Below are 144,179 nucleotides of genomic sequence, written 5' to 3'. Positions count from 1 at the left end.
AGAAATTAAAACCTTTACAGACAAGCAAAAGCTGAGAGAGTTCAGCACCACCAAACCAGCTTTACAACAAATGCTAAAGGAACTTCTCTAGACACGAAACACAAGAGAAGGAAATGACCTATAGTAGCGAACCCAAAACAATATATAAAATGGAAATAGGAACATACATATCGATAATTACCTTAAATGTAAATGGACTAAATGCTCCCACCAAAAGACACAGATTGGCTGAATGGATACAAAAACAAGACCCTTATATATGCTGTCTACAAGAGACCCACTTCAGAACTAGAGACACATCCAGACTGAAAGTAAGGGGATGGAAAAAGATATTCCATGCAAATGGAAACCAAAAGAAAGCTGGAGTAGCAATTCTCATATCAGACAAAATAGACTTTAAAATAAGGACTATTAAAAGGGACAAAGAAGGACACTACATAATGATCAAGGGATCTATCCAAGAAGAAGATATAACAATTGTAAATATTTATGCACCCAACATAGGAGCACCTCAATACATAAGGCAAATACTAACAACCATAAAAGGGGAGATCAACAGTAACACATTCATAGTAGGGGACTTTAACACCCCACTTTCACCCATGGACAGATCATCCAAAATGAAAATAAATAAGGAAACACAAGCTTTAAATGATACATTAAACAAGATGGACTTAATTGATATTTATAGGACACTCCATCCAAAAACAACAGAATACACATTTTTCTCAAGTGCTCATGGAACATTCTCCAGGATAGATCATATCTTGGGTCACAAATCAAGCCTTGGTAAATTTAAGAAAACTGAAATTGTATCAAGTATCTTTTCCGACCACAACGCCATGAGACTAGATATCAATTACAGGAAAAGATCTGTAAAAAATACAAACACATGGAGGCTAAACAATACACTACTTAATAATGAAGTGATCACTGAAGAAATCAAAGAGGAAATAAAAAAATACCTAGAAACAAATGACAATGGAGACACAACGACCCAAAACCTATGGGATGCAGCAAAAGCAGTTCTAAGGGGGAAGTTTATCGCAATACAAGCCCACCTTAAGAAGCAGGAAACATCTCGAATAAACAACCTAACCTTGCACCTCAAGCAATTAGAGAAAGAAGAACAAAAAAACCCCAAAGCTAGCAGAAGGAAAGAAATCATAAAAATCAGATCAGAAATAAATGAAAAAGAAATGAAGGAAACAATAGCAAAGATCAATAAAACTAAAAGCTGGTTCTTTGAGAAGATAAACAAAATAGATAAACCACTAGCCAGACTCATCAAGAAAAAAAGGGAGAAGACTCAAATCAATAGAATTAGAAATGAAAAAGGAGAAGTAACAACTGACACTGCAGAAATAAAAAAAATCATGAGAGATTACTACAAGCAACTCTATGCCAATAAAATGGACAATCTGGAAGAAATGGACAAATTCTTAGAAATGCACAACCTGCCAAGACTGAATCAGGAAGAAATAGAAAATATGAACAGACCAATCACAAGCACTGAAATTGAAACTGTGATTAAAAACCTTCCAACAAACAAAAGCCCAGGACCAGATGGCTTCACAGGTGAATTCTATCAAACGTTTAGAGAAGAGCTAACACCTATCCTTCTCAAACTCTTCCAAAATATAGCAGAGGGAGGAACACTCCCAAATTCCTTCTACGAAGCCACCATCACCTTGATACCAAAACCAGACAAGGATGTCACAAAGAAAGAAAACTACAGGCCAATATCACTGATGAACATAGATGCAAAAATCCTCAACAAAATACTAGCAAACAGAATCCAACAGCACATTAAAAGGATCATACACCATGACCAAGTGGGGTTTATTCCAGGAATGCAAGGATTCTTCAATATACGCAAATCTATCAATGTGATAAACCATATTAACAAATTGAAGGAGAAAAACCATATGATCATCTCAATAGATGCAGAGAAAGCTTCCGACAAAATTCAACACCCATTTATGATAAAAACCCTCCAGAAAGTAGGCATAGAGGGAACTTTCCTAAACATAATAAAAGCCATATATGACAAGCCCACAGCAAACATCATCCTCAATGGTGAAAAACTGAAAGCATTTCCACTAAGATCAGGAACAAGACAAGGTTGCCCACTCTCACCACTCTTATTCAACATAGTTTTGGAAGTTTTAGCCACAGCAATCAGAGAAGAAAAGGAAATAAAAGGAATCCAAATCGGAAAAGAAGAAGTAAAGCTGTCACTGTTTGCAGATGACATGATACTATACATAGAGAATCCTAAAGATGCTACCAGAAAACTACTAGAGCTAATCAATGAATTTGGTAAAGTAGCAGGATACAAAATTAATGCACAGAAATCTCTGGCATTCCTATATACTAATGATGAAAAATCTGAAAGTGAAATCAAGAAAACACTCCCATTTACCATTGCAACAAAAAGAATAAAATATCTAGGAATAAACCTACCTAAGGATACGAAAGACCTGTATGCAGAAAATTATAAGACACTGATGAAAGAAATTAAAGATGATACAAATAGATGGAGAGATATACCATGTTCTTGGATGGGAAGAATCAACATTGTGAAAATGACTCTACTACCCAAAGCAATCTACAGATTCAATGCAATCCCTATCAAACTACCACTGGCATTTTTCACAGAACTAGAACAAAAAATTTCGCAATTTGTATGGAAACACAAAAGACCCCGAATAGCCAAAGCAATCTTGAGAACGAAAAAAGGAGCTGGAGGAATAAGGCTCCCTGACTTCAGACTATATTACAAAGCAACAGTAATCAAGACAGTATGGTACTGGCACAAAAACAGAAAGATAGATCAGTGGAACAGGATAGAAAGCCCAGAGATAAACCCACGCACATATGGACACCTTATCTTTGATAAAGGAGGCAGGAATGTACAGTGGAGAAAGGACAGCCTCTTCAATAAATGGTGCTGGGAAAACTGGACAGGTACATGTAAAAGTATGAGATTAGATCACTCCCTAACACCGTACACAAAAATAAGCTCAAAATGGATTAAAGACCTAAATGTAAGGCCAGAAACTATCAAACTCTTAGAAGAAAACATAGGAAGAACACTCTATGACATAAATCACAGCAAGATCCTTTCTGACCCACCTCCTAGAGTAATGGAAATAAAAACAAAAATAAACAAATGGGACCTAATGAAACTTCAAAGCTTTTGCACAGCAAAGGAAACCATAACCAAGACCAAAAGACAACCCTCAGAATGGGAGAAAACATTTGCAAATGAAGCAACTGACAAAGGATTAATCTCCAAAATTTACAAGCAGCTCATGCAGCTCAATAACAAAAAAACAAACAACCCCATCCAAAAATGGGCAGAAGACCTAAATAGACATTTCTCCAAAGAAGATATACAGAATGCCAACAAACACATGAAAGAATGCTCAACATCATTAATCATTAGAGAAATGCAAATCAAAACTACAATGAGATATCATCTCACACCAGTCAGAATGGCCATCATCAAAAAATGTAGAAACAATAAATGCTGGAGAGGGTGTGGAGAAAAGGGGACACTCTTGCACTGCTGGTGGGAATGTGAATTGGTTCAGCCACTGTGGAGAACAGTATGGAGGTTCCTTAAAAAAATACAAATAGAATTACCATATGACCCAGCAATCCCACTACTTGGCATATACCCTGAGAAAACCAAAATTCAAAAAGAGTCATGTACCAAAATGTTCATTGCAGCTCTATTTACAATAGCCAGGACATGGAAACAACCTAAGCGCCCATCATCGGATGAATGGATAAAGAAGATGTGGCACATATACACAATGGAATATTACTCAGCCTTAAAAAGAAATGAAATTGAGCTATTTGTAATGAGATGGATAGACCTAGAGTCTGTCATACAGAGTGAAGTAAGTCAGAAAGAAAAAGACAAATACCGTATGCTAACACATATATATGGAATTTAAGGGAAAAAAATGTCATGAAGAACCTAGGGGTAAGATAGGAATAAAGACGCAGACCTACTGGAGAACGGACTTAAGGATATGGGGAGGGGGAAGGGTGAGTTTTGACAGGGCGAGAGAGAGTCATGGACATATACACACTAACAAACGTAGTAAGGTAGATAGCTGGGGGGAAGCAGCCGCAAGGCACAGGGATATTAGCTCGGTGCTTTGTGACAGCCTGGAAGGGTGGGATGGGGAGAGTGGGAGGGAGGGAGACGCAAGAGGGAAGACATATGGGAACATATGTATATGTATAGCTGATTCACTTTGTTGTAAAGCAGAAACTAACACACCATTGTAAAGCAATTATACCCCAATAAAGATGTTTAAAAAAAAAAAAAAAAAGACTGTAATAAATGGAAAAAAAAGGAAAACAAATGAGGTGAGACCTTCAATCACTGGCATTTCCTGGACCCCAGCACAAGGAGGGAGATTCCTATTAGAGCAAGGCAGGCTCATTTTGCTGAGGAGATAGAGAGCAGAGGCTAAAGTAGTTAGAATTTGCAGAGCAAAGTACCAGAGAGCAGGAAGCTATGAAGACGGAGAGTTTTCAGAAATTGGCATGGGTGTCCGCTTGCATCTTTGGATAAATACTAAGCTGTGTTTGTGATCTATGAGGCTGATTAATAAAACAACTGTTAGGGAAAGACCAACTATCCGAGGGAATTTATAATCTGAACAACTCCTGGAGTAATTAATAGTGCATAAGGAAAATCACAGTCAACACAATAACAGATAATTAAGCCAATTACATTTTTTTTGTTTATATGATGACTATAACTTTGTCTAGAGAGTACTGAACACGTAGCTGAAAAGCAAATACTTCAGATGAGGCAGTAATTTGGATAACCGAAGTTATATTAAATATAGTTTAAAGTGAAATTCCATTTTCTCTTAAATATCCTTTCCTGGATAAGCAGTTATATAAAGTATTTCTTAAATGTATGAGAAAATTGTGTGAGTCATAAAAATTACTGGAAATAACATCCTACTTTTTATGGGTGATATCATTCCCTAGTCATTGCCATGTCATGACAAATACTTTCCTCAATTAAACATTACAGGAAGGGCAAAGATATCTTGCAAAGCTCTCTGAGTTGAGAATGCTACTAGAATAGCCACTTCTTAAGTGTTTACACACCATAAATTCTCTTATGAAATCAGACTCGATTACACATTAAAGACAATTTTTTTCCTAGTTAGTATCCTGATCAGGATATACCAATGGGATAGATTACTGTCAATTGGATCAGAATCACATTGAGAGACAAATTACAGTCATGAAGGAAAGTTTGTACCTTATGATTCATTTTTTAGTTCCCAAGAGCTGTTCTGAATAGTGAGATCATAGATAAATGTGTGAAAAAATTTAGAAAAAAGACTGATTCCTTTAGATGAGTCTAACTCATTAATGGATAATCAGAATCAGCTCAATGTTTATAACAAATATAATTTCTCCAACAGTTTTCCTAGCTTTCCCTGATCTAGTAGAATCCTCACAGAATACTGGAAGTTTTCGGAATAATATTTGAAGTTCTTTTGCATAAAGAAAAAGAAGTACATAATATCAACTATTTAGCAAGATTGACAAAACATAATACTTTCCCAGGGAAATCTCTTTATACACATAATGGTTTTACAGTCCCCAGACTCAGTCTCCATCTGCAGAGTGTAGGAGAGAATTCTTTTTACATATGATATCTCTTTCCCTTTGTTAGAAATCTGGATTCCTGCTACTCAAAGTGTGGTCCATAAGCCAGCAGGGTCAACGTCACCTGGGAGCTAATTAGTTAGGAATGCAAAAGCCACCTGAATCTGCTGAGTCGGAATCTGCATTTTGACAGGGTCTGCAGGAGATTTTGTGGCACATTGAAATTTGAGAAACACGAATCTGGATGGCCCCAATTTGGCTCATTCCAAAACCTGACATGCTTTAAAAGGGAGAAGGTGAGGTTACTAAATTGCCAACTAAAGAATAAGAGCTGATCACCCTTGGAAACTGGGGTCAAGGAGCTTATCCATTTGGAGATGTTGGGAACTGCATCTATCAATACAAATATAGCAAATGAACCCCGTGAATGAGGTCTTTAAAACACCTGACCTGGGGTAAAATTTATATGGGAAACACATGCTCTGCCAGCTCCAAGATTAGCATCAATAAAAAAAGAACATCGGGCTTCCCCGGTGGAGCAGTGGTTGAGAGTCCGCCTGCCGATGCAGGGGACACGGGCTCGTGCCCCGGTCCGGGAAGATCCCACATGCCGCGGAGCGGCTGGGCCCGTGAGCCATGGCTGCTGAGCCTGCGCGTCTGGAGCCTGTGCTCCGCAATGGGAGAGGCCACAGCAGTGAGAGGCCCGCGTACCGCAAAAAAAAAAAAAAAAAAGAACATCATGCTTACCACCTACCCCTGGACACTGGATTTCTAATCACGTGGTCCAGGACTGAAAACACTTGGAAACCACTCTCACAGGCTAACATGTAACTATTTGAAGTTCCCTTTTAAATGCATTGCGTTCTTAACCCAGAGCTGCAGGATGGACAGGCTGTGATTTGCCTGGTGGCCCCATCTGTTCTCCTTTCAGCTTCCCCGGGAGCTGGGAGCCCAGGGGTCTCCAGTGATGTGAACCTCAGAAGACAAGTGCCCACTTTTGGAGAGTAAAATTTCTTCAGAATGTGCCGAAATGAGTCAATAATAAAATAGTGTATGCAGTGGGAACCTCTGGCACCTTGATTTGCCGAGATAATCTGACAATAACATCTACAAAGGAACAAGGGGATTTAGGTCCACTTGAGGGAAGACATGAAAACATTCCAAATATTCCCTAGCCATGATATTTTTCTTTATTTTTATAAAGAAAATAAAAGTACATCTAATTCTTAAGGCATCAATAGTTGTCATGGGTCATTATCTTGCCCCTCTACTGTGAAAAGAAAGCTAAATTTAATGATGAGTCGTTTTAAGATCTTGCTATTAGAAAGTAACCTAGGAAATTGCTTTAAAAACTAATAATGAATTAGTTACTTAATCCCATGAAATTCAAGTCTAAGAAGGTTTTCATACCTCTTCCTGCTCAGTTCAGCTTTTCATTTGTTTCTTGAGGTTCCCTATAGCACAACCAATTTGATATTTTGGATGATTTATATCAATTTGTTAAAACTGAAACTAATAACGGATGAAATTCAGTTTAGAGACCAAATTAATTAATTAAATTGCTTTAGATATATTTATATCTTTTAAGCAGAACTGATTGCAAATGAGGTCAAGCTGGCTTCTGAATGAAGTTTAAAAATCATTGTCATTCACAGTAGTTTTCTGTTGAATTAAGGGGAGAATGTGTATAGATGATCACACTTATACAAATGCTTTGGAACAAACTCCTGAGAATGGAGCCTGTGGAACCTGGTAACAGGTCAGGTTTTTTTCGTTTGTTTGTTTTTTTGACACGGCACATTTTGTAATTAGAAGTCTTTGTGATTTTCCTCTTGACCATGTGAAAAAAAGGGGAAATGCCTTGGGAAACTACTTTGCAGTGTTACCTGGTCCACAGTTATCTGCCCAACACCCACAAAAGATGCATGTCAGCTCCCACCACCACTCTGTGGGACCCAAGTTTATGTCTTTAGCGTACTTTCGCTCCTGTCAACACAGTCGTATTTATTTCTTTCACCTGAAAAGTGCACGAACTCTCTAGAGAAGTAGTAAATTACTCAGGAAACAAGTGTCTTCTCTTTGAACACATTTTGGGGAATAACATAATATCACTTCTATCTTATACATTCTCATGCACAGGGTTAATCTAATGGCAACAAACAATGGGACAGAAAGAATTTAAACATTACAATCCTATATATGTAGTCTCATATATTTTAATATTGAATTCGCCAGAAGTTTACTCTGAGTGAGAAACTGAATTTTGAGAATTTTACTGTAATATAGGCATAGATATTTTATTTTTTTAATGTATAAAACGTAGTATCATGGGCTGTAAGCAGGCTATTGTAGTGCTATATGCAAGATTCTTCCACTAGAGGCCCCTCAACTAAATATATATATTGAAGGGAAGTGAAAAAAGGTTTTTTGGGTTTTTTTCATGATTAAAAGATTAAAAAACAATCAAAAGACTTTTTAATCTCTGCCATTAATGTATATCAGTGGAAAGTTATTTCAAATGAAAACATACAGCTATTCAACCAGAGCTATATAAGGTGGCAAGTCTATGATTAGAGGAGAATGTCATAAACAAAATAAAAAATAAAATCCTACTCTGTTAGTGCTGGATGGAAACCTTAAAAATAATTAATTTAGAAATACCCTAACCTCATTCCAAAAACTATTCTTAGTAAAGGAAGAAATCTTAGAAATAATTTTTAACATATTCAATTTAACCAAAATTGGAGACACCAAGGCTCAAAGAGGGGAAGTCATTTGCCCAGGGCCAGAGCACCAGTTACTGCACAGTCTGGACCAGACTCCAAGCTCCGGTCAGTTCCATGCTTTCCCCACTATTCTCTAATGTAACAGTATTCTCCACCTCTGTCAACATCCCTATCTATCTATCTGGAATAAATCCTTCTGATTCTCAAGTACTGGGAAAAGTCCCTGAAGCCCCCGACTTTGGGGCTGAGCGAGAGGTAATACTGCAGTTTTCATCACTAGAGGTGGAACTGTGCCCCTCCTGCCACACACCTATGGCCTTAAATTATGTCCCAGGCTTCCCTTTAGGTGTTGCTGTGGTTATTTCTGATTATATAAATTCATCGATTTTAATTTCTACTGTCTTATTTTAATTATCTATTGGTTTTTAGTAGTTGCTCTAGGGACACATATATCTTTAATTTTTCACAGTCTACTTAGAGTAAATATTGTACCACTTCACATAAACGTTAACAACTTTGCAAGTGCTTAGGTCCATTTTCCACCCTTCACTGTCCTTTATGCTATAGTTGTCATATCTATTACATGTATATAACATGACTCATCCCACAGGACGATATTAAAATCAAGTAACAAATTAAAAAAATTATGAGTGGAAAGATGATGTTTATTTGCCCACATATTTACCATTTCCTGTGTGTTTCATTCCAAGTTTCTGTCTTTGGAATAGCTTGTATTTCGGTGGACATGCATTCGCTTTGTTTTCTTTGATCTGAAAACGGCTTCCTTTCACTTCATTCTTGTTTTTAAAATACATTGTTTTATTTTGCAACTGCTTTCCCATATGATTTTCTCTCACAATAATTTTATCCCCATTTTATGACAAGCTATTGAGGACAGGGTACTAAGCGACTTACTCAAGACAACATAGCCAGGAGGTAGAGTAAATCAGGACTTAAATCCAGATCCTCTGACTTGAAATTCCACAATCTTTCTATTATGCCAGTCATTTATAAGCAGGAACATGAAGGGATGAAATTGCGATAACTCAGAAAAGTAGTTAATGTGTGGATTAGGGATGACAGGAAGAGGAATAAAAGGCCTCCTAACGAGAGAGACTTCAGACTACTGAGCAAAGTACTCTGGATGCAGACGGAAGAGTCCTCTAGGTTAAAAAAAAATTCAATGTAAAGAGACTATTCTTGCCTAAAATTATGGCGTACAGTAAGATTCAGGCTACAAAAGAATGGTTGTTGAGAGCAGAGGACTTTCACATTGTAAAGGACTTTCCCAGGAAACTTCCATTTCTGTTAGCTCTCAAGTTAACCCAAATTGAGAAATAGCAATTAGGAACAGAAACAGCAATAGAATGAGGAACAGAAGTATGGTTATTAAGCCCTAGTCAAGATAGACGGGACAGAAGGCTTATATTTTAAGGATTGGTATTATGTCTTTGAAAAAGGAGAAACAAACTTTTCTGCAATCAGAATACCAGCAGGAATCATCCCAAGCCAGATTTACCAATGGAGCTTAAATTTCAGGGCCCCCTTCAAGTGCATGGGTTCTTTGAGCTGTTTTCAAAATCTTTTTTAAAAATTAACATCTTATTGGTTTCAGATGTACAACGTAATGATTCAATATTTGTGTATACTGCAAAATGATCACCACAATAAGTCCAGTTAACATCCATTCCCACACATAGTTACAATTCTTTTTTCTTGTGATGAAAACTTTTAAGATCTACTCTCTAAGCAACTTTCAAATATGCAATATACGGCTATAACTATAATCACCAGGCTGTACATTACATCCCATGAACTATTTATTTTATAACTGGAAGTTTGTACCTTTTGACCTCCTTAACCCATATCGCTTGTCCCCAACCCCACCCTCACCTCTGGCAACCACCAATCTGGTCTCTGTATCTACAAGCTTGGGGTTTTTTGTTGTTGCTTTGTTTTGTTTTGTTTTTAGATTCCGCATGTAAGTGAGATCATACAGTCTTTGTCTTTCTCTGTCTGACGTACTTCACTTAGCATAATGCCCTCAAGGTCCATCTATGTTATTGCAAATGGCAAGATTTCATTCTTTTTTATGGCTGAGTATTTCACTTGTTCCATTTTGTGTGTGTGTTTGTGTATGTGCATGCCTCCTTGTGTATATATGTATGTATATATCATATCTTTATTCACTCATCCATCGATAGACAGTTAGGTTGCTTCCATATCTTGGTTATTGTAAATAATGCTGCTATAAACATAGGGATGCATGTATCTTTTTGAGTTAGTGTTTTTGTTTTCTTCTCACTTCATTCTTGAAGGATATTTTGCTGGATATAGATATATGGCTTGATGGCTTTTTTCCTTTAGCACTTTAAAGACATTCTATTTTCTTCTGGCCTTTAGATTTCTGATGAGAAGTGAGCAGCTATTTAAATCATGTGTAATATGTTGTCTTTCCCTGGCTGCTCTCAAGAGTTTATCTTCAGTTTTCAGCATTTTGATTATATTGTGCCCAGGTGTGGTTTTCTTTGCATTTTTCCTTCCTGGAGTTTGCTAAGCTTGCTGAATCTGTAAATTTACATCTTTCAACAAAGTTGGAAAATTTTTTTCTAATATTTGTTCTGTACCACCTGTCTCTTTTCTTCTAGGACTCAAATTATAATAAGTACGTTAGACTTTTTGATATTGTTCCACAGGCCCTTGAGGCTCTATTCTTTATTATTTTTTCAATCTTTTTCTCTGTTCCTAAGATTGGATAATTTCTACTGATCTATATTCAAGTTCTTCTATCATTATCAATCTTCTATGAAGCTTACCTGTGGAATTTTTAATTCATATATTTTATGTTTTCATGTTGGAATTTCCAATTGATTCTTTTTTATAGTTTTTATTTCTCTTCTGAGGTTTTCCTCTGTGTTCATTCCTTATGACACAGTTTCCTTTATACCATTGAACATATTAGCATAACCAGGGAAATGCAAATTAAGATCACAATAAGATACCACTATACCTATTAGATTGGCTAAAATTTAAAAGACTGACAACACTAAGCATTGACAAGAATATGGAGAAACTGGAAAATACAATGCTAGTAGGTATGTAATAAGATATAACCACTTAGGAAAAAGTACTTCTGGGTTTCTTAAAGTTAAACATACACTTACCAAATGACCCAGTCATTCTATTCCTAGGTATTTACCCAAGAAAAATGAAAACGTGTCCACATGAAGACTTACATATGAAAGCTCATAGCATCTTTCTTCCCAATAGCCAAACCAGGGAAAACTCAATGTCCATCAACAGATAAATGGGTTAACAAAATGTGGCATGCCCATACAGTGGAATAATACTCATCAATCTAAAGGAGTGGCCTACTGATACATGCAAGAACACGGATGAATCTCAAAATCATCACGCTGAGTAAGAAAAGCCAGAAACAAAAGACTATGTACTGCCTGATTCCATTTATTTAAAATTCTAGAAAATATAAATGAATCGTTTTTGCACACACGAAAAAATTAATGGTTTCTTGGAGGCAGGTTAGAGGGAAGAATGGACTGTAAAGGGGCAAGAAGGAACTTGGGACGGGTATATCTTGATTATGGTGGTGGTTTACCAGCTTATGTAATTGTCAGAACTCATCAAATCATACATTTTAAATGAGTGCAGTTTATCTTAAATAACAAAATTTATAACAAAGTTGATTAAAAAATAGCTCTATGAGGAAATGCTACTAAAATCCTCATTTCATAGAAAAAAGCAACTAATAAAAGGATATATTTATTACATGGAAGAAGAAAAATAATACCAATGTAATATATTAATTAAAATTAAATTACATAAATGACTTAGGCTTACTGATTCTAAAGATCTCCAAACATACAATATCACTATTTGAAGCTATCTAGACTTTAAAATATAACATTTTAAAAATTAAGAGCTTATGTAGAACAAAGTACACATACATTAAGGGAACCACTTGATTAATTTTTATGCTTGTATACACCCATGTAACCATCACTCAGATCAAGATATGGAATATTCCAGCACCCAGAAGACTTCTTCAGGACCCCTTCGAGTCAGAAATTACTCCCAATGAATGGCCAATGAATGATGACCTATATCACCTTTGCTTATTAGTTTTGTCTGTTTTTGAGCTTCGTGTAAGTGGAATCATATGGTATGTATTCTTTTGTGTCTGACAGTTTTCACACAATATTATGTCTGTGAGAATAATTCATGTTGTTGAATGTATCAGTAGTTCCTTCTTTCTTAACATTGTGTGTTATTTCATTGCATGAACATACCACAATTTATTTAGCCACTTTATTATTGGCAGACAATGAGTTGTCTCTGGTTTTCGGCTATTACAGCATGCTATGAGTATTTGGGAACACATATCTTTGGCAAGAATAAACCATAATTTCTGGTGGAAAAGTAGAATTATAGCATCATAAATAAAAAAGCATTGTAAGTTTAACTTTATTTTGATTAGATAAAATACATAGGCATTAAATAAGAAAATAATAAGTAATCTTGAAGTCTGCTTTTGTTATCGTTAGAGGAGCAGATGTTAATATCTTCCCCAGAGGAGGATTCCAGAATGGCTCCTCATGGAAAATTACGTGGAAAGCATTCGAGAACGAGCTTCAAGTTTATCCAGAATGTTATTTGAGGACCTCTGTCTGCCAAATGGTACTTGATGAGTTAAAATTAAGTTTGTTTCCACATCTTGGCTATTGTGAATTGTTGCAATGAACATGAGAATGCTAATATCTTTTTGAGTTCTTGATTTCAATTCTTTCAGATAATTACCCAGAAATGGAATCGCTGGATTGCATGGTAGTTCTATTTTGAAATTTTTGAGGAACCTCCGTATAGTTTTCCATAGCAGCTTTACCATTTTGCATTCCCACTAACATTGTACAAGGGTTCCAAATTCTCCATATCCTCAGTAACACTTGTTGTCTTTTGTTCTTCTGATAATAGCCAATCTGATAGGTGTGAGGTGATATCCTATTGTGATTTTGATTTGTATTTCCCTGATGATTAGTGACACTGAGCATTTTTTCATGCACTTGTTGGCCATTTTTATATTTTCTTTGGAGAAAGGGCTATTCAAGTCCTTAGCCCATTTTTAAAGTGAGTTATTAGTTTTCATGATATTGAGTTGTGTCGATTGTCAGAAGAATGGATAAAGAAGATGTAGCATATACACATAATGGAATATTATTTAGCCTCTAAAAAGAAGGAAATCCTGTAATACGTGACAATGTGGATGAAACTTGAGGACTGAGCTAAATGAAATAAAGTTGCAGAAGGACAAATACTGCATGATTCCACTTATAGGAGGTATTGAAAATAGTTAAACCCATAGAAACAGAGGGTGGAATGGTGGTTGCCAGTTGCTGGAAAAGGGAAATGGAGAGTTACTTATCAAAAGACGTAGAATTTCAGTTAAGCAAAATGAATAAGCTCTAGACATCTGCTGTATAACATTGTACCTAGAGTCAACAATACAGTATTGTGCACTTAAAAATTTAAGAGGGTAGATCTCATGTTAAGTGTTCTTCACACACACACACACACACACACACACACACACACACACACACATTGTAGTAGGTATTTCTCTTCCGTCTATCCTCCCTCCCAGAGGCTCACATCCAAACATCGAAACAAATGTGTCAACAATTGACTTCAACATCAGCAGCAATAATGCTCTTTTCTAAGCAAGGAAATGTCTTATCCCTGGCATTTCTCAGGTCAGCATACTTGCAGACTCTTTTTTTTTCCCACTTATTGCTGGTAGCCAGGACCATTAATTCAGAGGAAGAAGTAATACTGGTTTTTTATTTTTCTTGGTTTAGGCTTTAAACTGAGAGCATAACGGTCCCATCTTGGTTAGAAGTCTTTCCTTTTCATGTGTGAATTTTTCCCTCTCTGGCTGCAGCTGGGGATATCCTGGATTCAAGTGCACTTATAAATGAAACAATGTACAGATTTCTTTCAAGATTCTAAAGGTATTTTATAAATACAGATTTTGAAGAAAAAATATTTAGCATAACCAAACGTTTACCCATTTAGTAATTTGAAAGCATAGGATTTTAGCACTTTACAAAAGCTTTCATAAGACAGCTCCTTTAACACAGTATTTGTGTTTATCTGCCATTGCACCCAACAGCAGCATCTACAAACAAGTCCAAAAACTTGTTGACTCTAGCTTTCAAAGAATGGAAAAATAACTGAAATAATTTAATTTAAAAATGTGGTAAAACACACATCACGTAAAATTTACCATCTTAACCATTCTGAAGTGTATAGTTCAGGCATTAAATACATTCACATTGCTGTGCTGTCATCGGCACCGTCCATCTCCCGAACTCTTTTCACTTTGCTAAACTGAAACTCTGTGCCCGTGAAAGAATAACTCCATACTCTCCCCTCCCCATGGTCCCTGGCAACTGCCATTCTACTTTCTGTGTCTATGAGTTTAACTACTCTGGGTACCTCATTTAAGTGGAATCATACAGCATTTGTCCTTTGGTAACTGATTTATTTCACTTAGAGCCGTGTTCTCAAGTTTCATCCATGTTGCAACTTGTGTTAGATTTTCCTTCCTTTTCAGCGCCAAGTAATATTCCATTATATGTATGTACCACATTTTGCTTATTCATTCATCCATGGATGGTCAGTTGGGTTGTTTCCACCTTTTGACTATTCTGAATATTGCTGCTATGAACACAGGTGTACAAATATCTGTTCAAGGGCTTGCTTTCAATTTCTTTGGGTCTATATCCAGAAGTAGAATTGCTGGATCATATGGTAATTCTATTTAATAATTCAATTTTTTAAAACTTAAAAACATTTGTAATAATATTGTATGAGTCCTATTATATGAAGGTCACAAACAGGAAAACCTATCATATGGTGATAAAGTCAGAGAGGTGGCTACCTCTGAGCAGGGGAGGCTGACTGGACAGGGCCAGAAGAGAACTCTCCAGGGTGATGGAAATGTTTTACATCTTGATCGGGATAGAGGTTACACAGTATACGTAAGAATGCATCAAGACATACATTTAAGCCATATCGTACATTTTACTTTATGTAAATTATACCTAAACAAACTCTCAAAGATACTTAACAGTGATATTTTAAAGCTGATATGGCACAGAAAACTCAAAGCCACGATATATTTAAATTTAATTTTAATATAGATAGATAGGTATGAAATAGGTTTTACATATTTAAAAAGCATTTGTAATATCTAAGTAGGATAAATTTTCCCAGTTCACCAGGCAGTTTCAGGAGGTTCCATATATCATGCTAGAATATAAACGCCCTTTTATGGATAAATGTTTCCTTTTGCCTGTAATTCCATGGATAAAGAACAAAAAAAGAGCAGAGTTTCCAAGGATATGTTTCCTATGTTAACCATTGAAAATTTATATCATTAACAATTGAGGGAAGGTCATAAGTGTATACATTAAATTTATCTTTACATCTGAGTAATCAATGCTTAAATGAGTCACTATTTCAATGCAGTTCATTTTTATTCTGCAATTCTGAGTATATATATATATATATATATATACTTATGGTTGAAAAGAACTTTGTTACCACAAAGCCTGTTAGGGAAGGCTGCCAAACAAACACTAAAAAGTACCTGCCCTCGTATTTCTTCTATGAACAGCTTGTCTAACCCACAGTAAATTCAGAAACAGAAAATTAAAGATAATTCTTCACTGCTAACCCAACCAAATAATTCTGTCATTCTAGAAAAATGGGTGTATTTTGACTTAGAATAATGTATGCCTGGCTAATTTACCTCTCGACAATAATGCAGAAGAAAAAGTGACCTAAATGAAGGAGTTGTGGTTAAAGCATAAAGGAAGAATGAGTTATAGACCACCAATAAAATTATGAGAGAGTAAGCTGAGATTCAATTTGGAAAATTCCATCAGGGAAAAAAATAGTCAGAAAAGATCTTCTGGTGAGAAGAACTGGAGACTTACGTGTACAGCATCTGCCTGGCCTACCGGCTCCTTTGCACCCTGTGAGGCCAGCAGCAGAGCTTCCCGAGAGTCAGTGCCTTTGCGTCCTGAATATGTGTCCCTGAAAAAGATGACTCCATGCCCAGATAACACAGCAGGTACAGAAAAAAGAAAGCAAGACGAATAAAAGGGCAGAGACCTTTGTGTATAATGAATGATCAAGAAGTTTGGTGAGTGACCTGCTTGTAACGACACACACAGAGAGAAGAACTAGTTCCGACAAAATCAGATTAGTTATGGATAGAGGAAGAGTGAATTATCTTGTACGATAGGCCTAGTCACACCAGCTGCCTGTAGAATCTTGCACGGGCATTTTAATGAGCTCTCGTTATCTCAGAACTGGGTTAAAACATCAGAGAACAGAAACTTCTAAGAATCAGAGTCCTAATTCTTCACGGCATTTGGTCATGCGAACATCAAGCTAACCTTTCTGTCACAGCCAGAGACTGGGCTTGTCACAAAGGTGAGTTCGGCACAGCTTCTCCAGTTTGCTACTTAGAAAACATACCATCGAATCCCTAATAACAACAGCCTTTGCTATTTATAACTGCGTTCAAAGCTTATTTACTAATTACAGCGTTTGAACTGCACGTTCACCTATCTCCCATTCCATAAATCCATGGGAATAAAGCAGAGAGAAGGGGCGTGGGAGAGGGAGAGGGACTTACTTTAGTTCTTAAATAGCTTTAAAAATTAACGTTGAATTGTCACAAAAGAATACTTGTAAAATATGTGTATGGCATAAAGAATCATGATAAAGTGACTGTTAATCCTTTGCTCAAAACCTCCCAATAGTGTCACGTCTCCCTCAGAGGAAAACCAAAATCTTCCTTGAGATCCACTCCCACCTGGCCCCTCCCACCTGGCCTCCTACTCACCTTTCCCCCACTTGGCTCCAGCCACCTGACTTCTTGCTATTCCTGGAGGGCTGACTTCTCCCATCTCAGGCCTCAGTCCTTCCTCTGCCTGCAGCTCTCCAGCTGAGCCACACGTCCTCAGGGCTTCACCCCAATGCCACCTCCACAGCCAGTGTTCCCTGGCCACCCTATATACAATTTCAACTCACCCCAGTCAACACTTCCTCATCTCCTTCTGTGCTTCATTTGTAAAATTCTTAGCATCTATCACTAAATAACATATACTGTTTATTAATCATGTTTGTTGTCTATCTCTAAGCACCAGAAGTTAGCTCCAAAAAACAGAATGTCTGTTCTGTTCACTGTCATTTCCCCTGACACACAGAGAGCTCTGAATAAGTATTTGTTGAGCGCGTACATGAGGAAACACCCCGTATCCAGCACCCAACTGAAGGAATAGGACAAATCCCCTGCATGACCCTCCTCCATTCCATCCTTTCCTCCTCGATCAGAGGTGGCCATGAATCTTGTTTATCACTCCCCTGCTTTTTAAAAAAATACTGTGTGTATCTGAAACACAATATGTGTTTATATGCCTACAAATATACTGTTTAGTTTTGCATACCTTTGATTTTCTATAAATGCAATCATTACGTATGCATTCTTCTGCGATTTGGTTTTTTCATTCAACAGTGTGTCTTTGAAGTTCATCCATGTTACGTGTAGCTTTGGTTCAGTTTTTGCCACTGTATAGTATTATACTGTATGATTATACCACCATTAATTTATCCATTTTTCTGTTTATTGATATTTGGATTGTATTTGGTTTTAGTGTTACAAAAATTGTGAACATTCTTTTATTTATTTATTTATTTTTGCCTGTATTGGGTCTTCGTTTTTGTGCGAGGCCTTTCTCCAGTTGCGACGAGCGGGGCCACTCTTCATCGTGGTGCACAGGGCTCTCACGGTCGTGGCCTCTCCCGTTGCAGAGCACAGGTTCCAGACGCACAAGCTCAGTAGTTGTGGCTCACGGGCCCAGTTGCTCCGCGGCATGTGGGATCTTCCCAGACCAGGGCTCGAACCCGTGTCCCCTGAATCAGCAGGCAGATTCTTAACCACTGCGCCACCAGGGAAGCCCCTCTGTGGACATCCTTATACACGACCTTGCGATTGTGTGCTTCCAGATCTGGGGCTGGACTTGAAAGGTTGTAGGGTCTTCTGTTCTTAGTCTTTATTGGATAGTGTCAAATTATTTCCAAAGAGATTGTTCCAACTTACATTTCCATCAGCACTGCTCTGGTTGCTCCACATTCTCACAATAACTGGATATTATCAGACTTTCCTAGTTTTGCCAATCTGTTGGCAGTAAAACCACCTCGTGGTTTCAGTCAGTGTTTCCTTGATTATCAATGCTATTAAGTGTCTTTTCTTTGGCTCTTTGGGTTTTTTCCTCTGTAAGTGCCTCTTGACCATTTTTTATTTGGTTATTTTTTTCTATTGTATTTGTAAGCATTCCTTACATATTCTGGATAAAAATACCTTGTTCGTTAAGAATGTTGCACTATATCCTTCTGATTGTGGGATTGTGGGATTTTTACTTTATTTATGTTTTCTTTTTGTGAACAGAAGTTCTTAATTTTAGTGTAATTAAATATATATTATTTTCTTTGTCAGGTATCCTTTTTAACTCAGAAGTTAGATATCTGATACTGTCTTCTAATTGTTTTATAGTTCTTCCTTTTATATTTAAGTCTTAATACACCTGGAATAGATTTTTTTAGAATGATGTAGGGGGGTCCAACTTCCTGTGTATGACCAATTGTCCAAGCACTATTTGTTGAAAAATCCAATCTTCCCACTGGCCTGCAGATGCCAGTTTCACAATGTATCATTTCCATATTTGTTCGGGTCTTTGTCTTTTGTTCCATTGATCTGTCTACCCTTTTACTCAACATTTATCCTTTTAATTTAATTTTCATTTTATTGTGGTAAGAACACTTTATATGAGATCTACCCTCTTAACTTTTTTTTTTTTTTTTTTTTGCGGTACGCGGGCCTCTCACTGTTGTGGCCTCTCCCGTTGCGGAGCACAGGCTCCGGACGCGCAGGCTCAGCGGCCATGGCTCATGGGCCCAGCCGCTCCGCGGCATGTGGGATCTTCTCGGACCGGGGCACGAACACATGTCCCCTGCATCGGCAGGCGGACTCTCAACCACTGCACCACCAGGGAAGCCTCATATTTTTAACTGCATAATACAGATGGTTATCTACAGGCAAAATGTTATACAATAGATCTTTTGAATTTATTCACCTTGCATAACTGAAACTTTATACCTGTTAATTAACAACACCTCATTTAAAAAACACTTTAGAAAGCTACTTCCTTAACATAACAATAATACTTCTCAGGAACCAATGCTTAATGATGAAAGACTAGAAGCATTTTCATTTACACCGGATGCTCGTTATTTATTATAATTTAAGTTGTTCTGAAGGTGTTAAATAATGCAACAATTCAGTAACAAGTAATACACAGCTGGGAAGGAGGGGGCAATATTCTCTTATTTCCAGATGCTATCACTATATTTATGAAAAAAACATTGAAAACAATAAGAGATTTCTGTAAAGTGGTCAGTTATAAACATTATATGCAAAATTCAGCAGATTCCTTTCTGTGGAAACAATTTATATCACAAAAGAGAGTCTACTCACAAAAACAATAAGAGACTAAATATCTAGGAATCCCAATAGTAACTAACAGCAAATACCTATTGAGGGTGAGGGATTTTTTATGCTATCACTTAATCCTCAAAGTAAACTGTGGTTATGTGTTATTACTATACTCATTTTGTAACTGAAAGACCTGAGCTGCGGAAGGGTTTAATAGCTTCCCAAGATCATTCATAGACCACAGCAGAGTCAGGATTTGAACCAAAGTTCATGATCTTAACCACTAGGCAAGAGTGCCACTCTACCTTTTACAAAGAAAATCATAGGACTCTACTAAGGGATCAGAAAAATGCCTAATTCAGTGGACACATGTGAAGAGGGTGGCTGCACGTAATGAAGGATGTCAGTTCTTATCAGATTATATTTGAATTAATGCAAACCCAATAAAATCCTGACACAACTTTTTTTAATGTAACAACTTTATTGATTTATAATTATTCATATCAGGATTTTTTTCTTAATTTGCCAAATGATTCTAAGTTCTAGAAGTCTAAACATGGAAATTCTGACAAGAGGAGGGTAACTTTTCTAAGCTGATACTAAAATATACGATAAAGCCATATTTATTAGAATAATGAGGTACTGGGGTAGAAATAGACCAGGGCCCCCAAGCTGGAGCAACTTTGCCCCTCAAAGACATTTGGCAATATCTGGTGACATTTTTGATCGTTACAACTCAGGGATGGGGTGCTACTGGCACTGGGTGGATAGAGGTCAGGGACGCTGCTAAAAATCCTACAGTGCCCAGGACAGCCCCTCACTCTCACCCCAGCCCGTAATTTGGCCCCAAATAAAGAATAATCTGGCCCCCAAATTTCAATAGTGCCAAGGCAGAGAAACTAAAATAGACAAGTGAATAGAACAGAGTAGAGAAAGTAGCATTAGACCTTAGCATCTATAGAAATATAATCTAATATAAAGGTGTCATTAAACCAGTGGAACATTATGATTAATTAATGAACCATTTGAAAAAAAAATTAAAGTCAATCCTAACCTCATTTCTTACACCAAATCTGACAGTGCATAAAGGTTAAAAACATCTCCACAGAATAAAAACAAAGAAAAAAATAAAAACCACAACCTGGGGAAAATAAGTGCAATATATAGGTCAGACAAAAAATTAATATCCCTGATATACAAAGAGTTTTTATAAACTGATAAGGAGAAGACAAACCACACAGATAAAATAGGCAAAGCACATAAACAGGATGTTTAGAAATTAAAAATATGTATAAATATAAAAATGAACAGTGAAAATTACATATAAAAAACAAAATATATAAAATGTAATAATGAAGTATAATAATGAGAGATGCAAATTAAAATGAGATATCATTTTGACAAGCAAAAAACCAAAAGCCCGCAATGACTGAAGACACAGACTTTTCAGTCAAATCTGGAACAAATCCTGCAAAGCCCTCTCTTACTGGCAGTAATAAGTATTACTAGCAATGTAAGCCTTCCATCCTCCAGTCTTGGGAAAGCTACAAAGGGCATCCACTGCGATTATGGTTACATAATGAATAGTCTAAATTTATGTGGCCCAAATGCTGGATTAACAGCATTCTTTTTAGACTGACCTTATTTGACTGTATAAATCTATGCAAATTCATTTTTTCTGGTGCAAATTTACTGGAGGCAGTATCAGGAAATTTTATTAGCTGTAATGATTTATTCAGGCCTCTAGAGTGCCATTTATTTCCCAGTAGAAAAGTAGTTTAGAATATTTCATTATTCAATGATTTCCCCCTAAAATCCATTAAATTCAAGTTAAAAAAAAAAATCTCCTATGGGGCTGCAAACATCCTTAATGGTTTGGGCCACAGCGTTATGAATATTTCTGAAGAAATGATATTTGTCCATATCCCTAGTATCTTGAATGGAGCTATTCTATATGAGAGAGAAAAAAATTCCCTCCCCATTTGCTGTCCCTAAATTAAAATTCATGATTTGGTAGAGCACTTGAATACAACGCTTGTTTCTTATGTCTGTGGGAATTGTGATTCCCAGGCAGCCTGACGTCAAGTGAAACCCAAAATCTCAGTGCAGAAAACCCCCCAAAAACCCAAATACCCACTGCTGCCTGGGTCCTCAGACACCATTTCCGTGAGGCTGAAGTTGCCCAGTGGGCCAGTAACAGAGGGCCGTCAAATAGCACAGGTGGGCTGCGTGGACTTGCCACAAAAACCTGTCCTCCAGTCACACGTCACATCTTGAGACAGCCCAACCATGAGCACCGTTGCTCAGCTCAGGTCCCCAACAGTCACAACTGCTGGCAGGAGGAAAGGCAGTTCTCATGAACCTGCTCTCCTTTCTGAGCACAGGGATGTCACTAAGGCCCATGGGTTGGATGAAAGAATGACTCAGAAACCAAAGCATTTAGAAGAGAAAAGAAGACGTTTACTCGCAGAGAAGTTGCAAGGAAGTCATGCTTCAGGAAGATCAACTCATTAAATAAAACACCCAACAGGAATTTAAGAAAAAAACATAAGATTACCAAAGTCACCAGGCGGATATTAGTCTGTTAATAGCGAACCTATTCACAAAAACTGGACACATCTTTAGCCAACATCTCTGCAAAAGTGAAGGATAAAGTTATTCTATTATGGAGCTAACTTACAGAAATGCTCAAAATCTTCCACTTGTTCCCCAACTTTCTTGAAATGAATGAATTCCAAAGTCCTTACCACATCCTACAAGGCTGGTCTCTCTTCTCCCTGACGTTATGTCCTCTCACTTCCTCCCTTGTGCTCTGACCAAACTGTACCCTGTGCTGTTTTTCAAACACACAGGCTCTTACCTGAGGCAAATATTTGTTGAATAAATTCGTGAGCATGAGTTTGAAAGTATGAGAAACAAGGACTTGCAGAAAGATCACCAGTTGTTCCTGTGGCTTCCCACGTGGATTCTAGAGAGGTGGCAGTGACTGGGTTTCGAGAATGGTGCTCATCAGAGCAGTGGAATTCCACAAAGGGCCTGGGGATACAGGCCTGACAGCCTTTAACTTCTCCTCTCTCCTCGGTTCTTCTCAAGAAGAGGCATCGTCTCCTGCTTCCCCGTCACCTGGCGACACTGGGGAGCCTCCTTCACCAGCGATCCTCGCTGCTACACTAGCGTTACGTGGGTATCTGTACAGTAATTCCCTCCTGGGCATGAAATCTTGCCCTTCAGTGCTCTTCTGCAGCCCAGCCCCACTGTGCTATTTTTTTCTCAACCTCTTTTAAAGTATTCTCTGTCTGCTGAGCAGGCTATTAAGGTGTCTGAATATGTCTATGCATGTAGGACTTCTTGGGGACAGGGGGTGGGTAGAGGGAAGAGGCCTTCTTTCACAATATCTCAAACTTCATTGGCAGTTATATAAAGCTTGGTTACATCCTAGAACTCCCAAATGGTAATCACAAGACTTGTCACATGCTACTACTTAGTAAAAGGGATCAAAAAAGGAAAGAGTTAAAATTCGTCAGAGCCAGTGAAGATAGCCTGGTTGTTGTGAGCTGTGATAAAAAAGAGGGGGGAAAAAACCCACCAAGCTAATAATTGGTGCTGCAATTTTTCTTTTTTCCCTAGTTAAGATATAGCCTTGTGATCGATCTTTGTTTCTCAACCTTGGCTGCACACTGGAATCATTTGAAGATCTTTAAAGAAAATACTGATGCCTGGGACACACCCCCGGGATGCTGATGTAAATTGGGCTAGAGAGTGGTTTAGATGTTGGGATTTTCAAAGCTCCTCCTGAGATTCTGGTGTGTGCTTTAATATCACCAGTTAAAATGATATGGAATGATATGGTATAATCATTTATAATGATGATGGCACAATGCTTAATTCAACCGGATACCTATACTAACAAGTACAATTGGCAAATCTTTGAGATCACACATAAGTATAGGCACATGTTGAGTCACTGCGCTGTAGATACCAGTTGGTGTGTTTTACAGAGAATGAAGGGTATCTGAGAATCCAGCATTCTAAATACCTTAAAGGAGGATATTAAGGAGGTTTCTTCTTTTTTCTTAAAACTATGCCTATTTAGCTGCAGGAATAGAGGTGCAGGAAGTGGAGGGGAAAATTATCAAGTGACAGTAAATATTAAAATCTTGGAGATCAAGTAGTGTTTCACCACAGTTTGCTCTTCTTAGAAATTCCAAAATTTTATCATCAGCATTAAAACATGTATTTTATTCAAGAAGTGAGAGGTTCAGGCTCTCAGTTCTTGAATAAAGATGAATGAATGTATTGCTGAGGTACCTCACTCGAAATTGTGGAGTAGATATCATTGGGGCATTGAAAATGTGTATTGAAAATGCTTTTGATCTCCTTCACGTAAACACACTTCCTCTCAGAATTTAAGCTCACTTCTCTGCACACAACATGCTAAACACACGTTCCATGGCCATGACACGATCATATTCAAAATGTCACCACTTTTGTCAACACAGTGTCAGGATCAGAAGGCGTTTTGTTGACCCGCTGTTCTTTGCAAATCCAGGCACGCGTTAACTGGACTTCTGGTGCCTCCCGGTTGTGTAGTCACAGCCTTTTTGCTGTCTGTACTGATCCCAGTACACCTTTTCCAATTTATCTTATGGTTCACTAACCTGTCGTTTACTCTGTGGAAGTCCTTCCCCCTGGAGCATGGACTTTCAGCGGGAGGAGGAAAAGTCATCAAACGTCTCCCCTCGCACGGCTTTACGTGTCTGGTTTTCTACAGCTATGTGCCTAGGGTACACACAGTGATAGCAATTCCATGGGGTGGTATGCTGTTTGTACCGATGGGGTTCAGGACATGCTGCCCCAAAATATGACACCTTGGCATATTGAACATTTTAAACTGAAGGAATTTTAGAAATGGCATGTACAGGGAGGACTTTCTGCCCTTCCCTGGAGCACCCTATGTGAGAGGTGCCCTCCCTCTACCCAGAGGAAGGGACGCAGAGAGGAATGTGAATGAACAGGCCTTGATAATTTTCCCCAGTTTATTACACTTAGCTCATCCTCTTTGCCCCATCACATCTTCCCATGACTTTCCACTCCTCATCAAACCTAGCATAAAACCACTCAAGCTTAACTGTTTCTTCAAGTCCTCATTTCCTTACGAAGGCTCCTGTGTCATATAAACCTTATATTAAATAAATTTGTATGCTTTTCTCTTGTTAATGTCTTTTATTACAGGGTTCCCAGTCAACGATGTAAAGGGTAGAGGAAAAATATATTTTTCCTCCTCTATAATGCTATGAAAGTCCAACAATTTCATCTGATAAAGGAATTTCACCAATAGCTTATTCTGTGCTCTCTCAAAAGTGTCTGTCTCTGACCTTGGACCTCGTTTTGTAAACTCCTCTGTGATTCTGTGACTTGTACCTGTTTTTGCTACAAGGAACGTGAGCTTGAAAAATGCCTTTGCGTTCTTGATCTCATCCGCTATTAATAAACCTCATACTGGAAGGTATGACGTTTTGCTTGTTTTAAAAAATACTCAATATACTTAACAAAGAGGTCACTATGTTCTGCTTAAAAATGAAAGGACAGTGTCAAAAACTTTACGCTACTTTTGGAGAAATATTTGTATACTGGAGCCCTGAAGGAAAATGGAAGATGTTTTGCCATTCAGTTAGTTCCTCTCATCCTTCCAGATTCATTTGACTCAGAGCTGGTTTTGTGTTTGTTATATTATTCTGTACTATGGTATTTGCTACTATTTTCATCTCTGATTTTCCATCTCAATGAATAACTTTTGAGCCATTGATCCTTTTTCGTAAAATTGGGGCTATATCAAACACAAGAGTAACAACAACTTAGGCAAATTAACAAGTTCAGTTGACAAATAAACCCACAAATGATGTGGGAATCTGAGAACTGCTCTTGTTAAGTAAAATGGTTGCTGAGGCTAAAGGACTTGTTGGATCCTTACAGTACATGCTGCAGTTGTTAAGAAGGGAACCAGATTTCTGTGGAAATCATAGCAAGTGTTACATTCCATATTTATCAAAGGCATGTGAACACAATTGTTTCATCTCTTTATTCCTCTGAAACTGCCAAACCACATGCTTGCCCCTTGACAGATCCCCCCTGTGAAGTGTGGAACAGAAAACTCCACAGGGATAGGACTGTGCCTGTATTTTGCCCAGCCGGGTACCTGGACATGGTCAACTCTGTACGTACCTGCTGAAGGAGTTAATACATCCACCATCATCAGCCTCAATAGGTGAAGTGTTCTGGATTTCTCCCACTTTATCATCTTCTACTCTCAGAACCCTATGCATGTTAAGAAATGTAAAAAGATTATACTTTTCTGCCTACTCAAAGGGCACAAGGGATAAGAGTCACACCTTGAGCCCAGGATGACAAATCGATTTTGATTTGTGTATCAACAATAAGTAACTGGTAGTGACTGCCTGGATTATTGGAGTGAGAAGGATTCTGAGGTCACATCTGATTTCAGTGGGAAAAAGGACGGTGATCAATTAGTAGTGGGACTGTGGGTTGGGAGTGAAAATTGGCATCACATTTTCCATTCCCATCTTTAGTTAGTTATTTTGCAGTAAAAAGCTGAACACTTTAAGTGCCGATGGTGGAATTTAAGGTGCCAGCAATGAGGGAGAGGAGTGATTGAGAACATCAGCCATTCGATGGATTCTCCAAAAATCCCAAGGCTTCACCTGCCTACAGCCTGCTCCATGCAGGATACTAGGTGAGGCTCTGGGGACAATAAGTGACACAAATCAAGAGTTCCCATACCTGACTGGATATCAGAAATTCCTATGGAACTTTATTATGTCAATTCCTCAGCTGAGACCTATTGGCTCATACACTCAGGGGCAGTATCTAGGATTCAGTATCTAACAAAACACCCTGTGATGACTCGGATTCACACGCGAGTTTGGGAGACAGTGATAAAATCTACTCGGGAGAACCAAAACCTGAATCCTTCCCAGCAGGATGCCGAGGAAGGTGTTTGTCAAAGCTGCTGCTTAAGGATTCTACACAGCAATGAAAGATAGTATCTTCCTAGACTCTGATGTCCTGATATCTGGTTGTCTCTTTTTGTGATGCTAGCAGTCATGGGATAATCATTGCTTAGCTCCTTCTAGGGTTTAAAAATAATGATATTCAACTTATATCATTCCTTTTTCATATTTTAGCTGGAATAGTACTATAAAGAGAAATTTGCCTCTTTACTATTACTTGCCTCTTTAGTAAGTATTTAATTACTCTGAGTTACAGTTCATATAGAAAAGGCAGGATAAATGATCAATTTCCCATTTATTTGTCAATTTTCAAAGTAATGAGTTTAACATCCTTCAAAGGTGATTAATAAAATTTTGTTTTTATTTAAATTATAAGTTGGAACTCATGGATAAAATATACTTAAATTCTTTCAGTCCTTTGCCATATAACTACTGTCTATTGATGCTTGTTTTGTTCTATCTGCAACCAGTAGGAGCTTCTAAGGAGTTGTTGGCTTCTCAGTCTTTTTGACATGATCCTACTAACACTTGATAGTTTCCCTGCTTTGGGGTCTGAAAAAATGTTCTATCTTTCTCTTTTATGTGGAATCAGCCATTGCTCCAAGGAGCCTTGGTTCTTTTTAACAGGAAATAGCATTTAGAGGCCACAATCTGCATGCTAGGGGTGTTCATCACTACTGGGTTGTCATTGTTTCTTTTTTGTAAATTATTTTTATTTAGTTATTTATTTTTGGCTGCGTTGGGTCTTCGCTGCTGCGTGTGGGCTTTCTCTAGTTGCACTGAGCGGGGGCTACTCTTCCTTGTGGTGCGCAGGCTTCTCATTGCAGTGGCTTCTCTTGTTACAGAGCACGGGGTCTAGGCATGCAGACCTCAGTAGTTGTGGCACGTGGGCTCAGTAGTTGTGGCTCATGGGCTCTTGAGCACAGGTTCAGTAGTTGTGGTGCATGGGCTTAGTTGCTCCGCAGCATGTGGGATCTTCCTGGACCAGGGATCGGACCTGTACAGGTCCCCTGCATTGGCAGGCAGATTCTTAACCACTGCACCACCAGGGAAGCCCTGTTTCTTGGCCTTTAAGAAGCTGGCTTTAAAAAAAGCTTTTTTAAAGATGATAAAATAGATTATGAGTTCACACTGGAACTTCCAAGTCAAATTCAGTATTATAAGATTTTACATTAGCTCATTAATTTTTCATCTGTACATTTTTTCTCCCCTGCCAAAACTATCAGTTCTCAATGACACCAACTAATTCACCTTTTGCAGTATTACTTAGTGACTCTAGAGCCAGACTGTATGGATATGAATCTTGTCTCTGTCATTGACCAGCTGCATGATCTTTGGCCAGTCACTTAACCTCTCTGTGCCTCAGGTGTCTCATATGTATATAAAACCTACCTCATAGGGTTGTTGTGAAAACTGAATCAGAAAATGTGCAAAGCCCTTGGAATTATAGCTGGCATACTGTGTATGTTCAATGGATTTTAGTTATAAAATCTGCTGACTTCTTCCTGACTTAGATTTTTGTATGAGGTCATGTAAACCTGTTTAATCTTCTTCAAATTTATTTTACTTCTACTAACTAAACCTAATAATATTCCCTCTTACAGTGCAACCGATCTGATCAATATTACCCACTCAACAAATAACCCAGTAATTTACTTGCTAAATGACTATATTGCCAAGCTTAAGTTTAATACTATTGAAAACAAGTGACAAGTGATTCATATTTCACTTTCAACATTATATTCAAAGATTCTACACTACATATAAACCAATTATATTTTTATTTATAAAATAAATTATATATACCACAATTCTGTCTCCAACCATGCACATTTATACATAGCACTTCAGATAAAACTGTTTTCAGGTTAATCCAGTTTGTAAGAAACGTTTTTCTAAAATACACTATTCTAGTTAGTCATACAACAACATATTTTGATTGCATTGGGTACTAGATAAGGACTTTAATGTAATTATGATTAAAATGTTCAAGAAAGTAGATGAAGAGATGGAGTATTTCACTAGAAAGCTGTAATTTATAAAGAGGAGCCAAGTAGAAAAATGTAGAACAAAAATGCAATAACTGAAATTAAGAGTTCAGTAGATAGGTTTAATAGCAGGTCAGAAACAACAGAAGATTAGTATACAGGAATATAGGTCAGTAAAAAGGTCAGATTAAAGGACAGAGAGAATACAGCTGATACATATAGAAAAGCACATAAACAAAATACGGGACACAAAGACAAAGCTTGATACATTTGTGCTTGATGTCCCAGAAAGAGAGAGAAATATAATGAGTCAGAAGGCAATATTTGAAAAGGTACTGGCTGAGAATCTTTTAAAATTGATGAAAACCACAGAAGACTCCAAATAACCAAAGTGATCTTAAGAAAGAAGAGCATAGTTGGAGGAATTACACTTCCTGATTTCAAATTGTATTACAAAACTGTACTAATCAAAACAGTATGGTACTGGCATAAAAACAAACATATAGGCCAATGGAACAGAATAGAGAGCCTATAAATAAACCCAATCATATATGGTCAACTAGTTTTGACAAGGTGCCAAGAAAACACAGTGGGGAAAGGAAGTCTCTTCAATAAATGGTGTTGGGAAGACTGGATAACCACCTGCAAAAGAATGAAATTGGATCCTTATCTTACAGAATACACAAAAATCAACTCAAAATGGATTAAAGACTTAAACATAAGATTGACAAAGACTGAAATTATAAAACTCTTGTAAGAAAAATTAGGGAATAAGCTCCTTCACATTGACCTTGGCAATGATTTTTTTGAACATGACACCACAAGCTCAGGCAACAAAAGCAAAGGTAAACAAGTTGGACTATATCAAACTAAAAAACTTCTGCACAGCAAAGGAAACAACCAACAACATGAAATACAACGTACAAGTTGGGAAAAACATTAGCAAACCGTATATTTGATAAGGGGTTAATATCCAAAGTATATAAGAAACTCATACAACTCAATAGTGAAAAAACAAATAATCTGATTTTAAAATGGTCAAAGGGGGTTTCCCTGGTGGCGCAGTGGTTAAGAATCCGCCTGCCAATGCAGGGGATACGGGTTCAATCCCTAGTCTGAGAAGATCCCACATGCCACGAAGCAACTAAGCCCGTGCACCACAACTACTAAGCCTGTGCTCTAGAGCCCATGAGCCACAACTACTGAGCCTACATGCTACAACTACTGAAGCTCGCGTGCCTAGAGCCCGTGCTCCACAAGACAAGCCACCCCAATGAGAAGCCCGCACACCGCAAGGAAGAGTAGCCCCTACTCGCCGCAGCTAGAGAAAGCCCGCGCGCAGCAACGAAGACCTAATGCAGCCAAAGATAAATAAATTTTAAAAAATAAAAGTGGTAAAAGGACCTGAATAGACATTTTTCCAAAGAACACATGCAAATGGCTAACAGGTATATGAAAAGGTGCTCAACATCATTAATCATCAGGGAAATGCAAATCAAAACAATGAGATATCACCTCACACCTGTTAGAATGACTGTTGTCAAAAAGACGAGAGAGAACAAACGTTGGTGAGGATGTGGGAAAAAAATGGAACCATTATGCACTGTTAGTGAGAATGTAAACTGGTATAGCCACTATTTAAAACAGCATGGACATTCCTCAAAAAACTAAAAATAAAACTACTGTATGATCCAGCAATCCTTTTTCTGGATATATACCCAAAGGAAGTGAAATCAGTACCTTGAAAAGATTTCTGTGTTATGTTCACTGCAGCTTTATTCACAATAGGCAAGATACAGAAACAACGTAAGTGTCCATGACAGATGAGTGAATAAAGAAATTGTGATATAGATATCGATAATGGAATATACTTCAGCTTTAAAAAAGAGATCCTGCCATTGCAACAGCACAGGTAAACCTGGAGGACATTATGCTAAATGAAATAAGCCAGACAAAAACCCCATGATTTCACTTATATGTGGAATCTGAAAAAGTCAAATACACAGAAGCAGAGAGTAGAATGGTGATTACTGGGAGTTGGGGGTGTGTGAAATGGGGAGAATTTGGAGTTATATAGGATGAACACATATACATATCTAATGTGCAGCATGACGACTATCATTAATAATACTGCATTGAATACTGGAAATTTGCTAAAAGACTTCAGGTACTCTCATCACACACACACTGAAAATGGTAACTATGTGAGGAGAAGATATGTTAGTTAGCTTTACTGTAATCATCAGTTCATGATGTATATGTATATTAACTAAATGGAGGGATATACTATGATCATGGATTGAAATAATCAATATTGTAAATATGTTAATTTGCCCCAAACAAGCTACATGGAAATGATAAAAGTTAAAGAGGAGTAATGACAACCTTGAAAAATAAAAGTAAAGTTGGGAGGGCTTGCACTGTCAGATGTCAATATTAATTATAATGATACAGTAATTAAGATATGAGCCTAAAGATAGACCAAAAGATCAATGAAACAGAAGAGTCCAGAAACAGACCTACAGATATGCAAATCATCCTATTTACGATAAAGATATCAATGCAATTCAATGGGGGAAAGGGTGATCTTTTCAAGAATGTATCCACTAAATATCCATATTGAAATGGATCTTCCTCTTACCTCACACCATATTAAAAAAATCAATTCCTTGGTTTTAAAAATAAAACACTAAAGCTTTTGTTAGATACTATGGGAGCTTATCTGAACGAATTTGAAGTAGTAAAGGATTTCCTAATCAGAACATTAAAAATATAATCCTTAAGAGGAAGACTGATAAATTGAACTTAAAATGGATTAAAGTTAAGAACTTCTATTTATCAAAAGACACTATTAAGGAAGCAAAAAGGCAAAGGCAAGCAGCCAAGGAGAAAATATTAGCAATATGTATATCCAGCAAAGGATTCATATCCAGAATATATATTAAAAAATTTACAAATCAATGACATATAGAGAAACCAATAATGGGCATAAATGTTTAGTAATTACAAAGGAGGATATGTAAATGCCGTGTAAGGACATGAAAAGATGCTTTCTCTATCATTTGTCATCAGATAAATTCAAATTAAAACCGACATGAGATATAACTACACACTCACCAGAATGGCTAAATCATTGATAGAAGGACTGCCAATACCAAGCGTGGTGAGGCTGTGGAGGCAAAAAGAACTCTCCAATGCTGACAGCAGTGTGAATGGCTGCACTCCCCTGCAGAGATTCCTGGCAGTTCCTAGCAAAGCTGAGTACGTGCACACTTCATGAATCTGCAAGTCCATTCCTAGGTTTATACTTGAAACAATGCACACAAAATATACACTCAAAAATATTCATACATACAAAAATATTCATAGAAGCATTATTTGCAATAGCTTCAGACTAGAAACAACCTAAGTGTCCACCAACTGTAGAGTGGATAGATAAATAGTCATGCCAAAGAACTCTACACAACACTGAAAAAGATCAAACTATTGCTATTTGCAACAACAGACATAACGTTGGCCAAACTGAGAATGAATAAATGCTGCATGATTCCATTTGTATCAAATTAAGAAAAACAAGCAACATTAAACTACGGTAATAGAAATCAGAATAGTGGTTACCTTATTAGTAATTTGTAATGGTTGAGAGGAGCACAAAGGAGATTTCTGTAATGCCATTACTGTTCTCTTAAAAAAGCTTTACATAGGTGTGTTTACTTTGAAAAAAAACATTGAGCTGTACATTTCTGATTTGTGCACTTTCTTGTATGTATGTTTATTTCAATTAAAATAAATAAAAGCAAACCATGGCAGTCCCTCTCCTGGGGGCTTCTATCCTATACGGTGACCTGGGTAACACCATGTACATTAAGTGTAGTTTTCCAGCTTTCACTGTTTCTACCAACATGTGATTCACCCACTGGCCCCATTTATCCTCCTTCTAACCTCTCCAGTAGTGTGGCAGACCAGCCTGTCGTCAATGGAGTGAACCACAGAAGGAGAGGACATAAAGTGTGAGGATTAAAGATGCAGAGAACCCCTGAAACATGAGTTACTCTGACGACAAGAGCTACAAAGAGATGGCAGGGTTTGGCCCCATTCAGTGCAAGAAGTATCAGCACCTCAGAGATTCATTAATCATAGCATTTTTCCATAGTTACATAAAAATGGAATGCTTCTAACTTTAAAATCAGTTGTCATAGAACTGACTATTGTCATTTTGCTGGGAGAAGTAATCAAAATTTAACATAAAGAATTATTACAGAAACCACATCAAATGTCACCCTATAAAACACTAATCAAGGTGTTTATTTAACCCTGTGACATTCAAGTTACCATATCTCTATTTTTTTTGAATTTATTTATTTATACAGCAGGCTCTTATTAGTTATCTATTTTATACATATAAGTGTATGTACATGTCAAAACTAATCTCCCAATTCATCCCACCACCCCCCTACCCCCGCTTTCCCCCCTAGGTGTCCATACACTTGTTCTCTACATCTGTGTCTCTATTTCTGCCTTGTGAATTGGTTCATTTGTACCATTTTTCTAGATTCCACATGTATGTGTTAATATACAATATTTGTTTTTCTCTTTCTGACTTACTTCACTCTGTATGACAGTCTCCAAGTCCATCCATGTCTCTACAAATGACCCAATTTTGTTCCTTTTTATGGCTGAGTAATATTCCATTGTATATATGTACCACATCTTCTTTATCCATTCATTCGTCTATTCATGGGCATTTAGGTTGATTCCATGACCTGGCTATTGTAAATAGTGCTGCAATGAACATTGGGGTGCATCTGTCTTTCTGAATTATGGTTTTCTCTGGGTATATGCCCACTACTGGAATTGCTGGGTCATATGGTAATTATATTTTTAGTTTTTAAGGAACCCCCATACTATTCTCCATAGTGGCTGTATCAAGTTACATTCCTACCAACAGTGCAAGAAGTTTCCCTTTTCTCTACACCCTCTCCAGCGTTTACTGTTTGTAGATTTTCTGATGGTGCCCATTCTAAACGGTGTGAGGTGATACCTCATTATAGTTTTGACTTGCATTTCTCTAATAATTAGTGGTGTTGAGTAGCTTTTCATGTGCCTCTTGGCCATCTGTATGTCTTCTTTTGAGAAATGTCTATTTAGGCCTTCTGCCCATTTTTTAATAGGGTTGTTTGTTTTTTTAATATTGAACTGTATGAGCTGTTTATATATTTTGGAGACTAATCCTTTGTCCATTGATTCGTTTGCAAATATTTTCTCCCATTCTGAGGGTTGTCTTTTCATCCTGTTTGTAGTTTCCTTTGCAATGCAAAAACTTTTAAGTTTCATTAGGTCCCATTTGTTTATTTTTATTTCCATTATTCTAGGAGGTGGGTCAAAAAAGATCTTGCTGTGATTTATGACAAAGAGTGTTCTTCCTATGTTTTCCTCTAAGAGTTTTATAGTGTCCAGTCTTACATTTAGTCTTTAATACATTTTGAGTTTATTTTCGTGTATGGTGTTAGGGAGTGTTCTAATTTCATTCTTTTACATGTAGCTGTCCAGTTTTCCCAGCACCACTTATTGAAGAGACTGTCTTTTCTCCATTGTATATGCTTGCCTCCTTTGTCATAGATTAGTTGACCACAGGTGCGTGGGTTTATCTCTGGGCTTCCTATCCTGTTCCATTGATCTATATTTCTGTTTTTGTGCCAGTACCATATTGTCTTGATTACTGTAGCTTTGTAGTATAGTCTGAAGTCAGGGAGTCTGATTCCTCCAGCTCCGTTTTTTTCCTTCAAGATTGCTTTGGCTATTTGGGGTCTTTTGTATCTCCATACAAATTTTAAGATTTTTTGTTCTAGTTCTGTAAAAAATGCCATTGGTAATTTGATAGGGATTGCATTGAATCTGCAGATTGCTTTGGGTAGTATAGTCATTTTCGCAGTATTGAGTCTTCCAATCAAAGAACATGGTATATCTCTCCATCTGTTTGTGTCATCTTTGATTTCTTTCATCAGTGTCTTATAGTTTTCTGAGTACAGGTCTTTTGTCTTCTTAGGTAGGTCTATTCCTAGGTATTTTATTCTTTTTGTTGCAATGGTGAATGGGATTGTTTCCTTGATTTCTCCTTCTGATCTTTCATTGTTAGTGTATAGGAATGCAAGAGGTTTCTGTGCATTAATTTTGTATCCTACAACTTTACCAAATTCATTGATTAGCTCTAGTAGTTTTCTGCTGGCATCTTTAGTATTCTCTATGTATAGTATCATGTCATCTGCAATGACAGTTTTACTTCTGCTTTTCCAATTTGATTCCTTTTATTTCTTTTTCTTCTCTGATTGCCATGACTAGGACTTCCAAAACTATGTTAAATAATAGTGGTGAGAGTGGATATCCTTGTCTTGTTCCTGATCTTCGAGGAAATGTTTTCAGTTTTTCACCATTGAGAATGATGTTTGCTGTGGGTCTGTCATATATGGTCTTTATTAGGTTGTGGTAGGTTCCCTCTATGCCCACTTTCTGGAGAGTTTTTATCATAAGTAGGTGTTGAATTTTGTCAAAAGATTTTTCTGCATCTATTGAGATAATCATATGGTTTTTATTCTTCAATTTGTTAATATGGTGTCTCACATTGATTGATTTGCATATATTGAAGAATCCTTTCATCCCTGGGATAAATCCCACTTGATCACGCTGTATGATCCTTTTAATGTGTTGCTGCATTCTGTTTGCTAGTATTTTGTTGAGGACTTTTGCATCTATATCCATCAGTGATATTAGTCTGTAATTTTCTTTTTTTGTAGTATCTTTGTCTGGTTTTGGTATCAGGGTGATGGTGGCCTCATAGAATGAGTTTGGGAGTGTTCCTTCCTCTGCAATTTTTTGGAAGAGTTTGAGAAGGATGGGTGTTAGCTCTTCTCTGAAGGTCTGATGGAATTCATCTGTGAAGCCATCTGGTCCTGAACTGTTGTTTGTTGGAAGAGTTTTAATCACAGTTTCAATTTCATTACTTGTGATTAGTCTGTTCATATTTTCTATTTCTTCCTGGTTCAGTCTTGGAAGGTTACACCTTTCTAAGAATTTGTCCACTTCTTCCAGGTTGTCCACTTTATTGGCATAGAGCTGCTTGTAGTAAGTAGTCTGTTATGATGCTTTGCATTTCTGCAGTGTCCATTGTAATTTCTTCTTTTTCATTTCTAATTTTATTGCTTTGAGTCCTCTCCCTCTTTTTCTTGATGAGTCTGGCTAAAGGTTTATCAATTTTGTTTATCTTCTCAGAGAACCAGCTTTTAGTTTTATTGATCTTTGCTATTGTTTTCTTTGTTTCTATTTCATTTATTTCTGCTCTGACCTTTATGATTTCTTTCCTTCTACTAACTTTGGGTTTTTTTTCTTCTTCTTCTCCTAGCTCCTTTAGGTGTAAGGTTAGATTGTTTATTTGAGATTTTTTCTTATTTCTTGAGAATAAGAAATAATTTTATTCTATAAAATTCTAATAAATAATTTTATTCTATAAGAATCCCTCTTAGAACTGCTTTTGCTGCATCCCATAGGTTTTGGATCATCGTGTTTTCATTGGAATTTGTCTCTAGGTACTTTTTGATTTCCTCTTTGATTTCTTCAGTGATCTCTTGGTTATTTATTAACGTGTTGTTTAGCCTCCATGTGTTTGTGTTTTTTACGTTTTTTTTCCCTATAATTTACTTCTAATCTCATAGTGTTGTGGTTGAAAAAGATGTTTGATATGATTTCAGTTTTCTTAAATTTACTGAGGCTTGATTTGTGACCCAAGATGTGATCTATCCTGGAGAATGTTCTGTGCACCCTTGAGAAGAAAGTGTAATCTGCTGTTTTTGGATGGAATGTCCTATGAATATCAATTAAATCTATCTGGTCTATTGTGTCATTTAAATCTTGTGTTTCCTTATTAATTTTCTATCTGGATGATCTGTCCATTGGTGTAAGTGAGGTGTTAAAGTCCCCTTACTATTATTGTTACTGTCGATTTCCTCTTTTATAGCTGTTAGCATTTGCCTTATGTATTGACGTGCTCCTATGTTGAGTGCATATATATTTATAATTGTTATATCTTCTTCTTGTATTGATCCCTTGATCATTATGTAGTGTCCTTCCTTGTCTCTTGTAACATTCTTTAAAGTCTATTTTATCTGATATGATTATTGCTACTCCAGCTTTCTTTTGACTTCCCTTTGCATGGAATATCTTTTTCCATCCTCTCACTTTCAGTCTGTATGTGTCCCTAGGTCTGAAACAGGTCTCTTGTAGACAGCATATATATGGGTCTTGTTTTTGTCTCCATTCAGCAACCCTGTGTCTTTTGGTTGGAGCATTTCATCCATTCACATTTAAGGCAATTATCAATATGTATGTTCCTATCACCATTTTCTTAATTGTTTTGGGTTTGTTTTTGTAGGTCCTTTTCTTCTCGTCTGTTTCCTATTTAGAGAACTTCCTTTAGTATTTGTTGTACAGCTGTTTTGGTGGTGCTGAATTCTCTTAGCTTTTGCTTTTCTGTAAAGCTTTTGATTTCTCCATCGGATATGAATGAGATCCTTGCCAGGTAGAGTAATCTTGGTTGTAGATTTTTTCCTTTCATCACTTTAAATATATCGTGCCCCTCCCTCTGGCTTGTAGAGGTTCTGCTGAGAAATCAGCCATTAACCTTATGGGAGTTCCCTTGTATGTTACTTGTCATTTTTCCCTTGTTGCTTTTAATAATTTTTCTTTGTCTTTAATTCTTGTCAATTTGATTACTATGTGCCTCGGCGTGTTTCCTCTTGGGTTTATCCTGTATGGGACTCTCTGCACTTCCTGGACTTGGGTGGCTATTTCCTTTCCCATGTTAGGGAAGTTTTTGACTATAATCTCTTCAAATATTTTCTCGGGTCTTTTCTCTCTCTCTTCTCCTTCTAGAACCCCATAATGAGCATGTTAGTGCATTTAACGTTGTCCCAGAGGTCTCTTAGGGTGTCTTCATTTCTTTTCATTCTTTTTTCTTTATTCTGTTCCATGGCAGTGAATTCCACCATTCTGTCTTCCAGGTCACTTATCCGTTCTTCTGCCTCAGTTATTCTGCTACTGATTCCTTCTAGTGTATTTTTCATTTCAGTTATTGTATTGTTCATCTCTGTTTGTTCTTTGATTCTTCTAGGTCTTTGTTAAACATTTCTTGCATCTTCTCTATCTTTGCCTGCATTCTTTTTCCAAGGTCCTTGATCATCTTCACTATCATTATTCTGAATTCTTTTTCTGGAGGGTTGCCTGTCTCTTCTTTTAGCTGTTTTTCTGGGGTTTTATCTTGTTCCTTCATCTGGTACATAGTACTTTGCCTTTTCATCTTGTCTATCTTTATGTGAATGTAGTTTACATTCCACAGACTGCAGGATTGTAGTTCTTCTTGCGTCTGTTGTCTACCCTGTGGTGGATGAGGCTATCTAAGAGGTTTGTGCAAGCTTCCTGATGGGAGGGACTGGTGGTGGGTAGAGCTGGGTGTTGCTCTGGTGGGCGGAGCTCAGTAAAACTTTAATCTGCTTGTCTGCTGGTTGGTGGGGCAGGGTTCCCTCCCTGTTCGTTGTTTGGCCTGAGGCAACCCAGCACTAGAGGCTATAGGCTCTTTGGTGGGGCTAATGGCGGACTCTGGGAGGGCTCATGCCAAGGCATCCTTTCCCAAACTTCTGCTGCCAGTGTCCTTGTCCCCATGGTTAGTCACAGCCATTCTCAGCCTCTGCAGGAGACCCTCCAACACTAGCAGGTAGGTCTGGTTCAGTTTCCTATGGGGTCTATGCGCCTTCCCCCTGGGTCCTGATGTGCACACTACTTTGTGTGGAGTCTCTGTTTCCCCCAGTCCTGTAGAAGTCCTGCAATCACATCCCACTAGCCTTCAAAGTCTGATTCTTTGGGAATTCCTCCTCCCGTTCCCGAACGCCCAGGTTGGGAAGTCTGACATGGGGCTCAGAACCTTAACTCCAGTGGGTGGACTTCTGTGGTATAAATGTTCTCCAGTTTGTGAGTCACGCACCCAGTGGTTATGGGATTTGATTTTATTGTGATTGCGCCCCTCCTACTGTTTCATTGCGGCTTCTCCTTTGTCTTTGGATGTGGGGAATCTTGTTTAGTGAGTTCCAGTGTCTTCCTGTCAATGATTGCTCAGCAGTTAGTTGTGATTCCGGTACTCTTGCAAGAGGGAGTGAGTGCACGTCCTTCAACTCCGCCATCTTGAACCAATCCTTTCTAACTATTTTCTCCATAACACTCTCTATACATACAACCAATGTTATATTTTCGATGAATTTGTGCGTTGATGTATTAAAATCGAATCAATAACTGGTGAAGTTCTATTTAAAAAATCAACTTTGTTGCTTGACTAAATTGCTCTTGCCACTTTTTAAAAACAAAACTGACCAGTTAGTTGTGTTAAGTTGGCTTGTGGACAGAGCTTAAATGTTGTATTCACACACTGTTGGGTGCTGTTCAACTAAGGGGAAAGTTCAGTCTCTGGAGAGAAATATCTTTTTTGATTACTACATCAACAGCAATTACACCGAAACAGAGGCTAGTGAGCAAGAATTCTAAGTTCTTATATAAGTTGATGACAGATAACTGAAGAACACCCACAACGTGTGCCCGTTCTGCCCCCACACGCTAGACATTCTGTGAAGTTGGACTATCACTACTATAGTGTTCACCTTCTTGGTTCCACAGGCACAGTCCCTGTCCCACCTGAAACATGTGCTGGGGGAAATCAACAGCAAACCAGCAAAGAGTCCAGGACCCAAAACTTCTCCTCCTTTACTGATGTAATTCATGCATTTGGTGAAAAAAACATCCTCTACGTTTTATAACCCAATGCACACTCTTCCTCCAAGAGCAACAATTCAACGATGGGGGAAGTTTTTAAAATGATATTCTACCTTTACATGTGTTGTTATTCTTAAATTTCAAGACTGGTTCCAAATCAGAATTTAAAGGGAACTTAACCAGAGTGATATATTGAGATCTTGAGAACTAAAAATTTCACTGCATATAGCACTGAGGTTTGATTCATTAAAAATTCATACAGTGTTGTACAGTGGTTTGTTGACTATTAAGCTGTCACTGGATGACACAATATGCTCATTCTTCCACTAGAGGGCAGCTTAATAAATTATATATTAAACTCAAGTAAGCAAGGCTTTCCACAATAAAAAGACAAATCAAACTTTAAGAAAACATGTATTAGGGCCAATCAATGTACATCATAAAAACATATAGATCCCTAATGAGAGCATTATATGGTTGGGAAGAATTATGAACACACAAGAAAATCCAAATTTTATTTTTAAATGATTGATTCACCCATCTATCCACTCACTTAGGTATACATACCCTGACCCAATTAGCCGAAGGATTTCAGAATGAGAAAGCTATCTCAGAAATCATACATATGATCTTTGTTTTATAGGTGGACATGCTGGCGCTCAAAGTGAAATTATTTGTCTGAGTTCACTTCGTTAATTGATTCTGGAATCAGAACCAGACCTCCAATTCACAATTCCGTGCTCTACATTCACTACATTAAATTTTAAGATATTTTGAAAGTTCGAAAAGAAATAACCTTCTGTTTCTGAGATTTCAGAAAACATCATCTGCATTGTTGGTACAAAATAGCATGTGTCCCATACTCCATTTGTTTTCTAGTTTTCTTTTTCCAACTTGTGTGTTTTGGACTCCTTGGGCGTGTCTTTCTCTTTGTGATAATCAATAGAATTACAGTTTTTGTCCTTGAAAATCCACAAGGCTTCGTAAGTGCTGGTAAAAGAAACCTCTGCAAATAATACAGGGAAAATGTGGCATTCTCCCCTGCAGCTTGGGAGAAAAAGCAAATGGCATTGTGTATAATGAAAATGTTAGTCAAACACCTGGACTTTAGATGGTAATGTTATATCCCATGAAAGTAAACCTCATCCTGTGAAAGGTCTAATTTTGACTGGTTGACTTAAAAATGTTTTGTTGTAGAGATAAAATTTAAATTCCTTTCTGCTTTCCAGAAGCTACAAGTGTGCATACCTTTTCATTTTAATCCAGAAGGGAATCACTAACACTTTCTTTTTCTCACTCTTGCATGAGGTATTATGATTTGAATAGAATTCTTATTTAACCAAAGAGCTTGAGAGTCTTACTTCATATTAATGAACAGCGTCCAGAGGCATCACCTGCTGCCCACATGCTCTTCAAGGTAAAAGTCCGGAAAAAATGCTGTTTCCCTTACTTTTAAGTGGTATTCTCATCTCCACACACAAATCTCTAGCCTTAAGCTATTTTAAATTTTAGGTTTGCTGTGGTTATTCCTAAATGATGGATTGAAGTTTGGTAATTGCATCTGTCTTCATGATGCATAGGCATTGCTCTGCAGTTGACTCCGTTAGGACCACTGGACTGGGTCTTACACGAGCCCAAGATGAGTGGATTAGTCATGCTCTGGTTAGCGTCATCCTAAATCTATTGGGCATGGCCTTTGCTCCCTCCTCCTGGGACCCTCAAGGAAATTATTGCTCCTCTGGCCACAGTTGACAATCAGTAGATCCTTGATGGATAGATTTATGTGTGAATGTTTGAGAGAAATGTCAGTTCTGTTTCTCTAGGACCACAGGTACTGGAAAAATAAAGTACACTGAATTCCAAATGGAATCTCTTATAACAGTATGTATGACAACCACAGAATTCAGAAATGAAAACCTACTGCTCTCTCTCTTTATCATTATCAGTGAGTGAAGGATGAAGGTGTGAGAGTAGTTGAGTAAGCTGGCTCTTTTCTATGCCACTCTCATCCCTGTGCCTGCTCCTATCACAGTCCTTGTCATGATGTATTATAATCAAGGATTTATTTTCCTGTGTCCTCTGCAATGCTGTGTGTACCTCAAGAGTAAGGACTATCTCTTGTTTTTCATATAACCTTATGACTTAGCACAATGCCTGGCACATAAGGGTAACGCAATAAATGTTTTTGAAATGAATGAATGAAAAAAAGCCTCCGAAAAGAAAAGAAAGATATATGACTCTGGAAAGGTTAAATATTTGCAAAACTCAAACTTTGAAAATAGACTGTATATGGGACAAAGCATTTACCAAAAATCTTGGCCCAGTCTATATAGACATTCAGACATTCTCTCGTATTGGAGAGAAATCTAATAGAAAGACTCCACTCTCCTGAGTATAAGACTTAAATCATTTAGAGCAGAACTCTTAGAGAATCATGTGTAAAATAAAGAAGCCCATCTGGTATTATAAGTATGCATTTGGGGAAAAAAATAACAAAATATAACAGAAAACACACCTATCATTTTTATTACACAATCTGCAGAAAGTAAAGATTTACGAAATCTTTTTGGCCAGAGGGTATATGAAAAAAGATTGATTTTTCCCAAGTGTAGGAGTAAAGACCCCAGGAGGAACACGAGATTTTTATGTTTATCTAACATGAGCTTAGGTTTTAAAAGGCTGAGAAACAATAACTTGGCATAAATTATACTTCTGTTCCTGAGACCCCCTGCTTGTTCTGAAGAGCTGCAGAGTCAACACAACCTGAGGGCTCTGTTAAGCAGGGTAATTGCTATTATTCACTCTGATCTAAGGAGCCTGGGGAAACAGACACACAACTCCACCAGGTATCTGAATTTTCCTCAACTTCTGCAGGAACGTTTATGACCCACCTCCTCCAGCCCTAGGTATAGTGCAGAGTTCAGTGCCTCTTCTGTAATTGGATCTTTACACAATTTTCCCCTTTCCTCCAATCTTCCTGGAGCACAAACCCTAGTAAACCTTCTTCAAGTCACCTTTCTCCTCTTAGCCTGCCACTTAGCAACTAGATTTGAAGCCCGTCAGTATTTTGTTTTACCTACAACTCTAACTGGTATAGCCCTTTCAAATATATAAAGTGAGTACATATATAATCCTTTGAATGAATAAAAGATCACCAGTTAACTTGAGAGCTGTAAGTAAGGTGTAGAAATTACCCATCTCGCATGGAGGGGGTCAATCCCCACTGCCCAGCGGACAGGAACCTGAATCCCATCAAGTGTCCTGACCTAAGTACTAGCTTACAGGAAATACACAGGAGAGAGGAATGTACTAAATGATACCAAGGGGATCCCATCAGTTGAATGTGAGAAATTTTACAGGACAAGTGACCTGGTTTATTTAACAACTGGTGTGGATGAAGGGGGAGGGGAACTGTTATAGATGAAAAGAGACTTAGGGACATGTTAATCATATGCAATTTGTGGATCTTGCTTGGATCCCAATTTAAACAAACCAACTGCCGAAAAGAGCTTTTTCAGACAATCTGGGAGATTTAAAAACAAATTGAATGTAAGATGATATTAAGGAATTATGGTTAATTCTTTTGGTTAACCTTAAATTCATTTAAAACTTATTGTTAAAATAGATATTATGATTATGTTCAACAAATTTATTGTTTAGAGATTCATACTGATGTGTAAATGGGAGAGATGGTATCACACATAGGATCTGGTTTAAAATAGTTCAGCAAAAACAAACAAAACAAAAACAGGGAGTGTGTGTTTGTGGACACACTTAGTACAGAATTGGCAAAATCTGAAAATCATTTAACTCGTTGACAAGTTCTTGGGAGTTCTATTTAACCAATTTCTCGGCTGCTGTGAATATTTGAAAATTTCTACAACAAAAAGTAAAAAGAAAAAACAGTGCTGAGTTCTGTTGAGGGATGGAATAAATGAGTAAAACTTCCCATTCAACTTCGTACCTGGCAGTCACTGGAAACGTGAGTGAGAGCTATTTTCAGGTCAGATGGGACCTAAGGGAAAAACAGGGTTGAGAATGACTGTTTTCCCCCAATGGGAGAGACTTAGACTTTAAAAAATCTAAAGCAATGAGAGCTTGAATGTGCAAAGGAAAGAAAATGTAACCAATAGGATAGGATTCCCAAGAAGGCTAGAGAGAGTGAGATCCAAAGCACAGAGGCAAGCATTGGCCTTGGGTGGGAGATGGGGTAGCTTCCTTATTAGAAAGAAAAAGGATAAAATGGATGCAGATGTAAGTAACTGACATGTTTGGATTAAAAAGAGGAGAGATTTGCTCTCTGATGACCTCTGTTTTCTGTATAAAGTAGGTGGAGAGTTTGGGGTAAGAGGTGTTAAAAAGCGAAAAACAGACACAAAAACAAAAAACAAAAAACCAGGTAGAATTTCAGGACAGTGTTGATGATCCGTTTATAGTTATACATGTCTTCTCTGCGACATGACTGTCCAGTAGCCCTCAACTATGTGAGTGCTGGCCTAGAGGAAGAGGACACTGACGACATGACTGTCCCAGTAGCCCTCAACTATGTGAGTGCTGGCCTAGAGGAAGAGGAACAGAGTGTGCTCTGGTTGAGGTTTTGCCCAACAGAATGCAAAAAAAAAGGGAGTTTAGGGTGTTAATAAGCATTATTACTAAACTAAATTATCATGCAACGTAAGCTGGGTGTGAAAGGAAGTGGGTTGGTGGGTTTCAAGAAAGTAGAAAGGTAATGGAACAGAAGTTGCAAGGACTGAGAAGTTCACTCCGTCGGCCTGAAGGGAAAGCAGTTGTGGTCCAAGAGGGGGATGCTCCCATGTGCAAGTTTAGAGGAGGGCATTTGTGGGTAATGTGATGACGAGGTACGAGTGTGAACTGACGGCAATGGGCAGTGGAGAAAGTGATGGCTAATGGGATTGGAAGTCACTTTTCAGCATTAAGGGCAGTTCGCTCAAGAAGCAGAAGAATGTCCTAACAGCCTTTGACCCCAATACTCTGCTATAGTTAACGCTGGGCACTCAGAGAGCAAGGGAATCAATTTTGTAAGAGCTTTCCTAGGCAGCAATACACACAGAAAATAATGTTGTCACCTTGAACTTTCAGATCTGCCTGGATAGCTCATGCACTATTTTTCATATGACATTCTTATAATGCAAAAAAGGGGACAGATATTAAGAACAATGGGACAGAAAGCCTACAGTTTATTAGAATAGGGTTCCCAGAAGTTAAGTGACTCCAATTTGTCTTTTCAAGCTTAGAAAGAGCCAGCCCAGAGACGCCTCGAACAAGGAAGCAAGCCAGGACACACAGAGCCTAGTGCAGCATCCTGATTCATAACTCTTCCTCCCAGTTGGCAGCCCCCTTCTGAAAGGAAGAAAGGCTGAGCAGAGGGCAGTGCAGGCCCGGGGCAGCTGCTCTAACAGGTTTCCATCCCCCAGAGCCATGGGCCAACTCCATTGCCAGGTTGCTCAGGAGTGCTGGGCCTGCGATGCAGTTACTCAGTAGGGTTTAGAGCCTCCTACAGGGCTGTTCATGGCCTCCCTGTTCCTGGGCTGGTGTGGGCCTCAGGCTGATATGGCACCAGGGAGGTAGGATGCTCAGCCAGATCATGCCAAACACACCCTTATCTCCTCTCCTCCTTCCACTAAGCCGTGCTCTCCAATCAACCTTCTATCTCCTCCTTGCTCAGCAGGAAGGTCACCCCACTTTGTTCTCTGCTTTCTGCCACAACTCAAGTTCATGTACACCCATGGGTCTCTTCTTAAGGTTCAGTTGGCAACAAGGCACAAGGAGAATCAAGAAACCCTCTGCAGAGTATCTGTCATCATTTCTTTTCAACAATATTCATAGCACAGTGCTATGGGCCAAACACTGAGCCCAGTGATAGAGAACAGAACAAATAAAAACACTCATCTTTTATTTTCACTGGATGAGGACAACTGAATTAGACAAAATTGAAGCAAAATAAAAAACACAAATGACACATTTAAATATTACAATATTGTTATTATAAACACAAAGGGTTAGTCAAGGGCTTTAGAAATGAAATGCTGCTTTTAGGTTAAATAAAAATTTGCAATGGGACCTTCAAGGCCCAGGGAGATGAGTAATTCTGTGGTGGGGGCTTCTAGAAGGAGGGGCTGATGATCCTCAGGGCCCAATACTACCTGAGACATACAACATAGATAAGTTCCAAAATCTCTTACCTCACACACTCTCTGAAGACCAAGGAACACCTTGCAAACACTAATGCGCTCTCATTAGTTTTTATTATTAATCGATAGATGTATCAACCCACAGGGTTATCATCTACTATACATCATGAACTATAGACATAATTTGTCTTAGTGAGATTTAACAACATAGTAAATATTCTTCAAATCATTTTAGAACAAGGATTATTCCACCTGGAAATACTCTAAATGTACTTCAAACACTCAACCAGACAGAGGCTCATTTTCTGATGAGGTTACACCACCTACTTGTAACAACTCCTCTTATTCAGGGAAATACTAACTCAGCTCTATTTTGTCACTGATAACCCAGAATCCCAGGGCTCAGTCTGGTTTTAAGGGACATATAAAAGCTTGTCAATAAGAAAAACATTCTATATAGAAAAAAGGCAACTATACATTTCTATCTCATTTACAAGGGCCAAGCTTGGTCTGGATACCAGCTTAATTTTTCCATTGCTCCCATTAAGTAAATCCATTGAGATTATATCTGGAATTAGCATGGTTTCGGGATCTGGGCAATATTAGGTCCTACAAAGTTCTAGCTACAGAAGGCAGATCTGAAAAATTTAAAGGGGAATAAAGAGTATATTAATATGATTCCAGGGTAGGTGGGGTGGAAGACATAGGTAGGTCTTCTAATTAATGAGTAGTTACTATTTTATAAACACTTTCACAAATATAGTATTGGTTTCTTGAATAATTTTTATCTCCTTTAATTGAAAACTTTCAATGGCACAAATTTTTATACTATTTTCAAATTTCAAATTATATATGGGTTTTAAATGTCACTTGCAAAGTTTAAACTATGTTTGAAAGTACAAAGGGAAAAGTAAGACTTACTCATATCCATATTTTCCAGATATATCTATCACCATTTCTGCTCCCAGCTTATTCTGAGAATGTTCAAATGAAAGTTCCTTCCAAATGAACTCAATACTTGCAATGTTTCCAATGTTAATGTCTGCATCAATTAAATTCATGTAAGTCATGCCTGGCTTCAGTGTTCCACTGTAAAGAGAAAAAAAAAAAACTCATAAGCTTGCACCGGGTGTTCACAATGCTGAAGTTGAAGACAACATCTCTGTGTACCATGGAAGAGAAAGTTTCATTTTCTGGCATTTGCTTATAGGAGATTTATTCTTTCCATTCACTTTGGTCAGCCTCTCAGAATAGCATGATTCTGAAGCTTGAAAAAAGGGTTAGGTAAATGGGAAGCTTGACTAGGTGATTTTTAGGGGATGAGTACTCCATAATAAAAGATCTGGTCTTGGCTTTGTGGCATCAGAAACTAGATTTTATTGGCACCAGGAAATGATCAAACTACCAACGATAGACTAAATTCACACAAAACTCATATAAGAACTAGAAGCCCGTTTATCAGCTCACAATGGTGAAATGCTTCCTTTTTATTAACCAAAATGTTCTCCTACCCTTTCCCTGGTACCTTCTTCATCTGTATGAAAAGAATTGGGTAACCAAACTAATGATAAAAATGATGTTTTGGTGAGTGTGGAAATAGAGCAGAGAGAAGTAGATTATCTTGAGACATAAGGCATATTTTATGCACGCCAAAATTAGACCAGATGAGATCTCTTTATTGCTGCTATTTCCTTATTCCTTTGTTAATGTATTGTCTGTCTCCTCTAACTGGAAGGTAAGCTCCATGAGAGTAGGACCTGTGTCTGTTTCTCCGGCAGTTAGAACAATTCCCAGTATATAATAGGCATTTGAACGTTTGTTGAATGAATGAACGAATGAATGTTGCTATTCTTAGGGCCTTATTCCATTACATGTAAAATTAATTGATTTAATTACCAGAAGACAACTTTTCTTCCAGACTATTGGGGTAATTTCCCTGTTGCCCCATGAACTGCCTTCACACAGTGCACACACAGTGCAGCTCTTCCTGACAGTGTCATTGGAAGCCCAAATAACTAAACTATAATCTACGGTGACACCAGACTCTTAAAGGTTGACCGAAGAGTGGGAATAGACTAGCATACAAATTCATTTAGTGGCTTCATTTCAAGATAAGACATCTACTGTGGACCTGAAATGCTTAATTATTCTTAAAAAAGAGGACTGGATAACTATGCAAGGACATTACAAATAACTTCTTTAGATATTAGCAAAAGAAGTATAGAGATGTCAAAACATTGTCACAAATCTTAGAAGGGGCAGGAACTGCACCTTTCTCCCCACCTGCCCCAAGTCAGCTGCCTTTGGGCAGGACACAAACCCCACAGCCTTAGGCAGCGAATGTATTGTGGGCCTCAGAGCCACGGACACAAGATGGTGTTGAACTCTTCTCAGAGGGATAGCTTAATGGAGATATGAAAAGCAAGTGGATATGAGACATGCTAAGACAGGGAGGGGTATTTGGAACATGGAACAGCATGGATAAAGTCAGGAAGGGAGGAAAGCGGGGGGATCTATTTAATGCTGGGTGGAGTAATCAGGGTAATGTGGCTGAGCTGAAGATGAACGAAGCCAAACGGTGGGAGGCAGGGCTAGAAGCCACGGGCTGGAGCCTGTGCATGAATCAAAATCAAGACAATCACTGACCGTACCCATCTTTAGAGGCAGGTGCACCAAGATGAGATGATGAGCACAGACGCTGCCAGAGCAGTTGATCCGAAGCAGCCCTCAACAGACAACCATAAAATCCCTGCTTTTTGTGCCTTTGCCCAGTATTTGAAGATGACGGAACTCACAGAGGCAAAGCATCTAATCCGTTCATCAGTTTGCACAACGTTAACCTCTAATTAGTATGTATAATGTTAATTCTGAAATGATTGCCGAATTAAGCAATGAAAATGAAAGATGTAATACAAAAATGTTAAGGCTGATCAAAGAAAATATTAAGGAAAATTCAAGATAAAAGGGGACTTCAGTCCAACGTGCACAGTGAATGTCTCTACTGAATTATTCCTACCTTTGACTGTCCCAGCATATAGCATATACCTGTGGGTACTACTTAGAAAGCTTATTCGAAATTTGGCAATTTATTTAAGTGTCTTAATTTGTATGGAATCTATAAAACTAAAAGAGATCTACCCAAATTTGTGTAACATTAATGGACTGGATTAAAAATATATTTTGTTTCCTGTCAATTGTTTCCCCCTTGCTTTATTATTTAGATCTGTACTTTCATGTTATCATTTCCTAACATTTTCTTTTTGTAGCTGGAACTGATTTCTATTTTATATTTGGAAAACATAAAGTAAAAAGAAAAGATAGCTGGTGGTATTGTAGGAAAAGAAAAGACTGAGCCTTACTGAGCCAGATGAACTGAGAACTGAGTGCAGCACTGTTACCTGCCAGGTCCTCGTCCTTACCTACCTGACAACCCCAAACTCCCCTGTCTTCTCTGTTGTTCCACCTACACAGAGAAACATACTTCCTTGAGTGACACTGTTTCCATGAAGTTTGACAAGAGAGTTTGTGCCTCCAACCTGGAAATAAAGAGAAAGAAGGGTTAAAAACACACGGAAAACATGACATCCTGGCTTCTTTAATGTAAATACAACTTTCAAGGTTAAAGTGGAACAGGGCTGTTCACGTCCATGAAAAAATACAACTTTACATAGCTCGAGTGAATTTGGTGAGAAATTATATTTTAAAAAACATATAAATGTTCACATTTTGATTCTGTAAATAGCTTAACAATATTTTTTAAAGAAAATTATTTAATTTTCCAGGCATTTTTATAACTTTAAGAAAATGTGTGTGTCTTTTCTCATCCATTAAATTTGTATTCCGTGGCATGTATGCTTTCTGTAGCCAAGTTTTAATTTGCCATAGTTTGACAACTAATCCAGAAAAGAATCTAGAAAACCTATTGAGCAATAAGGTCTGTGCTTTTAAAATGATTTAGAGGCAAAGTAAACTGTCCCTTCCTCTCCTGCAGGGCTATGTACTAGGAATGCCCAGCCAATACAGGTTTGGGTCAGCACAAAGCCTGTCAATAGGATAAATCCCTTGCAAATGGTCAAGTGTAACTTAAAAAAAATCTAGAGCTAAACAGATCTTTTATTCCGAATTCTGAAATTGTTGTATGCTTAATAACACAGAAAAAAAATGCAATTCTTCATGAAATTGTCTGAAAAGCCTCTGAAAGGGGAAAAATTTTACTAGAGAGAATTTTCAATCTGTGAGTTAATCATTGCCAAAGAGCTCCCTTTCCCTCGTCAGCCCATTCCACCGCCGTATGGCTCCCACTGTCACCTCTCCACTGAAACCCCAAACTCAGCAATGACGGGGCTGGTGGCTCACCCCTAGAGCCCCTTCGGGCCCCTGTCTCATCTGACCTTTTAGCACATTTGGTGCGGTGAATCCCTCCCTTCCTCGTCATCTTTCTCGCCCTAGCTCCCACACAGCTTTGTATTTTCTCTCTACTCATTCCTCAGTCTCCTTCACAGGGGCCTCTTTCTCTGCCCTCTTTCTTCTCATTTGACACAGTCTTCTTGGGTAATTACATCGTCCACTTTCATAGCTTAGATTACTGTCTAAATGCTTAAATGTGTAACCGCAGACCACATCTCCAGAGGCCGAGACCCATATCTAACTGTACACGCCCAAGTCCTAAGGGCATCTCAGACCTAACATGTTAGAAACTGAGCCATCAACTTACTCCAGACCAGCCTCTCTGCCTGTGCTACCAAGTTCAGCAAACCGCACATCATCCCCCCAGCTAGAATCATCCTTGACTTCTCCATTTTCTGCATCCCTCAAATCCATTCACCCAGTTCCTTTTTGCTTCTGCCTGCCCAAAGATAAAGCCCAAACCTCCCACATGGAGCACAATTTCATTATTTGATCCAATTTACCTCTCCCACCTTGTCTCGTGTTACCCTCCTCCTGGTCTCTACAATCGAAGCAGGGGGATCTTCTTTCAGTTCCGGCTCTCTCTTACCTCCAGGCATTTTCATATGCAGTTCCTTCTACCTGGAATACTCCATTTCCTTCTCCCTCTTACTCACTTTTCAGGAGTCAGCTTGGAAATCACCTCCCCTCAGAAGGCTCCCCTGATCTGGTTGCAGAAGCTCCTCCTTTGAAAATCTCCCAAAAGAAAGTTTATTACTCAGAATTGAAACTGATTTTTTTTTTTTTTTTTTTTTTTGGCTTTCCCCCTGGCCTAAACTCACTGCATTGTTCTTCACTGCATCCTCGGAGTCTGGCCCAATGCCCACTTATTTAGTAGACACTCAGTAAAAACTGCTGAATTTTAAAAGATAAGTGCCTTAAAGCATTACAATAAAATTCAGCTACAGTACTTACGGGAAAATGGGGAAAGAGTCCCTGTGTTTAAAACATAATACGATCTATTAGTCTTCGTTTTTTTGAGGTGAAATCTATCAGCAAAATGACCCATCATTGGGCAATCCTTGTGACAACGGAAGCAATTTCCCTGGTGACAGAAAATAAGAGGTAATTAGAAATGTTCACCTTCAATAAACTCAGGATGTATTATTAAACTATCAGAAATTTTTGGAATCTAAATAAAGTATATATGCATTTAAAAATGACTAAGTTGCCTAACAGACCATCCTGCCTGTTTGCAAAAACAAAACTTAATAAAACAAAAACAACTGAGGGAAAAGAAAAAGGGCCTGTTAGAAAAATGAGTAAATGATATGAATAAACAATCCACAGAAGAGGAAACTCAAATAGTCAATAACTATGTAAAAAGATACTCAATCTTACCAGTTGTCAGGAACGTGCTAATTAAAGCAACATACAATTTCATACTCAGCAGATTCACAAAAATTAAGACAATCGGCAATACCAAGTATGGGTAAGACATGGAGTGGGGAATTCTCATTTGCTTCTTATGGGAATATAAATTAACAGACTTTGCAGACAGACATTTGGTAATGTCTAATAAAGATGGAAATGCACATAAGACTTTGACAATTTCACTTCGATTATATGTCATAAAGAAACTTCTACACAAGCACATAAGGCGATATGCAAAGGTGTTCATTGCAAAATCGCTTTTAATAAGAAAAACTGCAAACAACCAAAATGCACATTAGTAGGGGAATGAACGAATAAATTGTGGCAGATTCCTACAAAATAAATACAATAGGTCTACAGACATCAAAGTAGATCTTAAATTTATAAAATTTAATTTAAAAACAAATTCAGAAAGATACTTACAGTATGATACTATTTATATGATATATGTATATTGATTTGCTTCAAAGTCTGCCTTAGGGAAGGACATTAAGGAAATGTAAGGTACTTCAATTTTATCTGTATGTGTAAAAATCTAAAGCAAAACTAACAAAATATTAACTTAAAAAAATCTGGGTAGCAGTGTTGGAGTATTTGCTATTTTAGGTTTTGAACTTTTAGATTTTTAAACCATGGACACTTAGGCTAGGACTATAGTAAAACACCCCATTTAAAAACTCCATTTTTAATGAATAAAAATACTAACAAAATAACAAGGGCTCATATGTATTGAGTGCTTACCATGTGCAAGGCACTGTTTGAAGCACTCTATATGCATTTAGGTCAATTACTCCTTACAAAGTCCCTTATTATTATAATGCTTTTACTTTCCTTACTTAGCAGATCAGGAAACTAAAGCCCAGAGAAGTAAACAATCTGTCCAATGTTGCATGTCTATCAAGTGATGGAGCAAAAATGTGAATCAGACAGCCTGGCACTAAAACCCCTCCTTATTTTATTTACTTTTTAAAATTTCATCTCATTTTTTATGACTGTTGGGTAAAAGTACAATGAAACATGTCAAGGACATTGACTTGATGTCTCTAGCTTGTTGCCATAATCGGCATCCATGTCGCACAGGAGCCTGTGGTTCTCCAGTTTAGCAGATTGAACCCCCCTAACTCTGAATCCACTGTGACTCTCAGAACCTGCTTCCTTCCACCTGCCTTTGGTGTAGTAAGTGTCAGGATCCATTTAGCCATTCAGAGCAGCATCTGGAGCTTGAAGAAGGTTTTGAGGAAGCGCCAGTGGTTGGATGGCAAGCTTTCCAAGAACAGCAGTTCACCAGCCACAATATGAGTAAGGACAACTTGCTCAGGAAACTGAGAAGACAGCCTGAGGGCTCACTCACCTTGCTCTGTAAAAGGAGGGAAATGCTTATTCCTGTCCCAACACTGTACTTATTCACAAAATGCTATTACTTACAACACACTTGGGCTGGAAACCCCCCATTTTTCTTCCCTGATAAAACAGGGGGTAGGTGTCTAAAGCACAAGCAGGAAAACCTTTCCACTTCCCGCTACAAAATGGATTTTCTTTCTCCTTTTTTCACAACGATAACCACATGAAAAATAGGTTCAGCTCAGATCTGGCACCACGTGCTTTATGACTCAGGCAAAATCAGATTTGGCATTTTGTAATGTATTGATCTGCATGGATCTCCTGTGAGCTATCTACGCCTCAGCTCTGCTCTGTATAAATAATTAAATTTTAATAAAAATAATTTTCATGCTCCAAGTAAATGGTAATATGTTTCATTGTAGCTATGGATTGGTTCAGGCTTCTCGGGGCATCTTTGAGGATGACATTTAAAATATATACACACAAAAACTTTTGCCCTTTTAGATAGTAGCATCTAATTATGGCATAACAAATGGCCAAAACAGCAAAATTGGATATAATTCAAAAGAGCCACAACAACCTGAATACAAATAGTTGGTTTAGTTATTTAAGCCCTCCAGCAACCCCAGTTACTGTTCAGTACTCAGCACAGAATCTATTATTTCCCCAAATGGCGGATGCATTTTTCTTGCTACATACTCAATGCTCTAATTTTTAGTTGGCTGACCATGCTTCAAAAAATGACTTGCTAATTAAATTACACAATAAAACGTTTTACTTACTGCTTGGAAAGATTTGTAGGATCTACAAGGATAAGCAATAAATGCATCGGGATTGAGAATGCTTTCAGCATAAAAGCGATGACTTCGGGCATGGTTGCAATCAAAGAAGGAAAACACTTCTGTGAAAACAATTTCCAATTAACTGATAGTATGAACCATTTCTTAGAAAAAGTAATTTTAAATGATAGTTTTTTGACTTGGGTCTAGGTCACCAGACCTTGTGTGTAGGCTTGGATATTCCACATTTATCAATATTACATATCATTTTCTTGTACGAAAGAATTCGTGTGACTCTAAAGGGACATTCAATCAGGATAAATAAACAAATGCAAATGTAGGTGACTGTGCTCTGACACTAATATCCCCAACACTTCCCAGACCTCTGATGTAAGCACTTAGAGCTCTGAGTATCACGGTGCACGTAGCATCTCCGCCTTAGACCAATTAATTCTCCGTATCCCTGTTTCTGCAGGAGTGACTGAACTCCCTCCTATTCAGTCACAGAACAGCCAGCAAGGTTAGCCAGTGCACACCTTCAGCTGAGCTTCCAGGTGAGACAGGTGGGAGGTATTGTAAAGACAAATTACAGACAAATTAGTTTTGCCATTGTCGGGCATAACATTACTGCTACTAATAGGATTATTGCAATAATACCTAAAAGTTCTAAGTACATTCGTGCATTCTCAAGTTATCATAGCATTCCAGTCATTTATACTCTCTTTTCCTTACATAAGAATGCTTTTACTCTTTGACATGGACTATTCTTCCAATGACCTACCCAGCTTGGCTGACTTTTGAGAAACCAGATTTTGGTTTTAGTGTATGTGGTAAATCACTTATCTATGTTTGTGGCCTCCAAAGAATCACTCCTTCCTAGGTCCTCACCCCTTTGCAATATCATGTTACTCTTCTTCCCTTCAGGAGATGGAGTTGTTTTGGGGGTTTTTTTTCCCTTCTGGGTTGGGGTTACAGGCTAGTCTTGTGACTTCTTTGACCAATAGGAACTGACACTGTGTGAGTCAGTGGAGGAACTGACACTGTGCAGGTTCCAGGGCCTTGGTCTTCAGAGACCTTCCAGCATCTACTCTTGCTCTCTTGGAACCCAGACTCCATGTTAAGAAATCCAGGTTAATTGGCTGGGGAGAGAAGCTCTGAAGGATAACAGACCACTTAGAGAGGAGCTAGTACCAAGACCCCAGACATGGAAGGCCATCTTGGACCTTCCCACTCAGCTTAGCCCAGCCCAGCTCCCAGCTGGATGCAATCACATGCATTCGTCCAATGGACACATCACAAAGCAGAATCTCCGCAGAACTCTGCCTGCATCTTGAGGCTTAGAATCATGGGCAATAAAACCATTATTCTCTTAAGCCACTATGGTTCATTATGCAATAGATAACTGAGACAGCATAATTTCAGAAATGCAACATAGCAGAGATAAAGAATTGGCATCATTTTTTTAAAAGAAGGACTTCTCTTACATCAGGTTTCTTTACATACAGATTTATATTCATAATTAATTGTGATTTAGACAAGATGGTTCATTAGAATATTGGGAGCTATGAATTTTAAAAGTAAATGGTTTCTTAGTAATAAATATAATGTAACAGAATATCTTGAAGCTTAAAAGTCATCTAAAACTTAACATGAATGATAAATGTGCTTTTAATCCAATAAAGTTGTAGGAATTATATCTCAAAATGATAGCTTATGATAAATGTATGTTTTATTTGAATTCATTCTTTTACAGAATTTCAAGTGCTCAGTATATAACACTTAATATAGTTATGTAAAGGAGTCTTATGATCTATATTTTATCCTAATAGAACTAATTTTAAATCATAATATGGCAAATAATGAGAGAGATAAGTTTTATAATAGGCCTTTTCTGAATGAATTTCACTTACCTGCACTAGGTCAAATTGGCTTTAATTCTCATTTTGAGTATCCATAGTTTCACCAGTTTTTTTTTTTTAAGTAGTCATTGCAAACAGATATTTCTAATTACATTTACTCTTTCAGGACAGCTATTAAAACTTTGTAACAGGGCTTCCCTGGTGGCGCAGTGGTTGAGAGTCCGCCTGCCGATGCAGCGGACGCGGGTTCGTGCCCCGGTCCGGGAAGATCCCACGTGCCGCGGAGCGGCTGGGCCCGTGAGCCATGGCCGCTGAGCCTGCGCGTCCGGAGCCTGTGCTCCTCAACGGGAGAGGCCACAACAGTGAGAGGCCCGCGTACCGCAAAAAAAAAAAAAAAAAAAAAAAAAAACTTTGTAACTTATCTCTAGTGAAGAGGAAAGTCGAGTTACTCTCAATGTCACGATCTGTGTATCTTTCCTCTACAACAGCCAAATGGAAGATAAAATAATTACATCATCTAGCTATTCTGACCACATGGGATCAGGTGATGGGGTATTTAGAATCATCCAGATATTTATTATGTCATCATATGTTATATTACTGTGCATTATTATATGTTATGTATGATATAGTTCATTATTTACATGATGATGATGTGTAGAGATAGGGAGGAATGGAACTCCCAAATAATAACTTTTTGGTGTCTTATAACTAAGTGCCTTATAGATATTATTATTATTATTATTAGAAACCACTTTAAAAGGTTAAATATTATTTGTTTAATTTGTGATTAATTTAATTTAGGACTCAGAGTGATTCTGTTAAAAAGCAAGTCAAACCATGTCCCTCTCTGCTCAAAATCCTCCCATGGCTCCCCTCTCACTTGAGTAAAAGCTGAAGTCTTTACTACAGTCCATAAGGTGCTGTATTATCTCCCTCTGCCCTGTTCCTTCTCTAACTTAATGTCCTACTACTCTCCTGTCTTTTACTTCATTTCAGCCACAATAGGCTCCTCACTGCCATGAACTTCACAGGCTCCTGCCCCAGGCCCTTTGCATTTGCTATTCCCACCCCTCAGCCTGGAATGCCTAACTGGCTAACTCCTTCAGGTCATCTTTTCAGTAAGGACTTCCTGGCCACCCTATCAAAAATCTCCTTCCCCCACGTCACCCCCAGTGTCACCAACGCATCATATTCCCATTACATGCTTTGTTTTGTCTCTTAGCACTTATTCTATTTTTGTTTTTCTAGCAAATTAGAATATTAGCTCCACCAGGGAGGGACTTCTGTCTTTTGTATGCGTTCCTACATCTGCTATTCCTAGAATAATGCTTGGCACACAGTAAGCACTCAATACGTATTTGTTGGATGAATATCCTCCTTGTTCCTACTGAGTGAGTACAACATGCTAGACATTCTGTTAGACCCTGGGGTTGCAGAGGTAACTAAGACGTGGACCCTGACCTTGCAGATCTCACAACTGCTGGGAACTTCATACATGCAACTGTGTTTTGGGCTAAAACATATTTTTATATTATATTATATTATATACAAAAGGACATGGATTCTATCCAAGCAGGGAGCTCACTGAATTTATAATAGCAGTCCTCATATTTTAGAAAGTATTTAGCTTCCTTGTAAATATTGAGATCAAATTTAAATAAAGGTGTAATTAAATCTTCACATCTTGGCATGTGCTTCCCTCCATTTGGGTAAAAGTCAAGGTGGCCACAAGCATTAATAGTTCCAACACCTGAAATTTAAAAAAGCAGGATAAACGCTTCTAAAATTCTCCTCCATGTTTCAGTTTGTGTTAAAAACTTAACAAGCTCGAAGAGGAAGTGAACTTCATTTGTATGAATAACATCAACAGAGTTGGCATCTGAGGGGTCCAGCCTGACTTCATTTGGAGTGCTGTGGAAACCTGGCCCAGTTGGGTCCAAGCCTAGGAAAAAGCATAATGTGTATTAAACTGAGACATACAAAAGTACATTGATAGTACACGGATAGTGTTGTTATTTTGGAAGGATAGATGGCGAAAGCAAGGTATTCTTTCTTATATGATTTATGTAGGTCAAACACCACTCAGCTTGAGGGACAGATACATAAACTGTAGGGTCTGTTTGCATTTATAAATTCAGGGTCTGTATATACTGCAATGTCGGATTCCTACACACAAGTGAGGCTGTGTCTAGACACTGCCAAAGTAGCTAACGGAGTCAGAAAAGTCAAGGTGGCTATTCTAGGATCTGTAATGGAATATCATACATATAACTAAGGTTACGGATTGTAGACCATCTTAAAAGCAACACTTATATGTAAAAATATAAAAATAAAAGATGAGAGCTCTTCAAAAGGTAAAGATGGATCTCAAAGCAACACAGTTAAAATAACAGAATCATAGTCCTCAGCTAAGGCTCACTTAGTTCCATTCATTATAAGACAAACAAAAGCCTGAAGCCCAGGGAAGTGAATGGACTTGACAAGGCCATCATATGTTAGGTGCAAAATGGAGCAGGAACCTGGTGGCCAGACTCTCAACCCACTGTCTGCTGTTCAAATGTCTACTAAAACAAAGGTAAGATATCTAGGGTCCTTAAAATGTTATGATCATTCACATAACTCCTCATTTACACGTTTGACAGTTATTTATCAAGCACTTACTATGTGCCAGGAACAGGGTTCAGCATCTGCGTACAAGGAGTAAGGTCTAGCCTTGTCCTCAAGGAGCTTTCTGTTTGGTGGGGAAGGCACTACAATGCAGTGTGCTCAATGCTGAGACAGGTGAGCACAGGTGTTATGCAAGTACAGAGAAGCAACATGTAACCCAATTTTGGGAAACTAGGAAATGCGTCTGCTGGAGATGAGAAATACAAGCAGAGATGTGAGGGAACAGAAGGCCAGCCAGGGTGAAGATGGGGTCAGCAGCATCCTGGGAAGAGGATAGAGAACATACGTGACCATCAGGCGAGAGGGTTAACCACATTTGGGAAACTGTAACTAGCTTTCAAGGGCTGGTGCACAGAGTTTTAGAATTGGGTGAAAGATGAAGATAGCATTTTAAGCAGGAGCCAGATGTAACCTGAGCCACGATGAGTTTGGACATGACCTGGTTGTCGATGGGCAGCTCTTACAAGTTTGCAGAAGGGGAGATTTACGGTCAGATTTGTATTTTAGCAAAGTCTCTTTGCTGTTAAGTGGAGACTGGGCCCCAGAGTGGAGAGGACTCAGAGCTGAGCTGCAGCTGACCCTTGGGAAAATGCGGCATGAGTGAGAAATGAAAGTGCCACAGTTGTGGGGTGTGCATTACCTCAGCGCAACAGCCTGTCATACGATTCAGGTTTTGTTTCTATTTTTCTGGTTAATTTAAGCATGGAGAGAGAAATGACAGAATGAGAAGAGGACAGGAGAGAAGAGGGGGCCTAGGATAGAACCCTGAAGAATACCAACGAGTAAGGGAAGGCGAAAGAAAAGGCACCTGCAAGGGAGCCTGGAAAGAAGCTGTCAGACAAGAACAAAGACAACCAAGAAGATGGGGAACCACAGGAGCCAAGAGGAGAGGGGGTTCCAACAGCACAGAGGGGCCAGCGGGTCAAATTCTGCAGAGGGGCCAAGGAAGGTCAAGATGGGAAAGGTCTGGGAGAGTCCCACTAAAAAGTCAGAGTGCAGGGAAGGGATACAATTAAGTATCATCCTCAAAACCCTAATTCATAGGGTTCACTCTGCAACTTGTTTTTAGACTTAACAGTGTATCCAGGGGCAATATTCAAAATGTTCACAACTGCAATGGCATGGGCCTTAAACAAACCAGCTCAGCACTGCCAGCTACACTGGGTGAGCAGGACCATCATCAGGGCTCTAACTCATTCTGTGTTATTAGTTGGTATGGTACTGCAAAGCATGGAATGCGTCATAATTCAGTCAACCGTCCCCGACAGGTGGATGATCACAGCTTCCATTACTTTGCCACCACAGATAACGCTGCGGTGAACACCCCTTGAACGCGGATTTACACACTCACACTTTGGAAGCGTTTCAGGTTTTGGTTTGGGGGAGTCACATTTTCTCCTGTCTTACATTTGCTTCTGAGACTTCGTTTGGCATTCAGATACTTGACATTTTGTGCATAAACAAACATGTAAACAAACCCAAGGCCCATCTGCAGGGCTGACTTACCAGTTATCCTTCCAAGGCCTGGCGTCCTTGACCCAGCTTCCCCAGCCAGATGAGCTCCCAAGCTGCGGCCAATGAAGTGCACTTTAGAAGGGGAATATCCAAATTTTTTCTGATAGGATTTTTTCAAAGGAAAACAGAACAACTATTTTTAAAAGAGCAGGTAGAATGGTTGAAATAGGCTTAAAATGAAAAAGGAGCTGACATGTTTCTCCCTCTCACGCCCAGGATGGGGACTGGTAAAGTGACAAAGCGACCCCACGTTCAACTACATCCTTAACCAGCTGAAGCAGAGAGCATCAGGTGGGCTGGAGGGATGCCTTCTGTCAGAGTTCTTCTCCCTGTGCTAAGGGGTCTCAGAGTCCTCGGGAGCAGGAAGGAGAACAGCCCAGTGACCGTGGCTGTGGCTTCCAGCCTGTGCCCAGCCCTCCTGAGACCCGACCCATCCCGCATGCCCCCAACACAGGGCAAAGGCAGCTCACGCCCACGCTATTATCCACCTTGCCTGTGTCTGTCTTCTCCACTTTAAGGCAACTCTAGCAAATGTCTGGGATGACTTTGGCCTTCAGAAAAAGTTTTTAAGAACATTCACAATGAGACTACGTGGCCTGAGAGTTTACACACACACACACGCACAATCAACTTAATGGGGAACAAAGGAGCAAACATTTTTAGTTTCAGCAAAGTTTCAGGCTCTCTTCATAATAGTGAAAATCATGCAGTTGCCTTCACTTGGATAAATCTGTCATTTGATCAAATCTTCTATTTATTTTTTCACCAGTAATGACAGTATTATGTGCTGCATTATGAAGAGTATTTTTACATGTGAATGGCTGCCCCAGTGGCTCCTGTCGTTAGGGGGCCCTGTCCCCCACTGCTGCCACCATTTAAAACCTCTGCTTGCTTTCTTATCTTCCCCTACAGACTGTGTCTGATATTGGTTCTCACCCTCCTCCCCTTCAGCTTTCTCCTCCTCCTTCCCCATCTACCTGTAACCCTATTCCAGGCACCTCCTTGCCCCAGGGCTAATCCTGGTATCCTGTGATAAAATGACAGAAGAGGGGGCAGGGAAGAGACTCCTACCTGTTCCTTAGCTGCTCCTTCTGCAGGTCTGGCTCCTGAATTACTCTCGGGGGCTCCAGGCTCCCTCACCCTAGACCTTCTCCTGCTTTTCACCTTGGGCTTCCGAGGGGGCGAACAATTCGCTGAACATTAAAGTCAGCCAACACTTTCCTCTTCAGTTCAGCAAAATCTCCTCCCAGCTTCCTACGAGCCACTCCTATTTATTTCCTGGACCTTTAAGAGCCTGCAGTTCAGGCCCCAAGATCAAGGAAGAAATTCACGAAAGCTTAGGACTGGTTTTCCTCTGAAAAGGCGATGAATCTGATTTTATCTTTGTGGACAAAGACTCACTCTGAGCTCCTCCTTGTACTGTAGTGTCCCTGACAGAGCGGGAAGGGCAGGCAGAGGAGTGGGGGGCAGACAGAGAAGTGGGTGCAGACAGAGAAGTGGGGTGCAGATAGAGAAGTGGGTGCAGATAGAGAAGTGGGGGGCAGATAAATTGGAGGGCAGATAGAGAAGTGGGGGCATACAGAGAAGTGGGTGCAGATAGAGAATTGGGGGCAGATAGAGAAGTGGGGGCAGATAAATTGGGGGCAGATAGAGAAGTGGGTGCAGATAGAGAAGTGGGGGGCAGATAAATTGGAGGGCAGATAGAGAAGTGGGGGCATACAGAGAAGTGGGGGGCAGATAAAGTGGGGTGCAGATAGAGAAGTGGGGTACAGATAGAGAAGTGGGGGCAGATAGAGAAGTGCGGGGCAGATAAAGTGGGGTGCAGATAGAGAAGTGGGTGCAGATAGAGAACTGGGGGACAGATAGAGAAGTGGGGGCAGATAGAGAAGTGCGGGGCAGATAAAGTGGGGTGCAGATAGAGAAGTGGGTGCAGATAGAGAACTGGGGGACAGATAGAGAAGTGGGGGGCAGATAGAGAAGTGGGGGCAGATAAATTGGGGGGCAGATAGAGAAGTGGGTGCAGACAGAGAAGTGGGTGCAGATAGAGAAGTGGGGGGCAGATAAATTGGAGGGCAGATAGAGAAGTGGGGGCATACAGAGAAGTGGGTGCAGATAGAGAAGTGGGGGGCAGATAGAGAAGTGGGGGCAGATAGAGAAGTGCGGGGCAGATAAAGTGGGGTGCAGATAGAGAAGTGGGGTACAGATAGAGAAGTGGGGGCAGATAGAGAAGTGCGGGGCAGATAAAGTGGGGTGCAGATAGAGAAGTGGGTGCAGATAGAGAATTGGGGGACAGATAGACAAGTGGGTGCAGATAGAGAAGTGGGGGGCAGATAAAGTGGGGTGCAGATAGAGAAGTGGGTGCAGATAGAGAAGTGGGGGGCAGATAGAGAAGTGGGGGCAGAAGAAGGTGAGTATTTGGCTCCCTGACTCTTCTCCAGGCTGTTTCCTAACTGGGCTCAGTGTTCAACGCCACCTTCCCTGACCCACCATCTAAGTGAGGTGCTGGTCCTGTCACGCCCCCTCCCGTTGCCTTGGAATTCTCCACAGTACTGTTTCCACACTTGGCCAGAGCAGAAACACTCTCTCACTCACCAAGTACCTTCAGTGCCTAGAACAGAGCCGGGACCACAGCAAGTGCAGAGTGAAATAGTTGTTGGATGGAAGGAGTGAACTCTCCTTAAGAATCTGAAAGCGTCATAAATCTTTAGATTTTTACTTCACTGCATTTCACGGTGTGAAATTACTTTCTATTATGGTAGAGCATTTGGAGATTTATAAATGTCTCAAAGTACAATCCTCATAAATAGCAAAGTCTATTTTATTCTTTTAGGAAACGTGTAGGTTAACGGGTCATGCCTGGACTGGCCCATGGACCTAATTCACTGCCATAGAACCCAGTTTCTGTTGGAAAATACATTTCACATTCTACACAAATAGCATCCATAAGGCAGAAACAGTTTCTTCTCTATCATTAAGGATAGGTTTACAATGTGATGAAAACGAATGGAGATGGTCCTACACACTGACCATGGCAGTAACCTTGCGGGGTGGGGAAGGATTTGGTGAGGAGCCTGTGAAGGGACACTGCCACCAAGTGGCACTTTGTAGAACCACAGGCACTTCTTTCACAGGAAGTAACTTCCCTTTTTGGCTATCATACACCAATGCTTATTATTTCACGTGTTCAGTATATGTGTAAACTAATAAAAAAGAACATAGAATTACCCCCAAATTCTTGGTGTTATGATACAAAGTCGGTTAAATATAATTTAAAAAAATCAACGGTTCTTACCACAAGAACATCAATACAATAAGCTATCTCAGCACCAACAGCACGGAGATTGCTTACAGCGTGGATACATTTCAGCAAACCATTAATCCAGTGTAAATTAATGCAGTTCACATCTTCTACTTTTAGGAACACCTAAAAAGATTTATTGTAAGAATTAAAGAAAATCAAGGTGCCTGAACAACTGATTTCACAATAAGAAATAACATTTGCAGGTATTGAGAACCTCCTACATGCTAGGCCCTGTCCTAACCCTTTTACATATACTAACTTAATACTCATTTAAAGAGAAGGAAACCTAGGCACAGATAGGTTAATTAACTTGCCCATGACCACAGAGCTAGTAAATAGAACCATAATATGATTTCAGACAGCCTGACTCTACCACACTATATGGCTTATAAATAATTGCTTACTACGTTAGCAATCTATTAACCCTGGTATAAAAGAGAGGAAAATTAATTTCATGGAGTGAACTTGGAAATGTTTTCCTTAAAATAAATGAGAAATTTATCACACCACTCAATCTTTTGTCAAAGATGAGAATTTACCAAAGAGTAATTATAAAAATCTTCCATCATAATCTGTGTGATTCATAGTATAAAAATCTTCCATCATAATCTGTGTGATTCATAGTAAGTGAAAATAAATGGGAAATGGGTAATTCATTTGAGGCCTTGGGACACGGACAATGTGAATAACTGAATGGAGAATTTCCATGAATACATTAGTACCTTGCAAAGTACATTCACATAAAGCTTTCATACTAGTGTAAAGAAGCGTTTATTCACATCATACATTGCACATGTCTTGCTGCCATTGCCATCTGATTTCCATCCAGGTATGTTGATATGGGTGATCTTGTCTGTTCCGAAGTGTGAGGCTTGGATAGTTAAATAATTAGCTGCACTGATTTCCTGTTTCAGGTGAAAAGAAATTAAGGTAAAATAATTGAAAATTATTTACTATTTAGTAAAATTATTCTAAATTTGCTCAAAAGTCTTCCTCTAAATTTGATTTTAACAGCCTTCTTTAATACATTTTTATCAAAGAAATAGTTACTGCTACATATTGCAAAAGTACCAAGAAATTATTAATGCATTACAAAGTGCAATATACAAATTTTATCATAAAGGAAATAAACATGTTTGGTTTTGAGGCAATGTTCATAAGACAATGTTGGGTCAGTTTCAATCAGAATTTCAGTAAGCCTTACTTTTGTATAGTATTTTTCAGTTGTCAATATAATTCATGAGAATTATCTTATTGGAGACTTAGAAGCATGCTCCAAAGGTGGCAAAATAGATTGTCCACCACACTTTATGAATGAGGAATAGAGGTTAGACTTTCACCACGTGAAATACAACAGCATATTAAAGATAATTTTATGGGATTATGTTAAATATTGTTTTGTATTTCTTGTATTTTGTTGGATGGTTTTTATAACCAAACTCTCAAAGTCTTATAGAATGCTATGAATTTAAGTGATTTTGTTATTAAAAGAAAAATTAAAAGTCACAAGTATAGGGCTCCCCTGGTGGCGCAGTGGTTGAGAGTCTGCCTGCCGATGCAGGGGACACGGATTCGTGCCCCGGTCCGGGAAGATCCCACATGCCGCGGAGCGGCTGGGCCCGTGAGCCCTGGCCACTGGGTCTGCGCGTCCGGAGCCTGTGCTCTGTAACGAGAGAGGCCACAACAGTGAGAGGCTCGTGTACCGCAAAAAAAAAAAAAAAAAAAAAAAAGTAAATTCTTGTCTATGGTCCAAATTTTTATAATTATAACTTTCAACAACTTATGGAGAAGGAAGCAACTCTACAAGTTCATTCATTCCATTCTCCTTTTTTTCTAGTACATGTAGGCACTTAAAAAATCAGCTTCAGGCCTGGTTCCCATTCTCTGAAATCCAAGGATCACCATTACGTATTGTTCTCACTGAGACAGTAAAACTGGTATGTGTATCCCAATATAACAAATATATCTATTCCCACAACAAATAATGCCAAGAATTCAACTCTGGTACTGATGACTATTTACCTCTAATCAGGTTAAATATTGGATTATTTCATTAACTAGTTCAATTTTATTTATTTATGATCCTATATTTCCAAAATGTCTAGTTGCCACTTTAATGAATTTAAATTTTCTGAGAAAAAGATGACTTAGGGGCAACTTGAAGACAATTGGGTTTTCTCTTTTCACTAGAGATTCAGTATTTGGGCTGACAGAATGACATGCTTCTACTTGAGGTTTATTGAATACATACCCTTAAGCTCCTTACATGATAAATCACAGGACACATTTTAACCAAAGCATTTATTTCCCTCTGGTGGACTTTATATTTAAATTTTACGTGACAGTACATGATACAGAAAAGACAACCTAATTTGACATCGGAAGAGAGCTGTATGAGAAAGTACTCTGGACACAGAGAGATAATAGAAATAAAGGGTGTTGGTCTCTGCTTCTCATACCACCACTAGCTAGCTAATCTAGGACAATACACTCTGAATGTGACTCCCTTGTCTATAAAATGAGGAAGTTGAACTTTGTAATATAATGTCCTTTGTGGTTCTAAAACAGTCTATGCTTTGAATTTTAAGAGTCATATTCACAGATATTTGTGTAAGTTCTTCTTCTGAGGGGAGGAGGGACCTCTCTCACAATAATTCTGGTGCTGAAACCATAAAACCACCCTAAAGTGATTATTTCTTACCATCTATACTGACTCGGTGTTTACCACAGCCAGGTGCTGACTCTTGGCACCATCCAGAAAGGAACTCTTCTCTTGAGCAGGATATCATGAAGTAATTTTAAGAATGGAGCATGACTGGAATTGCAACTAAAAACAAAACGAAACAAAACAAAGAACCAGTGTGTTTTGGTGAGTAAAGGGGTTGATTTAGGTCCAGTCAAATCTGAGACCTTGCAGCGGCAAAGGGAAATGAATACCACTGTTGTTTCAAAGAAACCCATCAACTGAGATAGCTTCCCCACCCTGCCCCAACCCCTCACTGTGGAAGGGAAGAACACGGGAGCAATAATAAGGAGCTGCTTCACCTTAAAGATGAAGCCCCACCCTTGGGCTGGGAGACTCTGCAGAAAGGAATAGGACCAGCTGACAGAAGTTGAAGAGTTCAATTTAAGGAGCAATTTTCTAATAAGTAGAATGTCCCCAAATTAGAACTTATTGATTGATTACTTCAATAATACATTTGATGGGACTTCCCTGGTGGTCCAGTGGCTGGGACTCCATGCTCCCAATGCAGGGGGCCCGAGTTCAATCCCTGGTCAGGGAACCAGATCCCGCATGCCACAACTAAGACGCAGCCAAATAAATAAATAATTTTTTTTTTTTTTGTGGTATGTGGGTCTCTCACTGTTGTGGCCTCTCCCATTGCGGAGCACAGGCTCCGGAAGTGCAGGCTCAGCGGCCATGGCTCACGGGTCCAGCCACTCCGCGGCATGTGGGATCCTCCCGGACCGGGGCACGAACCCGTGTCCCCTGCATCGGCAGGCGGACTCTCAACCACCGTGCCACCAGGGAAGCCCAATAAATAAATATTAAAAAAAAAAAAAACATTTGAGAACGTTTTTACAGGGAAAACACTTATTATAAACAGGATATTAGGGATTTAAATATTGAATCTGCCCTCAAGGAGACTACAGTCTAGTAGAAGTCATACATCATATACATAAAGAGGTCTAAAATCAGACAGAAGGTAAGATTTATGAACTGAGTAGAAAGGTAATAAATCCAATATCAGTGGCACTGTTCAAGGAGAGCCTGCATGACTATTTGGGGTGACGTAAGAGAGATTTACACATCTGGTAGAAAGTTAACTATTATACATGACCTTCAAGATCCTTTCCAACAAATGCTTTGTGGTTTTATTAAAACTATCACTATAGTAAGGATTTTTAAAAAAACAGGATTGTCTGATTTTCTGTTCCACTCACAGCTAGATATTTTTTTCTTGCAGAAATGTAAGAAATTATTTTCCAACACAAGCTCTTAAAACAAACACTCTTTTTTTCAATAAACTTGTTTATTAATTTTTTGGCTACGTTGGGTCTTCGTTGCTGTGTGTGGGCTTTCTCTAGCTGTGGCAAGCGTGGGCTTGCGGAGCACAGGCTCTAGGCGCACGGGCTTCAGTAGTTGCAGCACTCCGGCTTAGTAGCTGTGGCTCGCGGGCTCTAGAGCACAGGCTCAGTAGTTGTGGCACACAGGCTTAGTTGCTCTGCGGCGTATGGGATCTTCCCTGACCAGGAATCGAACCCCTGTCTCCTGCATTGGCAGGCAGATTCTTAACCACTGCGCCATCAGGGAAGTCCCAAAACAAACGTTCTTAATTTACTTAAAACATGTTTCTGAGAATTCAACCAGTTTTAAAAAGGCAATACAGCACATTTAAAACTATTCCTTAAAAGGCAGGTACCAACATTCTTTCCAGTATAATCATGATGGATTTTTTAAAGTAAAAATTATTTTATATAATACAAACCAGAAAAATGGGACTAATAAACTTACATACATCTATAATTTCCATTTGCTCTTCATACTATTCTGGTTTTAAAATTAATTGTTCAGAATCTTATTTCACAGTCACTCAACTTTTATTGACTCCAATATTGACAGTCTTGGTACAAGTTATAAAGCCTTATGTGGCGTGATATATAATTAAGCTACTTCGTCTCTTAACTTATATTAATGGGCGCATGTCAGAGAACACCAATTCTCTCTGAGAAGAATGTAGACTCACATTAATTTATTGAGGAGAAGCCCACCAGGGCCATTACCCGCTTGGCCTGTGCCTCATCTAGTGAAGCACTGGCGGCTGCAGGCCGTGGTTGGGAGCCCTGCAGCTCAGTCTACAATCTTCCTTAATGTAACTTCTATTAACAGTAAATTCATATTTAACTAGCCTGCTAGGTACATTTTTCAAAATGTAAAGCCACTGGATTAGATTAAAATACAGCAGAAAAAAAAAAAAGCATTAGTATAAACATCTTTTCCTGGAACTACTCACTAGCTATTTTGATTAGCATTTTAAATAATCCCCAAATTTCTCCAAAAGTCTTCACCAATGCCTAAGCTCTTCCATTTTATGTGGGCTTTCGAAGATTACTTCTATTTCTAAATTATTGTGGTAGGGGAGCCTCTCAATGTTGTTCCTAAATACTCATACACAAATTCAGTTGAACGGTAATGGGTATGGTCCAACCATTTTTAGAACACTGAGTTACAAATAAATAAGTAGCAGGATCTGGTCTGTTGTTTATGGGTCAAGACACTTACTCTGTTCTTACACCTAAGGGCGATAAGGCCCTAGCAAATGATTTAGCCACCCAAACGGACAAGAGGCTGCTATGTAAACTGGAAAGCAAATTTATTAATGTGTAAAGGAAAAATTCACTTCTAAGGAGTTCTAAGGAGAAAAGGTAGTCTGGTGCCTGATGATTATGGTCTCTCCCCTAGGCTAGATCAATAATGCTCCTGCTACTTGGTGAGCATAGCAGCTGATCAAGGATAGCTCGTTGAATGATAGTTATGGCCACTGTTATCCATCTAAGAAAAGACTGATGCATCTATCTCCACAGTAACAATATCCTCGAGGCCACTGGTTAGGTACATTTCCCCCCTAGACAGTGCTGGAGACACTCTGACAAACTCTCGCTTCCCGAATCTGTTTATAGGCACCATACAGGTCATTCCCTTTAATACAATCTTTCATCAAAGGATGACTGCGCATCACATAGAGGCTTAGGGGTTACTCATTCAAATGCTTACAAGGGCCAGCCAGTCACGGAAATAAGTGAAGCAGATGAGACGTGAGAGAAATCAAGTGTCAGAAAAACAACCAAATTTACTTTATATTTTCTGAATGTGTATTAATATAAACAGGTATGTACAGTTTTTTTAGAGACACATGAAACTTTAAAATAAAAAATAACATTGAAAGAGTAGAAATATTTCATTACTTAAGTTTTCTTTCATAATTTATTATTTCTTGACTTATCATTGAACCTAACATATCACCATCAGACCATGTAAACCTAAACCACAAATCCTTTAACTAGGTGCAATAATCGGATTTACTCAATTTCATATGCAAAAATGGAATCTACAAACACCAGTCCTACTTAACATGTATAGACTCTCTTTACATGAGGGTTATTGTTGGACAAGTGTTCAGTTATGACATTCCAACATCACTGTATTTAATTTTCAGTTACTTATTGTTTTGCAGTTCTACAACTTCAATTTGTAGCTTTTTCATATTATCAATATCAAATTATAAAGGTAGGCTTCCTAATGTTTCGATGTTAGTTTATTTTCATAGAGTTTAAAATCAGAGAATCTTTTTGGAGTTTTACTTCAACTCTACAGCTTTGGTAATGTGGTTCAAGCCATGCCTTTCATTTCAGGAAAATGATTTCAGTGTAGGGTAATGGGCCAGATTATTCCTTGCCAAATTATTCTCTTAAAGGTACAATTTCACTTCAAATGAGCAAATTGAGTCATACATTTGTGTAGCTGTTTGTGAGTGCCTTTGCAGAGAACTATTCAAAGTTGATAGGTTCTAACATCAACCCAAAAGGCCAAGACTTTGATACACTTTTTATTTTTAGATATTGAGTAAGGATTTTTTCTCTTGAATAACATAAAAGTGTCCAAAAACATCTTTCAACACTCAGCCACATAAATCCATATACTACAACAGGCCACCATAGCAAACATCTAATTCATAAAAAGAAGGCCTGGAGTATCTGGATTTCATGCTATGGGATTTTATCCAGTTCACACTGTTAATTACTGCACATTCATGGTATATTACATTTTAAATTATTTAGCACAAAGCTATTACTGGAAAATGATGTAATCATTTTCATTTCTATGTCTCTTGGAAAATGTTACCTTCCTGAATTTAGGTTTTCACCTTAACCCTGTCCATTTCAGGAGTTGAATCACACTGACTGATTTGGACCAAGTACATTATATTTTGTGAATTTTCTTATGGACAGAGAGAAGTCATTTGCTAAATTCCAATCAGAGCCTCTCATCTTCCGACACAAAAATTTTTGTCAATATCACCAATTTAATACAGCTGACTATGTGATATCATTTATATCTGTGCTCTCATCACCTATTCTATTTTCATGTAACAGAAAATGCTACAACCAATTTAACTTTTTAAATGCAACTTTTCTGTAAGTTCTAAGACATGACTTCAGTTTGCTGGTCAATAGTATTCCCAGTAAGACTTAAATTTACAAATGCTTCTCTCTGTGTAGAACACATAATTTCTGCTGTATTCTTTTACAAAATCATCCTCTATTAAAAAAGTTTTTGCTGTCTCAGTATTTTTTTGACTTAATATATAACCTCATTTATAGTAGCATCAGATATTTTATTCATATTCAAAAACAACTGTTTGTTGACATTTCAGTCCTATTTTCAGGTTAAGTTTTTCATTTCTCATCTCCATATAGCAGTCCTGGATCTTATCATGGTTTACTTCTTGTAGTTTCATATGGTTTATTTCATATTTCACAACCATTTAAGTTGTGGTTCTTTCAATACAGACATCTTTTGTTTGCATATTACATATGGAATAATTTTCTTTACTTCATCAAAAAAACATGATCTCGTCCACTGTGCCTGAATCAAGCATCCTGGTCCCACATTCAGTGGAGACAGGGTATAGAGTAACTATTCTCTGTTCCAGGAGAAACAAGTGCAGGTGGCAACTAAAATCGGCTTCGGTGCTAAAGAGACAATAAGGAGTCATAGTAATTGTGGCTAATGAAAGAGCAAATGTTCCATCTTAAGGGAATAATTGCTGCTACTCCATATTAAAAAAGGTAGCTACTATTTTCATACAGAAATGCAAGTTTAGTATTGCCAAAATAAATTTTTTAAAAAGAGAAGCTGAAAATTATTGGCTCAATTAAACAACAGCAAAGCACTATAAGTCAACAGGCTGGACAGAATAGTTCAGTAAACTGAATTAGCCCCGTAGGCAATCAGTATGCAATCTCTGTATTCGATGTTAGATATTTTCATGGAATTTTACTTTTCTGAGACTACATCGACCACCATGATTGGAGTGCTATATATTCCCCAACACTTCAAACATTTGCAAAAACTTTTATAGATGTGAGTTTACAGTGTGAACCTCTTATTTTTGTTATCCCAGCAAGTTATCCCTACTGGAGGGGATATCCCTACCGGGTGGTTATACTGCACCCACCATCATAGAGAGGAAGTTATGTGCTGCAGGCTAGCCACAGTTCTGAGATTTGTGGATGGGCACATGACCCAAGCCAGCCCAGTCAGAATCCTTCCCAGGTTTTTGTTTAGACAGTCGAGATACTTACTCTCTTTCGGGCTCACTTTACCTGAAAGTACAATGAAGTCTAGAATTATTTATGGTCATATTTGTCACCATATGGAAAGAGTCTACTTCAAGTTATGCCAACGTGGAGGAAGATATCAGAGCCATAAAAACTGGAAGAAAAGAGACAAATTGGATAATATCATGTGAACTGCTGAATCCAGCCATTTCTGAAGCCAGAATTTTCCCTGGTCTTCCTGGTTACATAAACCAATATATTCTCTTTTTGGCTTAGGCTGGTTTAAGGTGGGTTTCTACAACACGCAAAGAGTCCTGACTCTGTATCTGACTAGTACAGACTACTTATATTACCAATTATGTCTGAGTTGTTTGACAAGCTATGTGGTCCATATAAACCTGAGTTTTCTTTATTGTAACTTACTACACTTAATCGTAATCTCTTATTTAACATCTACTTTACATGCTAGCTTTGGAAAACTTTTTCTATAAAGGGCCAGACAGTAAATATTTCAGACATTTTGGGCCAGACTGCCACAACTAACTCAACTCTGTGTTTTAGTGTGAAATCAGTCATAGACAATACATAAACAAATGAGTGTGGCCGTGTTACAATAAAACTTTATTAACGGCCCTGGAATTTGAATTTCATATAATTTTCACATCATAAAATATTCTTTTGATTCTTTTTCAACCACTTAAAAATCATTTTTAGTGTGTGAGTCATATTTGGCCTACAGGCTATAGATTGCTGACCTGGTAGTAGACTGTAATCTCCACAAGGGTGAGGAGTGGGTCTCACCCTCACTGTGTCCTCAGCACCAAGGGGCAGGGCTTGCCTATAGCAGTTTATCACTAATTATTGAAAGAATAGATGAATGCTCAAGGAAAATCAAGATTACAGAAAATTCAGTTTTCACAAAAAATACAGTCACATCAAGTAGTTTGGAAAATTAGTAGAAATTATTAAAGACTTAAGGAACCTGAGGAAGGTCGTGCTTCTTCCTAGTTCTCTGGTATCTTCTTTGTCCCTCTCTGATCTTTTTACAACAATTGCTCTTGAATTGTCCCTGGAACCCCCAACTTTTTCTCCTTCTGTTATGCAGATCAAATTTTTCCCTTTACAACTTCATCCCCAAACTTGCATATCAAAACCAATCGAGGTATTCAGACGAACAGAGGGATCTACCCCACAAGTCAGGGTGACCAACCTCCCCAGTTCCATTAGCGACATTCTCAGTAGGTCACTGGTCTCAAGCAACACACTTAAATGCTCATTTTTTTTGATAAAGAAAATGGAGAGACTATCACCTATTTGACCCAACACATATGTTTTCTTGAAAGTTTCACATAATTACTGAATATATAGTATATATTCATTCATATATATAGTGAAATACATACATAAGCTTTTAAAATTCTTCAAAGAATTTAATACATTATTAATAAAAATTTTAGCAGTGTTCACAGTGATCAATGTGTATAAGGAATGTGATCCAGCAGGCTTAGATCAAATTTGTTTTTTAAAAAAGTAGTCATTTTAATGAAATTTCTCATCTTAAAATAAAAACAAACTAGTTCAAAGGCTTTCTCAGAAAAAATCAACTACAACCAGAATAACTTTCATACTATATTTTTCTTAACTGATATTCTCATATTCAACTAATTTCAAACTGTTAATGAATGAAAATGAAAAATGATGACACCTAAGTTTTAACTGTGTAAAAATAAACAGAAGAACTCAACCAGTCTAAGATCATAAAATATGAAAATTTATCCTTTTAGGATGTTTTGCTCTATAAGAACATGGATATTTCTGAATATCTTTAAAAATAATATTTTATTCTCATGGAATCTTTTTCTCTTCCATTAACCTGGAGGATAAACTTAGACTTTTAGTTAAAGTAAGTATAAAATGAATAAGACAGCAATGTGTTATCAATACATAACACAGCAGTATTATAAAATTTTTAAGTCTTTCATACAACAATGAACAGGTCTCTTTTCCTCAAAATTATCTTTAATGCATTGCTCAGCTGCTGTTGCTAAGATTTTTTTTTTCCTTGTTTTTGAAAAAGAATAATATGTCATATAACCTATGCGCTTCTCTTTTTCTGCCTTAATATCTGCTACTATATCCATGTAAAACTAAAAATCTACACAGATATATCTTTGTTTTAAATAATCACACATAAAAGTGGTTATAATTTAAATTGTTTTAAATGTTTGCATTATGTTTCAAACTGAAAATTCTCACAAATGAAAAGCTTAGATTTATAGCTCATATCATCCATTTAATCTGTCCATTTTTGCATTTACATCTGTTTATTAAATACACAAGTAAAATATGAAATACCTAACGCTAAGCAAAGGTGATTCCATCATTTAAGAAACACAGGATGGGGCTTCCCTGGTGGCGCAGTGGTTGAGAGTCCGCCTGCCGATGCAGGGGACACGGGTTCATGCTCCGGTCCGGGAAGATCCCACATGCCGCGGAGCTGCTGGGCCCGTGAGCCATGGCCACTGAGCCTGTGCTCCGCAACGGCAGAGGCCACAGCAGTGAGAGGTCCGCGTAACGCAAAAAAAAAAAAAAAAAAAAAAAAAAAAAAAAAACACAGGATGAAAACACCTGATTGCAGACTTCCCTGATGGTGCAGTGGTTAAGAATCCGCCTGCCAATGCAGGAGACACGGGTTCGATCCCTGGTCCGGGAAGATCCACATGCTGCAGACCAACTAAGCCCATGCGCCACAACTACTGAAGCCCGCGCGCCCTAGAGCCCACGCACCACAACTACTGAGCCCACGCACTCTAGGGCCCGTGTGCCACAACTACTGAGCCCGCATGCTGCAACTACTGAAGCCCACTCACCTAGAGCCCGTGCTCCACAACAAGAGAAGTCACCACAATGAGGAACCTGCACGCCGCAACGAAGAGTAGCCCCCGCTCACCGCAACTAGAGGAAGCCCGTGCGCAGCAACGACGACCCAATGCAGTCAAAAATAAATAAATAAATAAAATTTAAAAACCCCAAACGTCTGATTGCTTTAACACTTCACAGAATTGATAGCTCTCACTGGTTATCTCCCCCTGGCTCTACAAAATCAAGTGTAGACCTAAAATGGAATCTTTTCTCTGCTCTTGAATGTCATGTCATTTTCCACAGCTGACTATGAGGAGCCTTTTCCAAAGAAGATTTCACTCCCATTTGTTTTTAGTTGAGGGGATGGTGTGGGGAGAAGGGCAGTAGGGGAATGCAGGAAATTAAACCAAGTCTAGTCAATTCTTAAAAAAAGATAATGTGTTCTTGCCACCTGTCAGTTGCAACCTCCTAATTGGCAGGAACCAAGTTTGCACCGAGGTTGGGCACAAGCCTAACTACCCCATTACACTGTGACTTCTTCAAGGGCAGGGCCCTGTTTTATTTATCATTTTACCTCCAACACCTAGCACAGTGCAAGAGAATCAGGAAGAGTTTAGTAAGAGTGTTGAAGGAATTAATGAATGGGTGAAAGGCCATTAGCTGAGATTCTATTTGTAGCCATGGCCATAAGTCTTTTTAGAAGAGAAATGAAGACAACATCTCATTAACTAGGACTGTAGGGTAAGCCCTAAAGAAGAATAAGAGTAATTACTGTTATTGATTTTAAATACAGAAAATAATTAGTGAAAATCACTCAAAAATTTGCATTCATCTATTGAGATCTGAAAGTTTGGGTTGGTTTCTGATGACCACAGGATAGGGATGAAAGAAATACCATTGGATTAGAAACTAAAGTTTTGCCATGTCAAAGACCATTTGATCAATTGTTAGAATTTTTGTCCCCTTTCAATTCCTGTGTTGCAATATGGCAATAGTTTAGAATAAGGTGGGGTTAGAATTGCTTTTTATCCAATAAAAAGGTAAATGGAAGAATTGGCTTACCTTCTATCTATATTTTGGAGACAAAGGTGGGATCCTGTTGAAAAGAAAACTGGACCAAGAAGGGCATAATCAACTCATTCTCATCATTCCCGATCTCCATCTGGTACTTAAGTAGATCCTTTGTTTTAAAATGAGCACTTTGGGATGTACTGATGAGTTAGATGTTGATCAGTATATGTCCCAGGATTTCTTTAATGGCTTTCCTTTGCACAAAGAAACAGATGTCTCTGAGCAGTTTATGGAATTTGCTCATGTTTTTTTTTTTTGTTTTTTTTTTTTGCGGGATGCAGGCCTCTCACTGTTGTGGCCTCTCCCATTGCTGAGCACAGGCTCCGGACGTGCAGGCCCAGTGGCCAGGGCTCACGGGCCCGGCCGCTCCGCGGCATGTGGGATCTTCCCGGACCGGGGCACAAACCCGTGTCCCCTGCATCGGCAGGCGGACTCTCAACCACTGCGCCACCAGGGAAGCCCTTTGCTCATGAATTTTGATAAGGCTTTCCATCGTTACTGCTTTACTTATAGTAGTACCATTGATCATCAGAGCCGTAACATCAGACATTGCTCAAAGGTTACCCCTTCACAAGTGGAACCAAGAACTAAGTTGCTTAGGTCAAAGACCTATATACCTTTTGTCAACATTTAAATTTTTTGCATTTCTTAGACAACATAGGACAAAATCTAACATGGAGTTACCAATAAAATTCTCCTCATATACTTTCTGACTGAACTCAGCCCAAGTAAATTCCCCAGCCAGTGAGACCACATAACCAAGCATCACGATAACTAAAGAAATACATCCTAATACTAACGTCCGTATTACACAAGGAGAAAGCTACTGCCCACAGAGTCAGCAGAACACAGGAATTGCATGCATCATAATACAAGGAGACAAGCCCAATATGGCTTTGGCTATGTAGTATCTAAAGCTTTACCTACAAATTCAAGGATACCATATGAATATTTTCTCAGGAAATGCCACTTCGTGTGAACCTGCCATTAGGATGAAAACTTAGCAATAGTATAATAAATTTCATGACTGGATATGAATAGTCATGTGACCTTGACTATAAAAGGGTTTTACTCAGAGGGTCTATGCTAGGGCATATACCTTAAGGCAGGGAAACATTAGCAGCAGCCCTCGAAATGGCCATGACTTGGTAATGTCTACTGCAGTTCTTGGGAGTCAATCAACGGTGACTACTTCCTCACATGGTCTGTTGCACAGATAAGCACCACATGTGATGTAGCTAGAAAGAGTGCAAAGAAGGGCAACAGCAACTCAGGCAGGGGGACAGCTTATAAAAGTGTCTGGGAAAGAAATGATTCACAAATTTCCTAAAATATAATTCAGGGACCTGCGAGCTTATGAAAAGAAACCTGTATAGGCCACCTGGATTCAGACGTTACACCATTTACTTGAAAACTGAAATATGTATCTCTTGTTTTAAGCGGAAAACAACAGGCACCAATTAAGTTAATGGAAAAAGAGGGCCTCAGACTAGTGCGACGACCCCAGTTGGACTACACCAAGTCCCTTGAGAAAGGTCCCAAACATAGAACTACAGGAACATGTTGAGAGACCACCAGTTATCCATCAAATAAGAATCTAAGCACCTATATTTAGCGCCTCAGTTTTTACCATATTTTGCTTCAATAAATGTGAACTACTGCTGAATTATTTTATAGCCCACTAGAAAAATGTTGCTCCATGATATTAAATTCACCAGCACAGAGATGCTTTCTGGAATATCAAGCAGGTACTGAGTCTTGAATTTGTGCCACAACATTGCAAACACAAGCCACAGTTTCTTCTGCTTCACACTAAGAAATCAGACGGTGCTGAGGGAGCAAATGCTCGTTCTTAAAGGACAATGTCATCTTCACAATGGAACCAAATAAAGGAAGCCCTTGATCCTATCTCAGAGTTGAGAAGTTCTAGACATTATTCTAGAACTTTTATATAGAACAATTATGTCTATATAATTTACATTGATCACAAGTTGCTTTCTGGACTACAAGGAGGATGCATGCGCTTTGAAGTAGTGGACAGAGAGAAGACATTGTAAGAGTCTTAGTGTAAATAGTTACGGCTGGTGGGAGTAGGAAACAGGTGGTTGGATAAACAGGACCTGAACTTTCTGACAGGAAGAGCAAGGAGAATCCCAGCCTTATTCACACGAAGTCAGGTGTCAGAACCTTGGTAGAGAGGAGGTATCCAGAAAAGGATATCCAGGTTCAGGAATATGACCCCTCGTAGCCAGAACAGTGTCCAATGATTTTTTTCTCTAAATAGGAAGGAGACCAGGACGAGGCAAGAGAGCCAAGCATTGCAGATTTACAGGGGGGAAAAAACCCCCAAAACTGCTGACAGAGATAGAGGTACCTCAGTATAATCCACACTTCCCCAATTTCCACAATATCCCACAGAGGAGTGCAACTCAAAGGTATGAAAAACAAAACAATTATCTTTGGCTCTCAGCCACCAACCACAAAATAGACTTTTTGTGACACAACCATAGCTGTATAGTAGTTACCTGCAACTGACAGATCACTAGATCAGATGGTTTCTGACTCAGAGTCTAAATGAGTGAATCAGTTTTGTCTATGCTGATATTGGGCAGTCTGTGATTATTTGAACTGTCCTTTGCCTCCAGCATTTAGTCAAGTGGAATGGATGATGTGGATAACAAGGATTATCACTTTGAAGAAAATTGCCATTAAGACTCACCGGGTTTCTTATCACTCCAGTATCAACTGTCCCATATTTAATTTTTAAAATCAAAGTCTGTCCAGGGAAGACAAGATGATGGTGCCTCACTTGGCTTCAGCTGTCTCAAGTAAACTGAGAATTCACAGGACAGTCATTAAGGCTGCTCCCTTACCCGTACCTCCCTTCACATTTTTTTTTTTTTTTTAACAGATTGGTCTTTGCAAAAAACTATAGAGTTACCAGGGTTGTTTTCTGCCATGGGTGCTGAGGAATCCAACTTTCAAATACCCAGTACAGCGTGCAGATGGGCCAACAGCTCTGGAATGGCCAACTGGAAGATGTTTTCCCCCAAGGAACTAAATAATACCAGAACCATTAAAGTACTTCTCAGACTTAACTGAATATTCAATGTTCACTTGAATTTTGTTCAATGAACAAAATCCAGTGTTCATTTCAATGAGTATTTTTTAAAAATTGTGGTGAATTATAGATAATTAATGATAAAATCTATCATTTTAAAGTACATCGTTCAATGGCATTAAGTACACTAACATTGTTTTGCAGCCATCACCGCCATCCATTTCCAGAACTTCGTAACCCAGACTGAAACTCTGTACCCACTAAACATTAACTCCCCTGTAATGTGGAGCATCATTTCATACGCTTACTTTCCATCTGAATATCTTTGGTGAGGTGTCTGTTAAGGTCTTTGGCTCATTTTTCAATCGGGTTGTTTACTTTCTTGTTGAGTTTTAAGAGTTCTTTGTATGTTTCTTACTCCCACCCCTGCCTCTGCCTCAGGTAACCACTGTTTGGATTATTTTTCACTGTGGATTAGTTTTGCCTGGACTTGAACTCGATATAAATGAATTATACAGTACGTACTCATTTGAATCTGCCTTCTCACTTCAACTGTAGCCTTGCCTAAATTTCCCATAATCGTAGTACTCATTGCCCTAAAATATCCCATATTGGGTATAAATGCTCTAACACAGTGAATAATAAGTGAATATCAAAGTAAGTCCTCAGCACTTATAAATTGGCTTGATAAATGAGACCTTATGGACTCCCAGTTAAAATAGTTAATATGACCCAATGCATATTAAAACAGAGCCTTCAAGGATAAAAACTTACTATATAAAACCTCATTAACGGAAGGATGATCTTTCTCATGACTTCTCCATTTAACAGCCCAATTTCACCTGTTCTTAAACCTGGAATAAAATAAAGGGCATCCCAAGGTGGATTACTACTTAATGCTGGCATCCTATCCATTAAGGCCTCATACTCAATACCCAATATTATTAAACTTACTGACTTCAGTCAACAACTATAAATATTTTGCTCTTATAGATCTGGCTAACATGTTCCGTTCAGTGCTTACTTCAGCAGACTCTCAGCTGCTGTTTGCCTTTACCTCCAAAGGGACATCATGCCTTTTCCAGGCTACCCGTGGGGTACCTGCAAAGTTTTGCTAAAGCACACAATCTTTGCAGACAAGGTCTTAACCATATCCACCTTCCTCCAGGAGCAGAGGTATGAGAGTACATTGATGACATAATCCTCCAAGGAGATTCATTTCACACACTCACCTTTCTTTAATAAGAGACAAATTCTGAGGTGTTGCTACAGAGGCCAAGAGCAGGCCAGGATTTCAGGGCCACAGGTGGCTACTGCTGTAGGAGCAGAAACTTAAAAAAAAAATCCTTCCATTCTATAAGGAACAAAAACTCTTAATTCCTTGTTTTAACAAGTCAATGGTCCTTAGACTAGCCCCTTTATCACCTATTACCAGTTATATCTAGCCTCCAGCTAAACTAACCAGTCCCTTATCTGCCTTGATCCTATGGAGTGGGGGAGAGGAGATCAAAGGACAAATATACCATGCTTTAATATTTTTCAAAGTTTTTAGCATTGTCGCATGTGTAGTCATTCAGTCATCTGTTCATTCATTCACTTACATAATCATTCATTGACAGCTGACAGTGCTGGGTCCAGTGCTCGGCCCTGGAGTATGAACAGTGGATGAAGCACCACTTCTCTCTCTAGGAGCTCAGTTACCATTTGAAGGCTCTTCTCAAAAGAGGCAATGAAAAGGAAAGATGCTAGTTGTTTTTCCTCAGTTTTTAGTTTTATCCAAGTTATAACTTAAAAAGTCAAATTCTTCTATACATTTCTGCTTCTATCTAGTCATGACAGAGTAATGGGCACTGGACTTGCTATCCCACTGAAAACAAGGAGAAAATGGGACAAAATATATGAGACAATTTTTTCAGGCACTGAGGACAGGCAGAGCAGAATCACAGCCTCTGAGACAGGAACCACAGGTAGGTGAGCCTGCGGCAATTTTGCTTCTGTTGCACAGAGAGGTAAGTCCCAAGTAGAGAGAGGTGAGATAGGTGGTTTTCCTGAGCTGAGAAGGCACAGACTCAAGTTCCAGGTAGCCAAAGCAGCTGTAATTTATGGGGCGGGCTACTTAAGAGGAGGCTTCTACCCAACAGGGTGGGAGAAAAGGCCTGAGTGGGGGGTGCAGGGTAAGAAGTAGGGGTGGGGTTAAGACCTTCAGGAAAGCCACACCTTAGTATACAGACCACACCCTAGAGTAAGGGCCCTGCCCTAAAACTAAGTTCATAATGAAAACAGAACCGCCCAAACAATAAAACCAAAACCAACGAGATCAAAAGAATTTCCTAGTAATCTAAATGACTGTTGGGATAAAATGAAACACTCTTTAATAGAAGATGTCATAATCAAAATTCATTACAATGTTATCCCACACAATATGCAGCATAAAATCTTAAACACTGAGGTGTATACATATAATAAAATACTTGGTACGCTGAATGACTGAACTGCTGTTATATGCAACACAGGTGAATCTAAAAGACACTGTCTGAGGCCAGAATCAAGTGAGTACACACTGTATAATTCAGTTATATAAAGTTCAAGTGCAGGCAAAACTAATCTACAGTAAAAAAATAAAATAAAATGATCAAAACAGTGTTTACCTGAGGCAGAGACAGGGGTGGGACTAAGAATTGACTGCAAGGAGACATGGGAAACTCTCAGGAATGATGAAATTGTTCCATCCCTTCCTTTGAGCGGTAGTTACATGGGTGTTTACCTTTGTTAAAACTCATCAAACTGTTCACTTAAAAACTGCATTTTATTGTATGTGAATTACATCTCAAAAACGGATTTAAATTTAAAGAGAAAAAAAACAGCAAAGAAAAATATAGAACCATGTTTCATATAGCAACACTGAGTTTTTCATGCAAGTCAGAGAGGAATTTTTTACTTAGAAAAAACAGGTACATTTACTGAAGTCTTTATAAGTTGATTTACACTGCCTTGAAAGAAGTGATTGTTAAATTTTAGGAACTTTGGAAGCTAGCTGTTAAACTATTGCTAGCTCAAAATTGGCCATGGTAGAAGTCTTTACAACACATTACAAATCAGGCCTCCCCAAATCCACTCCCACCCCAAGAGCTGGTTTATTAGCACACGACTGGATTTATGATTTATATTAAAATAAAGATCTGCTTTGCATGTCATGTCTAGAGTTATGGTCAATAAACAAAGCAAATCTTTCTACAAAGATTACTTGTAATAATGGAGACTATCAATACCTCCTTCCCTGCTCCCCTTTTCATCTTATCACCACTACTCCCAAGCAATGATTTCAACTCTTTTGGCTGTTTACTTTTGGATTTGCCTTCATGTCACTAAATGATACGCTCATGCTGCTACTTATTTTTTCAGTTTTGGCATTATCTACTGACTTCCCAATATGGAAGATATGAATTTAGTCTTCTTTTCCACAAAACACCTGCCACCATCAAAAACACATTTCACACCACTCCCATCCTTGCAACATTGTGTTATACTTTTAGTTAGATCAATATTCAGTATTTACACTAATATGGTTATGAAAATATCCACAGCTGATCTGTCTAGTACTATGATTAGTATTACTTTTCCTTCCTTGCACAACTTTTTGTTTTCCCTGGAGTTAGTGATATCCTTGCAGTTTGCTTCTTTCATTTGCTTAGTTTTCTATGCACTTATCACTGATTTATACCAAAAAATTTATCCCAAATGTTTAAAACTTCTCTCAATAGTTCCAACATATCAGGTATTCTAGCAATTTAATCTTCTTGGAAACATCTCTCTGGAGGCTGCTCTCATTTGGATTGACTGCTCTCTAGGCTGGTACATAGTTATGATTCCGGAATTTACCTTCCCCGTATCTGTGAGATTCTCATCACCTCTCTTGTGAATTGTTAAACCAACTGTTGGATTGTTCATCCAAGTATCGCTGTTGTTGTTCCTTAAGCACAAGGACCATATCTTAGTCACCTATGCCACAACTATCATGATATCCTGATTAGTAGGTGCTAATTTTTCACTTTAAAATGTAGGGAGAGATAGTCAAACTGACTGTATGTAAAGGATAAGAAGGTTATACTTATTTGGACATTTTAATTTAGAGTTGACAAAAGCACCGAGAATATGTCTCTACTAATATAATTTATAAAATATTTTGAGAAAGAGGAAAGTAACTCAAAGCAAATCCGTTTGTGTAAGAAATATGCTATATGAGTACATACTATGTGTCAGGCATTGTCTGAGGCACTGGGGAGATTGCAGTGAACAAGAGACCAAAATCCCCTACACTCTACTCGGAATGATAGATGGTGAATATGACAGAATCCATAAATAAGTAAAATATATCAGATAAGTGCTAAGAGACAAATAAAGCAGAAAAGAAAGACAGGAAGTATCAGGGAGCCTACACCAGGGCGGTAGCCATGGTGTAATGAGGAGAGGTTCCAGATTCTGCATATATTTTGAAGGTACAAACAACAGGATTTGCTGATGGATTGGACACATGAAGTACTGTAAAATATTCAACTATTAGGATATTCTTGGAGTCAACAGACATTCAGCCCAGTTTCCCTTCATCAACAGCACTGCACTAGGAAATACTCCAATCACTTAATTCATAAAACAACATGAATTCTGACATCATGAATTCTATAGATGTTAAATGATAAGGAGATAGGAATTTTTAAGTAAAGCTTTAAAGGAAACACATACCTGGTGATAAAGCTGATTGGCAGGTCAATTACCAAAGATCCTAAGTAGAGTGACTTCACTTTATTTGATGGACCAATAATTCATGACTGGATATTTGAAGACTAAAGACAAAGACTAAATAATCAAGATTAACACACCCAGAAGTTATATAAATAATCAACAACTTAAACTAACATCAACTTTTCATGTGGTCTCAGGGTGAAAGTCTGTTACTTATATTTTTTAACTCAAAAATAAAGAAAATGTGTTGATTAACGAATAAGGCTCTTTTAAGTTTAGCAAAAGTAAAAACAGTACTGTAACGTTACTGAAATTTCACTTTTATGTCCCTTAAACTTTATATTTTCTCAAGGGTACGTGTGACACTAATTTGAAAATAAGCATCAAATACATGGTATTTGAAAATTATGTATGGAGCAATTGGAAAATATATATAGAGAGAAATTTTAAATTTATACTTACATAAATGGGGAAGGAAGGAGGGAAGAAGGAAAGGGAGGAAGGGTCACTCTTACAATTTTATCATCTTGTTCAAGGTGGTACCAGAGAAATCCAGCAGATGGCACTCATACATTTTTCTAAATATGATGCTGAATTAAAAACAGAATTGTTTAAACTTTGTATTTCAGACAAGAAAGACCGAATAAATCACAGTTGAAAGCAAACACATTTCAAAATTTTCTATTACCATGGAGAAATAATGCTTTTAAGCTACTCTAATGCACATTCATGGCTTGCAAGTAACTTACAATTTTCACTTCCTATTCTAGCAGCTGGTGGAAAGTAAGCATTCATAATCATTACCTGCCAATCAACAGCTTGATAATAGAAAGCTGTAAGTTGCCATTGAGAGACTCACAAACTTTTCCCATGATGGAATATGGGATCATTATTTTCTTCCAGTCTCTTTTCAATGCTTTTACTGGTTATTCTATATAGATGGGTTCTGAAATTAGGAAACATTATTACTACCATTTTCAACTAAGTAAACAGAGGCTCAGAAAGAGTAAGAAAATTAGGGGATATGGTAACTCAACCAAGAAAGAGAATCAAAAATAAATGAACCCAGTTTCTTTAACTGGATAATCAATAAATCCTCAATTAATAAATATGGGTTAAATGAACAAGTTAATTCAAGTCATACTTCAACGCACATTTATTGAACACTTCCTGTATGCTGACACTGTTCCAGGCTCTGAAAAAAAGTGGTGCGTAAGACAAATAATACCCCTGCTCTCATGGAACTTGTGGTTTAGTAGTGATAAATAGAAACAAACAAACAAGAAAGAGATCAGAAATCACAAATAGTATGAAGAGAATTAAACTAGAGTGTGTGATGATGTGAATACTTACTGACTGTTTAAAGGAAGGCTTCTCCTAGGAGGTGACATTTCAGCTGACACCTGGACTACAGGAACAGACAGCCATACAAAGATCAGGAGGAGAAGCGTCCCAGGCAGAGGGAACACAGCTTCCAAAATGATCCCAAGGCCAGAGTGAGTCAGGCCTATTTGGGAGCAGAAACAACGGCAGTGCGGCTAGAGAGGGATGGGCAAGGAGGAGAGTGTATGGCGTGAGTTCCAAGAGATAGCTAGGAGCCAGGATGAATGGATGCAAGAATGGATGGAAGGAACAACACATAGGGAAAAGAAAGAAATAAGAAGAGTGCTACTTTTAGGTTAATCAGAGATTCTTTTACATGTTGATCTTTCTGGAAGTTCTCCATTAGTCCATATTCCTGCCTTAGCAGGTACTGAAAAAATGAATATAACTCTTATTATTTGATATTTTAAGAAGATGCCATCCCTCAGGTTACCACCTTAAATTATCAATGACCACAGGGTAGCACTGAAAAAAAAAAATCTGCAGAAAATATAAAGTAGGGTGAATAGGTATTAATTTCAAGAGATACCCAGAAGGTGAATTTTCAATAGTACTTGATTTGAGTCTGTTTTGTACTGATTTGCCTCTTTCTTCTCATGGAGTGTAAAGGATATTCTTAATTAATTCAAGATTCATTCACTGATTCTGATTAATCCATGTTTTCTGGTACCAAAAGAGTGATTTAAATAATTCTCAAATTTCTCTTATCTTCTAATATTTACCTGCTGTGTAAAAGTTTATTGTAAGCATATTTTCAAAAGCAATGTATTTCTAAGATTTTTGGAACTGAAGCCCAAGCAATTAGTAAATAAAGAGGCCCACTGCCCTCTGTGACCTCACACGAACCAGATCATTAATCAAAATCTCAGTTCCTCCTGAAAAAATCTGGGATATATGCTTGGTCTCCAACTAGAATCTCAACAGAGATCTTTGATTTTATTGGATAAAAATATTTTTATAAATGTAACCTTCATTTTATAAATTTTAATTGGCACCAGATTTTAGAGGTGACATTACACTGACTCTATGATTGCTCTCATGTCACCCATGCCCAACCAGGAGCTTCTTTGTCTAAAGTCATGAAAGCTGCCAACATCATGTCATGGTGGTTTGAATTTACACCTTCTCTCAGCAATCACAAAGCCCTATCCAGAAATATTTATTAGTAATTGTATTTGTATCTATTAAACGTAGATTGAGAGGATTTTATTTTAACAAGATTTTATTTACCAACTAATTAGAATGACAATTTATTACAAGTATGACAATAATTAACTTAGAATTAACAGAATAGTACAGCTTTTCTGGTTGTAAGAAAAAAATAAAATCATTTTTCTCCCCCACTATGGGCCTCATTTTGCACAGCTACTTGTATCAGTCATGGTTATTAATTTCACATTTTTATTTACTCTTTATTTTCCTAGACATTTGAATTCTGCTGCTGTCAATTTCACAAAGGTCTTTTAAAGATAAATTCACTATGTACCAAAAGTAGTTGTTTAAATGAGCATTCGGTTCTGACAGCTTTGCTCTTGATACTTTTCATAGCAGCAGCTAGGAGAGCATTTTACCATCAGTCATGGTTTTCTTTGTTATGCTTTCTTTTTTTCCTCCAATCAAAGTAAATATGTTCTTACAAACAGCATTACCCTAAAAAATTTTCCTCATGTTTAACGAATGTGACCCTCAGTACAATGAATAACAACAAAGCAATGAAATCCCGATTTTCCCTAAGAGACAAGACAGTTATCACATTATTTCATTCATATATTAGTCAATGCTGTCTCAGTATTATTCTTTTGTCAAATGTCAAGTTAATAAGAAAATAAAGCTTCTTCACTGGTATGATGATTTTATCGTTAACAGGCCAAGCAAAAACTTATTTAAACTTGAAAATACAATGTTTAGAAAGCACAAATGCAACTAATTATTCATTTCCTACCTCCAACATTTTCAAAGATAACTTCATTCTTCCCACTCTTCCATAAAAAGAAAAATCTGTTGTCTTAAAAACTCCAAGACCTAATCCCTGCTTCAGACTAATGACAAAAAATATTTTTCATTTTTAGTTCACATCTTGAAAAAAATTCCCTTGACAGAAAATGCTCTGAACTAGACTCTGAAAGGCAAATGTATTTGCTTCATTTAAGTTTTTCAGGATGACAAAGGAGAGAAGAGGAGTCAAGAAGAAACATGAAAGTTGAACTAAAATAATCTGCTTCAAATATTAAAATATTTTTTAGTATAATGAACTTTAAATATCAAATTTCATACTATAAATAAATATTTGAATGACAGAACACCTTGCCCTTCTACATCCAGGGTTAAAAACCATATCATATTTATTTCTAATCATGTCACTGAACTGCTACTGTTTTCTGGACTGCAAATAAATGACATATTCATAACAATGTGACACAGTTATGTATGATTGATTGGTATGAAATAGAAAGGGACTTTGTCCTCAGCATAGATTAGAACAGGGCCTGTCTAGTGCACGCTGTCTGTATATCTGCAGCTACTGATTGCCCTTCTGGTAAAAGACTCAATAGATTTTTCTTAGCATAATTTCCACTCTACAATAAATTACCAAATCTCAATTCACTCTGTTTTAGAGTCATTTCTAGATTCTAATTCATTACAATACAATGACTTCAAACTTATCTCGGACTTTAAGAATCTCATCATGGTTTTACACGTTTCAAGAGAAAAAAGATAGGCAGACAATGTGCTGCTCAATTTTTGTTTCTTTTACAGAAGAAAACACTACTATTGATAAAACAGTGAGTACTTTAGAAATCTTCCTGACTCTACACACTTTAAAACTTCTCCTTTTCTTTGCTTTTTCCTCCCATTTCAATAATTAGGCCAGGGAATAAAGAAAGGAATTTCCAGTCCAGTGGTCATGCTCTACATCCTATCATTTTGTTGCTGTCTTCCCCCTAGCCAAATAGCTCCATTAATCAGCAGGAAAAATATGCAGCAAACTATCTATACATCCTAGTATTATCCCCAGTGGAAGGCTGATAATTAGGAAGTTGCTTCTGAAAGAACTTCCATTAGAGTAAAGAACTATGGTGGCATGCCAGGAACCTCAGAGATGTATCAGTGTTACTCTGGGTTAGTTAGGCTTTGGTTATAACTAAGTATAGGGAAAAGTTAGTGAATTTATTTAATGAATGAGCATTAATTTAAAATTTGCCTTTTTATATAGCCAAAGTCTTTACTTCCAGAGTAAAGTCAGTCTGAGACACACTTTTACTTAGATAATTTCAGCTATTTTTCCTACTTAAGAGTTGTATGAATTACGAATTCTTAAAACAACTAAAAGCAGACCTAATCTGCTGGTATACTGACAGTGTAGGTCGTACACTGCCATTTCTATTGGTTGTTGTATTTCCTTTTCGCAGTGAACTTGCGCCTTTGATTGCATTGATTCTAACAGTCCCAGGTATTCTGGCTGGTATCACGCGGGCAGTGCACTGTATTACTCTACCGTGCAGCTGCCGAAACAGTCATTCGATTGTTTGAAAAAAAATAGTTTAAATCTTAAAATATGCATGTTAAGCATTTTGAAATAATGAAAATACGTTATGAACCTCCCATTTTGTCTCAAATTCAATTCATATGAATTCTGATTCATTACTGAATATTAATCTAGATATTCTATATGATGTGAAGACATGACAAGACTGTTATATCAGTAAGAGTTTATTCTGCATATATGCCATTGTGTGTTAGTTGTGCAAATAACTGGCAGATCTCTAATTCACATTGATATTTTAGCTACAAAACCAATAATGAACAAAAATTACTGTGAAAAAGGCTTTACATGTAAACTTAGCCTGCATATTAATGATGTGATACACATTTAATAATAAATATTCAGAAGACTTAGAACCTAGAATGTGGTTAGATAAATGGGCTAAAATAAAACAACTGAAGTCAAGACTAATTCCAGTAACCATTTCCCACTCTGCGTTTGCATATAAAACAGACTGCAATTCTCTGGTACCATTCATTTTTTTTCTTAAGCAAAAGTAATTTACTCTTAAATATTTAAAGAATCAAAATAAAAATAACTTTTGAAAATACAAATTATTTAAACAGATGGCAATTGGTACACATCTCAAAGGAGAGTTTTAACTTTGCTACTTTTTAAAAAAATAAGGATGTAAAGCAACCTATACAAAAAGCTATGCCTTAATAAGACTTGATTTGAAACAAGACTACCTTAACATTAATAGATCTAAGACATTTGTAAACATCTCATATTTGATATTAAACTAATTCAACTAGAATCATAAAAGAAAACATTTGCACTCAGAACTTTAAGTTATATCCTTAAAGTAGCTTTTGTTCCCCTCCCCCGCCTACCACAATTTAGGGCCTTGTTGAATAGTTTCAATATACTTTTTTAAGAAACATGAAAATACACCTTTCTTCCTAGTTAGGACTGCTAACAGCAAAAAGAGATGTGATGTTGGAAATTTGGTGGCAATATCATGATTGATCCAAACATAAGTACACTGTTTTCAGTTGCAATATTTTAGGCCACCAGCAAAAATGAATCCTGATGGCCATAAGGAGACTATGTACCTCCCCGAGTAGATGACTTATTTGATTCTAACCAACACTGGCATTAGGAAGAAAACTGGCAGGCACAAAGTGCTGGAAAGTGGCTGCAGGTGTCCCAGACTTAAATCTGTAGACACATTTAAAGAAAAGTGGAGAAAACTGGCTTCTGTAGATGAAAGGCCTCAGAAGGCCTCTGTCAAAAGACATCTTATGATTACAGAAGGATTAAAATGAAAGTAAGCATCTTTGTTGGTGCAAATGGCACTGACAAAATTGGGTCAATAATCTGAGCTTTTCTTCCTACACTTGATTGGATCTGAGGTAGACTGCAACAAAGAAAGAACAACATCAGAAAGTACAGATCAGCTTAAGGGTCAGGGGGGGAATAACGAGCCTGAGAACACAATATCTGTTTCTCCTTTTTTCTTCCTTTAGAAATAAAATCAAACCACATAAAAACCCTTAAGTTTCAGCAGGTAACAAGACCAAAAAACTACTTTTTTTAAGTGCTAATATATCAACTCTAGATATCAACAACTTTGAACATTTTAAACCTCACGTTTTCCGCAAGAAATGGGCATCATTCATGCATCTACCACAAAGATCTGATACTAAGATGCTTGATCAAATATTAGATAGCTGATCACTTCTCTACAAGTTATTAGTTTCCTGAAGATCTTTCTGTGCCAATGTCTGAAATGAAAACATACAATTATTCATGAGAGAAATGAAATTCTTAATAAAAGAATTATATAAAATTCATGTAAATTTAGCACAACAATAACTGGGCATTTCTAAATTTTACTATTGAAAGTTTTTCTAAATATATAAATTCTATAAAATATAAATCCTAACATACCTATTGGATAATCTTAAATAAGAAAATATTTCCAGAAAGTAAATATGGAAGAAAATGTAGTGTATTAAATTAAACTATATTTTAACATACTTTAAAGCTAGCTATATATGTCTTCTATTAAAATAGAGCATGACAAATACTGTGTTCATTTTATAAACAACCAAAGTAAGAGGTTAAAAGCAATCTGAAGTGCTCCCACACTATCTGAAAATAAGTTTCCAATAATTGAATCCAAAGTTCTGGAAATCATAAAAATTTGTAATAAGGAAGTTTTAGGATCAAATATAATCAAAGTATAATTTATGCCTATCAAAACCAAAAAGCTTTTAAGCATTATGATAGTTAAACTTCTTCAGTGCATTAATCCTCTAATAACAGTTTCAGTCAAGGGGATGTTGTGAGGTCAGGTTTGAATTTTTTTTAACTTAGTTTGAAATTGTACATATTCTCTTTATATATTGATATAACTTGCCTTATGCAGCATCTAATTCTCCAAGACTCAAAACATTTCACAGATTTATATCATGACCTTAGTTTTGTTTGTTGTTGCTGCTTTGGTTTTTATTTATTTATTTTTGGCTGCGTTGGGTCTTTGTTGCTGTGCGTGGGCTTTCTCTAGTTGTGGTGAGCGGGGGCTACTCTTCCTTGCGGTGAATGAGCTTCTCATTGCTGTGGCTTCCCTTGTTGCAGAGCATGGGCTCTAGGTGCACAAGCTTTAGTAGTTGTGGCACGTGGGCTCAATAGTTGTGGCTCGCGGGCTCTAGAGCGCAGGCTCAGTAGTTGTGGCGCACGGGCTTAGCTGCTCCGTGGAATGGGGGAATCTTCCCAGACCAGGGCTCAAACCCGTGTCCCCTGCATTGGCAGGTGGATTCTTAACCACTGCGCCACCAGGGAAGCCCTGTTTTGTTCTTTTGTATCTAGTGCAAATCCATGTGAAGGGCACAATACTAATTCAGTGAGATGTATTCCAGTAAAACCATTCTTACCAGTAAGTAAAAACAAGTGCTGAACAAAAGTTAAACAATCAATTATGGCTTACCAACTGCAAAAATTCTATTTCTGTTTGGAGAGCATCATAAACACTTTGCATGTCATCTTCCTTATAAAGTTCTAATTCTTTTTTAAGTCTGTTTTAAAGGAAAAATTCACTCTATTAATTAGTTCATTAGTAAACTTTTATAATAATTCTTTATTACATGAATAGTGCCAGATTTGCAGCTTCTATTATCGGAATTTCAAGTTAACAGTAAAGAATTTGGAAAGAAATTTTAATTCTCTATAATTTTGTAAGGAACCAGCCATTAAAATTAGTTTAGGAAAGATAATTGGAGGAACAAGAATTTGAAAGAAGAAATAAAGCTATCTCGTTTTTCAGGTAATTTGAAAACATACTTGGAAAACCCATGAATCAGTGATAAAACCAACTCAAACAATAAAATAATTCAGTAGGGTGACAAGATACAAAATTAGCAAACAAAACTAAGTAGCCTTCATTGTCACCAGCAATAATTAACATGACTTTTTCATGGATAGGACATCATAAAAATGTTAACTATCCCCAGTTAAATAAAACTTAATTTGACCCTAATAAAAATACTAACACTTTTTTCCGCTGGTGCTAGGCAAATTTGATTCTAAAGTTCATATGAAAAAAGAAAAAGAACATTCTAGAAAAGCCCTTGAATTTTTTTTTTCCAAGAAAGCCCTGAAAAAAGAGAAAACAAAGAAAGGTGACTAGCCCTGTGAGATATTAAATCATACCATTAATCCTTTATAATTAAAAGAGTGCAGTAGTGGCATATAAATAGAGCAGTGGAACACAGAAGACAGAAATAGCTTAAAAGGGACAAGTGGACATTTAGCATATGCTAAAGGAGCTTCCTCAAACCACTGTAAAAGACTGACTTTTTAATAAGCTGTGTTAGAAAAACCGGATAGCTATGTGCTATGTGGCTATAGATGGATTGTCAAAGCTAAAATTGGCTCTGTATCTCATAGCATACACCAAAATATACTCTAACTGGATCAAAGATTTAAGTGTAAAAAATGAAACTAAGGACAAAGTGAAAGAATAGGGAAATTCCTTTATAAGCTGGTTGTGGCCAAGAACTTTCTCACTATGGCTCAAAATATAAATGAAAAATGAGTACTCAATTCAACTACATTTAAAAAATTGTATAGCAAAACACATGAGTAAAGTCAAAAGATGACAATCTGAGAGAAAATACTTGCCACATACCTCACAGATAAAAGTGTAATCTCTCTAATATGTAAAGGGACTTTAAAATCAAGGGGAAAAAAGACCAAAACTCTGATTAAAAAATGGGGGAAAGTCATAAACAGTCACGTCACAGAAAAAAGTATAAAAATCATCCCTAAACATCTGAAAAGTGCTTAATATTACTCGTGATAAAAATATGGTCAATTTCACTCATAATAAAGACTTGAAAATTTACTACACAGGTATATAATTTCTCATCTATCAGATTGGTAAAACTCCAAAAACTTGATAACACACTTTCTTCATAAGGTTGTGGATAAACACCTGTACTCAGACATTGATGGGGGAATTTAAAATGGTTAAACTTCAAAGGAGGAGAATTTGGCAGTATATAACAAAACTACATTTATATTTTCCTTTTGACTTTGCCAATCCACATCAGTAATACACCCTATAAAAACAAACAACATATGCACAAAGTTATTGTTGCATTATTATTTGTAATCACAAAGTATTGTCAACAACCTGTGTCCATTCTTATGAGACTGGTTGAATAAACTATAGCACATCCATATAATGGAGTATTATACAGTATAAAAAGAATGAAGATAAAGATGAAAAGAAACACAGAAAGGATAAACCAGTAACTAGTGAAATGGTCACCTACAGCAGTGAGTGAAAATGGGGTGGAATAGATATGGAATGAAATGAAACTCATCTGGGTATATCTTTTTTATATACTCCTGACTTTTGAATCTTGATGATTATTTACATATTTGACAAATAAAATTAAATAAATAAAGTTGAGGAAAAGACCATGAAGTTTAACACAAAATAACAGTTGAGTTAAACACAAACAGAAACAAATAAACCTGTTTTTCAAATTTATAATCACAGATTAAAAAAAAAAGAATTCAAGTAATTTTCAAACATAGTAGTCTATAACCCTCAGTGGGATATGTTGTAAGGCAATAAGAATTATAAAGGAATCTTAAATTTTATTTACTACTTTTATTGTTAGTGAAGGTACACAGCTAGTAATTCTAAAATTATTTTACAAGATTGTAAGAAATGGATAATTACATTGATGCTGTTAAGAACCAGAGTTTTCACTAGAAGAAAGAAGATATACATAGAAAATGGAGGGAAGAGGAGAAAAAAAACCTGTCATTTTGGATGTGAATGGAAGGGATCAGTATAAAAAAAATCATGATTTAAAAAAATGGTATTTTTATTTCTGTCCGTTTAAAGTATTCAGAAGCAATGACACCCAGTAGTAATGAGCACATCTAGCATGCTAATCTTAGCTTCTAAAACCAGTACCAACTAAAAGATACCAGGACTCCTTGAAATAATTGGTCCCAGGGCTGAGGTAGGTATTATAATATACAAGATGAGCCTAGAATATTCTGTTGCACAAGAAGGAAGGAAAGTGACCAAAAACTGATGGGAAAATGTCAAAAGACACAAAATTTTAGTTCAAGCGACTGCCTCTAGCCAAATCTGGGACAATTTGAGCATCAAAAATAGTGACAATAATGTATTATAACACATGAAATAAAAAAGAAATCCATGAATCCATAGAAAATCTTAAAAAGGAGAAATTAAAAGGATGGGGTAAGAGGAAGGGGAACTTCTGTCTTTTTTTCCCCCAGAATTTTACTAGCTAATAAAACACCATCAATGTGACATCTATGACTAACTTAACTGGATGACCTTTTCACTGAAGAGGGAACAGCACTGATTTACTACTTCATATAAATGCATTTAGAGTCTCTCAGTAGCAGGTGTATATTAACTTTTGTGCTGTTTCCATTGCAAACGTGCTGTTCACAAAACCACTCTATCTTCAAATGTTCAGAAAGAAAATCCCATGCTATTGACTTTGTGGCTTCATTTCTGAAACAAACTTCCTGCTGTATTAAACAAGTATAAACATTGGTTATAAAAAGTGTAAAACCATTCTAAGAAGAAGTGTTGTAGGTAAAAAAATGCCTGAAATGTTTCAAGTTGTCTGGTATGTTACTGTTGCAGTAAATAAAAAGTCATGATGAAGAACTGTATTTTGGTGACCCTGGTGTTGAGTAATAATAAAAAATAATAGGTGTTGGGAGTTTGAAGTGGTCCAGTATATACTGCTATTCTTGCCCACCTGAATTCTGCCCATCTGAGAAGTTAAGGAAGGTCAAGATGTCAAGTTTGCTACTAATATAGCAGTGACTGGAGAATGTGGCTTATATCTGCACGCAAAGGATTTACTAACACTGAACCCCAGACTTAGACTAATGTAACTCACACTAGTAGAGACAGAATTGGATGCCACAAGCTTTCTTTCATGGAGTCCTACCACTGTAAAACTTAAGGGATAGAGGAGCAGAGTGGAACATACACTCTGAGGCAGGCCATACTCCAGAGAGATAAGGAAAAGAAAGCTGGGCTTCGGTTTATCCTTCCAAACTCACCAATCAGACTGAATCACTCCTCTCCACCACAGAATAAGAAAGAAGGAGTTCTGGGAGGGACAACAAGGAGGGTTAAACCAGTAAAGCTTTTTCTTCATGGAAGAAAAAAACCAGGAGTGGAAAGAAGAATTCCATGGGTCTATCTCAGGGGTTAATATATACCGTGTCTTTGCAAATAACACTGAAAATAGATGAGGAAATTTTATTTTCTTTGTAGTAAAAATAAAATATGTAGACTCAATCACTGGAACAAATATTTATTAAACACTAAGTACCCTGGACTATGTTAGATTCGGACACTGATAGAAAAATGAAGAAGTAGTAGAGGGAGTTCCCAGTTAAGTGGGAGAAACTGATACACATAAATATCATAGAATATGATCAATGATATAACAGAATTATAAACATATTCTCTATGAACACAGAGAAAGGAACAGTAGAGGAATGCTTTCATAATTTATTATGTTTATTCCTTCATTTATTTATTCAATACCTACTATATGCCAACCTCTGTACCAAGGTATTAGACCATGAGTATACAATGGTAAACAAAGTAGACAAGATCTTTCCCCTAACTGAGCACATGATGACACAGACATAAATAAAATAAAGCACATAAATATGTAATTACAAAATGGAATCTGTGCTATCAAGGAAAAAATACAGTGTGTTATTAGGAAAAACAGGTTATAAAATTTAGATCACAGGGATCCTTCTCTGAGGAAATATTTCAACTGAGATCTAAAGGATACGGCATGTCCCATCAGGTAGGAGACAAGCAGGCAAGGGGCAAACAGATAACTTGAGGAGAAAGAAAGGCATAGATAAAGGTCTTAGGTGGAAGAAAGCTCGGAGTGCTTTAAGGAGCAGAGTGAGAAGGGGACCATGGTTGAAAATAACATCAGGGAGGTGGTCATATACCATATTGTGACGAGTCATGGACTTTAGGTTTTATTATGTTCATTATGAAGCCGTTGATGATTTTAATAAGGGGGCTGACACGATTCAATTTATAATGCAATGAAGGTTGCAAGAGTGGATGACGGGAAAGCAGAGAGAGATTGTTACTGTGATCCAGGTGAGAGAGAGTAGTGGCTAGAACTAGGATGGTAGCCATGGAGAGAGAAGTGGAAGGACTCAAGAAATATTTTGGAAGTAAAAGCAATAAAACTTGGTGATGGACGGGGGTAGGGTGAGAATGATGAGATTTCTGAACACACCAAACATGCCTGCTACATTTTGGGTTTACTCAGGAAAAATTACATGTGAGCTAGGCCTTGAAGACTAAATCAGATTTTGAACTAATAGAGAAAAAAGAGAAAGATACAGAGGTGTGAAGTCCTGTGGCGTATTTGGAATTCCACAAATAGTATTCTAATGAACTAGTGGAATAGAGTATGTGATAGAAATGCAGGGAGATAGCACAGATTATGTTTTTGTTTGTTTAATCAGGGCAGCATCACTTCAGATCTATTTCTATGTTTATATTAAATTCTTGGGAATTCAGAACTGGAGCTTAGGAAGGAGGGATTAGTGACAAAGATTTGGAAGTTATCTATGGATGACAACTAAAACTTTAGACCAGATTAGATAGCCCATGGAGAGTACAAAGTAAGAAAACAATCAATGACTAACCTTTAGGGAGACTACACTTAAAGGACAGGCAGGAGAAAAAAATGAGAAAGAAGCCTGAAAGGCATGAAATTCACATGGATAATATGAAATAAAAATGAAATCATAAGTAATTATACAATTATAATTATGTCTAATAATTATAGAGCATTTACTGTGTACCAAGCACTGTTGTAAGGGCTTTATATATATTAAGACATTTAATTTTTGCTATAGTCTTGTGAGGTAGGGCCATTATTAACCTCATTTTATAGATGTAGGGAATGAGGCATAGACAAGTTAAATTGCTTGTCCAAGGTCACTAACCTAGTAAATAGCAGAGGTGGGATTCAAAGGTGTTTGTAATCTTAACCTCTATGCTTACTGCCTCTCGAGACCCTGAGATTTCTATCCTCCCTGGACTACGTGAAAAAACTAGCTTGGTATGTTATACAATCCTCAGGGACGCTTCTTAGAAATTAACACAACCTCTGGTTTAGGTATTAATCATAGCAATATTCTATAAGTTAGTTGCTTTAACATGTGTTAATTAATGAGCCCACACTCTTCACATTAGAATCTTTTAAATAAACAAACATCTTGTAATTTATAAATAGGGGAAGATTACTTAAAGCAGGGACCATTAAACTGTTGTGGATATAAAGTACTGGTTCTCAAATGTAAAATAGATAGCTAGTGGGAAGCAGCCGCATAGCACAGGGAAATCAGCTCCATGCTCTGTGACCACCTAGAGGAGTGGGACAGAGAGTGTGGGAGGGAGATGTAAGAGGGAGGAAATATGGTGATATATGTATATGTATAGCTGATTCACTTTGTTATAAAGCAGAAACTAACACACCATTGTAAAGCAGTTATACTCTAATATAAAGGTGTTAAAAAAATAAATAAATAAAGTACTAGTTCTCTCCATTAATGGATGGCATTAAGTTAGAGTCCAACAAGCAACCTGGACATGACAGGTTAACTTTATAAAAACATAATCATTACAAAAGAATTTCAATAATATAGACAGAATAAAATATGCATCAAAATTTTCTAATTACAAAAAGTAGAAACAATAAGTTCATAGAGATGAAGTTTTAATTTTTTGTAATTAATTTTTTGTAACCCAGTAATTGCTTTCTTACTGGTTAAAGTTTAATAAAAGTAGAAGTACAATTTTAATAACTTTAAAATAAAACTGGTTCTGAACTGGGGACAATTTTGCCCACCCGTCTCTGCCCAGGGGGCACTGAGCAATATCTGGAGTCATTTTTGGTTTGTCACAACTGGGGGTGGGTGGCGCTACTGGCATCTAGTTGGTAGAGGCCAGGAATGCTAATAAACATCTTACCCTGCATAGGACAGCTCTCCCACAACAAAGAATATCCTGACCCAAAATCTCAACAGTGCCAAGGCTGAGAAACCCTGCTATAAAAATAGCACCTATACCAAGAGTCGTTAAACTTGAAAATTTAAGATAAAGGCAATTACTATAGAATTCAGTATACATTTGAACACACAGATGAAAAAGATTATTCTATTCCAAAATTTAGGAATAAAACCAACTTAATTTTGGCCTTAATGATGTTCAGTAAATGTCAGATCATTTTTTGCCATCATTAGCTCCTTGTTATTGCGCTAATTATAAGACTGATGGCCCTCTTTTCTAAAATCTTTACACTTAGTATTTTGACTCTGCTCTTCACACTTGAAATAACTTTTATGGAACATACCAGAAGGGAAACTAAGCTACACATATTAAAGAATTTAAAGTGGGAATTGATAAACATTGGCATTTCATTCAATAACTGCTAAGATGCAAAGAACGGACTAGGTATATTCATTGATGTTTCTTTCTATCCAAATTTCTTTTGTCACCATCTGTGAAGGAAAAGCTCTCTCTAACAAATTTTGTGTGCTTAATTTTAATCCAGGGCAAATATTTATGACCGAGTGATAAACAAAACTGGAGTTCATATTGGAAGCCCCTTTACTACTAACTATAATGATACCAGTGGGCATTACCATTTTTAAAAGTGTAAAAAAATCAATGAGCAGACTGTCATTACAGAAACTCATTCTGCATCAAACTATCACCCAAGAGATTGATATTTCATGCTTATAAAACAACATAAAATTAAATTGCAGATATTTTCTCACAATCTACTAAAATTATGGCCTAAGGCAATACACTGCTAATATGAAGCATTTGTTCAGCTCTAGTGGACTTATTTCCTATATGATTTATGTGAAAGAAGTCTTCATTTGCCTCTTCGTAGATCTGGCAATGAGGTTTCTGTTTCTTACATTAAATGTAGAAAGTATAAGAAGTTCTTTAAAATTAAGCCAGCAAATATAACACTGAATTATTAATAAATAACAGTGAAATTAATAAACTGGGGGGGTGCTCCTTTGGTATATAATTATGTCATTTCAAACCTCAGCCATTCTTTCATTATCCAAGTGCATTAAAAAAATCTAAATATTCCATACAGAAAATACATTTTCAATCTTTAGGCCCCAAACCAGTGTGACAGATTTCAAGTAAAACAGTAGACTGTGTTTTTTTCCCCTGAAATCTAGAAGGACCAAAAATAATTTCAATCATTTCACTCCGGAAAGTTAGGGATAATAAAAAAGAGAGTTGTGGAAACAATACTATATCTTAATCTGTTAGGATATGAATAACTCTGAGACCATGAGGTATATGAAAAGATAAAATTGATTTCAACCTTATCAACCTGATGCATCGTGAAACTTATGTGTAGCACTTTCTAGCCAGTAAAGTGTTTGCTTATTAGTATGTTTCAGAATACACATAGAAGGAAATAATTTCTTAAACGAGCTTTAAAAAAAAAAAGCAACTGTGCGTTTAGTTTTATGCTGAAATCACTTGACAACTTGGAAAATTATCAGATTTTATACCAAAGTATAATAGGCAATTCTTACCTTAAGCATTCAGCATCATTTTGAGGCTTTTCACTAATTTTTATTTTTTCTGCCTCTAGGTACTTGGTAGTGCAAACGGCTTCCTTTTTTTTATCTTCAAAACCTAAACAATTAAGAAAATTCTTACAATCTTTAAAAAATTAAACATAAAGGTTATCTTTATTCATTCATAAGAACAATACTCAATTTTGGTGCTTCACGTAAAATATATGTACTAGTGATTTTTATTTTTCTACTTTAATGTAGCAATTAAAGGCACACACAAAAAAGATCTTAACAAAATTTGTGACATTAAAAATACCAGATCTAACACTGATCAATTCAGCGCTTTACCTGTTCCTTTTTTACGTCAATAGCAGCACTACATCCCAATAGGTGAATACATTTTGAAAGAATAATACTACCCTATAGTAGATATATAACAATATTCATCAGCAAAATAAACTAACTCATAAAGGTAATACCTTTAAGCTCTCTCTGCAAAGTAAATAATTCTTGTATCAATTCACTCTTTTGTTTTTGAAGTTCATTTAACTGGCCACTATCATGTTCCACTGACTTCATTTCTAGAAACAAACAGACAAAAACCAAAAAACATATTTTTACTATTTTAAGTTTTGCTTTATGTATGTCAGGAATGATTAAGTTTTTCTTGTGTAGTAAAAATTTAAGCAGTATATGGTCAATTTTAAGTCCCAACAGCTTCCCTTGGCCACATAGGAACTGTTTCTTCATAAACTGACCAGCATTATTTAAGCAACAACTGGATTCAAAAGAACAAGTTAGTTGAAGGTTAGACTGCTGAATGAGAATTCAAAATAGTGTCATATTACTAAGTAAAACAAGCTTCCCAATGAAATTAGAAAACTCTACTCACTTTTTGGTTACCATGAACAATGCTGCTATGAACATTCATGTACAAGTTCTTACGTAGACATATGGTTTCAATTATCTTGAAATACCAGGGAGTGGAACTGTGGGTCATAGGGTAACTCTAGGTGTAACATTTTGAGAAACTGTCAAACTGTTTTCCAAAGTAGTTGTATAATTGTACATTTCTACCAGTAATGTATGAGGTTTCCAATTTCTCCACAGCCTATCCAACACGCTTATCTACTCGTTTATTATAGCCAGGCTAGGGGCATCTCATTGTGGTTTTGATTTGCATTTTCCTATTTTGAACGTCTTTCATGTGTGGCCATTTGTATGCTTTTGGATAAATGCCTTTTTAAATACTTTGTCCATTAAAAAAACTGGGTTATTTTTCTTTTTATTGTTTAGTTGTAAGAGTTCTTTATATATTCTGGATGCTAGTCCCTTATTAGATACATGATTTGCCAATATTTTCTACAATTCTGTGGGTTGTCTTTTCACTTTTTTGATAGTGTCCTTTAAACTCGAGTTTTAATTTTGATGAAGTCCAAGTTATCTATTCTTTTGTTGCTTGTGAATACCTAGAAAACCATTTCCTAATCCTAAGTTATGAAGTTGTTATTTAGCAGGCAGTTAGGTAACATGATTAGGTCCAAACCTTGCTTTTAAGATTTTTTTTTAAAAGAGTGTGTCCAGAAGAGCCTTAAGTCTAAGGCTAATTTAATCTTGCTATTAAGGCAGGACTCTTCTGTTTAATGAGATCTTTCTATTCTGACAGGATGGAACATGAATGTCTCCCAGTCCTGTGTGAGCTCTTAGAATTGTCGACCTTATGACTCCTCAGCAGTTTTTCTTCACTCAGCCTAGTGGTTTTCCTGTACATATGCACAGAGTAATATACAGCCAAAGGCTCAAAGCAACCTCTATGAAGATTTCTGGAGGTTTTTGTCTGTGTAGTTCTTTCCTCTCAAGTACATTGTCCCGAAAATTTCAGCTAACTTAGCCTCCCTGAACTCCAATCTTTGTATCCTCAACTCAATCAGACCACTCTGCTTTGCTTAAGTTCCCCCTTTCAGTCCTGCTGTCAAAGAATTGCATCCAGGTTAAAAAGCTAGGGTAATCATACCTCATGTGTTTCCCTTCTCTCAGTAATCATAGTCTTGAACAGTCTCTTTTCCTCAATATGTAAAAATAGTTTTTAATATATTTTCTTCAGTTCTAGCTGTTTGTGTTGTGCTCCTTCCTGATTATAAGTGAAAGTTCTCCACATACTATTTAAAGTATCCTTTTACTTGTCTATCTCCCATAGTAGACCATAAGCTCCTTAAAAACAGGAGCTTTCATTTATCTTTAAACTCCAATTCTTGTACAGTGCTTGTCATATATACACAGAACACATAGCATGTGCTCAAGAGAGTGTGCTGAACTGAACTCAAATAAATCATATAATTAAAAATTTTTATTATCCATGTTTTTGTCAATTAATTTAAAATTAACAGTTCTTTGAAAAAAATTAATAAACTCACATTTATGCTTCTGCTCCTTTAATAAATGAATATTTAAAATATAAACATAACTACATGCTAATAATTAAGAGAAGTATTCCAGGATACCATTACAATCTTTAAGAGATTTAAAAAGTGAAACTATATTTTATTCATTATTAACTGATTTATCAGACATTCTATGATATGATTTATGATTTAAAATGCCTTTGTAAAACTTGGGCAAGAGTGATAGAGAAATTTTGGACTTAAATATTCCTGAGGTAGAGAATGTATTATTTTTCTTAGTCCTAACTCTCTAGGCTAAATGGAAAAGGCATGGTTCCAAGATTGTTTCTTCCCTCCCAAAAAATAAGACAAGTGCATCAATTCCTATGACACTTACACAACAGAAAGAATAAACACAATGTTTGTGGTAATAACTTTTTTCCCACTTTTCTACTGCCTCATTTTTTTTTTTTTTTTTTGTGGTACACGGGTCTCTCACTGTTGTGGCCTCTCCCGTTGTGGAGCACAGGTTCCGGACGCGCAGGCTCAGCGGCCATGGCTCACGGGCCCAGCCGCTCTGCGGCATGTGGGATCTTCCTGGACCGGGGCACGAACCCATGTCGCCTGCTGATGCAGGCAGACTCTCAACCACTGCGCCACCAGGGAAGCCCTCTACTGCCTCATTTTAATTTTGTTATTACTTTTATTTTATAGCTTTATTGAGGTATAACTGATGTGGTGATAACTTTTTACTTCCTTCCACTGCTTAAAATCCAAGAAGTTCTAATCAAGCTAGGTTTTATGGCTATGAATATTAAACCAAAGTAAGACAATGAAAATTCATTCCCATCGTTTGACATGTGAATTGTCTTTCTCATATAACTGCACATACATTGCCTATCTTTAAAGAATACTAGCAAGCAAGGTGTGTAATATGCTTCCTCTTATCTAACATCCAAGAAAAACTGATTCACGAACTGGAAGAAAGAAATAAGGGGGATATTTTGAGAAAAATGTTGTGACAATCATTATAGTCATTATTTTGAAGCCAAAAGTGATGGACCCTTTTATCTATGAATTATCAGATGTTCAAAATAAATAAACATTTATTAATTTCACAAATATATACTGAATACCAAATACCAATGCTTCTAGTTGCTCAGGCCAAAAAAACTTGAAGTCAACTGTTAATGCCTCTCTTTCTCTCACACCCCACATCTAATCCATCATGAAATCCTACTTGTCCATCTTCAAAATTTATCCAGAATCCAAACACCTCTCACCATTTCAATTGCTTACAGTCTTGAACTAAGCCATCATTATCTCTGGTCTGGATTACTGCCACTTTTCCCTAGGTTTCTGTTTTGGCTTTTACCTCCATTAAGTGTATTTTCAACTGAGGCCAAAGAAATCCTATTAACATATGTGAGACCCTTCACTCCTGTGCTCAAAATTCTCCAATGACTTCTGATCTCACTTGAGCAAAAGCCAAAGTTTTTCGAATGGCCCACAGGTTTTAAATGATCTGAGTTCTTATTTTTAAATTAATTTTTATTGGAGTATAGTTGCTTTACAATGTTGTGTTAGTTTCTGCTGTACAGCAAAGTGAATCAGCTATACATATACATATATCCCCTCTTTTTTGGATTCCCTTCCCATTTAGGTCACCACAGTGCATTAAGCAGAGTTCCTTGTGCTATACAGTATGTTCTCATTGTCTATCTTATACACAGTATCAAGAGTGTTTATGTGTCAATCCCAATCTCCCAATTCCTCCCACTCCCCCTTTCCCCCTTGGTATTCATACATTTGTCTCTATTTCTGCTATGCAAATAAGATCATCTATACCATTTTTATAGATTCCATATATATGCATTAACATAAGATATTTTCTCTTTCCGACTTACTTCACTATGTATGACACTCTCTAGGTCCATCCACAACTCTACAAATGACCCAACTTCATTCCTTTTAATGGCTGAGTAATATTCCACTGTATATATGTACCACATCTTTATCCATTCATCTGTCAATGGACACTTAGGTTGCTTCCATGTCCTGGCTATTGTAAATAGTGCTGCAATGAACACTGGAGTACATGTGTCTTTTTGAATTATGGTTTTCTCAGGGTATATGTCCAGTAGTGCGATTGCTTTGTCATATGGTAGTCCTATTTTTAGTTTTTTAAGGAACCCCCATACTGTTTTCCATAGTGGCTGTATCTTGTCACCTCTCTGACCTCACGACCTCTCCTTCTACTCTAAAGACATTAGGCTCTTGGGACTTCTCTGGTGGCGCAGTAGTTAAGAATCCGCCTGCCAATGCAGGGGACACAGGTTTGAGCCCTGGTCCGGGAAGATCCCACATGCCGCAGAGCAACTAAGCCCATGCACCACAACTCCTGAGCCTGCGCTCTAGAGCCCACAAGCCACAACTACTGAAGCCCGCGTACCTAGAGCCTGTGTTCTGCAACAAGAGAAGAAGCCACCGCAATGAGAAGCCCACGCACTGCAATGAAGAGTAGCCCTTGCTCACTGCAACTAGAGAAAGCCTGCACGCAGTAATGAAGACCCAATGTAGCCAAAAGTAAATAAATAAAAAATAAATAAATTTAAAACAACAACAACAACATTAGGCTCTTTGTTTTCCCTCAAAATCAGATTAGGCACAATCTCCCTTTGTAGGCTTTATATCAGCTATCCTGCTGTCTGAAATGCTCTTCCCCTAGATATTCATTTGGCTCATTCTCTTACTTCTTTCAGGCTTTATTCGAAACACACCTCATCAGTGAGGGCTTCCCAGGACATCTATGTAATACTGTAACATATACACATGCACGTCTGTCTGCACACACACACATGCATACACATAACGTATCCCTAGAAGGTGGAGAACCACTGGGTTGTGTAGGGCTGGCAAAACAAGTTGAGGAACTTGGTTTGCCATGTTTATCATGATATTTTAAAACATAATGTAACTAAATTAAGAGGCTCATAGTGATAGTCCAGAACTAGTAATTCCTTCTAAAAATATATGGTGTTAATATTTTGGCAACTTGAAGGGGTAAGAATAGCATCCACATCTGAAGTTAAAAACTAATAAATCAAGGAAGATATCAGACAGTGGAAAGAAAACTCTAAGTAGCAGAAAATAATAAAATAGCTATGGAGAGATGAAGATGAAGATTATTCAAAACCCAATGTAACTGGCTGACTAACCATAGTTATGGTCTAAAAGCTCAATGGGAAAGGTCAGAGGGGACAGCCAGGAGAAGAAGGAAGAGAGAAGAGAAAAATCAAGTATCAGGAAATAACAGATATGGTGGTACAAATTAGAAAAGGGAATGGAAGAGCAACCACTCACGGGACAGAAGACAAATGGAAACTAAAACTGCTCTGAGAAGAAAATGGCTCTAGTATGCTTAAAAACTGAGTAACTCCTTTCTCCACCAGCACCAACAGGGAGAAACAGTCACCATAAACAGTTTCCCAGGTGAATTCTTTTGAACCTTGAAGGAGTTGATAATTCTAGTATTTACATTTTTTCCAGCTGGAGAAAGAAGAAAGCTTTTACATTCTTTCTGTTAAGTCAATATAACACACACAAAAAGATTAATCTCACTTGTAAATACTGATGCAAAAATCCTAAAGAAAACATTAGAGACCACAGCTAAGTAAGGTTAATAATAGGATATTTATTAACAAAGTTCACTATGTTAATAGATTAAAGTGGGAAAAGCATATATGATCATCTCAAAAGGGGGAGGGTAGGGAGGGAAAGAAAAAAGAGGGGAGAGAGAGAGAAGGAGAAGAAAGAGAGAAAGTTTCAATCTGGTGTCATGATTAATAGTAAAACTCTTTCTAAGATGGAGACAAAAATCCAGAAGCCATAATGGAAAAGATTGATGAAGATGACTGCAAAAGTTTAAACTTTCTATATGGCATTCAGACATATGCAGACACACACAGAGACACATACATACATACTACAAGTATAGTCAAAGGTAAACAATAAACTAGGACACAAATTTATAACACATGACACAGGGCTAACTTCATTAATTTACAAAAAGCTCATATAAATCAGTAAGAATAAAAATACATAAAGATGAACAAAGAATATTAACAGATTGTTCACAGAAAAAGAAAAATACAAATGGTCAATAAATTCAGATAAATTCAACATGGTGAATAATCAAAGAAATGCTAATTAAACCAACAATGAAAATAACATCTTGACTTGTCAGATTGGCAAAGATTAAAGTCATTGATAATGCCCAGATTGGTAATGGTAGGAGATAATAATTTAGGAAAACAGGCACTCCTATGCAGTTGGTAGGAAAATTAATTCAGTGCTATAAGGAGTGTAATTTAGTATTAAGTCTCTTAATATTTCCCTTTGATTTAGCACTTTCATTAGTAGATTTTTACCACACAAATACATTCATAAAAGTACAGATAACATACTCAGATTATTAGAGGCCCTTGTCGTTGTTCATGTAGGTTGTTTCTTAACTTTTATTTTTATTTGATTTTGTTTTCTTCTTGAATCACCACCAGTCCCACCACCTGTGTACTGTTACCCATATTCACTGGGAATTTAGCTTCTTTCTGTAATTTTCAACTCTACCTCCCTACTGGCTCCAATCCATCAATATTTAAATATGTTCAAATATCTCCCATTTCAAAAAAGAAAAATGAAAAATGGACAATCCCACTTTCCCACTAAAATCCCTCCCCTGACCTTACATCCTCCTGGGTTACTGGACTTTCTATCTTATCTGCAGAGAAACTTCTTCGAAGACTTATCTATGCTCATGGTCACAAATTCCTCTTCCTCACTGCTCAACTGATTACAACCCGGCTTCTGCCCTTCTTCTCTAATTATCTCAATCTGTTGCTTTTCCTAAAGATCACCAGGGACATCCAACTGCTGCTTCTTAGTCCTTATGGTTGACAGTTTGGCAGCTTTGCCAAATATTCTCAAATACAACCTCAAATACTCTCTCCCCTAGGTGATCCCAACTTCACAGAGCAATGTATCCTTTCTTGAATGTGCCTAAATTTCTCGAAGCTCTTTCTCACACTCTGCTGGCTTTCTTCTTCTTCTTGAAAGTCATGGTGTTTCTCAGAGTTCTAGTATTTTCTTTCAATACATTCTCCCTGGGTGATTCCCCAAATTTAATAGCTCTAGCCCAAACCTCTCTCTGAGCTCTTAAGTTAAATATCTAACTATCTGACATCTAGACCCAAACCTCTCATTTAGCTAATCCCTATGACACTTCAGATCTCAGTCTGAAAGTCACTTGCTCAGGTAGTCCTTCCTCAACTACCTAGTCCAGGTTAGGTTCCCTTACATGTTCTCATATCAGTTTGTACTTCTTTTGAAGCAGTCATCAATTTATAATTATCTAATTTATACTGTTGGAGATAGAGCATTAAACAAAATGAAGTACCTGCCATTATGGAGATTAAATTTCATATGGAAACCCTAGACACATTTTGAAAGTATAAAGAACCAACAGTATCAAGCACCAGGAAAGCAAATCTGTTAAAATAAATTCATATCTCTGGAAGAAAGAACACAAAATAGGGGGCTCCTACATTATTTGTGGCATCAAGGACCTTTTTTCTCTATCATTTTTATAGAGGAGTGCCCTTCTATTCCTGGTTTTCTGAATGTTATACAGAACTGTACAGATACACTTACCAGGCCCCCTTTCCATTTCTTTATGTTATAGTTGTCATATATGCATATGACATAGATGTATACAAATTGCCTCTACATTCATTATGAACTCCACAAGACAATATATTTTTTGCTTTAAGAAATCATATGTATTTTTTAAAATTAAGAGAAAACATAGGTACTTGTATTTTATTTGCCATTTCTGATTATTTTAATTAAGATATGAGTTTGTCTCTGGTGTCATTTTTACTTCTACTTGGAGAGCTTCCTTTAGCATTTCTTGTTGTTCAGTCATGGTTGTTCAGTCATGGTGGCAAAGAATTCTCTTAATTTTCCTTTACTTGAAAATGTCTTTATTTTACCTTTTGAAGGATTTTTCACTGGATATAGAGATTTACTTTTCTTTCAACACTTTCATTATTCCACTATCTTCTTGACTTCATGGTTTCTAGTGATAAGTACATGGTCATTTGACTAACTGCTCCCTGTTTTCAAGATTTTTTTATCTTTGGCTTTTCAACAATTTCACTATTATTATGTCCCTATGCATGAATTTCTTTGAATTTATCTTGTTTGGATTTGAGCTTCTTGAATCTATGAATTAATATTTTTCAGCAAATTTAAGACATTTTCTGCCATGATTTCTTCAAATATACTTTCTGCCACATTCTCTCTCCTCTCTCCTTCAGAAACTCTAATTATTTGCATGTTAGACCTTTTGAAATTGTCCCACAGGTCCCTGAGTTTCTATTTTATGTTTCAATCTTTTCTCTCTTCTTCAGATTGGGTAATTTCTATTAATCCAGCTTCATGTTCATTGGCTCCTCTGTCAGCTCCATTCTGCTATTAAGTGACATTTTAAATTCAGATATTGTATTTTTCAGTTCTAAAATGTTCATTTGATTCTTTTTTACATTTTATATTTTTCTGCTGAGATTACCTATCTTTTCATCTATTACAAGTGCATTTTTCTTAACTCATTGAGCATAGTTAATAAAGCTGCTATCAAGTTTTTAACTCCAATATCTAGATCACTGTGGTTTTGGCATCTCATTATTTTCTTTCGACATTAGGTCACGTTTCACTGATACTTCACAGGTCAAGGAATTTCGGATTGCATCCTGCACAGTGTGAATATCATGTTGTCGAGATTTTGGCTTTTTTTTAAATACCAGCCTTCCTAAATGGGTGTTAAGGAATAGCTCATTGTGGTTTTGATTTCCTTTTCCCTAATGACTATTTAGGTTGAACATCTTTTCATGAGCTTACTGGACATTTCTTTGGAAAAATGGTCTATTCAAATCCTTTGCCCATTTTTTTTTTTTTTTTTTAAATAACTTTATTTTTGGCTGCATTGGGTCCCCGTTGCCGCGCATGGGCTTTCTCTAGTTGCAGTGCACAGGCTTCTCATTTTGGTGGCCTCTCGTTGTGGAGCACAGGCTCTAGGCATGCGGGCTTCAGTAGCTGTGGCACATGGGCTCAGTAGATGTGGCACACGGGCTTAGTTGCTCCATGGCATGTGGGATCTTCCCAGAGCTCGAACCTGTGTCCCCTGCGTTGGCAGGCGGATTCCCAACCACTGCTCCACCAGGGAAGTCCCTGCCCATTTTTTAACTGCGTTTTTTTTTGGTTTGGTTCGTTTTTTTTGGTGTTGAGTTATGGGTTTTTTTTTAATATTCTGGGTATTAATCCCTTATCAAAGATATGATTTGAAAATATTTTCTCCCATTCTGTGGGTTGTGTTTTTACTCTCTTGATAGTGTCCTTTGATGTACAAAAGATTTTAATTTTGACCAAGTACAGTATATCTATTTTTTCTTTTATTGTCTGTGTTTTCAGTATCCAAGAAATCATCACCAAATGCAATGTCATGAGGTGTTTCCCACATGTTTTCTTCTAAGAGCTTCATTATTTTTTTAAGTTTACGACTTTGATCCATTTTTAGTTAATTTTCATACATAGTGTAAGGTAAGGGCCCAACTTCATTCTTTTGCATGTGGTATCCAGTTTTCCCAGCAGCATTTGTTGAAAAGATGGTCCTTTCCCATTGAATGGTCTTGGCACCGTTATCAAAAATCATTTGACACAAGGGTTTATATGTGAGCTCTCTATTCTATTCCATTGTTCTATATGTCTGTCTTTATTCCAGTATCACACTGTCTTGATTACCACAGCATTTTACTAAATTTTGAAATCAAGAATTTTGAGTCCTCCAACTTTGTTCTTGTTTTGGCCATTTGGGATCCTTTGGGATTCCATACAAATTTTAGGATGGGGTTTTCTATTCATGAAAAAAATGTTGTTGGGATTTTGATAGAGATTGCATTGAATCTATAGATTATTTTGGATAATAATACCAGAGTAGCAATATTAAGTTTTCCAATCCATGAACATGGGATATCTTTCCATTTATTTAGGTCTTCTCTAATTTCTTTGAGTAATGTTTTACAGTTCTCAGTGTACAAGTCTTTAATCTCCTTGGTTATTTTTTTTCTAAGTACTTTATTCCTTTTGATGCTATTATAAGTGGAATCTTGAAAGATTGCTCTTTGCTAGTACATAGAAATGCAACTAATTTGCAACTTTGCTGTATTTATTAGCTTAAGCTATTTGTTTTGCTAGTTTGTTTGTTTTGTTTTTTTTTGTGGAATTGTTAGGTGGTCTACCTATAAGATTATGCCATCTGGGAACAGAAATAATTTTACGTCTTCCTTTCCAATTTGCATGTCTTTTGTTTCTTTTTTCTGCCTAAATTATCTGGTCAGAATTTCCAATACTATCATGAATAGAAGTGGTCATATCCATGACTTTTTAAAGAAAGGTAGTTTTAGAGTATCTCCTAATGTTAATACCTATTTAAACTTGTGTTCTACACCTGTGATCATTAAATAGCAGCAAACATGAATATTATCTAAGGGACTTAAAAAATTATGTTCCATATCCTGATTCAATAAATCTGAGATGAGACTCAAGCATTTAATATATTTTTTTAAAACTGCCCAGATGTGTGCCTATAGTTAAGAACTTCTGTCCTACAATCTCTACCCAAAGCAATTTATCTCTGAGAACCTCATTTCCTTCATCTATAAAATTAAACTAATTAAAAGTATAATCCCTATATTTTTAAGGATTTAATTATGTTCCCGGTAGCATTCTATGTACTTAAATATTATTTCATTGAATCCTCACAACAACCTTGTTAAGGTCATTATTGTTATCCTCCGTCTTTACAGATGAGGAAACTGAGGCAAAGAAAACTTAAGCATCTTGCCCCAAATCACATATTACTCTCTGCTGGTTCTCTCCTTGCCTTCTTTGACATCTCTGTCTCATTCTTCTTCTCTTCCTTTCCTTAAATGCTATGCTTTCCCAGTTTCTGTCTTTGGTCTTTGGTCCTCCTCTATGTTCCCTCTACATGTTCCCTTTGAATTATGTCACCAACTCCTCTGTATTCCCAAACCCAATACTCTAGCTCTGATCTCTCTTATCAGCTTCACGACCAAATTTCCACCTGCTACCTGGGCATTTCCACCTGTTTATCCCATAGACATCTCTAACTAAAACCACCTGAAATAAAACTTAATCTTTTTGTCCAGAAAAGGCTATAGTTCACCTCCACCTCTGCTCTTCCTCCTGGTACCATATTCTACCCAATCTCTTAAGTTTGAAAACTATGATTCATGCTTGACTTTCTATATATCTGTTTACATTAATCAGTGATACAGTCCTATCATTCTTCCTAAACATCTCTTTAATTCATTGTCTCCTCTCTTTGGTAACTTCTTTAGTTCAGGATCTTATCACAAACTGCAATAAGGTGCATACTACTGTTTGAGATGAAATTCTCCCCACCTCGCTGTGTAACCGTGTTTCCTAGTTTAAACTGGATTGATGGTAAAATGAGGATCACAGCAACAGTATTACCCTTATTATAGCTTCTATCACATTTTACTATAAACATTTGCTTATGGATTTGATCCCTTCACTTTTTAGTTTTACATCTCCAGGACCTAAAAGAGTAGCTAACACACAACAGACAGTAAACAGATTTGATTGCTAAATAAACGACCAATGCTCATGTCACATCTACTTCTAAAGAATTTGAGACTGCTCACAATAAAAGATACATACCATTAAGATAAAAGTAAAAGAATAGCTATGCAATAACCCAATTTACTTATGAAAAAGTTAGATTTCTGGAAAAACCATTAATTCAAAATAAGTTGCTTTCAATAATACTAGATAAATGAGGTGGCACTATGTATTCATACCCATTTTCAGAATGTTTGCCTCATTTTCTAAGTCAGATATTTGAATCTTGACATTTTCTTTCATCAAAAGCTCTCGTTTCTTTGTTATTTCATACTCATTATTAAAGTCTGTAATTTCCTTAATAAATTTATCTTCCTCCTCTGTCACTTTTCTTTTTGTATCTTCCTGAAAAACGGAAACAAAGGAACAAATATAGGTGTTAATTGCAACAATATTTTTCCTTAGTGATTTAAAATGCAATCATTTGGAAATATTAACAACAAAATAGAAAATTATACTTCCTGGGATTAAAATGCTTTACTACTCCAGCAATATTAATTAAAAAACTGAAGTTATTACATAGTAACAACCAACTATATTCATGTGAAAGATTTACCCTTAATGTTTTAGGACAATTATTGAGGTAGAAATTCTACCACCCATCATTATGTTTGCATTTGTTTGTGAATTAAACTTACAGCCATGTATGCCGTTTTTTCATTGCAAATGAAAAAATTCTACCACCCATCGTTATGTTTGCATTTGTTTGTGAATTAAACTTACAGCCATGTATGCCCGTTTTTTCATTGCAAAATGGGTGGTAAAATAATTAAATGACCAAAGTTGAAAATGAAAGTCTACACGCAAAGGAATTACTGTCTTACAGGATAAAAAAGAAAAACAAAAAAGGAAATCCAAGAAAACGTTTTAAAATTTAGACAATAAAGGTAAAATTATATATTCATTTCAAATTCAGTTCTAAATAATAGCTACATTTCATGCAATGTCAATATGGAGTAGAAATAAGAATTTACAAAAACTTTAAACAATGCTAGTACCTAAACCTTTTGACAATGGTAGAACCTAAACATTACTACATTTTCCTATTTTTTTTCTAAGAAATGTAACTAATTATAAGCTACATTTGGAAACTGGCCATGTCATTCATAACCATTTGGTGGTTGATTCTGACTTTAGATATATATTTTAAAATGCATTTTTTTCAAAATGTCAGTTAGTTACAAATCATATTCCTAAACTGTCCTTATCATTTAAAACTACTGAGTCTGTTGGCTCTGACTTATGATAAAAAGATAAACAAAATCTATCTTTTCACCCACATCCATTAATATGCCTAAAGTGTGAACCTCTCTGCCTTCCAAAAGCATTAAAACCAAGGTCTTGAAGCCTGAGCAATTCAAATCAATTTCACTATTTCTTGTATGCTTATTACAATTGCAAATAATTTCTATACTGCATGCTGCCAATAAAATTCTTTCAAACTATATTACTCTACCAACTGGTTTAAAATAGCACTTAATAATTTTCCATATCTGAACAGGACTATCTGCCAATATGCATACGTTTTTTCTAAAAGTACACCTAAGTATATTTTAATACTTTTTGATAGAGTTAGTGAAATAAATTTTTCTAAGTGGCTGGAGACTTACAAACGTTTGGAGAAGCATATTCCTTTGGCTTGTAATTTCACTGCACTGTCTTTCTAAGGCATTTTCATGAGTTTTCAAAAGCTGTAAGAGGAAGGCTTTTTCAGAAAACTGCTGAATCTTTAAAGTAAAAAAAAACAGAAATCAGAATGAAACAATTAGACATCTTAGGGTACCTCAGTTAATAGAACAGATCTGTATAGTATAAAATTTTTACATTAATCTTTAAAACGCAAAATAAAATTCACATTAAACATCTTACTTTATATGCTCTACCTTAAATTATTTTATAAATGCTTTATAATTATAATTTTTATAATCTCTTCCCCTAATAAGACTATAGGCGCCTCAAGGGCAGAGAATATGTTTACTTTTTCCTTTCTAATACCTAGCACATTTTGTACCTTAGGTACTAAAGCTTTTTGATGACACACATTGAAATCTGCTTTAAGACAGCTTGTTTTAAAGAACAAATTTCTATTCTCATCACTTACATGAAAGATATGGATGAATAAATCATGAATAATCAAATTATGAGATAAAATCTAAAAACCACAGGCAAAAACCTAGTCCCATGACTATAGTTATACCAAATAAAACACAAATCTGCTAAAGTCTTCAAATGGGTTTTGAGAACTCATTTTTTATTTTAGTACCTCATTTGGTTCTAACTAGCAAAGGATAAAATAAACATTAATATTAGATATGTAACTGTTATTTCATTTGGGCTGTAAAGAATAGCATCTCTTGAGACCATGAACATTGAAATGAAAGTCAGGAAGCTTTAATATATAAAAGCTAAAAATGATGCCAGACTGGAAATAATCTTTCCACTACATTCAGTACTGGCCCTCATAAGAAACCATCACTTCAAATCTGGGGCTGTTCCCATCTCCACAGAGAAAAGGAAAAGGAAATAAATCCAACTGAAATTGCAGAAAGCATGATTTATGTTAGCTGTTAAGAACTTCCTCAAGGTTAGAGACAGGTTGTGAAATCTCTGTCCCAGAAGATATTGAATAATAAAGAGCTTAGGAATAGTTTAGTCCAGAGGCAAAGGGTTGGCCTAAAAGACATTTTGAAATGATATGGCTAAAAAGCCCTAGAAATACTGGCATTAAAAAGAAAGCTGCTGAAATAAAACAGAAAATATGATCTTAAATTTATTTAATATCATAGCCCATCTGCCCATACCTTCAGCACTTGGTGCTGATTTCATCAACTTTATCTTAAGAAAGACATCAACAAAGATTAGAAAGGTGCAATTTACATGACCAAAGGAATTCAGAAAATACTTTCAAAATTGGGGGAAGGGAGAATGGGCAGTTAGTATTTTACTGTCTGAGAAGACAGAAATTAGAAAACATATGGTCTGATCTATAAAATTATATAGGAACTGGTAACAATGGTGAACAAGAGTACGATCATGAATTTTATCACATTTATTTTGAATAAGAAAATACTTCTGTGCTATTTAGTATATATTATATAAATGAAAATAAAATGAGTTCCAGAGAAGTAATACCTTAACAAAGGTTATATAATTAATTAGGGGCAAACCCAGGACTAAAGTTCAGGTCTCTGACTTTATTGCTTCTAAATCATGATACTAATATGTAAATATTAGAACTATTTCAAAGTAGTAAAAAGATACTTTTGGTACTAAAAAGGGACTTCAGTCTCTGACAACAGCATAAATTGAAAGTATATAAGTTTAAGAGACAGAAAAATTACCAAATACTAGGTCCATCAGAATTTATTGAGAAAAGGTTGCTTGCAGTATATTCCTAACTCTCAGAGTTGCAATTATGAACAATACCATGAATGTTTACAAAAATGCTTTGAGACCAAATATCAGGCTAGATAAATTTTGGTTTAATCCAATTAGGTATTTCATGTAATATGCCTTTCAGAATCAAAATTCCTAAATTCTGATTCTGTTTCTACCACTGATCTGTAGTCAAACCTGCACTGAAAACCAAAAATGGAGAAAATATTATTTATCAAACTAAGGAATTTTAAAATAAGACAAGCAAATTTATCACTCGAATTCACAAAAGCCTTATATTAAGGACTCAGAAATTAAGGTGCTCTGTTTCCAGCTATCACTAAGACCTATAATTATCAATGAGCTCATGTCTTCTTTCTTAAAAGGGAAAATAACAATTATTAAGGAGAGATATTAGACATATTGGCATTTAATTGGAATGTTTTACCATAACCTGAAAAGATGAAACCTATATACCCCAAATGAAAATCAGACTGCTGTTCAAAAGATCTATAAGAAGGGTAGAGCTATAATTTTCCTCCTCCCTAAAATTCTACGTAAATTATCCATTTTGAGGTTTTTTCTACTTCTTTGTTTTCATTCTTATTATTGGTGTACTCTTCATTCTTACTGTTTTACACTCTGTCTTTATCTTTTACTCACACATTTTCCTCTTTTAATCAAGACCTAAAAAGCCCCAGAGAATCAATAACTACAGAAAGATTACAGTAACATTAATTTTTAAATTTACTTAGGATCTGTGATGAAAACATTTAATGCATAATGGAATTGGCAAGTAGGGAAAAGAGAGTAATAGAGAAAGAAGCAGGACTTTGGAAAAGCTCAAGTTAGGAAGGTCAAGAAAGAATAGATTGCCTACGCTGACTCACAAGTTGAGGAAGGCAGTTAAGTTATGGTTGCAGAAACTACATGGGGTCTAATATTATTAGACCTTCTATTTTAATGGAACTAATGGGACAAACGCCTTAGGATTTATCCAGTTCCACTCTACTATAAGTTATTAACTCTCACTACTAAAAAAAGCTTTTCAAGATCACCTATTTGCAGAATGTGTTTCTCATTGTTCCTTTTGTTTTTCCTGTTATCACAACTCATTTCTTAAATTATTTTTCACATTCTTGCTTTTGAAAACCAGACCTACTGATGTATAAATATTCCAAATATAACCTGAAGATGATAGGATCACAAGATGAGGTCATTTCACAGAATAAATTATCATCAGAAATCTCTCTCACCTTTGTTTTGCCTCAAAAGTGATGGGTAGGAATCAGAATTGGGAAGATACTAGAAGAGATATAAAATTGTGATTTAAAAAGATATTTTTGAACTTATCTGAGTCAGGTTTGAATTGAGGCACTATCTTATATCCATGGTAGCCTGGACATCCATGATAAATAAAAACTTAAGAAACTACTGGCTGTATCTGCTAAATTACCCAGGGATCTCAAGGGGCTACAAATGATAAAAAGAAAAGGATGGAAGGTTCAAATTTCTCTTTCTAATCTCTTTCCTTCCTCTGACTACAAATGAAATGAAAATATTTGCACGCAGCCTTAAAGTTATATGCTAGAATCAAATAGCCAAGCGTTGTCAGAAAATATTGCTGTTTTGGAAAATTTTAACTATAACAGTGCCAACACTCTGGTTAATTTTACTTCCCCTTAGAAATAAACATTTCTTTTTCCCTTTCCCTGTCTTATTTTTCCTGGGATATTTGATTTTTCAAAAGAGCTTATAGTTTCCCCAGTCAGCTGACTTATCTGGTCAACTAGGTCAGTTTTCAGCATAGCCATGATTTGTGACTCTGCACCACTCTTGCTGCTTGGGCACCCTTAGGTATTTTTCTACCAGAATAACTTGAAAGTTGAGAATGACTGAGGATTTGAAATTAATGTTTGGGTCCGAGTAAGCAAAGTACAAAGTACAATCTACACTTTGTCGTGGCTGCTGTTGCTTAAAATAATTTCAGGCTTTAGGAACTGGTATTTTGCTGACTAAATGCTCTGCCCAAGAGTAAAACAGGCAACACTACATAAGAAAACATCATGAAAGTTAGGTGGAAGATTTCACATTCGTAATCACAGCAACTGGGGAAAGAATGCGTTTGTTATGACTAAGATAAAGATGTTTCAACACTAGAGTACATCAGTGAACACTGTATCAACTACAGATATTAACTTTTTAAAAAACAGATCTATTTTTTATAAATATATTTCTTAACCACAGATGCAATGCTTAAAGAATAACTCACTATGACACAGTAATCCTAATATAGTAAGCAAGGAAGGTTCAATAGTAGTAAATATTAGTCCTTTTAATGGCTTATAAGGCTTTACGTGATTGCACTCTTATTCCCTCTCTAATCTAATCTTCTACCAGTTTCCTCCTCAATCACTCCTCTCTAGCCACACTGGCCTCCTTGTTATTCCCCGAACATCCAGCCTCACTCTCTCCTCAAGGCCTTTGCACTGGATATTCTATGCCTGGAAATCTCTTTCCCCAGATTCCTCATGGTTCATTCCTTCATCTCAGTCAGGTCTTGGCTCATCTCTCATCTTTTCATTAAGGATTATCAGGATGCCTGATAAGACCACTGCTATTTACATCTGTCCTGGCAGTTCTTAATAATGCAATATGTCAAGAATAGGAACAAGAGATAACAATTATTTAAAAAGCTGGCACACAATTCTCACTCTCTCTTTTGTTTGTTTGGGCAAATGTGATTACTGTGTACCTAATAAATCCAAGAAAACCTACTGAGAAACTTAGAAATAGAGAAGAGTTCAGTAAAAAGGTTAGTAACAAAATAAATACCAAAAACTAGTATTTTTTCTATTTATCAGCAATAAATAGAAAAAAGCATGGAAAAGATCCCATTTACAACACCAAAAACTAAACAAAACACAAATAAACTTAACATGAAGTATGTGGGACCTATATGAAAAAGCCTGCATTGAGGAACATAAAAGAAGGTATAAATAAATAGAAAGATATGCTATATTCTTTTTTTTTAAATAAATTTATTTATTTATTGGCTACATTGGGTCTTTGTTGCTGCACGTGGGCTTTCTCTAGTTGCAGCGAGTGGAGGCTACTCTTTGTTGCAGTGCGCGGGCTTCTCATTGCGGTGGCTTCTCTCGTTGTGGAGCACGGGCTTTAGGTGTGCGGGCTTCAGTAGTTGTGGCACGCGGGCTCAGTAGTTGTGGCTCACGGGCTCTAGCACACAGGCTCAGTAGTTGTGGTGCACGGGCTTAGTTGCTCCGTGGCATGCGGGATCTTCCCAGACCAGGGATCGAACCTGTGTCCCCTGCATTGGCAGGCAGATTCTCAACCACTGTGCCACCAGGGAAGCCCTTATGCTATATTCTTGAATGTGAAGATTCAGAGTTGTAAATATATCAGTTCTCCCCAAATGAACTTAGTATAATCTTAATTATAACCCCAATACTTTTATTTTGTTGGAACTTGAAAATATGATCTCAAATTTATCTAGGAAAACAAAACAAAACAAAAAAAAGAATCAGAAAATTCCTGAAAAAAAATTGTCACTCCACAGGGTCAAAGATATTTTAAAGTTAATGTAATTAAGTGAATATGATACTGGTGCCAAAACAAATAGATTAACAGAATAATATAGAATATCTAAAAACAAACACAAATATACAGTTTCACACATATATATATATATTGCACACACACACATATATATCATAGTCAATGAGAAACATGTGACATTTACCCAGGCAAAAACGGAGAATCATTTTAATTTAAAATATTAAAGAAAAAAAACTGTAAAAGTACTGGAAAAAGACATTGTTTAAACAATGAATTTCAAAAACAAACAAAAGGATTAAAAATTCTAGCAACATAAACATTCTAAATTTTGATTAAAAAAATCATAAAAAACCAAGCTACAAATAATAAAATTTGCAACAAATGACAAAGAAAGGGTAATATCTATAGCACGTAAAAAGCTAGAATTCAGGGCTTCCCTGGTGGCACAGTGGTTGGGAGTCCGCCTGCCGATGCAGGGGACACGGGTTTGTGCCCCAGTCCGGGAGGATCCCATGTGCTGCGGAGCGGCTGGGCCCGTGAGCCATGGCCGCTGAGCCTGCGCGTCTGGAGCCTGTGCTCCGCAACGGGAAGGGCCGCAGCGGTGAGAGGCCCGCGTACAGCAAAAAAAAAAAAAAAAAAAAAAGCTAGAATTCAGTGAGAAAAAGACAAGGAAAGGATATAAATAGGCAAAGCACAAAGTAAATATGAACAATCTGAACAAATGAAAAAATATAAGTAAACTAAAAAGTTCAAATTAAAACCATAAAAGATGCCATTTTTCTTGTATTTGTAAAAAAATCAATAATTTCTATTGTACAAATAGTGATATTGTGGGAATATAAACTGGAACTTTTCTGGAGGACAATTTGGAAATTTTCAAGAGCTTTAAAAGTACACTTGATCCTTGAACAACACGGAGGTTAGGGGCGCTGACCCTTGCTGCAGTCAAAAATCTGCATATAGGGACTTCCCTGGTGGTGCTGTGGTTAAAAATCCGCCTTCCAATGCAGGGGACACGGGTTCGAGCCCTGGTCCAGGAAGATCCCACATGCCACGGAGCAACTAAGCCCGTGTGCCACAACTACTGAGCCTGTGCTCTAGATCCCGCCAGCCATAACTACTGAGCCTGCGCACCTAGAGCCCGTGCTCCACAGCAAGAGAAGCCACCGCAAGGAGAAGCCCGCGCATCTCAACGAAGGGCAGCCCCCACTCACCACAACTAGAGAAAGCCTGCGCGCAGCAACAAAGACCCAACGCAGCCAATAAATAAATAAATTTATTTAAAAAAAAAAACTGCATATAACTTTACAGGTAGCTCTCCATTTCCACAGTTCTAATCCACACATTCAATCAATCAGATCATGTAGTATTGTTGTATTTATTTTAAAAAATCCTCACATAAGTGGACCCATGCAGTTCAAACCTATGTTGTTCAAGGGTCAACTGTATCTACCCATTGACATCGCAATTTGATTACTAGGACTTTATCCTAAAAACATAAGTGCACACAGATGTATGTATAAAAGTATCATCACAGTGATATTAATAATAGTAACTAGTAATAGTAAATATTTATCAATAGAAAACTAGTTAACTAAAATATGGTATAGCCATTTACTACGCTACCATTAAAAACTGCTTATTTAGATATATATTTACTAATATACCCAGGGTATAGTGAATGGAAAAAAGCAAATCACTTAAGAAAAAAAAAAATACATGCATTTAAACAATTCTGAAAGAAAACCTATGAAAATATTAACTATATGGCAGAACTATAGGTGGTTTTCACTCTGCTGTTTGCCTATCTCTATCTTTTGAATATTGCAATAAACAGGCATTACTTTTATGAAGAGTTAAAATAACAGAGCTAGTTCAATTCAGCAAAAAACAAACAAAAAACTGCACGTTCACCAAATATAATGGTGTAAGATCCTCAGAATTTCCCAGGAATATAATCCACTCTTCCAGTGGGGACATAACCAAGCACTGAGAGGAGTGGGAGCTCAGAATAAAGAGGAAAAGAACATTTTAGAGTGACAGCCTGATCTACTTTCTTACTGTGATGGTCACATATCTCCCATTCCTTCTGCTTTTCTGTCTTCTCTTGAGGGAAATTGATTCGAATTTTAACCAAGGAAAACTGGACTATATTTTAAAGTCATGGAACTAGTTTTAATCAAAGAAGCTGAGGTAGGCAACCTTTCAACTTATCTTGAAGTATTAATTCAGGCAATAACAATTCATAAGACCACACAAGTACCAAAGGCTATATGAGAAATTTTTCCTGCAGCATCAAGATCACAGGCACAGCTGTGAATAGCCAGTTTGCCTTTGACTGTTTCCATACACCTTTGCTGAACCCATCTGGTGTTCCAAAGTCTACAGATAACCTACATCTACCCTTCTCAAAGTAACCCTCCATCTCCAAAATTTTTCTTCGCCTTTTCCTCAGAAAAAACCCTCCCATTTCTAGAGAACTGCTGATTCAGCTAGATATTAATCTGATTACGGAAAGAAGGGTAAAGTACAAATACTAATAGGCCAAGAACATTCTGTAATGATACTTTTTTTTTTTTTTTTTTTTTTGCGGTACGCGGGCCTCTCACTGTTGTGGCCTCTCCCGTTGCGGAGCACAGGCTCCGGACGCACAGGCTCAGCGACCATGGCTCACAGGGCCCAGCCGCTCCGCGGCATGTGGGATCTTCCCGAACCGGGGCACGAACCCGTGTCCCCTGCATCGGCAGGCGGACTCTCAACCACTGCGCCACCAGGGAAGCCCATGTAATGATACTTCTTAATCTGAAAGACTCTCACTGGGGAGCTACTTTGAAATAAGGTGACTTCTGTGCAAATTTGGCAACTTAGGGGGCAGGACCTCACCTTACCTATTACTACATCTTCCTGTTCTGTCGGGATATAAAACAATGTAATGCTGAGGGTAGTGGTTTTTCATGTACTGCTTTTAATGAAAGATCTATAAAAGTCACAGATTCTTTAAAACATACATTTTCCTCCTCATAATAAGAAAACTTGGCACACGAGCAAGAAAAGATCACACCTCAGTCCAGTATTCCATAATAACACTAGAAATTGGGTTGGGGATATTCACATCAAGCTGTCAAACAGTTTTAGTTTTAAGAAGACAGTTCATTCTTCAAGAACTCAAGAAAACAAGAATGGGACAAAGAACAATTTATATATTATAACTGTTGGCAAAACGTAAGTCTGAACACTTCTCACAGAATAACAACATACACTCTACAAAAATACCGTCACAGAAGAGAAAAAGAGAAGTGCCTGACAGATTATGGAGAAAGAGTATTAATACACCTATAATAATTTTACTACAAAGTACAAAAATTTTTTTTGTTAATCAACTACTTGATGTCAAGAGGATGCAAACAAGGATAAGTCCACTAAAAGACAAGAGCAAGCAAGGACGTAAGAGAATAAGAAAAAAATACAAGCTGAGATAAAAAGATAGGAAATTTTTAAAAATGTAAAAAAGACAGCAACACAGAACTTAAATTTTCAGAGAGTATTAAATAATAGAACTAACACTGCAAAAGATGGAATCGGTGATATAAAGTATAAAAAACTGTCCAATACTGCTGAAACTAGCAAATAACAGAAGATAATAGATTCAGAGAACAGAGAACAAAGATCCAAGCTATAAGAAATAAGCGTACTTGAAAAATAAACCAGAATATAACATTTACAGTTAAAATGGGAGACTTATATCCTTGGACTAGACAAAATTGACAGATACACAAATTTGTTTATCTGTGCACACATTTGGAATCATGAGGATAAAAAAACAATTTCTACAGCAACCAGGGAAGAAAAAAGAAACAAAACAGGTTCATGCACATATTCTTTCTGAAAAATTACTTGAACAATTACACAGATTGACCAAAAGATAAATAAAAAATAGGAACTCAAGAATAAGGAAGTTGAAGCACTAAGGTATTTTACAGTGAAGAATTCTGGTTAATGTGACAATCCAGACAAATATGGGAAAGACCAACTTTCTATTCAAAGACAGAGAAATGCTGGATAAAACATAACTAACTTAAAATATATGTCATTTACATAGGTAAGCTAAAAAGCAAGAGACAGAAATACTCATGCCAGAAATCATCACGCTAGAATTCAAGTCCAAGGGGTATCTTTGAGATTGGATACAGGCAACAGAGGCTAGGGTTTTAAAAATGCCCAAATAATACTCAAAGTCAAAGCCAAAGGGAGATACTGGGCTCATTGGATAAAGTTAGGAATAAAATAAACAAATGGGACCTAATTAAACTTATAAGTTTTTGCACAGCCAAGGAAACCATAAACAAAATGAAAAGACAACCTAGGGGCTGGGAGAAAATACTTGACAAATGATGTTACCAATAAGGGATTAATTTCCAAAATATACAAACAGCTCATACAGCTTAATATCATAAAACCACCCAATCAAAAAATGGGCAGAAGACCTAACTAGACATTTTTCCAAAGAAGACATACAGATGGCCAACAGGCACATGAAAAGATGCTCAAAATTTCTAATTATTAGAGAAATGCAAATTAAAACTACAATGAGGTATCACCTCACACCAGTCAAAATGGCCATCATTAAAAAGTCTACAAATAATAAATGCTGGAGAGGGTGTGGAAAAAATGGAACCCTCCTACACTGTTGGTGGGAATGTAAATTTGTGCAGCCACTATGGAAAACAGTAATGGAGGTTCCTTAAAAAACTAGAGTTACCATATGATCCTGCAATCCCACTCCTGGGCATATATCTGGAGAAAACTATAATTTGAAAATATACATGCACCCCAATGCTCATAGCAGCACTATTTACAATAGCCAGGACATGGAAGCATGTCAGAATGAGATTGATAGTTATGGTTACCAAAGGAGATAGTGGGGAAGAGGGGAGAGATAAATTAGGAGTTTGGTATTAACATATACACACTACTATATATAAAATAGGTAAACAACAAGGACCTACTGTATAGCACAGGGAACTATACTCAATATCTTACAATAACCAATAATGGAAAAGAATCTGAAAAAGAATATATATATATATATATATATTTACACACACACACACACACACACACACACTTGAAACTAACACAACATTGTAAATTAACCATACCTCAATAAAAAAAGAAAAAAAATGCCTGGAAGGAAACTGCTGGCAGGGACTACCTCTCAGCCTGGAAATGGGGCAGGGGAAGGAGTATAAAGACTTCAACGACTATCACTCTTTTAAACTAAACTGCTGCTTTTGTTTTTTGCAAGAAAAAAAAAGTGCCTATGCTGGCTATGCAAGCAGAGTAACAAAACTCCATCCACTGGCTTGGAGATGCAGCATAAAAGTGAGCTGCCTCCATTGATCCATAAGTGGAAGAAGAATCATACCCAAGAAACCCCAAACCCAAGCTTGAATTGTTCATGGATGTGACATTCAAATGTCTCCTAGCCATGCAGTGCAGAAATCCTGAGCTCAAAAATTAACATGAAAACTGGTCCTGAACAAATGAAATCTGCAAGGTTCTAGCAGCTGCAGTGAAACTGCTCCTTAGGAACATCTTTTTTATCAAGATGTAGGACTCCCAAGAAAGAAAAGCCCTGCTAAAGATAAGTTCACAATAAAAAATTTTAAAGCTCATATGCAAATGTACCACCATGTGAGAAGGTCATCAGATGAAACAAGCAGAATTCACAGAAAAGGAAAACAGAAAACAGAGAATTCTAAGAGAAAAAAATTAAATTAATTTATTCACTCAATAATATTTATTTAACACCTACTGTGATTCAGGCACTGTTCTAGATACTGGGAATAACGGTAGTGAATAAAATAGATGAATATGTATTCCTTGTGAAGCTTACATTCCACTGGGCAGAGACAAACAGTAAACAGATCAATACAAATACATCAAGAGAAATTAAGTGCCACAAAGAAAAATAAAGCAGAATAAAGGATAGAGATACTGATGGCATGAGGTCATATTATTTTATATATGGAGCTAAGGGAGGGTCCTCTACAGCAGCCGTTCTCAAACTTTCTGATCTTATGCCTTTTGGTCTTTATGGTCTTAAAAAATTATTGAGGACTTTTATTTGATGATTTTTGAGTTATATCTATAAATATTTTCAGTATCAAAGATTAAAACAGAAATTTTGAAAACACTTAATTCATTTAGGAATAACAATAAATCCATTGTATGTTAAAAAATATTTTTATGAAAAAATAATATTTTCCAAAACAAACCAAAAAAGAAGAGTTGCATTTACATTTTTTGCAGATCTCTTCTAACAAAAGACACTTGGGTTCTCATATCTGCTTCTTTACTCAAACTTTTGCAATATGTTTCTTGGTTGAAGTATATGAAGAAAACCTGGCCTCACATAGATGTATAGTTGGAAATGGGAGGGTTATTTTAATAATGCCCTTTCCAAACAATTACGCATATTCTTAAGGAACTTTATAAGTGTTAGTTCCTGAAAGGTTGGTTGCAATGTGGAATCTGAAACCACTTCAATAAATTTTTCATACTCTGTTACAATAAAAACAATTGGTCTATTTTGTGCTTTGAGTGGATCTTTTATCCATGCACAGTTCTGTAAAATTATGTGCTGGTTATTTGGAAACTATTCCTTCACTGAACTATTCATATCCTCCAAATGTTGATACACTTCTTAATACAATACTAAAAAATAACACTTATTAATATCACCAACAAACTCCTTAGAAAAGTCTTTCAGTACTGGGAAACTGTCAAGCTTACAATGACAAATCTGAGTCTTCCAAAACTCTAATTTTTGTTTGAAAGGTTGAATATTATCATTGGCAAAATAATAATATCAGTTTTTTTGTCTTGAAATGTCAGGGTCATTTCATTCATTTTTGAGAAAATTTTGCCAAATACTCAAGTTTAAATAACTACACTTATCTGTCAACTATTCAAGTAAAAATGGTATTCCAGAAAAAGAATAGCTAGTTCATATACTGCAACTCAGACAATCATACAAATACTCTCCCTTGAGACCATCACTGTACTTTGGAATATAGTACTTTATGTGAACTTTCCATTTCAACACACAATATTAAAATCACATACACACCATGGTCAGTTTCAAAACAATATTTTTTACACTTTAATCAAGGGCATACAGTGAAACTGGTGGGTTTTGTTTTTTTAGTGTGAGTGTGTGGCAATGAAGGATACAATGACTACTAGTAGTTTGTTTCCACTGCCTTAATTTGTGCTAAGGTGCCAACAGTTTTACTCACCATTGCCACTGCACCATCAATGTACATATCAGCACAGTGAAAATGGCAAAATAATAGCTTTGTATCATTAAGAAAATAGCTTGACCTCACAAAACTCGTATAAGAGTCTTGGGGACGCCCGTGGATCACAGATCACACTTTGAGAACTACAGCTCTAAAGTGGCAATTGAGCCTAGACGTAAGGTAACCAACCATCAAAATTTGCATGGGACTGTCCCAGTGTTAGAAATGAAAGTCTCACGTTCTACTAGAATGGTTGGCCACCCTTCTGGGAGAGAGCTAAAAGAAGTGAGTGTGTATAAAACACTAACAGCTGAGGGAAGAAACATTTCAGGCAGAGGAGAGATCAACTGCAAAGGCCCTGAGGTCAAATAATGGTTGGTATATTCATGAATAAAAGAACCCATGCAAAGGTACACACCCTAGAAAATCAGATTATCCCCTGTCAGGTGGGCTACTAGAAAATGCCCAGTGCTACACTCAGAAAATATATGATGAACTCATCTATTTCCACATTTTAGATAATTATTCATGACAAATGTGATAAGGCTTTCTTTGTAGAATTACATAGAGGAAGTTTAAAGTAATTACACAATTTTTAAAAAATGAGAACATCAAGAATTTTGAGTTCACAGTTAGGTTTATATAGTTGAAGTTGCTTGATGTCAACTCTCTAAGGCAGAAACTTGTTATATAATTTATTTGCCAATTACTCTTGGTGTTGTTTAGGAGTTGCTCAATGAATGTTTGTTGAGTGAATGAATAGGAGAAGAGAACATAGCTAACTGATTTTCCAAGAAATCACAAATCAAAAGGTAAACTTTTAAAAAGGCATTCTTTTGTGCTGTATATTCTTACGGGGCTAGCAAACTAAATGTTAATCTCATGCTTTCTGCATACTGAGCCTCAAACTTACTGTCCTTAATTAGAAGACCATTCTCTTAGTTCCTGGAAAGGAAGCTTTTTTTTTTTTCTGTTCAAAACTTTTCTAACATTTTAGGGTAAACAATTTATTTATAGTAGCTCTTTTTAAAAAAAGGAATAGAGGCACACTAGTAGATTTAACAATTAGAAACAGTGCAGTAGATTTTCCACTTTGTGGATCCAAGCCAGGAAGTGTGCAACTTTTGTGATTTATAAGCACTTGCATACAGAAAGCCTATCTGGCATACTGTTACACAGTTTGCTCTAAACGCTATTACCATGAAATGTTCTTCAGATTTATTTTCTTAAGATCATGAAAACAAATTTGAGAAAAAGGAGTCCAACAAATGCTATATGTAATAATTTTTTACTTCATTTGGAAATACAATAATTTCAGTTCTATTAATATGAAGAGAGATTACTACTTCTCAGAGACAAGGCCCCTCCATAAAAGAATTGCAACCAATTATATGACCAATAATTAAGTAGCTCATGTTAAGAATAGATGTGCCAAATGGCCAATAAGCATCTAAAAAGGTGTTCAACATTAATCTCATTGAGGAACTAGAAATATAAACCACAACGAGATACCACCTCCCATCCACTAAGATGGCTATCAAACGAACAAACCAACCAACAAAAACCCCCAAGAAAATAAGTGTTGGTGAGGATATAGAGAAACTGGAATCCTTGTATATTGCTGGTGGGAATGTAAAATGCTGCTGCTGTTATAGAAAGAGTCTGGTATTTCCTCAAAAAGTTAAACCTGGAATTAACCATATGACCAAGAAATTCTACTCCTAGGTGGAATACCCAAGAGAATTGAAACATATGTTCTACAAAAACTTGTACACAAATGTTCACAGCACCATTACTCATAATAGCTAAAAAGTGGAAACAACCCAGTATTCATCAACTGATGAATGGATAAACAAAAGTGGTGCATCCATACAATAGAATATTACTCAGCCATAAAAAGGAATCAAGTACTGACACATGCTGCAACATGGATGAACCTTGAAAACATGCTAAGTGAAAGACAGTCACAAAAGGCCATTATTGTATGATTCCACTTATACGAAATGTCCAGAGACACAAAGTAGACTAGTGGTGACCAAGGGCTGGTGGGGTTTGAGGGGGATAGGGAGGTGACTAATAGGGGTACAGGGCTTCTTTTGGAGGTGATGAAAATGTTCTGGAATCAGATAGTGATGGTTGCACAACCTTTGAAATGGACTAAAAGCCATTGCTCTGTAACTTTTAAAATATATCTTGGGCTTCCCTGGTGGCGCAGTGGTTGGGAGTCCGCCTGCCGATGCAGGGGATGAGGGTTCGCGCCCCGGTGTGGGAAGATCCCACATGCCGTGGAGCGGCTGGGCCCGTGAGCCATGGCTGCTGAGCCTGCGCGTCCGGAGCCTGTGCTCCGCAACGGGAGAGGCCACAACAGTGAGAGGCCCGCGTACCGCAAAAAAAAAAAAAAAAAAATATATATCTTTATTTTTTTTAGTAACCTAACAGCTATGTCCCCCAGCTTAAGAAATAAAACATTATAGAAACAGCTGGAATTCTCTGCATACCCTTCCCTGATTACGTTTATCTTCCACTCCCATGAGAGATGATCACTAAGTTAATGTACTGTTATCATTCTCATGTGTGTCATTATACTTTCACTATTTATTTTCCCTTACAAGATGTTTAAATGGTATCATGCTGATGTAACTTTTATAGGTTTTTTAAATCACAATATTATGTTTCAGTAATTGATTTTTTTTTACATCATTAAGTGGCTTTTTTACAATGACACCTAGCACTTAGAATTCTGAGGTCATACTCCCAGGAATAATAACTAAATCAGTTAAATGTCTCTGCCTAGTTTTTTTATCAGTTCAACCAGGTGATTTCTCCAAGCATCCCAAACTATCATTAATTGAGCTCTTGTTCAAAATAAGGGAATTTAAGGTGCATTTTATAACATGAAAGCTTTACTCCTTTTTGACTGAGGGATAACTTAGAGGGGAAAAGCTTGCGCTATATTCCATCATATATGATAAATCATAGTAAGATTAAATGATAAACATAATCAATAATTAACATGAAACATTTCAACCAATTACAGGGAGTCTCTACATGCCCATTCTGGTTTTAACCACTAGAATCTTTGTAGTAGATACTGTTGTACCTGGTTGTCTCCCTAATGTGCATTCCTCCCTTCCTTGGTAGTTAATTTCTTTGTTTTTTTTTTTTTTTTTTTTTGCCGTACGCGGGCCTCTCGCTGTTGTGGCCCCTCCCGTTGCGGAGCACAGGCTCCGGACGCGCAGGCTCAGCGGCCATGGCTCACGGGCCCAGACGCTCCGCGGCATGTGGGATCTTCCCAGACCGGGGAACGAACCCGTGTCCCCTGCATCGGCAGGCGGACCCTCAACCACTGCGCCACCAGGGAAGCCCGGTAGTTAATTTCTTAATTATTTTTTGGAAACCTGCACCATCTCCAGACAGCCCACTGAATTTGGGAGAAGTTACTACCCCTTGACCACAGTTATTGGTTCAGGGATAGTCAAATGTCACAGTTTGTGAAAATGACATGAAAGAAGGTATCTAACAAGAACAATTTCCCTGCTTTTCAGAGAAAGCTTCTGGAAACTTCCCTCTTTCTCTCCCTGATTTTGAAAAGAAAGCAGATGACTCTAGGAGTTGTTAGTAACTACCGGGAGAACACAAGGACAACCAGCCATTCTACCATTCTTCTTTACTAATAAAATTCCAGTTTTATTCACAGCAATAATGCATCCAGTTATAAATATTCACATTCCCAGATTCCATTTCAGGGTTGACCACTTGACAAAATTGTAACCCTTGAGATGCAGGCCCAAGTCACTGGAGAGGACTTCCCTTCCACCAAAACAATGATAAAGCCACACGAGAAGAAGCCTTTTGATTTTCATCTTTTTTCCAGCTAGAATTCAGATGTTATGACTAGGGATGGAGCAGCACCTGTGACTACAAGGATGAAAGCCACATGCTAAGGATGGTGGAACAAAAAGATATAATGTGCTGGGGTGTTTTAGGATTCCTTTGAGCCACTTTAATAAATGGCCCTTGCCTGCCAACCTCCAAACTTCCCATTACGTGAGGAAAAATAAATCCTTATTTGGTAAACCCACCACGGCTAGACTTTTATTGTAAGCAATCTGATGCAATTCCAACTGATATAACTGCTGAATCAAATGTTGGGTTTTCAAATATATAAGTCGTTTCCCAATATTGTTTAAGCCGTTTTGAACTGAATTTCTGTGACTTGCAATCAAGAGCACCCGGAACTGATAGAGCCTCATCTCTAAGGAAGGGATAATTCCTCTGATTTGACTCTTAAGTCTCTCAAAGGCAAAGGCCATGTACTGTTCATCCTAAACTGCTGCCTGTCTGATCTGGGTCTTTAGCAATGAGTAGCCACGTGATTTTCCAAACTCAAGGTACTAACTTTGTTGTAAAGGTCATCCAACTGGTAAAGCAGAAGAACAAAGAAATGAAGCATTAATAACTTCATTAAACATATGTAACACATACTCATTAAACTAGTTGAAATAATAGAGCCAGGAGACTTTATGTGAATCATACCTTCAGTTTCCTGTTACTAAGTCTTTAAACTTTTGTATATTCTCATCCTTTCCTTATTCCTTTCTTTTACACTACACTATAGCTGTTAAGAGCAAGGGCTCTCTAGTTACCCCAATATAGATTCAAACCTTAAAGCTATTACTTACCACTTGTGTGACCTCATGAAAGTTAGTTAAATTTCTGAGTCTTGATTTTCTCAAATGAATCAGAGTAAAAATACTACCATCCTCATAGGGTTCTTGTTAGAATTAACTGAGATAATGTTTGTAAAATGATTAGCATAAGGCCTGATATATAGTATTTACTAATGTTACCTATTTTGTTTAGTTTTTACAACAGAATAGGTATCCCTCCTCTTGTCTAAGGCCAATTCTTACCTTATGCTCTGGATCCCATCCTCCTTCCAGCATTCCTTCCTTCCATCTTTTCTCTCTAGTGTTTATCTCCAACCTCTCTCTATAGGGCCCTTCCCACTAATATGCATAAAAACAATAATAATGATGAAGATGCTGATGATGACAATAATGATGATACAAGAGATGATGGGATTTGAAGCATAGGTGGAGGAACTGTCCACTGTCAGAAAAAAAAAAAAAAGGCACCTTCTCCATAACAGGAAAGAGAAAGGAGAAGTTTCTCCACTTAGGCAGGTTTGGAGATCTGTATGTGGGAAAATAAAAGATTTCCTTTTGGATGATTTCTATTTTCTCTTTGAAATAAAAGGCAAAGTTATCATGAGAGTTAAGTAGTTGAGAAGAGAGGATAAAATACATGAGAAGAGTAAAGGTTTACAACAGTCACTGCAGAGAGTGAGAAAGAGAAATGCAGCAGTTTTCCTGGCAGTGTGGAGGTCACAGCTGAGGCTGAAGCTAACGTCCATATGTGTATACTGGATCCAAAATCTCCTGGAATCTCCTGAGTGCTGCCATAGTAGCAAATAACTGACTCATCATTATGGAAATAGGTAGTTGAGGTAGAATGGAGAAAAAGGTCACTGAAAATCTGGAGACCAAAGAACTAACAGGCCATGTTGGTAGCTGAATAGTACATATAGACGATGACATCATCCAAGATAATGGCAAGAGTTGAAACAAAGTGGAAGCCTGAGAGCCACGTGCTAAATTCTAAAGAACAAGGGATAATTATCCTTTGTGAGGATAATTATCCCTTGTGAGATAGTAGGATGACAGAAAAGAGGTGGGGGGAAAGTTGGCAGAGTCTAGAATATAGCATTAACTATCACAATCAAGTAGAGAAATAATGTCCTGGAAGCATCTATGGGGAGTGAAGAGACCATCCGTCAAACCATCAACTATGAGGTATCTTGGGTGTGAAAGAAAAATCATCTTCCATAGAAGAGATGCCAGACTCAGATATACATTGACTGGCTATGGAATTGTACAACTGACCAAGGCGAATGTAAAAGGGGAAATATGCCTAAACCTCTTTATTACAACTTTAAAAAATCAGCTATACATGTTCAAGACAGGAGAAATTTGTAAAGGAATTTCATGTGAAAAAGTCATAGAGACTAAAAGCAATTAAGTACAACTATCCTCAAAAGTGTCTTGGATGACACAGTAGACCACATAGATTTAACTGATATTTACAGGACATTCCATCCAAATACAGCAGATTACAGTTCCTTCTCAAGTGCACACAGAACATTCTCTAGGATAGATCACATTTTGGGTCACAAATCAAGCCTCGGTAAATTTAAGAAAATTGAAATCAGATCAAGCATCTTTTCTGTCCACAGCACTATGAGATTAGAAATAAATTACAGGGAAAAAAAACGTAAAAAACACAAAACACATGGAGGCTAAACAACACGTTACAAATAACCAAGAGATCACTGAAGAAATCAAAGACAAATGACAATGAAAACACGATGATCCAAAACCTATGGGATGCAGCAAAAGCAGTTCTAAGAGGTAAGTTTATAGCAATACAATCCTACCTCAAGAAACAAGAAAAATCTCAAATAAACAATCTAACCTTACACCTAAAGGAACTAGAGAAACAACAAACAAAACCCAAGGTTAGTAGAAGGAAAGAAATCATAATGATCACAGCAGAAATAAATGAAATAGAAACAAAGAAAATAGCAAAGATCAATAAAACTAAAAGCTGGTTCTTTGAGAAGATAAATAAAAGTAATAAACATTTAGCCAGACTCATCCAGGAAAAAAAAAGACAGGACTCAAATCAATAAAATTAGAAATGAAAAAGAAGAAGTTACAACAGACACCGCAGAGATACAAAGGATCATGAGAGACTACTACAAGCAACTACATGCCAATAAAATGGACAACCTGGAAGAAAAGGACAAATTCTTAGAAAAGTACCTTACAAGACTGAACCAGGAAGAAACAGAAAATATGAACAGACCAATCACAAGCACTGAGATTGAAACTGTGATTAAAAATCTTCCAACAAACAAAAGTCCTGGACCAGACGGCTTCACAGGTGAATTCTATCAAACATTTAGAGAAGAGCTAACACCTATCCTTCTCAAAATCTTCCAAAAATCTGCAGAGGAAGGAACACTCCCAAACTCATTCTATGAGGCCACCATCACCCTGATACCAAAACCAGACAAAGATACTACAAAAAAAGAAAATTACAGACCAATATCATTGATGAATATAGATGCAAAAATCCTCAACAAAATACTAGCAAACTTAATCCAACAACACTTTAAGAGGATCATACACCATGATCAAGTGGGATTTATCCAAGGGATGCAAGGATTCTTCAATATACACAAAACAATCAATGTGATACACCATATTAACAAATTGAAGAATTAAAACCATATGATCATCTCAATAGATGCAGAAAAAGCTTCTGACAAAATTCAACACCAATTTATGATAAAAACTCTCCAGAAAGTGGGCATAAAGAGAACCTACCTCAACATAATAAAGGCCATGTACAACAAACCCACAGCAAACATCATTCTCAATGGTGAAAAACTGCAAGCATTTCCTCTAAGATCAGGAATAAGACAAGGATGTCCATTCTTGCCACTATTACTCAACATAGTTTTGAAAGTCCTAGTCATGGCAATCAGAGAAGAAAAAGAAATAAAAAGAATACAAATTGGAAAAGAAGTAAAACTGTCACTGTTTGCAGATGACATGACACTATACGTACAGAATCCTAAAGATGCCACCAGAAAACTACTAGAGTTAATCAATGAATTTGGTAAAGGTGCAGGATACAAAATTAATGCACAGAAGTCTCTTGCATTCCTATACACTAACAACAAAAGATCAGAAAGAGAAATTAAGGAAACGATCCCATTCCCCAAGCAACGAAAAGAATAAAATACCTAGGAATAAACCTACCTAAGGAGGTAAAAGACCTGTACTCAGAAAACTATAAGACACTGATGTAAGAAATCAAAGATCACAAAACAGATGGAGAGAGATACCATGTTCTTGGATTGCAAGAATCAATATTGTGAAAATTACTATTCTACCCAAAGCAATCTACAGATTCAATGCAATCCCTATCAAATTACCAATGGCATTTTTTTACAGAACTAGAACAAAAAAATCTTAAAATTTGTATGGAGACAAAAAGACCCCAAATAGCCATAGCAATCTTGAAGGAAAAAAATGGAGCTGGAGGAATCAGACTCCCTGACTTCAGACTATACTAAAAAGCTACAGTAGTCAAGACAGTATGGTACTGGCACAAAAACAGAAATATAGATCAATGGAACAGGATAGAAAGCCCAGAGATAAACCCACACACTTATGGTTAACTAATCTATGATAAAGGAGGCAAGGATATACAATGGAGAAAAGACAGTCTCTTCAATAAGTGGTGCTGGGAAAACTGGACAGCTACACATAAAAGAATGAAATTAGAACACTCCCTAACACCATACACAAAAATAAACTCAAAATGGATTAAAGACCTAAATGTAAGGCCAGACACTATAAAACTCTTACAGGAAAACATAGGAAGTTTGACATAACTCACAGCAAGATCTTACACAAAAATAAACTCAAAATGGATTAAAGACCTAAATGTAAGGCCAGACACTATGAAACTCTTACAGGAAAACATAGGAGTTTGATATAACTCACAGCAAGATCTTCTTTGATCCGCCTCCTAGAGTAATAGAAATAAAAACAAAAATAAACAAATTGGATCTAATGAAATTAAAAGCTTTTGCATGGGGCTTCCCTGGTGGCGCAGTGGTTGAGAGTCCGCCTGCCGATGCAGGGGACATGGGTTCGTGCCCCAGTCCGGGAAGATCCCACATGCCGCGGAGTGGCTAGGCCCATGAGCCATGGCCGCTGAGCCTGTGCGTCCGGAGCCTGTGCTCCGCAACGGGAGAGGCCACAACAGTGAGAGGCCCGCGTACCACAAAAAAAAAAAAAAAGCTTTTGCATGGCAAAGGAAACTATAGACAAGATGAAAAGAAAACCCTCAGAATGCGAGAAAATACTTGCAAACAAATCAATAGACAAAGGACTAATCTCCAAAATATATAAACAGCTCATGCAGCTCAATATTAAAAAAACAAACAACCCAATCAGAAAATGGGCAGAAGACCTAAATAGACATTTCTCAAAAGAAGACATACAGATGGCCAAGAGGCAAATGAAAAGCTGCTCAACATCACTAATTAATAGAGAAATGCAAATCAAAACTACAATGAGGTATCACCTCACACTGGTTAGAATGGGTATCATCAGAAAATCTATAGAGAACAAATGCTGGAGAGGGTGTGGTGAAAAGGGAACCCTCTTGCACTGTTGGTGGGAATGTCAATTGATACAGCCACTATGGAGAACAGTATGGAGGTTCCTTAAAAAACTAAAAATAGAATTACTATATGACCCAGGAATCCAATGACTAGGCATATACCCAGAGAAAACCATAATTCAAAAAGACACATGCACCCCATTGTTCACTGCAGCATTATTTACAATAGCCAGGTCATGGAAACAACCTAAATGCCCACTGACAGATGAATAAAGAAGATATGGCACATATATACAATGGAATATTACTCAGCCACGAAAAGCAACGAAATTCGGTCATTTGTAGAGATGTGGATGGACCTATAGACTGCCATACAGAGTGAACTAAGTCAGAAAGAGAAAAACGAATATTGTATATTAACGCATATATGTGGAATCTAGAAAAATGGTACAGATGAACTGGTTTGCAAGGCAGAAACAGAGACACAGATGTAGAGAACAAACATATGGACACCAAGAGGGGAAAGTGGGGTGTGGGGGTGGTGGTGGGATGAATTGGGAGGTTGGGATTGACATATATACACTGACATGTATAAAATGGATAACTAATAAGAACCTGCTCTATAAAAAATAAATAAAATTTTTTAAAAAAGTGTCTTGGTCACAACTAACAACTATAGGTATGTATTAAATTGTGACAAGGAGAATTTCTACTTTATTTTTTAAAATTAAGATTAAATAATTCACATGTATTGTTATTTAAACAAATGTAAATTAGAGAGGGAAAAAAAATGCCTTTCTTTTTTTTTTTGCGGTGCGCAGGCTCAGCGGCCATGGCTCACGGGCCCAGCCGCTCCGTGGCATGTGGGATCTTCCCAGACCGGGGTACGAACCCATGTCCCCTGCATCGGCAGGCGGACTCTCAACCACTGCGCCACCAGAGAAGCCCCAAAATGCCTTTCTTTTATCTACGTTTTTATGCAACTTTTAATCAACAGTAAAATTAAACTCAAGTAGGACGTAAATTTTTCTTTGATTAAACTTTTAAAAAAAGGAAAAAATCTCAATTACAAAGCTCTATTTCAATATTAAAAATGATAATAATTTGTGATTTTGTTCTTTCCCGAATTGGGTAATAGAGTACTAACGGATATGACTTTGCCTGCTGTTCTGGGAGGGTTCCTAACTCTTATTAATTAAAAAAAAAATGAATGAGTATATTTTGAAGTGAAGTAAATGAAGCCACCTTAAGTTACTTGTTTATTTCAATATCACTTTCCTTTAAAAATTCATGGAATATTATTTCATTAGTGTTATGACGTTTATGCAATAGTTTAAAACTGGAGAAGAAAAAAAATAAAACAGCCTCAGACTTTCCTCCATTTACTTCTTCTTGAGGGAGTACAGCTTTATGTTAGGTTTTATGTAATATGTTTATAAAGATTAAATGCCCCAATTTTAACTATATGCTACTATTTTTAAAAAGAAAAAACTCGGGCTTCCCTGGTGGCGCAGTGGTTGAGAGTCCGCCTGCCGATGCAGGGGACACAGGTTCGTGCCCTGGTCCGGGAAGATCTCACATGCCGCGGAGCGGCTGGGCCTGTGGGCCATGGCCGCTGAGCCTGTGTGTCCGGAGCCTGTGCTCCGCAGCGGGAGAGGCCACGGCAGTGAGAGGCCCGCATATGGAAAAAAAAAAAAAGAAAAGAAAAAACTCTTTTAGATGCTAAAAAGAAACAACAAATGTTCTGTGAGTCCTTAATTTTGATTTTCTCTGTCACTGATACTATAAAACCTTTCCTTGATGATCAGAAGCTTTAAGTATATTGGTAAGCATTAACGCAAATCCTGAGCATGTTCTTGTCTTTCTGTTTTCATATTACCAAACCTAACCAGGTATACTATAGCTCTCTAATTCACAAAGTACTCATACTGTATAATCTGAGACTTTTGCAACCATATATTTTAAAGGACTCATTGAGCCCTGAAAGGCAAATGCTATCATTTAAGTTCTAATTACATGCTACCTGGGTTTTACAGAACAGAAAAAAATACTGTACTTCCTGAATACATTTTTTGACCATGAGCAACTTCCAAAATAAATGCCCAAAATATTTTCTGAATGTATCATTGTGCAGATAGCTCAAGCACTTGCCTACTCAAATTATGTTCTAGTTTCTCCTTATGCTGCTTCTACTTGATAAATTGGTCAATAAATGCCAAGTCAAATACTCAAGTAAATATATTTTCATTGTTATTGGCAGACATATAATTAACTCTGAGAATAAAAGAAACAAGAAATCAATTTATGATTACTTCTTCAGTTCTTCTCATTAGTCAGTTACACTGTAATTGTGGCTCCACTTTAAAAATCTTTATACACACACACACACACACACACACACACACATACCCCATGTTGACTATATTATAAATCAAATTATTTCAAATTATTTCAATTACAAATTAGTACTGTAGAACTAATTAGAACTCCACATGTAAATTTTATTAGTAGAAAGCAATTGTATTACTAACCACATATATGAGCTGATTAAATGCACAAATATGCACATATATGTGCATTTTATGAGCCTATATTAATTAGTAATTTCAGCAAATGTTTTAAACAATGCTAGGGATTTGTTCTGTCTTCTCTTAAGTATAACTATTTGAATCAGCTTTTTTATGTATGTGTATATATCAACAGACTACATTTCCATTTTCAGGAAGACAGACTGTTAACTGAGAAAATATTACAAAGAGTAAAGCTACTTTTTTCCAAAGAAGATATTCGGAAGAGTAAACCTTTTTTTTTTTTTTTTTTTAACATTTGTTATCTATCAGGTCAGTATCTTCACCAATCTGGGGAAAATACATTTGCACAAAAACTTACATAACTGCACTTTTAGAAATACTGCCCTTGACTAGAGGCAAAAGCTTCAGAGACACTATTATATGTGAATTTCATGAAGAAAAAAGTTTAAGATGAGCCCCCAAAATCTGTTTTAATAAAATATGCTGTCATTACTCAATTGTTACTTTCATTACTGCCATTTGTTTTTAGATTATAATACCATGGACAAGTCATTTAACCTCTCATTTTCCTCCCCCAAAAAGGGGGATTAACAATGGTGCCTCATCACAGGATCCCTGGCAGGATTAAAAGAGTTAATACAAATGAAGCACTTAGAACAGTGCCCAGCACACAGTAAGTGTTCAGTAAGTGTTAGCTATGCATTACCTAACTGCCTATGTTTTGCCTATTACTTATATTAACTTCTAGTTACCAATCCCGAAAGTATCTTAATTCTTTTTAAAGAAAAATTTAAGCTACATCATGACATTCTTAATGCTTTGCCCATGCCATCAGCTTTTAGCATTGTTTTTAGCAGCTAGTTTATCTGCTACTCACAGGCAAAACAAGACCTAAGGTCTCACTGAATATTTCCAAATTCTACTGATATTTTAAAAGACAGCGCTCTCCCTATTAGTACTCATTAATTCATTCAAAACACTAATGTATACTGTGTGCTAGGCACGGAATACAGGCTGTGGGAATAAAAGATGGTTAAGAAAAGAATTCCAAATACATTGCTCACAAAATAGTGAGGGACACAAACACAAGCATGTACTGTTGTTTAATTGTAAGGTGGTATACAAATGCTATGATAAAACAAATTTTCCAAGATGTACAAGGGAGGGCTCACAGGTGATGTTTGAACAAGACTTGGAAGGAAGAACAGAAGAAGCTTGCAAGGTGGAGAAAGAATCTATGATTATTTTATCCAAAAAGAGAACTGGAAATTTCTCACAGTGGTAAGTCTATTTGACTTATTTTAGCAAAGAGACTTCCTCAAACAGATTTCCCACTGTACACTGCTCGCATCGTTTATCTTTAGGAGTTGAATAAATATTTTTGTATGGCTGTCTGCTGCCACCCATAGCTAGACCTTCATTGTGACATACCTGGATGACGTTCTTAGCTCCCACCCTCCCAGAGCTCAGAGAGATTTTCCTAAACCCCTTTTATCACACCATTCCATTGTCAAAAACCTGCAATGGTTTCCTCCTATTAATACCTAGGTATCAGCCCTCTGCTTTGGGAGATTTCTCTTCCCAATATGCCTTGGCTATGCCTCCCTTTTGTTCATATTCTCCCGGTGCCCCAAATACTTTTCTCCTACTACTTCTCTTTGCTTCTCAAAAAATTCTACCCACACTTCAAAATCCTCCTTCAAGAAGCCATCAGATTCCCTTGTTTCTATGTAAAACAACAGAACTTTACAAATGCTGCAGAAAAAAGTGAAATACTAGTGGAAAAACGATCCTTTTGGACGAAGGCCACGTCCAAAATGTGGTAGAAGACTGAAAAACAGATGGCAGAGACTCGTTTGAAAGTTACATTCAACTGTTATATCAACACAGAACACTTCTTAAATTACTTATTATTCAAAATTTATTTCCCGCACCAACTCCTTAATTGAATAATTCTTTTTTCAATGGCATTGCGCTCTTTTGAAACGTTAACCATCCCACAACACGGACAATGAACTCTTCATTACTTAAACTGGTTTCTTCAGGACAAATTCATGTTAGGACGGAAGGCGTCACCAGCTTCAGAACTTTAATTACCAGACAACAGGGAACTACACTCACTAACACAATAGCGTGCTTCGTAATCGACGGACAACTAGTTAAATATCAATAGCAACGTATCCTCCAAAAGTCAAGCGAAAACACTTTTTCAAGTGATAATGACCATGCTCTACATGTCAATACCTTAGATTCCAACTTGATTTTCTCTTCATTCAGCTCCTCTGCTGCTTTCTTAATTTTTCCACGACATCTGTTTATTTCCGACCTGACTGTAAGACAAATTAAATGCTAAAACACGTCCATCTTTCTAGAGTCCCCGTTTCTGGGGCCTGTGATAAGACACCTTTCAGCTGTCCTTCCCTCCACGTGGAAAGCCGCCTGCCCCCCCCCCCACCCCCCCCGGCTCGGCCCACTGCCTCCTGATTCCCTCCGCCTCCAAGCCCCCGGCTCCAAGACCAGAGGCCCCCGCGAGCGCCCGACCTTGTCGCATCAAGCGGCGATTCTCCTCCGCCAGGTGCTCGGAGAAGATGATGTGCTGAAACAGGGACTCCAGACTCATCTCGGGCTGGGCTTAAATATTTTATAACGGAGTCTGAGGATCCTGAAACGCACAATAAAGACTTATTCCAGGACCACTCCTAGCTCGGCCTCCAGGGGCCCGTCCCCCGCCCACACCAAGGACTGGGCCCACGCGGGGTGAGGTGAGGCCTCGAGGCTCCTGGCGCCGCGAACCCCGCTCCGGGCCTCCGTGGCTTCCGTTACGAAGGGCAAACCCGCTTTGTTCTCCCCGGCGCCCTTGTTTCTCCTGTGACCTGTCTCAGGCTGCCTTTTTCCCCTGGCTGAGCGCAGCTCCCCTTAGACGACGCCTTGGCCCCTATGCGGGTTCTTTTTCGTTTTTGTGGCAGGGAAAAACAAAATGGAGGCCCTGAGGCCTCCGCTTGGGAGCGGTTTCGAAAGGGCAGCAGCCCTGCCCTTTCTAAGGTCGGCCTTTTCCTCTCATTCCACCCCCGCCAAGCCCCCTGTTCGAGGAGAAGGTCCTCAAAGTGCACTTTATCTCTGCAGAACATGTACTTGAAACAATTCTGTGGGCTGCAGAGCTTGCAGAAGTCTGGGGCCAGCGCCTCAGTCGCCGGGTCTGGGTCTGGTGGGAAGTGACACTACGGCGTCTCCTTGGGTCCATTGCGCGTTCGGGGGTTTTGCTTTGTTTTGCTCTGGCCATGTGGCCCCCAAAGGTCTTTAGGTCGTGCTTGGAGTTGGGCGGGAATCTATCGCCAAGGCATGAACGCAGTGTTATAATAAAGTACAAAGTACCGGTGATCCTAAATATAAACTTTTGCAAAGTCTTATCCTTTGACCATGGGAAAGACTGCTATAAATGTGCAATGTCTGACATTCGCCTTAATCATTCCTTTGTAATCAGGGCATACCTTTTTTGTCTGCTTTGAAATTAATCATTGCCTTTTGTAATCAAGCTGCAGTAATATTAACACTTCAATATCTGCGCAGGATGTGTCAGAGACCAAACTGGTTGCTAATTAAAGCTTAAACATGAAAGGCACGTTTGGGACTTTGGTATGGGATTTTTTAATTAAAAAATAAAATATTTTTAATTTTTAGCAGGTCAAAATATTAAGATTATAATAAACATTTGACTTTATATCTGAATGTTAAATTGAAACTGGCTAAACTTTAAAAATATTTAGTATTAAGTAAAAAAAATAGTAAATGTAAATTCTGTTACATCATCTGTATAATAAAAATTAATATTTCATTAATGCTGTAGTATAGTCGGTTATAAATGCTAACCTTTTCCAAATTTCCACCTAAATTTCCATCAAGCCATGTATGCATAAAACTTAATTTTTAAACTTTATTGTAAAAGAATGCATACTGAAAAGTGTAATGAAGTAGAAAAGAATTGCCCATGAATATATCATTCAGAAGCAAATAGTAATAACATTTTGGTTGTTGCCTTCAGGTAATTCTCCTCATCTTGCATTTTTTCTTTACAAATATATTGTGAATATATTGCAAATAAATAATAACGGTAGTTATTATTTTATTTGCCAGGTACTATTCTGAACACTGTAAGCCCTTTTGAGATGATTTTTACTGTAACCTTCATAGCATAGTTGAGGAAACTGAGGCACAGAAGTAAGTATCTTGCCAAGGTCGCCTGTCTAGTATGTGGCAGAACAGGATTTGAAATCAAGCAATCTGAGATCAGAGGCCATGGATTTGATTTTGGATTCTGCTCTTTTTCACTCTTACTATATCACAAGCGTTTTACCATCTCATGGAAAACTCTTCATTAATACATTTTTGTAACTTCATAATCCTCCGTCATATGGATGCATATGTAAAATTTAGATATGTTGAAATAAATTTGACTCTTTTATCTGTTCAAGATTGGGAAACAAAGCTGAAATTGTGGTGTGAACCATTTTCTTTGAGCACTCGTTTGCAGGCTTATGAACTGTGCCACAGCAGCCATCAAAGGAAACAGCTTCCAGAAGATAAATTATATTACTAATTAATATTACTCCTTTCAGAATTATTTCCCGTGGACTTGCACAGGGAGCATCCTCACAAGGAAGCTGGTTTTCAAAAGCATGCAGCTCTTTAACATTCCAATTTTATTAGTTACACTCAAACTCACATTTATTATTTAACATGCTCTTTCTGTACTGAAACTTGGCAGAGTGAAATTTGGGCAGCCTTTAGGGAGCCCAGTTGCCTCACTCACACAGGAGTATGGAAGAGAATGCTGCTGGGAATTCTGGGAACGGGGCATGGGAAAAATGGCTTCTTCATCCTGCGTAGTCTTCTTCACGTCCCACAATATTTTGGTGCTTTTAAATCCCAAGTTTGAGTCTTCTTAGAGGTACCACAACTATAGGCATTAGCAGGATTTTTTATTTATAGAAGCCAACATGTTTATGCAAGGTCACAATTCAAATTTTAAAAGTGTTTCATAATAGTAAAAGTAACATATTAAGATGTTGCTATCATATATCTAGCTTTATGCATACATTTTCTGTAGTGTTAAGATTTTTTTTCTTATAGATATACATGCTGATTATATTCTATAATGTTCAGAGCAAGAGTACATTACTTAAATTTATGCCAAATAAAAATGGTACAAGACATGGTAAAACTAGGACATTCTATTTTTTGAAAATGTATCTTATAAGCCTCAAAAAAAGATGCTTCATTCAACAACTGTTTAACGAGTGTCTGCTATTCATTCAACAAATATTATTGAGCATCTCCTATGTGCCATATTAGAGAAACAACAACAGGATTTAATAAAAACAAAACTACATAAAAAGTATTTTTCTTCCCCCAGATATTTCTAACCTCATTGGAGAATTATTATATTTTTCAGCATTTTGGCAGCAGTATAAACAACTGCTTTCAGAGTTTCAACAGATGTTCTTTAGAAAGAAAGCCAATTATTTGCATTATGATACCCACATGATTCTCAGATCGAAACTTTCCGTCTGTACATGTTTCATTGAACTGCGTACCCATGGAATATAAAAGTCGAGATCATTCACTGTCTCTCAACCTCGTATTTTTGTTCATAATAACACTAGCACCTGGGTTATTGAGCCGTCGATAATTGCTTTGCTAGGAGGCCTTATATAAGGCTATATTGCTCTTGTGATTTAAAATGCATTTCCTTTCCTTTCTTAGATTGATGACTTCCCTAAATTCTAAACCAGGCGTACAAATACCCACTAGCCCAGGGCATATGTATTGCAATGAAAAGAAGAAAAGTAATTCATTTATTTTATGATTTTTTTAGGGCATCTGCCAAAAAGAAAAAAAAAATGTGGGTTCAACCAAGTTAACAACCACTTATTGACTATCTACTAAGCGTAAAATCTCTGGTAGGTACTATGGAGGACAAAATTGAAAGATACAGGCCCTGCCCTCCTGGAGGTCATAATCTACCAAATGAGACATAGCATGCGCGACTCCTAGTGGGCTGTGTATAAGAGCTTCACGCTGGTGCTATGGAGATATGGCAGGGGGAGAAAGAACTAGTCTGATGTAGGTAATCTGGGAAGGCTTTTCAGGAGGGGATAAAACATGAGCTGGATTTTAAAGGAGAGTGAAACTTCAGTATAGCAAGTAAGGGAGAAAAAAAGCAGAAAGTCAGATGACGCCAATTTTTGGAGTGTTTAACATTTTTATGCATATGATGGAGATTCATGTAATGTTTGCTAGCTGGTGAGTGGCATGTCAGAATTGCTTTATGCAATGGGTTAGAAACACTAGAAACAAAGAGACTAACAGCTAACATCTGTTAATAAGTATGTTCCAGCCACTGCCTGAGACCTTGACATGTCTTCATTATTTTAATAAATCCAACAGTCCAATAAGATCAATGTTTTTATTATTTCCACGTTACAATTAGAGAACCGAGGCAGAGGGAGCTCAGTAACTTGTCCAAGGTCACATATACTAGCTAAGAAGTGGCAGAATCAGGATTTGAACCCTGATAGTCTCTTAAGGCAAACCCTTAACCACTTCATCTACTGCCTCC

At 37.2% G+C, this 144,179-nt stretch overlaps 2 protein-coding genes across 2 annotated transcripts; both read right to left on the bottom strand.

The window, feature by feature from the left end:
- Positions 1-46,513: 46,513 nt before the first annotated feature.
- On the bottom strand, positions 46,514-84,173 carry PNLIPRP3 (pancreatic lipase related protein 3). The gene is given in 14 exon segments (XM_032607600.1): positions 46,514-46,577; positions 46,861-47,028; positions 49,363-49,454; positions 49,456-49,475; positions 51,301-51,430; positions 53,883-53,998; positions 56,713-56,716; positions 57,370-57,683; positions 59,915-60,023; positions 63,216-63,347; positions 64,011-64,033; positions 64,036-64,129; positions 82,441-82,531; positions 84,106-84,173. Coding segments are annotated over 14 exon segments (1,425 nt in total).
- A 5,740-nt stretch (positions 84,174-89,913) lies between these two features.
- Positions 89,914-140,183, bottom strand: CCDC172 (coiled-coil domain containing 172). The gene is made up of 8 exons (XM_032607260.1): positions 140,105-140,183; positions 139,808-139,893; positions 113,124-113,240; positions 111,693-111,858; positions 99,832-99,933; positions 99,368-99,470; positions 91,161-91,248; positions 89,914-89,955 (listed from the first exon to the last, which is right to left on the bottom strand). Exons 1-8 carry the CDS (start codon positions 140,181-140,183, stop codon positions 89,914-89,916), a joined length of 783 nt encoding a protein of 260 aa, XP_032463151.1.
- Positions 140,184-144,179: the final 3,996 nt, after the last annotated feature.

Source organism: Phocoena sinus, chromosome 16 (assembly GCF_008692025.1).
Source record: "Phocoena sinus isolate mPhoSin1 chromosome 16, mPhoSin1.pri, whole genome shotgun sequence".
Lineage (NCBI taxonomy): Eukaryota > Metazoa > Chordata > Mammalia > Artiodactyla > Phocoenidae > Phocoena > Phocoena sinus.
Note: the sequence above shows the minus strand (reverse complement) of the source record. Positions and strands in the feature narration are given on the sequence as shown.

Coding starts and splice junctions, on each gene's coding strand:
- CCDC172 (XM_032607260.1), bottom strand. CDS start 140,183: ATGAGTCTGGAGTCCCTGTTTCAGCACATCATCTTCTCCGAGCACCTG. Junction 113,241..139,807: donor AAATCAAGTTGGAATCTAAG/GTATTGACATGT, acceptor TTTACTTTAAAG/ATTCAGCAGTTTTCTGAAAA. Junction 99,934..111,692: donor GGCAAACATTCTGAAAATGG/GTATGAATACAT, acceptor GTTTGTTTCTAG/AAATGAAGTCAGTGGAACAT.